The 144,179-nt window shown below is 32.0% G+C and overlaps 3 protein-coding genes and 1 long non-coding RNA gene across 4 annotated transcripts; 3 read left to right on the forward strand and 1 right to left on the reverse strand.

Moving 5' to 3' along the window:
- The first annotated feature begins 5,545 nt into the window (after positions 1-5,545).
- On the forward strand, positions 5,546-61,750 carry LOC126733836 (uncharacterized). The gene is made up of 6 exons (XM_050437250.1): positions 5,546-5,831; positions 12,770-12,973; positions 15,269-15,439; positions 59,482-59,608; positions 59,692-59,858; positions 61,277-61,750. Exons 1-6 carry the CDS (start codon positions 5,774-5,776, stop codon positions 61,366-61,368), a joined length of 819 nt encoding a protein of 272 aa, XP_050293207.1. The 5' UTR covers positions 5,546-5,773; the 3' UTR covers positions 61,369-61,750.
- LOC126733835 (lysophospholipid acyltransferase 6) lies at positions 26,494-50,591 on the reverse strand. The gene is made up of 5 exons (XM_050437249.1): positions 50,377-50,591; positions 37,079-37,468; positions 35,945-36,080; positions 35,289-35,557; positions 26,494-27,889 (listed from the first exon to the last, which is right to left on the reverse strand). Exons 2-5 carry the CDS (start codon positions 37,210-37,212, stop codon positions 26,953-26,955), a joined length of 1,476 nt encoding a protein of 491 aa, XP_050293206.1. The 5' UTR covers positions 37,213-37,468; positions 50,377-50,591; the 3' UTR covers positions 26,494-26,952.
- LOC126733837 (uncharacterized) lies at positions 41,986-43,089 on the forward strand. The gene is made up of 2 exons (XR_007659882.1): positions 41,986-42,358; positions 42,413-43,089. It is a non-coding gene; the product is annotated as an uncharacterized LOC126733837 (long non-coding RNA).
- Positions 61,751-70,186: 8,436 nt separating the features above from the next.
- LOC126734511 (centromere protein S-like) lies at positions 70,187-89,706 on the forward strand. The gene is made up of 4 exons (XM_050438176.1): positions 70,187-70,346; positions 79,850-80,007; positions 85,375-85,441; positions 89,509-89,706. Exons 1-4 carry the CDS (start codon positions 70,332-70,334, stop codon positions 89,614-89,616), a joined length of 348 nt encoding a protein of 115 aa, XP_050294133.1. The 5' UTR covers positions 70,187-70,331; the 3' UTR covers positions 89,617-89,706.
- The last annotated feature ends 54,473 nt before the right edge of the window (positions 89,707-144,179 follow it).

Here is a 144,179-nt window from a genome sequence, read left to right on the forward strand (position 1 = left end):
TGATAGGGATGAACAACATCACAACATCATTCCATCAAACTTTATATCTAGGATAAATTTTAACTGTTCTTAAGGGAGCTATAACATCTAATCTAATGCATTTATTATGGTACTGATAAATTCATTATACTTTTCATTCATAATTCAGTATTCATAATCCAGTGAAAAATTCATATTCCTGACCTTGTTGCGTCATGTACAATATTAAATAAACTCACATCAATTAAAATATTTTTTAAATTTTCTGATTCCCGAGTTCCAAAATCGATATTAAAGTCATAAATTATGATGACAGGAAATTGATTATCAAGAATGCTTTCATCACACCACCCCAAGAAAAAAGTTTCGAACTCATCCCTTAATGAACTTGGAGACATGTAAAGAGAAACTATAAAATATTTCCTATTAATAAAGACTATTTCAATTGCAACTAGCCAATATTTTTTCTGTGTATATACACCTAAATATTTAATTTTTAATGCTCCGCTGGTCTTTCTACTGTCAGTATCCACTCTATACACATTATAACCAGCAATGCCAATTTCTGTGTCCAAAATTTTATCTCAGAAAGAAAAAATAGAAAGAGCTATTGAAAGAAAAAAGATGGTTCAAAAAGGAAACTATCCAACCACTGAAACTGATGTCAAAGGTAGACGAATACCAAACTATTCTAGAAGCCAAACTGCACAACTTAAATTACCTGAAGAAAATGGAACTGGACGAGCTATCAACAACCATAACGAGCAGTATCCAGGTAGCAACAAAGAAAATTTGCTGTAAGTACAAAGTAAAAAAACCATCCAAACTAAGCCCAAACACACTGAAGCTAATAGACCAAAGGAAAAGAACTGCCAGAGACTCAAATTAAAACAGGGAGATATGTAAAACAATAAACAAAGAATGTCGAAAAGACCTAAGATCTCATAATAATCAGCTAATAGAAAGAGCTATTGCAAAAAACTCAAACATGAAATTACTCAGGTCAAATATGTCTGGAGGAAGGAAAATACTTTTTAAAATAAAAAATAAAAATGGGGAAACGGTTACAGATAGACAAGGTGTAATAAATGTCATTTAAAACTTCTACAAGGACTTGTATACATCAACCCTGTCTAAACCAAACATCGCCTGGCAAGAAATTCGGAACGTTGGATCCAAAGATATACCAGAAGTAAACAGAAGGGAACTAAGAAAGGCCCTGAAACAAATGAAAAATAGGAAAGCACCTGGAGAAGACCGCGTTACCGCTGAGATGCTAAAAATGGGAGGAGCAGCGCTTGAGCATGCCCTTTGTCTCCTTTTAAACAAATGTATTAGCGAAGAGAAAATACCGGAATCTTGGCAAAATGCCGAGGTTGTTTTAATCTTCAAAAAAGGGGAAAACACCAATATTGCAAATTATCGACCGATCAGTCTTCTTTCACACTTGTACAAGCTTCTCACAAAAGTTTTGACCAACCGGCTGACAAATAAACTTAACTTCTATCAACCAGTCGAGCAAGCAGGATTCAGGAAGGAATTTAGTACAAATGACCATCTACAAACCGTCCGTACTCTAATAGAGAAATGCTCCGAGTATAACATAACTCTGCACATGGCGTTCATCGATTACGAAAAGGCGTTCGATTCTGTCGAGACCTGGGCTGTCCTGAACGCAATGGACGAGGCAAGAATTGACACAAGATACTCCAAACTTATAAAACACGTCTACGACAACGCTACACTATAAGTGAGCATCAACGAAGAAGCATCAACAAATAAGATCAAGATAGAAAAGGGGGTCCGCCAAGGAGATACCATATCCCCTAAGCTCCTCACGATGGCACTGGAAAGCTCGTTTAAAAAGCTGCCATGGGGAAATAAAGGTATCAACGTAGATGGAGCTCGACTAAGTCACCTTCGATTTGCTGATGATATTGTTGTCATTAGTGATGACATCAACGAGCTAAAAGATATGTTGAAAGAACTGCAAGAAACATCAACACAAATCGGACTCTAATGGATGAATCTAAACAAAACCAAAATAATGACCAACGAACAAACAGTAATAACTATAGAAGGCCACGCTCTCGAAAACGTCGAGGAATACATATACCTGGGCGACGCTGTCAGACTGGGAAAACAAAACCAAACAGCCGAAATATCCCGGAGAACAAGACTTAGCTGGGCCGCATTCGGAAGACTAGGATAGATTTTAAAATCCCAAAGCATCCCAATTAATCTTAAGCGGAAAGTCTACGAGGCTTGCATATTACCCGTTACAACGTATGGACTCGAGACGATGACACTGACAAAGAGGAGCGCAGAAAGACTCAGAACAACCCAGAGAGCCATGGAGCGCGCCATGCTGGGAACTAGCTTAAGAGACCACATTAGCAACGATGAGATTCGAAGAAGGACAAAGGTAACGGATGTTATGAGAAGAGTAGCTGAACTAAAATGGAGATGGGCAGGTCACGTTGCAAGGCAAGACTCATCTAGAGGGACTAACAAAATCATGCAATGGTGCCCAAGAGCCACAAAAAGAACTGCGGGAAGACCACTAACGCGGTGGCGGGACGACATCCAACGAATAGCAGGGAGAAACTGGCTCCAAACTGCCCTAGATAGACAAACATGGAAAGCACTGGAAGAGGCCTACATTCAGGAGTGGATAGATATAGACTAGAGAAGAAGAAGAAGAAGAATGCCTGAAGAATGCTTCAATTTGTTAACAGACAAAGCAAATAATTTAGAAACTAATACTTTGATTACAGTTTATGATGATAAGTTGCCAGTCGGTTGTTCGTTGCCTCCTCGTTATGGAATCCTGGCTATGATGTATACATGGATAAACTTGAACGTGATACAAAACAAATTCTTCTTCGTCCCTGGGTTTTAGAAACTATAAACGCTATTAATTTAAATTGCTTAAAATGATGTAATATTTTTGTGCTATATAGTTAATGCAAATGTCGATAATATTCATTTGCTGTCAATAATTCCACAAAGAATTTTAGGAAATAGTCGTGGTTTTGGGATTTTTCCTCCAATCCTCCAGGATGTTAAGATCTACTAATACGTACCATGAGAAAATATATTTTGATTATATAGCAAAAAAAAATACTTAAAGCTAAATTATTTGATCTAGAACTAGAATAGATTTGGGATAGGTATCTTTTTGCAAGGTATTTGAGTTAATTATTTTTTTAGTGCAATTAAATTATTTATCATTTCCACTAATGTAGTACATGAATATAGTTTTTAGGCGACTGCCTCTTTGTATTCCCTAATAAGAATAAATAAATAAGTAAAAGCATATTACCAACATGAGCTAAACAACTTAGACGACAACAACTAGACTAGTACTGTCAATCTCCCAACACTTAGGAATTTACCAATACTTACCGGTTTTATCTCAACATTGACAACATTTAGACCTATACAATACAATACAATACAATATATTACGGAAATTTTGACAAATCCAATTTATAGACACAACTTAAAGGTTATAATATAATTCATAGTACTCACTATAGATATTTTAACAAAAATTTATGCGATTCTTATTTTGCATATTATCTCAATTAAATAATAAATCCATTAGAATGAAACGAAAAATTTTTACTAGACCACAAATAATTAGGCCTGTGTTCAAAATTTTTCATTTCCTACATTGATACAAAGACCAAAAAAAAATTTTTGTTTTCTTTGTAAGTAAATAAATATGTTATTCTACTATAAGGAGCATAGGAGAAGAGGAGGCACAAGTAACTAGGAGGAAATTAAAAATTCAAACAAAATTGCAAAACAGATGAATCGACTTCCAAGGGATTATATTTTATGACAAATGACAACTACGTAAACTGATAATCAAAAATAATTAACAAATGTACTTTAAATTACTTTATCAGTCACTTTTTAAAATTATTATAATTTCGTGTAATAAACTGTGTTAGTTCAATATTAAAATTTTTTTGGTTATGACTTCTCTCAATTTTTGTTTTTTCAAACTTTGCGGTAAAATGTTAAGAATTTTCAAAATCAAAGATAATATACTTCTTTGCAAATGAAATTTGTTAAAAAAATCTGATTGTATTTCATTATTTCTTTTAGAACGGGTGCTATAATGATGATCAAGTTCAGTGAAAATATGTTTAATTTTTTTGTAGAAATAAAGACTTGTACTTAGAAATAATCCTCTTAGGTTTAAAACATTAAATTCAGAATAAAGATTAATTGTAGGATATAGGCTATTTTTATATATAATATATTTATCTTTATGATTTTGTTTTGGCACACCTTTAAAATCTGGAATACAGGTTCGCGAAGACCACCCCAAATTGGTAAACAGTATCTTAAAATAAACTCTACAAGGGAATTATAAACTATTTCTATTGTTTTTCCATTTAGGATGTTTCGAAGCTGGTAAAATTTGTAATATAGTTTTTGAAGTTTTTTCGCCATTTCGATAGCGTGCTTATTCCAGCGAAAATGTTGATCAATATATAAACCTAAATATTTAATTTTATTTGTTTTCTGTATACTTGGACACATGCAAGTAGAATTTAATAAATTACAAGTTGTGGCATGAATTTTAACATCAGATTGTTAGGGTTGATCGGCAGCTGTTAATGAAAATGCTATAAATTTAGTTTTTACAACGTTTAGGCTTATTTTATTGCTACTTATTCATTTTTGTAAAACGCTAAGGCCTTGTTCAGCTTTATATAATTTAAAATACATTTTCCCAATTGTCGTCTGTAAATGTCACAGCAGTGTCATCGGCAAAGCAAATAATCGAATCATTCATCAGCAATTGTCCCAATTCATTAATATAAACTAAAAACAAAACTGGTCCCAGGACTGTGCCTTGAGGTACTCCAGTACCAATGCCCGTCCCGCTACTTAATGTATCATTACATCGTACTTTTTGGACCGTATTGGGCCTCTTACCCCAATACGGTCCAGTTTCCTTAATAGCAAGGAGTGAGAGATCGTGTCGAATGCTTTAGCAAAATCCCTATAGATTGTGATGCAGTTTTTATTTTGCTGCATTTTAGATAGTATATCCTGGTACCAACAAAACACAGCACCCTCAGTGCTTTTGTTTTGCCGAAAAAAATATCAAGTTCATAATTACTACCAGTACCAAAAAGTATTACAGTCGCAATATAAGAAATAAACAACCAGCACGCTACCCTAAACGGCACTCCTTTCCATTCCCAGACAGCATTCACTTTCTGCTTTCTAAGTAATATACAAACCATTTGAGTAAAATGTGTATAACAGCGTCTTAAATTTACTTTTTATTAAGGGCTAGAGTAAAAATATCGCAGATAATTTTCCTACCCTATATCCCCAATCCTGCTTCTGTTGCATTCACACCTTAATCTTCCCTTATATCAACAATTTTACACCCTCCCTCAACACCTATATTATTACATTTCCATTACATCCAGAAAGTACCTTTAAATATGCGCGGCGCAATTGCGAAATCCTTTTAGGACATCCCGCGTTTATTCGAAAGGTTAGTGTCGTCGCGACGTCCTTTCTATGTTCACGCGCCCTAAAAGTTGTTTTTCACGTGGGTTACGATCATTTGCGGTGCAAAAAGGTCATGTGAAGAATATAAAGTTCAACAAAAGAGCGATTAAATTTAACTTTTTTAGTAAATTTAAATAGTAAAAAAATTTAGTTTAAATAAATAAATTAAGTCATTTGATGCGAAAAAATATACAAAGCTTATTTTGAATATTAATATTATGCAAAAATAATTGAATAACAAAACATGGATATTAGAAATTTGCAGTTCAAATGCTTTTACTTAGAAGTTTTATTAGTTTTAGGTAGGTCAAAGTTCATAAATAAATTTTTTTTAATAAATATTTTTTGTTGTATGTACTTTTATAACTTTGATTTTTAAAGGTTTTTTTTTAACTTTTTTAATGCTAAATTAATGAACAATTACAATTAATGTACAATTAAAAATAATAAAAAATCCTTGAATTATAGCTGCTTCATTTTTTACATATGACATAAAGTTATGATGTTTTTAATAGAAACCATACTAATTTTTATTTTTGTAGAATGAGTAATTTGTTTTCACTGTCCTATTCAAAAATTATTTATTTTGAAAAATGATCCTATACATCAAAATAAACTTACCGTGTATATGTAAGCAGCTTGAGTTAAAAAAAAAACATTTTTTAAAAGTGTTTTAAAAGTAAGTTTAATAAAATGAAAAATAGCAAAAATTATTTTTTTAAATAATAAATATTTAATTTTCAATTTATTATATAATGGTCATTGAAAATAGTCTGAGAATATTTTATTACTATGACAGTCTACGAATTTCTTTGGTGACATAGGCTTATGATCTCGGGAATATTTTAATACTTACTAGACAGAATATTTCTGAAGTTCTCTAAATATCCTAAATATATATTCCTGTAACGTTTCTGGACATTTTTTGCATTGATAGGAAATATTTGATATAGAAGCCACAGTCTCTTTTTTAAATTTAAAATTAAATTTGATATTTTTACCACAAATAAAGAGTCTTACTTTAAATGTTCTTGAACCATAGGTTCACTATAATCCAGTGTATAAGGCCAAGAATAACAGGAATACTAGAACCTGGTTTTTAAGCAATATAAATGAAAAATTTAGTATGTTGTCTAAATAATAATTCTTTGAGGTAACCTTTACGTAATATATTTACATATTATTACTAACTTTGATTTATTTTAAAAAGCACGGCAGTTATAGAATGTTCTCGTTATCCTTGGCTATCCAGTATATCCGTCCGTAAAATTAATAAATAAAAATCAATAAAAACTGAAGCAAAAATTAAATAAGCAAGGGAGAACAACAAAAATTAAAAGTATTATAAAATATATTTTTCTAATTTTGGTTCTAGAAATATAGAGCTTTGGTTAGAATTTACCTTTGTCGACATTATATACACGCCTGGCCAGGGCAGATCTTGGGTGCGGAAATCAATGTATTAACTTTCAACAACCCTAAGCCATAAGTTAAATAATCTATTCACTAACTACAGTCCGAATAATATTAAATGTAAATATCGCGTATGTATCCTTATTTGTGGTGTGAAAGTGCTTATAAAAAAGGCTCAGCAATAAGATAGGTTGGGGTATTATCTAGGAACTTCAAATAAAAAAATATGCCGAGTATGTCTCCATAAAAAATATATATATCCAAAATTGTATTTTAAGTTAACACAGTTAAAGAAGGTATTAGGATCTACATTTTTTTATTTCAAAAGGGTATTCTGTTTAACATGAAATTGCGTAAATGTACTTTTTTTTACTTTATTGATCCAGGATTGTTTTAAAGTCTCAATGATTCATGATATAAAGAATTGTAATAAATTATAAAATGAAGAGGTAGGAATTGATGGAAGATTGTCGGGGCATTTTATAAATTTTTACATAAAAAGTGCGTTTAAAATATACGATAAACAATGACCATATATTTTTAAATTTCTTAGTGCCATGAAAAACGTTTTTTGTTCGAACACTTTAATATTTTTATTTTCTTAAGTATTTAAAAGCTGTTTTACATATTTTTGTTTAATTTCCTTTTACAATCTAATAATTTTTTTAACAAATCTTACCTAAAAAATAATAATTACAATTTTAATCATAAAATTGAAATATTTTTTATCTATACTATCCGGTGTTTAGTCTAATTATTAATACCTAATTATTGTAATAATAAAACTAAAAAGCTAAGGTATTAAGAACATATAATTTTTATTCTAAGAGTAGAATAGGCATTACATAATAATAAATATTAAAATTTTAAATTAAAATTGAAGTGGGTACTCGAATACCAAATGTTTAGTAATGTTAGAAATTTAAATCCGTAATGACTCATTATTCTATATCCATAAGACTTATTGTTTATTTATATTTATGAGATAAATGAATTAAATGCAGATTTAAAAAAAAATTAATTAGGATCCTTGAATCTAATTATCGGGTAAAAATTTACTTTCTTCTTGTACATTTTTTTTCGTATATTTCTATGTATTCTATATATTTCTATGTATTTCGTATATTTCTATGTATATCCCTTGCTACCCAATTAAAATAATTTTATTGAATCTATTAGGTTTCATTTAAAAAGTTATAAGCAAAAATGTAAATAAATGTCAACACCTAAAACTCGCCATTTGAATTATACATAGAACATTGTGCCAATTTCAATTTATTGTGCCTTAGTCCTACCGAAGTCAACCTAATTTAAATTAATGGAACAGGGTTCTATTAAATTATGATGTAGTCATATAATGATATGGCGTGTAATTGAAATGTATATTGGATATTGGTATTTGAATTATTTTAGTTCGTATGTTGATTTATGGAAAATATGTTAAGAAATACTATACTTGATAAGTTTATAACAATACAGAAAGTTAAAAATGTTTTCTTTGGCGAATTTCCAATGAGATACACTAATTTTTTTTGGATAGTGTCCCGACCTCAGAAAACTGTATAAAGTGCCTCAGTAGAAAAATTATTAAAATAAATAGTTATTTAATTTTAATAAAACTTAAAGTATTATTTTAGGTATAATGTAATAGAACTTCATATTTCGCATCTTAGGAATATTCTAAGGTACATATTTTTCAGGATTGTATCATCCTTTTTCAAACAAATTGATTAACTGAACAGGGGCCGTATTTTTGAAACCATTCGACTTTGATTCGCATACGAAATTAGAGGATTTCGCATGAAAATTCGATATTCGTATTTTCGACCGCGAACGTATATATATGCGAACTTTTTCACATGCGATGTCTCGAATGGGTATATACCATTCGAATTTCAAAGTTCGTGTGCGATATTTAATTTGATTCTGCCACTTGTTTTGTTTTTTTTTTAATTTGTGTGAGTTGGTTAAGTATTTTCGTAGTGTTTTTTTGTTGTTTATTGAAAAAAAAAACAATAATCAAATGGCGAGATTTAACCCGTAACTGTTACTGACAAATAGTTTTCCCGCAACTGCTCCAGTTTTAAAATATTAAAATGAAAGAAAAAAACATTAACCAAAACTTGTATTTGATATCAAAAACATTATTTATATAATATAGAACTTGGGTAGTACAAAAAAAAAACTTTTTATTTACAATTTGGGCACACTTTCAAAGCACATTGCAAACAGATAGGTAATTTGCACACAATGCAACATGTATTTGTTTTCCTATCTTTTTTTCCAGGACAAATTGAGCACCTCTTTCTTTTTGATAAATTTTGGGTTGGCGGTTGTGTAGGTGTATCCTCCATATCTACTCCAAGAATATCGGCGGCGAGGCAACGAAGTTTCCGGGGAACTTTTTGGTTGTAAAGTCTTTGCTTCATAATATGTGGAATATATAGTGCAATACCTAGTTGTTTCAGAAAGTTGTAGCGAGTTATTTCCTCTCCACGTGAAAACTGATATATTATACGACTATTTACACCAGACACATTCAAAATACAGTAAAAAATTGCCATTGGCCATCGACGGGTTCGCCGAGAAGTGGAATACATTGCATATTTTTCATCTAAAGCATCTACACCTGCTTTAGTGCTGTTATAGAACATAATTATTTCGGGTTTCTCAGTACTTCCATCATTAGTGCTGTAGTGATGCATTGACGATATTAAGACAACAGATTTTCCTTTCTTCGGGACGAAAGATACTATGGTTTTGTCCGATGTAAATCCGAAGTTTGAAGATTTAACAGGCCTTTTTTTGCCCGGTAAAAATTCTGGAGGGATCATTCTTTTTTTTTTTTTCACTGTACCTACATAGGTAATCCCTTGTTTTTTTAACTCATTAGTCAACTCCATTGATGTGTACCAATTATCTCCAGTGACATTTCGGTTGGATTTCTCAATTGGTTTGATCATCCGAAGAACGACATCAGTTGGATGTGAAAATGGAGATTTTTTTTCATGTTGGATATTTTTTCCAGTATAGACCTCAGCGTTATACATATAGTGTGTTTGGGAATCGGCCAAGATCTGCACTTTTAGCCCGTATTTTGCAGGCTTATTAGGTATGTACATTCTAAATGCACATCTTCCCCGGAATGGAACCAGCATTTCATCTATAGTTACGTGAGGTCCTGGAATATAGTCTGAGAGTTTTTCACAAAAGGTTCAAAAAGATCGGATATTGCAGCTAGCTTATTAGTTTTTACTCTCTCGGACCTTGTAAGATGATTGTCAAACCTTAAACAGCTTAACAAAAAGAGGAATCGTTCAAGGGACATTGTACATCTAAATAAATCTCTTCCAGTTCCATCTGTTGCCCATAATGATTTTAAATCCTCATGACCTGACTTAAATATACCCTGCATGAATAAAAGACCGATGAAAGCTTCTATCTCAATTTTATCTGTCTTACCAATGAAAGTTGGAGCAAATTTTTGGCGAGAGTTTTTACGTCGTTTGAAGGTGGCGTATTTTAATGCCATTATGTCAATTCTTGTATTTGTGTGCTCAAATATAATTTTCAACATTTCATCAGTTATTAATAATTTCCAAGATTCTAAGGGGCTCAATGGTTCCTTCTGTCGAGCAGGACCTTTCAGTCCGGATAAAACCCTAATAATGTTATGGGATTTTACCTTAGATCTTTGTGGAGGTTCTTTGGCCCATTTTGTGGAATCTTTTCCGTACCAAGCTGACTTTGACATGTTGAAAGTGGCTGCTTGGTTACTCGAAGCATTTTCAATTTCGATGTCACTAGACGAGGTATTTTCTTACACAGATTCAGTCTCAAATTCACTATCCGTATCGTGTTCACTGTAAATTTCGTCAATTTCGTCGTAATCACTTTCGCCTGCATGATCAAATAATGCTTGTGCGGCTTGCGATCCATTTTCTACTTCTTGAAGAGTTTCTGCCACCTCATTTACATCTTTCAACTCTTCCTAAAACTCTTCGCTATTTAGAATGTCTTCCAGCTCCGCTGAAGTTAGCTGTTTGCTTGTAGAAGTAATTTTATCTAGAAAAAAAAAGTCTATCAGTAAAATAACATATTTGAATTTAAATCTAAAAATTGCCTAAACAATTAACAAAAGTTTACACAAAAAATAATATCAAAAACGAGTACATACCTGTGTAATGAGATAACACTTTGTTTACGTAAGTACTACAGACGGGTCACGGAGACCCAACTACGTAATTATTTCGAATTTGGCAAAATCAACAAAACCACCTGCCACGTCTCCGAGAGAAGCACTAACTAATAGGAGAATAGCTGGACGTACAGCTCCCCTACCACCAAGGTTACATAGGAAGTGCGTATTAACACTAACGCCGGGTCACACAGACCCCGTCGGTAGCAGTTACGGGTTTTAACAATCTTGTGCAAAGAAACGTCGCTGATGCACTGGAAAAGACTGAAAGAAGGACTAGGATGTACTCTTCATTTCTTGACCCATTTGAAATGTATTCAGATGCTCAATTTAATAAATTATATAGATTAAGCAAGCCTATTACGATGGAATTGATGCTCTTTATGTACTCCAGAGACTGTGTAATCTGTCCGCCACTTTTATCCACAAGGCTTGTGCAGTTTTAGCTGAAAAATCTTCGGTGAATTAGTCCGACTTTAATTCCGAGTGCTCTTCCATAAATGAAATTAGTTCTTTCTTTTGCTCACTCGACACAAAACCGCAATTTTTGATTTTTTGAATCTATCTTAAAAAAAAGTCAATTCGAAAAACTCAAGAAACGCTATGAAAAAAACCTTAAAATTCCCTGATGTTTTTAAACTTAAATTTTAGGTTAGATTAAAAAATCTTTATCGTCTTGATCCCGTTTTACGTGGCCTCCAATAGCACTCGACTTTGCTACGTTGCCACTACATTTCATGTTCATATGTGAATGAATTTTCGAATGCTGTTCAAAAATGCACTTTTTAATTCGTGTGCGAATTTTCCCGCTCGACTTTGTTCGCATTCGAAGATTCATGGTTTCGAAAATACGGCCCCAGCTCCACTTTCCTACATTTTCTGCAAATTTTGATATTTTTTTTTCGTTTAATTAAATATCTGATTTTATATAATTGGTAAAATTTGTCCTTAAAAACATTAAATTTTTTGATACAAAATGTCTATATTTTCCATTAATTCTGATTTTTATTTTTTTTAATTATCAAAAAAAAAATGCCTCTAAAAACATTAAAAACTGAAAAGTAAAATACTCTTAAAAATGCACCTGTACAGATCAATATGAATAATGTTTTTCAGAGCCAGACTACCCCTAACACATTTTCACCATTTTTTCTGTCACTCCAACTACTAAAAGCAAAAAAATTATGTTTTTTTAAAATGCCCAAACCTTATGCGAAAAAATTTAGCCTTTGGATCAATATTAATAAAATGACCGGTTTACGAGCAAACATTTTTCGATTTTTATTTAATTAGTTTTTTATTTACTTTTCTTATTCATTAATCAAGTTCAGTTGGTCACATATTCATTAATTTACTATGTGCAATCTGCCTTTTGTTATATTTTTAAAATGTCTATAATAATAATTAGTTTTAAGAACATGGTTTATAAATGATATTCTATCATTTGAATTTTTTTCCATTTAATTTTAAAACTATCTTAAAAAACAGTTCTTATAGCAAGTAATCTTTCTAATATTATGCTCAACTCAACCGAATATTTTAGTAAAACTTGTTTATTTAAGTAAAGTTCTGATGAAAGTCGTCTTTGTAGCTTCATCCTCTTACCTTAAAATTCGCAAATTATTTCAGGTTTCCTAGACGTTTCCTGTGTAAAAATCAACCGACTCCTTGTGCCAGAAATCGCTTCTCAGGCAAAGCCGCCTGTAATTTTAGACTGCGATTATTCCTTAGAAAACCCAGGAAAGGACGAAGGTCTAGTCGTCAAGTGGTTTTTTAATGAGAGGATGTATCCCGTTTATCAGTGGATCCCAGACGCTAAGCCGCAGGAACTCGGTAAGGATTAAAAAACAACGTTAACGGTTGCACTGTTTCTCGTAAAGCAAGCATGGGCCTATTCTAATTAGCTTAAAAACTTGAGAACAAAGAAACATTATACGAAGCAAAATCTTGATAGAGAAATAGGGAGTATTTTCTTCTTTAATCGTCTCCATTTATATTATAAAAGTTAGAGTTCGCACATACTAACGAACATAATTGTGACTATTGAGTGCAGCTGCTACCAAGTCTGTTATACTATATTCCGATTGAAAACTATAGGAAAATTAAAGTTTCAATACTTATTATTTTAAATTATATTCTTAAAAAGTTTTTGCAATTCTCATTTTTTAGATCATGTGTTTGTCAACAATTTGATGAATTTAATTTTTATCAATCATAAATTACCAGAAAGAATCCATGGATGGGGTTCGATGCATATCAGATGCTACCATCAGAATGGGCAACAGTAAAACTTATGATATTTGATTAGTTAGTAGATGCTTCAGGAATAATTCCGGAATTGTTTTCAACAATTTTAGAATGTTCATAGCATGATTGTTAAGTTCTACGTGAATATTTTGTGAAATTTCATAGACTATTATGGTAGTCGTCAAGACGATCGATAAGTCTTGCATCTCTATGAAAAAGAAGTTGTGTTACGCATAGAGATAGATGCATATACTTGAGATATGCATATTCTAAGAGTAAAAACCATGAAACTTGTTTCACTTTTGCGACTTGTAGATAGTTGTGTTTAGTAGTCGACGGATCTAAACAGGGCGTCCTATGCTGACAACTTGTTAATCATTTGCCTTTGCAAGGACGCCGCCTCAATGCAGAGCCAAGTGCCCTGCTTATAGTAGAGCTGCTAAGGATCAACCTAAATATATATAGTCCTATGGTTGGAACCTTTAGTGTGATACTCAAATTACAAGACAGTTTTACCACGTACCAAAATTCTTTTATTTACACTTGGCACGTGTTTCGCTAACGATATTAGCATCTTCGGGAAAAGATTAAAACTTTTTATATCTTCTTTTTTATAGAAGTTTTAGTTTTATTTCGAAGATGCATCATCGACACTTGTTTCTAACATCGTTAGAAACAAGTGTCGAGAGTAAAAATAAAAAAATTTGGTTAGTGGTAAAACTGTCTCGTAATTTGGTAAACATATATGCAAAAACGCAGAAGCTCTACTACGTGAATATCTGTCCCTAGTTCCGTTACTAGATCTACTTATGTATCGTAAGACCTCTTTTCACATTCGGGACTATCGTTTGGCCTCACATTAAGAAAGACAAAATTGGAGGGCAACTGGATAGAGTTCCACGACTCGTATGCTCGTATGCCTAAGCATCCACACAACAGATTCTATGCGAACAACCACAACTAGTGCCCTAAGTCTCTGTTAAGCTAACGAGACAATGTTAACTAACTAATACACAGGCTACACGTCGTGAGTGAACTACGACAAGTGAGCCTGACCATCAATCTGAATATAAGGTTCATATCGATATTCAAGCTCATTCGTGAATCATATTGCAGGCAAAGAGAAGTAGCAGGACACGGAGTGTCATTGGAATAGAAAGAAACTGCAGACCACGTCATCGGAATGTGCACTCATGCATGCTAGTTTTGAATATCAAGGCAATACTTACAGTATGTCCAGCGATATACGATTTCTCAAACTAGAGTGCCTCATTGACTTTTCCAAGGCTATTGGGCTAAAGCAATGTAATGTAACGTAAAATTGTGAATTGTGAGTTGACTGGTGGGGTGTAATGTAGGAGACTTGTGATGAATAAACGATCAATCTTAAATGCACGTCTTAAGCAAAATCCCAAGAGTCTTGGGTATACATTACCATGACAAACAGAAAATTTAAACCATTAAAGATTGGTTCTGACCCCATAATGAATTAATATAATCATGTTTCTAGACTGCACCTGTAACAGCATTAATTGGTAGACGAATTTGCAACTAAGAGATATACAAAGCCAATATAATAATCAGTTAATAGTAATAAAGGTTTGACATCTTTAATCTTTTGGTTCTTTTTAAAAGAATCTCATAATTTAAATTATTATTTTAACAAAGTGACGATCTGACTAAAATTCGGACACTAACTTCTTATATTTGATTTAAAGCGGTGACAAAACCCGATGTGATTATTGAAAATTAATATTTGAATCATTTTTACCCACATGCAATTTAGTGCAAGATCATATTATTATTATAAATGTAACTAGAAATTAATATTAATTTGTTAACAAGGAGTAATAAAACAATTTATAATTAGAACAATTTTAGGAATTTTAAAAGGTCGTTTGGATCTCAGTTACAAAGCGTCAACAGATCGTCTCAAAATGTACAGAGCGCTGAAAATTGAAAAACTGGGACCCGAACTAGAAGGAAATTATACGTGTACAGTATCTACGTTCCTTAGCGAAGACAGCAAGAGTGGAGGAATGCTTGTGTTTAGTAAGTATTATTTTCGTTTAATTTATTTTTTCTAGTTTCACTATACTAATATATAAGAGTACCAACTCTTGTAATGTGCCTGAAAGCAAAAAACGTTCATAGAACATACCAAAGTTTTACCAATGATTCAGTATTACTAATGGACAAATTATTCTGGAAAAGACCAGGACCACATTTTCACGTCACCAGGTCAAAACGAAAACGAAATATTAACTCATCTCCATATTTAAATCCTACCTTGTCTCTATCTTAAAAAGATAGAGAATACTTTGAACTTAGATCAACTATTATATACGTTTTTTCTGATAATAGCCTCATGCTTTAATTGACAAATTTAATATTCATCATCGATAAAATTAGAGAAACACGCAAAGACGGTTTGGCACATCTTTGGATCTTAACGTGGAAGAGGCAACAGTGGTAGAATATAGCGTGTCAATTGATAATAAGTGAATATGTTTCAGGATATATTCAAATTGGTCACACCGATCAGTTCAGAAGCTTTCCTTATAACAATATGCCTAGAACAAAATTAACCGCCTTAATGCTATAGTAAAACATTTTGATTTGGTAAAAATCGATGAGTTATTTATGAAAAGTAAACTGGATTTTAATAAAACTAGAATTTGTGGTACATTTTAGCCAAATTTGACCTGTAAGAAAGCTTACTTGTTCTTCTAAACAGATTTAAAAAAAATCTAAACTTATTCATTAATTTTAGTTATGAATGATGAACATTGATTAGGTAATTAACTGATAATAAAGCGCTTAAAAATTCAATATTTTCTTGCAAAAAAGCAAACAAAACCTATGTTGGATGCAATATAATCCAAAATTATGCAGAATTGTTTAATCCTTCATCAGACCTACAGAAACCATACCTCAAAAAAGTAGAATTCCAAATCGCCGTCAATTTTATTTAAAGCAACAGCATTCTATATACATTTATCCATCCTACTACACTAAAAAAACAGAAAATCCCTTTACCTGTTCAGTACTTGGAAATCAGTCGTCAAAATAAAATAAAAGTGCCCATTCCCTTACCCGATTTCAATGAATGAGAACAGCAGCCGAAGCTCCTCAAACACATTGAAATACTTCGATTTAAAGAGATGACAGATTAGCAAGCCGTTTGATGTGATAGATCATGTTTCCTCGGATATACGTTTCTATCGCTTGATGTATAGGTTTTCATAGAATTATCTTAAAATCTATTGAGCTCAGAAATGGTAATTTCGAATATAAAAAAATTATTTTCTTTTTTTTTTAAATAGCCGTAAAGAAATCTGGACTACTCTCATAAAACATTTAATGTATATGATCCAGGAGAACATAACCATTTTATCCGCCTAATAATCGCCACATGCAAAAATTGTTCTAAAAAGTATGAGTACAAGAAGGGAGTGCAGAAAACGATTCGTTTACAACTTGTAGTGCTTGTGTGCTAGTCCTCACCATTTTCTGTTTGAAAAGTATATTTGATTCTGTATATTTGAATTCAAATATCGATACCATACCTAATTTTTCTAACTTCATGAGCTTAAATGAGACGTCAATAGTAGCCTTGCAAATAACTTACTCTAGTTCAGAATAAAGAACACTAATTTTGAGATGAACTTTATTTAAAAAAAAAAAACTGTACTTCGATGCTTCAAAAGGTAAATAATAAGTTGTTATCACTTCCAACTTTAAACCAAATCCATTACCGAAGTATTATATTCTAAAATCCCTAATATTATGCCCAAAACGGAAGAAAACGATGAAGATTTAATTATTGCTCAAACACACACACAGAATCTTTCCTTCGAATTCTTTTCAGTTCCACAGCAAAGCCTCCCTATTTTTACAAAACTTGGTTTAACTTTTAAAGCCTTTGTTTATGTAATTTATAGAAATGCTCCAATTAGCAATCTTTCGACGCTGCAAATTGCAACGCAACGTTGCATTGTTACGTTGTCTTAACCGTAGAGACAACTTCGTTTTTCACCAATTTGAAAGAGATTTTTTTGGTTGTCTCAACGTTACGCAGTGACTACCCGTTAACTTTCTAAACGCTTTTGCAACGTTTTTAGAGTTACTGATTTTTGGACGGATGGATGCCATAACGACAGAAAAATTAATTATTTTTTTAACAATAAACTAATAGATAACTCCAGTAGGCAGCTACTCCAAAAATAACCTTTTTAAGCCATCTTTTGAACAGCCCTTATTAATATTTGTTTTGTATGTAGTTTAATATAGTGAATTATACGGGTAAAATACACGTTTTGAAAGATTTACAAGCACTTAATTTATAAACGGAACATAGTTTACTGTAAAAAGATGTTATTTTAGCCCTAAATAACACGCGCGCCCTAAATTTAAGGCGGATTTCGAAAAAAAATATAAGTAAATTTTTTTATTGGTTACATAAGAAACGCGCTGTCGTTGTCCCTGGTTGGCCTGAAGTAAAAGGAAAAACGGATGGACCTAACCTAAAATTTTAATATTTCAATTATTGTTTGCAGTTTGTTGCCCGTATACAGCATGTTTTTTTACAAACTTTAATAAACAAAAACTTTAACTTTTACAAAAAAATGCCTAAGCGCTTCAAAAAATATAAACTCAGATTGTAATGTTAACATTACATTTTGAGTTCTCATTGCTGTTGCTGCTATACAAAATCCTAAAAAATAAAACTTTATAAAATTTATCATTGTTTTCAAATTGGTTAGGCTCTCGTGTAAAGAAAGGCTATAAACTAGGATATAGGAACCATAAAGGAAACCATTTACAAAAAGTAAACCTAGTATTTTAAACTTTAAATATGTAAAATTTAATAGAACCCTTTTCTCTATCTTCCGCCATTTCCATTGATTCTACATAATCCATATCAACTTCAGGTAAGCTAGTTGTAGGCATTTTTGCTTCCATTGCAAGTTTTTTTGCGCCTGTAGTAAGATGCAGAATATTTAAAGTCTTTATATTTCTTAGAATTTCAGCTAAAAACCTCCGTTTTTTGACTAAATTGTGCAAATATACCACAAATGAAAATATCCTTGTATATCATCAGAAATACCGTAGTCTGTACAGAAAGACAATTAAAGCAGCAAAATCTAATTATTATAGGGATCGCTTAAATATGTCATCAAATAGGCAAAGAGAGTGTTGGTCGATTATTAATGATTTTAGACATTGCCATAGAAAAGCATCTGAACCGGAGTTAAGACCTGACATTTTAAACGACTATTATTGTGATATACCTAATATCTTGCTCAAGGGCATTCGTAGTAACATTAATCCCCTGCACTATCTTCAACAAGTGTCGGTTGAGCATTCATTTTTCTTTCATCCTGTCGATCTTACCGAAATAAAAAAAGAAATCAAACGCCTAAAAAACCATAAATCATCTGGAGCTGATGGGATATCTTCGAGGCTGTTACTCTTTTTGCCTGATTCAGCCTTAAATGCTTTAGTTTCTGCCATAAACAATTCTTTACATATTGGCATTTTTCCTTCATGTTTAAAAGAGGCAGTGGTTATCCCTCTTCATAAGGGTGGAGATTTGGATCAGCCTTGTAATTTCCGTCCCATTTCTATTTTGTCTACTTTCTCTAAGATAGTTGAAAAACTTGCAAAAAGCAGAATTTTGTCCTTTTTACATCATAATGGCATTTTGTCTGCAAATCAGTTTGGATTCCAAGCCGGTAAAGGGACTCATGATGCTGTTTTTAGCTTTTTGGAGAGCGTCTATGTGTCCTTGAATTCTGGAGAGTCATCGGCGGCAGTGTTTTGTGATCTATCCAAAGCATTTGACTGTGTGGATCATGGAATACTGTTATCTAAGCTCGATAAATATGGTTTTAGGGGCTTAGCATTGCGATGGCTTAAGTCCTATCTATCAAACCGTACTCAGAAGGTTACAGTGTCTGGGCGTTTGTCTGCTTCTAGATCCCTAAAATGCGGCGTTCCCCAGGGTTCAGTGTTGGGACCACTGTTATTTTTACTGTATGTGGATGACTTGAGTTCATTGAAACTGCAGGGCAAGGTGGTTCAGTTTGCTGATGATACCACCATACTATGGAGCCATAAAAATTCTGATTATATTAAGACTTGTATCCTTGAAGACCTTCAGATTTTATCAGGGTGGTGTGCTTCCAACAGGCTCGTGTTTAATGTAAGAAAGACGTCTATTATGGGGTTTAAGTGCGATGTTCAGGGTCTGATGTTTGACGAAAATTCCCTCTTGCAGAATAAAGAGTGCTGCAAGTTCCTAGGAATTACCATTGATGGTCGCTGATCGGTTTGAAGATCATATTTTACATTTAGCTGGGAAATTATCTTCTGGATGTTTTGCAGTAAGAATGGCAAAACAAGAGCTGGGAGGGGTGGTTGCACGTTCAGTGTACTTTTCACTTATTGAATCTCATATTCGGTATGGCTTGCCTTTTTGGGGTTTAACCAATAAGGGGCTACTTAACAATGTCTTTGTTATTCAAAAAAAGCAGTTAGATACCTGTGTTCTGCTAAGTTAAGAGATTCTTGTAAACCCCTATTCATTTCTGAAAAAATCATAACTCTTTTTTTACTCTTTATCTTAGAAACAGCTGCTCTTATTCACAAAATTCCCAAACTACCCTCTGACACTGGCCATTTGACTCGTCGTGTAAATGATGTTCCTCTACCTATTCCAACGTCTTCCCTTACCAAAAACTCATTAATTTACATAAGTAAAAAAAATTACAATCATGTTCCTCTATGTGTTAGACATATATCGGATGTTAAGAAATTTAAAAGAGAATTAAAGTCGCTTTTATTAGCTAAGGCATATTATAACCTGGATGACTTTTTTAATAATAGGTTTTAACCTTGGACATGTTGGAAAGTTTTTTTCCCCTTTTCTTCTCTAGTTTTGTCAACTAGTTTACCTTTATTTAGTAATTGATTGTTTTATTTAGTTATCTTTAATTCAAGTATGTTCAAAAAGTTTTGTTCTGTTGTTTAATTTTGTTCATTGTTTTGTCAATTTTTGAAATTGTATTTTTATTTTGTTTTTTTTAGCTTATAAGATGCTTGTACACAAGATTATTCTTACGTAATATAGCACATTTTCTTTCTTTCTTTCTTTCATTTTTTAAAGCAAAACGAAAATAATAAATCGCAATAATTCCAAGCGAAAAATAAATTATAAAAATAAAAATATAGATTAAGTAGGTTATTTTGAATTGAATATTTTTTCTTCCTCTTATTCATTCTACCATTATTCTTCATCTTCTTCCTAAAACTCTTAACATGTCAAAAAGCTCCCTCAACAGCGAAAAATGCTCAACACAGACGATCAGGCAATGTAATACCCACTCGCTAACGATGAGGTAACGTTGTTCGCACTGGGTTTTTGATTCAAAAAATTGTACACGTTTGCACGTCGTTGTTTTAAGTGTAAATTACTACTGCTACCATCCATAGTAAAAAAATACGTTGTAAAAACAGCAGAGTTTTACAACAGTTGCGATACAGGTGCAGTACGTCGAAGTTTGGTCCAAAATAAACGTCGTTGCAAAACCTACTAAATTTTGCACTGAAAACAACGTTGCAACTAGTGAAAATAAGAGTAATCTCAACTTAGGTGACTGCAAATTGTTACTTAGGGCATGTAAATATTTGAAAGCGGAAATGGACAACTGAATTGCATTTTATCTTTTTATCATTTATATAAACACAATATCATTACAGGTTGGGCTAATCAAACGAAACAACCCTGATATTTTATAAACCGCTTGTTAAAAAAAATCGCTCGGACCCGCCGATTTTTAATTTGCGGGAGACAGATTTTCTGCATTTTTGCAGCTTTCCAAATTCAGCCTCCTTTCGGGGGTGAGTTCTAACCCCAAAATCATAAATATGATTGGTTAAGTGACGCCTTATTTTTAAGGTAAATTAATCCTCCTAAGAAAAAAATGCTAATTAAACAGACAATTTCTCTTTATTAAACGATTTATGGCTTCCTAAAGAAATATCGAAACCCGTAAATTTTTATATCGAAAAAGTCCTTTGTGCTTTATTTTCAACTTCGTCACTAACTTCACACATGGGTGAGTTTCATCCCTTAAATGAAACTAGGGTTAGACTTTATGTGATACCTCAATTTAATGGTCATCAATTCTCTTTTCAACATATCCAACATTTTTTTCTTAGAAATTATCTATTTCAATTTAGAAAGAAGTGGTTGTGACTACATGGTTTATTCAACTGTAGAAAGAGTATCGCTGGTTGAACTGTATTACGAAAATGGTACATGTCCAAATGTTCCATCTCAGATATTTCATCAAATGAATCCAGATAAATATATTCACCGAAAATACGTAATAGAGCTGGTAGCAAAGTTTAGGAAGACAAGATCAGTTGCAAACCGAAAACCAATCGTTCCAAATCGATGAATAGTTATAATAGACCCTATGCAAATTGCTATTTTGTGCCACGTCAACATGGACTTTAAATTAAGCACCAGGCAATTACCTGTAGTCTGTGGCATATCTCGTACGAGCATTGGAAAAATGTTAAATATATATAGATTTCACTCCTACAAAATTTCGTACAACAATTGAACGAAGATGATTAGACAGACGTTTAGTATTTTGCGAGCTTATGACCAAGCACATAATAAATCAACCAAATTAAGTATTTAACATTTGTTTTTTCCGATGAGTGTTCGTTTTTTCTAAACTGTTAACCTTCACAATTGTCGATACTTCAAGTCGTGTCGACGTTTACCATCGAGCCAAGGTTCACTATCAACATCCTGAGAAATTAAACGTCTGGGTTAGAATTTATGGAGATTGTTTAATTGGTTTAAAACCGATAGAGTGGCCTGCTATATCACCTGACTTGAACCCCTTAGATTTTTTTGAGGTCACTTAAAAAGTAAAATGTATAAAACTCAGCTAGCCAATAAATGAATTACTCCAGCGGATGTCGCGAGAAATGCTTCAGATTGTCCACGCGGGGGCCGTTTTGAATAAACCTGTAATATTATATGGATGCAGAAGGGGAATTCTTTGAGCACTTTTTGTCATAAATATTTATTTATAAACAAGATGTAAATTTTGTGTCTTTTTTTTCTTTGTTTTTTCACTATCCTCGGTGATAAATGTAGAAAATAATAATTTTTTTTTAGCGGGCCTGTTGAAAAGAGAGTTTAATGACCATTAAATTAAAGTATCACATGAAGTTTAACCCCATTTTCATTTAAAGGATGAAGCTCACCCCTGCGTGAGGTTAGTAACGAACTTATTTTGAAAGAAAGCACGAAAAGATTTCTCCCATAAAAATAAGGGGTTTGTCAAGAAGCAATAAGTGGTTTAATAAAGAGAAATCGTTTTTTAATTATTCTGTTTTCCTTATGTTCTCAGAAATGGCTAAATACAATTAAAAAAAAAGATGCATCGGAAAGAGAATTTAATTACCATAAAAATAAGGTATCACTTAACCCCTAACTTCATTTAAAATCTTGGGTTGGAGCTCACCCCAAGCTTGCAATTTCAACCCCCTCGCAGGCGATGATATGCAGAAAATCTTTGCCCCTCGAAATAAAAATGGCTGGTATATGAAATGTCCAGTAAAAACGTTGTTTGGTTTTGATTATTGGCCCACCCTGTACACCATAAGAAATGTTTTAAGCTTAAGCTGTGGTTATACCAAAATCTATATATTTCAACTGAAACTGTAGAAATTTGTCAACTATTGAAATATATAGACTTTGGTTATACTTATCCTCCATGATCTCTAAATAAGGATAATCGATCGTGCAAGTTTCGGTCAATCAGCGATAAGAATAATCTTTCAAGCATGCGCAGATCTTCCAATTCTACTTATGCCTTATAACATGGCTCTGTACCTGTCTTTCTACATTGGCTTTTCTAGCTATGTTACCAATAATAACTCAGTAAATTTATAAGTATATCCTTACATCCCGACAAAAACGGGTTATTGCGTATTAAGACGTGTGACCTTTTTTCGTTTTACCACCACAAATTACTCTTACCTGTAAGGTTAAGGTTCCAAAGTTATATTAATTTATATTTCTATATAAATAAAAGCATTTTTAATTTCAAAATCTTTATTAATTATTATTTTACTATTTAAAACGTATAGGCATTTAAATAATTATATCTAAGCAGTGTGTTCACGTGCGACACTGACGCAAAACAATATGAATTCAACACCATTTAAATTACGTAATGTCATTAATTACATACAACTTCAGATTGACGACATTTTTTTTTAATAGCAACCTTACGTTAATTACATATTGGTATAACTATATAATTCTACAAAAATATGCCTTTCAGCATTGAATTGAACATTTTATATTTAATACAATGACTGACTTAGGACGAAAACATTTTATTGTTCAGTCGTGTAGAAAAAAAGAAAAACCCAGTATCTAAATTTTTGTTAAAATCAAGATTTTTTCTCATTTCCTAATGAGCTATATATTTTCCATTATCCCATAAATAAATTTTTGCTAAGATCCTACAAATAAACATTTTATTGCTGCTACAAATTCCTAGTATGTCCAAAACCAGAGAAAACCAGAGAAACACGTTTTCTTTATTATTGAATTTTAAACATCAATAGAAGTCTTATACTAAAAAAAAAAATATTATATTTTTCTTTTAGGTGTCAATTAACGATAATGAAAACTTTAAAAAACGATTTTATTTTAGGAATTTTATCGTATTACCACACAAAACATTCTGCCAGGTAATTCCATATTTTTGTATTCATAAATACAACTGTTTTGAATTCGTTAATTCAGTTTACTTATATTTTTCCGCAATATAATGGCACTTTCCTAAAGTAAACAGACCTCAGTCCCATCAGTCTTTTAGTACTTTCGAAAATATTTTGCACGCTTAAATTTCTTTCACCTAAATAACAACGGCTATTCAGATTACCTAAACTACTTCGAAAACTTCTTCCGATTTGCTATTAGCATTAGTGCCATAAAATGATCATAAGCATTATTACTTTAATTTTTTTTCTGTTTATATAATATGTCCGTTCTTTAAAAATATATAAATTATTGAACATTTCTCTGCACTCGACTCCATTATTTTAACATTTTTGAAGTCTATCATCGCTACGCAACTTATATTTTTTTGCCCTGGTAGTACCACTACTAGATATAGAAATTTAAAATGCTATTTTATTCCTTGGCAATATCAATGATTTATTAGCAGTAAAAAATAATAAATCGATAGTAGACTCGAAAATACACTTGAAATTAGAAAATGCCTCAGTACTTGAGACAGTTTATTATGAATTTGGCTGTAACCGTTGCTATTAAAATATAAAAGATATTTTTTTGACGTCCATGTATAAAATAAAATATATTAAGTCCAACATCTGTAGCTCTACATCCGGACAAAATATTTCGTTTTATATTATCCTGCATATCTAAGTTTTTTTCTGAGCAATAAAGGAAATATATTTTTTAAAACGCCTCCTTTATTTTTGATTTTACAATCTTGTAATTTCTATTTCCAACTTATTTTTAAAGACCGAAAAACTGCTACATCTAGTGGCTGACACATGTGTAGTGTTTGGTGGTAGAAGAATAAATTTGATATTCTGCTTTTCCCACTCTTCAATAACCCGATATGATTTCCAATACACCAGTTTATTTACTCCATCTTAGTTTTTAAAATATGGAACTTCGATTTTACAAAAAAAAGACTTGGAAACTAGATTCATCAAATCATCCAGATTCTGATCTATTATAAACTGCTCGATCTGGCCCTCCTCCTATCCATTCTGGATAAAGATTTTTGGCTTTGTACACAGTATATGGTGAGAGAGGAACCTGACGCTGCTTACAAAAACATGATGGAAATTGAACTCTTTGAGAAGTCAATCATTCCATAGGGACTTTTTAATCGTTCTCCTGCGTACAACGACTTATATATTTGGCCTGGATCATCCGAGAGATTAGTCTCGTCATAGTTGACTAAATTCTGGCCTTACGTCCTTGAGCTCAGTTTTAAGATTGTTGAAATATTTGTTTATAACGTCTACGCTGTGATACTACTGCGTGCCTTTTTAATATTTTGACATAACCGCACTGTCAAATCTCCATGACGTTTCATAAATTCATTAATGCAATAACACCCGGCAAGTTATTTTCACGTTTTTCTTTTTAAATACTCTTTTATTAAACATCGGTTATCTCTTTCTGTAAATGGGAATCCTCATTCCGGAACAACCAAAATCGCCGATACAATAGCTTGTTCCTCATTAAATGAAAATACTAGTTGCCTTCCTGGTTTTAACGGGTGCTTTCCATTCATTTTGCGACTTAGGATTGACCTGGATACATTGAAAAACCTCAGCTTCTCTTAAAATAATTTGACCGTTAGCAACAGCAGTTAGAGCTTCTGCTAGCATTTCCTCTGTATCATTATTTTCTCCGTATACTTCCACCAACTTTTTGCTTCTAACTTGGGGAGACATGTCCCAAGTTACATGAAAAAATTATTTTTCGTTTGCCTAAAAGAATTTTAAAAAAATAATTCAATAGATACAATTAAAATCGTAATAGTAGTATTTAGTTGTAAAAAAAGCAACCTAATAACATCTAAATTAACAGGTGCCTTTAACGCGGCTAGTAAGGACCGTATCAACTGTAATTTAGGGTAATATCACTTGTCTCAATTTGTCCGTGAGTCTCAAGTAACCCTATTTTACAGTACACCAAGATACTTGATAGGATTATAATATATTCGGTAGTGAGTTACGAGAAAATGCTAAATGAGAATTGCACAATTTTTCTACACAGATAAATATCTAAAGTTAATTAGCTATATTATATAACACTTGTTGAAGTTTTGCTGCTTCTGCTATTTTCAAATTTTAAGACACTTTAATGTCAATTTTAGCAGCTTTCACGCGATTCAAGTTGTAAGTAAATCGTGTCCTTTTTATGTGAATTGAATCCTAGTTTTTCGGACAACTTTGGAAATTGGCGCTTATGAGTCTTGAGCTTTCGGGATATTATGATTTTAAAATAAAACACGTTTGTATTAAAGCAACTTTATTTCATAACAACCTGGTATATTTCGAGCTTTGCTTGATTAGTAAACATCTTAAAAAATATACGTTAAAAAAATATATATTAGCATCTGTTTATAGTTGCGGTAGCATGTTTAAGAGTCACCTCTTTTATAACAATCATTCAAAGTATATCTTGAAGATAGATTTGTAAAAAAAGAGTCTTTATGAGTAATATGTTAATCAAAAAGGTGCAAAACATTTTTTTATCATTTGACAAATAACTTTTAAATAACATAACATAAGCTCAAAACCAGAATAATAAACTAGTCTAAAACTAATTAACTTTTGCAACAAACTAAAAGCGAGTTTATTTAAAATATCAACAGGTACTCCAAAATTTAACAAGCTTCGCATTAGGGGGGAAAAAATTAGCCTAAAACATATCATTAATTATTACATAAATATAGATCTCTAAAATAAAATCAGTCAATTTTGCCAACGGCATCAGAATAAGGGCCGGCTTTGCTCAACGCCATCGTAATGCTGTTTTTCTGTCCCACTTCAATAAAATTCGGTTTGGAAATGACGCGGGGAGCCAAGAGTAGCGCCAGTACAGCCAAAATATGCCACACCCAGTATAATTTGTTATAAACTGTCACGCTAGCAGAAAATTCCAACAAAACGAACGTGAAAGTCACATAGGCCATGACAAATCTTGTCACCGCAAACGTCAGAATATCGTATAAGAGTTTCGATTCATTGGAATTTAAAAAGTGTGGTCTGAGATGTCGCCGCATCGTTCTTGAGGAAAACGTAAAGAGGGCGCCACTCAAAAACGTTAAATAATATCCTGGGTGAAACCCGTGCCAGATGGCGCTTAAAAGAAACGTGGCAACAAGTGGATAAGTGGTAAATCGTTTGTAAACAATAAATCTCAGCCACCGATTTGTCCCCTTATTCCAAGCATCTATGCTCTCCTTTAAACTGGTTCCAAATTCAAAATGGAATATGTCTACGTTGGAATATTTATTCCAAGTCTCTCCGTCCCATCCCAAACCGGCATTGTTAGAAATTGCATCGGCCAAAGTCCACGCGAAATAATACTTAGCTCTGACTAAAGACGTCACTACTGTCAGGTACCAAAACTTGTAGCCAAATGATGTATTTTCGATAAAGTTCTGTTCTTTCACTCTAGATATTGGGAACTTTGGTAGAAATAGGACAAATATTAAGGCGCATATTATAGCGAGGATGACTTTCTTGCAGATTGCCCGCAAAGGGCTTGGCTCGTGGAACACCACTTGATTGGAAGTCGATTTGATGTTGTTAGTCGTTGATGGATGACCGTTGATAAATTCGATGTAGTCCTTGTAAAATATCATTGGGCCGGCCATCAATGTTGGAAACATTAGACTGTAACTAAAAAATAAATTTTGTTTAGAACTACTACACTGGAAAAAGGTATATCTAAAGAGTCAGAATTCGAATTTAAGATTTATGATACTCTTGCGGACCATTAGTTTAAAATTCAAAAATCGTTTTTGTTGTAAACATGAATGTTGTTTGCAAAGCTGTAAACTGAATAGTTTACAGCTTTGCAATAAATTACATAATTCATACAATATGCAATCTAAGCGTTGGTCAAAGTAACAAAACTTCTATTGTAAAACTAATCCAGGTGTAAAAAAAATTTACCCTCCAACATTTTTTTTCAATTTCCTCCTACACCTCAAAGTAATAAAATTTCACTTTCCATATCTGTTAAGGCAAGAGGTAGAAAATTACGAAGCTTTCTGCCCCGTAAGGTGTTGATTGCTGATGATAAAAGATTGTGCTCTGATGGTAGTTTAATCTCCCGTTTGAACTTTTATGTACTACATAAGCTCTTTCCAATATGAATATGGTGGTAAGGGTTAGGATAGAATCTCTTAAAAATAAATATAAGATATTAATCTTAAATATTGTTTTTATAATCATCGAGATATCGTAATTCAAAATAATCATCCAACAAAAATATCCTTAGAGCAAATATTATTTCTCTCTTAAATTCTAAATTAGACAAAAACAAAACTTTTAATTATAATGGTAAGCACTTAAGATCCTTAAAAACTAAAATTGAACAACATAACTTGATTGTCACTAAGGCCGATAAAGGATCTTGCTTAGTCGTTATGAAACGCACAGATTATGTGAATAGGGTTGTGGATTTTCTCGATACCGATGAGTTTCAACCTTTGACTAGGGATCCCACAACTTCATTTTTTACAAAAATGAAAGGTGTTCTCGATAGATCTTTATTAACCTTGGAGTTTTTTAATATTAGAAAGGAGGCTCTTTATCCTATGAACCCTAGAACTCCTCTCCTTTACGGGCTACCTAAAGTTCATAAAAAAGGACAGCCAATTAGACCAGTGGTATCTTTTGTGTATGTTGGTCAGTCTGGTAGAAGAATTTCCACTAGGGTGAAAGAACATATAAATCTTTTCAACAATTGTAAGGACACCGATATTAAAGAAACAAAGTCAGCCTTTGCAAATCATCTTTTATCGACTGGTCATAACTTTTCGGTGTCGGATGATGTAACTATATTACATGAGTGTGGAAAAGGTAAAAAACTAGATCTCCTCGAAAAGCTGGAGATTACAAGAGCTAAGAGAAGCCCAATATTAAATTGTGTCAATGATATCTTTAATTTCGAACCTAATCTCATTTTCAATAATCTCCAATAAAAAATGTTAATCTTGTCTCATATAACGTAATTACTCGCATCCTACATCATTATCAGATCCAATGGTCTCTGGTTCGATCCCTGTTTTTTGAAAAAAAAAAACAAAATTTTTTGTATATTTTTTTCATTTCACAATTGTATTTGTTTTCATTCTTTATAAAATAATATGTAAAACATTTACTGGATGTGATATTTGGCGTTTTAAAATTCATATTTTAGTCAATAACGATACACGCGATGGTGTAAACTTATTTTATTTTATTTTTATTTATGTTAGTGTGAGTCAGTCTGCAGTTTTTTGTATTTAGATAGGTATGTCTTTTCTGTAAATTAGCGTTCTGTTCCGTATTATATAATTTTGTTAATTTTACTTAGGTCTGATGATGTCCTAATGCGGCGAAACGCGTAACCTTTAAATAGACGCTTGATTTATGAGACTTGGACTTTGAGTTTACTTTCTCCCCCCATTTGTTCATCGAGATATCGGTTTGAGGGACTTATTTATTGATTCTAGCTTAAAGTTCACTGTGAAGACAGCAAGAATGGGTTTCAGACAGGGATATTTTGATTTACTTTGCACTCACTTAACGTACGGAATTTTGCAAGTGATCGATTAATACAGTCAACGTTGTTCTTCAAAAAGAAGCTCCCAATGCTTCCGTGGAGTTGGTCCTGAATTCAAAAATAAAATTAAAACCCTATCTTTTAATAGCTTTTTAACCTGTTTACCTAAAATGTTTTTACCCTTTCATATATAATTAAATGAAACCAAAGAGGTAAATTTATTAATATATATATATATATGTTTTTATATATATATATATATATTTCCTGTCGGCAGCCGAGAAATTGAATAAACAGTATCGAAAAAACAAACCGAGGCCCGCGGTGGCCTCGTAGAGCCTGCATTAGTTGACCATTTGCAGAACTCAATACGTTAAAGGAGTAAAAACTGAATTCAAGATTATTATATTCATTTTTAAGAGAATCTATTTTAATCCGTACTACCATATTTATAGTGGAAACAGCTTATGTAGTACACAAAAGATTAAGACATGAGCTAATGAATTTATGCATGCCTAATTACACTTAAACTACCCATAAATACTCGTAAACTTATACTATGTTATTTCTTCATAAGGACTTACTTACAACTAAAGTAAATGCATATTTAATTAGACGCTCAAGAATTTATTACAATTTTAGACCACAGGCCAATCTATATAAAAAAGTAAAAATATAAGAAGTCGGTTGAGAAAGCATGTTTGTATTCACATTAGCGTTTGCAATATTCAAAGCATAATGTGATGTCCTTTAATTAAATTGGTATAGGTTAATGTATCATACCCCGTTTTCGATCTACAGAGAATTGACAGTTATTTTTGGAAACACATTTATTGAAATCAGATTTGTTAACGTTGTTGAAAAAGAATAGTAAGCACATAAATTGAGAAATACACATTAAAAACCCACCGAGGTTCTTGTTTTCCAAGTATGCATGCAGTAAACAGGACACAAAAGTCTATGAACATTAAGGAATAAAAAAGTAGTCGACTATCATATTATACGTCAATAATTGATATATTTAGACCCGGTAACCACTTTAAGGCGATTCTTCGATGCTGAAATTAAATCTTAATGACGTCAGTGAACGGAAGTTAATACTCAAGAAAATTGAATATACATGGTCGCATACATTTTTTTTGTTATCTTTCATGAAGCTACGGAAAAAATTAAAGAAACAATTTTTAAAGTATCATCTCGGGTTTAGCAAAAAAAGTACAGTAAAAAAAAACGAGTAAAATCTGTTAATTCATTAACTATTTATATTTATTTACGCATGGTTCCATAATGTATATGGCAAAAGATAGTATTATAGTAGGTTACGAATTAAATTATATAATGGTGTTCCATTTGAATCATAGCATAGTCTAATAGAGGTAATTTTCAATAAAGAGTTGAGATACAACCTTTGTGATTTAAATCCGAGCGAGAGAGGCAATCGATGAAGCAATTTTTACAACTATACAAGTGTTTAAGTGGTAAACTCGTTTCCTATTTCATCAGACAAAATAGTATATAATTTTGAACTGTTTTTTATTGCGAAAATTCTTAAGCCTTTTAAATTTGGAAATTCCACTCAAGACCTTTAAAACTAATTCATGCCTTTGCAGGCCCCATTTTAAGTATACCAGTCTATTCATCAGTCAGTCACAATCTGGTCAGTTTTGAGAGGGATAAATTGAGCTGTTCACTAATGAACGCCATGTTATTTACATTTGTACAAGAGCTTTGTATTGTACCAGAGCTTTTTAATTTCACAAAGATCGTGGTTTTTAAGTTCTCCAAAAATAACTTAACTAATACACACATCGGAAAAGTCTAGGGATATTTTTATAAATTGACCTTTTTTTTTTTAATTGTTCTGGATAAATAATAGCCGAATTATAGTAATTAAGACTCTTTTACTATACTAAAAAAATAACCAAAATTACTAAAATAAAGAACTGCCTATAAATTCTACAATTTCTTTAAAAATTTATTGTTTTGTATAATGAAAAAAAAATGTTTTTTTTTTAAATTAGATACAAAAAAAAATCTTTATAAAAAACGCAAATTAGTACAAAGTATGACCTCCACGCTGGTTTATGACGGCTCGACATTTTTTTGGGGTCAGTTTGCCCATTCCGCTATCAGTCGCTCCCGGAAACGAAAGGCAGTGAAATGTCACGCATCTGTGGAGTCATTCTTCGTTGGAGCATATCCCATAAATGCTCAATTGGAATAAGGTCAGGAGATTGTGCTGGCCATGGCAATACATCAATCCCCTCGTTCTCCAACCAGTCTCTCACTACGCGCGCGACATGTAGACGCGCATTATCATGCATTAGGTGGAAGTTTCGGCCAACAGCGCCAGCAAACGGACGAACAACAGGTTGAAGAATGGTATCGATGTACTGCTGAGCTGTAAGGAAGCGATCTGAAAGATCTGAAGAAAAACGAGGTCGGTTCTACCGCCCATCATTATTCCAGCCCATACCATAATTGTACCCCCTCTGTATGTATACACTTCCTGGACATGTCTTAACCGTTCTGCATTTCCAGATCGTCTCCATACCCTCACTCGACGTAAATCTGGATGAAATCCAAATCTGGATTCGTCGGTGAATAAAACTGTAGCCCAATCATGTTCATTTCAGTTTTGATATTCTTGGCACCATTCTAATCTCGCAGCGCGATTGCCTCTGGAAAAAGGTGGACACCTAAGTGGCCTTCGATTGTGGAGGTTGGCTTCATGGAGACGATTTCTTATAGTACCACGGCCTACGGTAATATTGTGTGCTCTCTGCAAGTTGATAACCAATTCAGGAGCTGTAATGTTAGGTTGCCTTCTAGCAGTTAAAACTAAAAATATATCTTGAGCAGCTGTCGTAGCGCGGTCACGTCCTGGATGTTGTTCAGCTGGATTTCCAGTTTCACGAAAACGCCGCCACAATCGACTTATAACGCTCTGAGACACTTCTAGACGAAGAAGTCCTACAGCTCTATTTATCTCGTCCAAAGTTAAATGACTTCGTTCCATGATAAAACACAATTTTATTATTCACTTTGCAAAGCAGTAACTCTGTACCATGAACGAAATCGAGACTACCAGAATATTTATTGCAATATAAAAACCATGGATTTTTCTGTTTTTTGAAAAAAATCCTAAAATATTTGTTATCAGTGTTAAGATTCTGTTTGTCTCACAGAAATCTACAGGAATGAGCCAATCTTCAAATTTGATTTAAATTGATCACAAAAAAAAAAATTTTTTTATAATTTTAATATTTTATAAAAATATCCTTAGACTTTTCCGATGTGTGTATTTAACCCTATAAAATGTTTTCGAGAGATTGCGACGTTTTGATTTGCAATATGATTATTTAACTGATTTAACTGTTAAAAATTGCATTATTAATTGATTGAGACCCAGAAAATGCATTAAAAGAATGTAGCACTCTACGTAATAATAATAATTTTTCAAAAAAAAATGCGATACTAGGAATAAGGGGCAAAGGCCTATAATTGTTTATTGATCTTTGAACTATTTGTTTATAGTTTAAAAGCATCAAATTATATATATCTTATAAAAAGTTTGATAATTTGGTATTTTAAAAAGTGTAATATCTCTGATTTCATTCCATTAGGTGATGCTCAGTGCCTTGCTCTTCTTTTTGTTCAGAATTATTTTATACACTGTTTTTTCTGAGATAAAAGCATAGAAATTCAGCAGCATTTAGCTCCAACGGGAGTATCAGGAAAAGTAGTTATATAGCTAAAGCTACATGTCTGCCACAAAACAAATCGATAATTTGGTATTGTGTCCTCCATATTATTCCTTACTTAGCACATGTAATACATTATTGTATACTTCTTATATTACAAAAAATATTATGTATAATTTGAAGTCAGTTATCGTTATTCCCTTTCCAAGAGTTGGCCAGGCAAAAGATTATATAACTTAGATTGATATAATACCGATACTACCTCACCATGTTAAAAATTCCGGAAGAATTATTGATTTTTCAACATTGCTTTTCATAATTTATACGGCAAATTTCATCAACTCGTTTAAGCCCTGTCATCATTTATATGCCTATGACCACTAGATATCTTAATAATAAAATCGTATATCGCTCTAATGTGCAATATCTAACTGTAAATAAGAAACAAAGATTAGTTATTTATGTATATTTCAATAAAAAATTTCTTAATTTAACAGAATCTTTAATATACAAGTTCTTGTGATTTTCAGACATTGTTGAATAAGATTTAAATATAATTTATTTATATCACTTAAGAATCACGCCCTTGCGTGAATGCGTAACTTAATTAATTTGTCAATTATTCTTGGGCTTTAATAGATCTTCCAGCCCACCAAAGAAGCTGACTTGAAAGCCTTTTGTTTTAATTAATTATTGTTATATTTGAATTCTCCTCTTACACGATTTCACAATTTTGTTAATAGTAAAAATAATATAATTAATAAATATAATAATAAAGTTAATAGTAAAAATAATGTAAAAATAATAGAACACTTTATTGTTTTATTATGTATAAGAGTCGTCAGTTTCTTAACATTAAATGTGAACAATTTTTACTCTATTATTAGATTGAGATAACTGAAGATTTATAAGCTTGAGAATTTTCAAGAATTTTGACAGATATAATTATGTATTTAGAACTGAATATATAGAATCCTAAAATATAAAAAACCAGTCATTTTTTAGGGCTATAAGGTTAGTTTATTATATTTAAATGAAAAGGATTAATTACTAATTCTTTATAATTAAGACAATATTATTTCGACTTTTCGGTAAACAAATGCCTTTAAATTATCCATTGGTATAATAATCTTGTAAATATAAAGTAGCGAGTTTGGCAGTCGTTCATATAATTACATATATAACGAACCATAAGATACATCATCTTCTTTTTCGGTTGGAACTAATTTATAATAGAAAATTTTGGTTCATTCTTTAAAATATATATTTGTTTGAATATTTCCCGTAATTATTTTTGCATCTGAAGTGGACTAAAAATAATTATCATTTAGTTATGAATATAACTAGTTTAAAAGTAAACTTTGATATGTAGGAAAAAATAAAATGTACCTCAAAACATAAATGTATGTACTGTAACAGTTTAATTAACTTTAAAAAAAAAACTCGTAATGTAGAATACACGCCTAATTAACTAAAACGCGATAAAAAAAACAGCGTAATAGTTTATTTATTAGATGCACTTAACATTTATTCGCCGGACACAAAGGTATTTATAAATTAAGTCAAAAATAGAAATTACGTTTGATTTCAATCAGTTAACCGTTAATCACTATCAACTCTGACTGCGTGAAATATATTTAGATTTGTAGAGGTTTAAACACGATAATTTTTCAATCAAAAATTCCACCTTGTAATAATAAGTATTAATTTCAGAGAAACGTATTGTATGTAGGTGTATACTCCTTAATTTAAATTATACCTTAAATGACAAAAAATGAGGACGGTAGTTAAAAAAATATATCGCTTAATATGATCAACTTACCTAAAATATTCCAACAAGCTGGGCATTTTCCTTACAGCATAATATTTCTGTGTTTCTGTCAAATCTTCTTCTTTTTTCATTAAACCATCGTGTAGACTAAATGCCAAACTAGTCACTTTTTGCGTTACAACCATTAGGGGTCCGCTAATATCCAAACCATAGGAAGTGTCTTCAAAAAATTGTCTATGCAGGTGGACCATGGACAAGTAAAACAGAGCCGTAAATAATACGGCCCCATGAAGAATTGATGGATTTTGTGTTAAAATTACCTAAAAAGGCAAATTATAAATTATAGGTACTTTTAAAATTTTGGGCTTTGTATGTCGGACACATTTTAGGATTTGTTCTAAGTAATTAACTCATTATACAAAATAACAAATAATTAAAAAGGAGACAGATAATCAATTCTCAACGTAGGTTTAATTGGGTACAACCTAGATTACTAACCACGAAGAACGTGAAATAGTTTAAGTACTTAATTAAGTAAAAGTTAACAGCTTAAATATCATAGCGGTAATCAGTAAATTTGTATAATTATTAATTAACTATAATATATTTTTAATAATATTTTGCGAGTTTTTAAAAAGCATGATAACTTTTGGTTTTAACTAGATGTTTTATGAAATAATTTTTTTTATATTTTTGTAATATCTTACCAAATAACAGATAGCCGGCAAGACGGCCAGATGTAAAGCCTGGTATCCGAAACAAAAAAATGCCATCCACATTCCAAAAAATAGTCCAAATAGATGACGAACTTGTGGGCTCACTTTGGTTGGACCCAGTACAGTTCTGAAAAATAAGAAAATTGTAAATTAAATAAAAAATATCAATATAAAATATTTCATTGCAAAAATATCGAGTTTAAAATTCACACTATTTTGAACGTTTTAAAAATGATCGGTCTAATGGTATTTTTAGTTGTGCATTTTGTCTAATAATGTTTTATGAAGAGGGTTTTCTGATTTAAGCCTATTTCAAATTTTATTTTTTCCAATATATTAAGCTTAAATTAAATTTTTAAAATTTCAAAATGTGCTGCATTCACATCTAGGAAATATCCAAAACAGTAAATAAGTATTCCCAGATATTTTTGTCTATACTTCAGGTAGTATAAAGCGCACTTTTTTTCAGATACGTTTTTGCGGTCGGTTGGTCTCGTGTTAATGAACCCAGCCTTCCTATTCAATGATTTCTATCATGATAGATCAAGATATCACCTACATATATGATTTAACTATTGGGGCGGTGCTTTTGAACTAGGTTTGGACACAATTACACATTCTCTAAATTTTGTTTTTATTCTGCTGACCATAGTTTCAAAATGGGAGAAAGATTGATTGAAAGATTGGGATTACGTTCGTTTGGTTAAACAATTGAACAATTTCGGAGTCCCTCTCATGCAGATTGGGACGACAGATTGCAGATCATGCACAGTATTTATATCTCTACCCTTTACTTGTTTACTCATAAATCTATACTCAAGAATTTGGGTAACTTAAACTTGACAATAATTGGTTTTTGACTTTTTTCCAAATGTGAAATCTATTTCTAAACCATTTGTAATACGACTATGTAACATAATTATAGAGCTGGGCACTGGAATTATCATAAACAAACTATTCATATAGAATATCCCTATTAAAAGCAATATATCCTTATATTAAAAGGCATTTAGGCACCCTACAGGATATTATTGGGGATATATGTAATGCAGGTATATACACATTATGGGTTGAAAACTCGTTTTAATGATTGAACCGAATTATTAATATATTAGTGTAACTTACCTATAAAGGCCAGCTAGTCCCAAAGCAACTAATTGAGACACAATAAAATTTAAATGGTCCACATTTAGGCTGGTATAACTACTCAGGCCGGAAAGCAGCCTGCTTCCTTGGTAATTCACTAGATTATCAGTCATAATTTTATAATAAATAATTTATTTAAAAAAATATATAATTTTCTTTTGGTAAATGGGTAACAAATGAGTTACTAAAATATTTCAAAATACTTTGGTATACATATCAGTGAGTTGTATAATTAAAAGTTTGCAATATAATAATGTAACCACCACTAAAATTTTTTATATCAAAATTTGTTTAGCTTCTGTGATGTTTCAGTTCCTTATGTTGTCTGAGATTCTATTTTTCTTGATTTAACACATAATTCGGTTGTTGCTGAAACAAAAAATATATATAATCATTATATCAGAAACTAAATAATTTTGCATTAACTATTTATACTGTTTACAAATTAATATCTCGGTAACTGATGCATGACAAAAAACATCGAGAAGATTTTTGTAAATGTTTATCTTTTCGGGTCGATTAAACAAGCGTTACGACACTTTTAGTAGAACAAACACATTACAACAGACTTAGGACTATAATATAATTAAAGCAAGATGATAATAGATATAGTTACCAGTCAACTATCCAATTAAGAATACATTTGCAACCTTTTAACACCTAAATTAAACCAAACATGTTGAATATTTTTAGAATTTGGCGCTGCTAATAATAGGCAGCCTTATTACAGTTAAATTTGTGTTAAAAACAATTGATGCATTATTCTTTACTGGATAATAGACATTTGCATTAGTACCAGGTTAAAAAAATTATAATAGGCTATAAAATTAGACTTTCATTTAAGTATTGGCAGAATTTTCAAAACAGTACAAACATTTTTAATGTTACATTAAATTAGATTCAGCAATTAAGTGGTTAAAAAATATGTTTCATATTGTTATATTAGGTATAAACTCTCTTTTATTCTAAGATTATTTAAATACAGGGAGTATTGTTAATGTTCATACAAAAAAACATTTCTTGAAAATGTGATGCTGGATAAAGATGAGATGCTAATTAAACTATTCAATAAATAAATTTTGATCAATTGATATATTTTATTTAGAGTTTATGTATATATGCATGTCATAATGTTTTAGAAAAATGTTGCCATGCAACTTTAAAAAGAATATACATAAAACAATGTAATATGATTAACATACATATTATTATCATCATCCTGTTGCCACTATTCCCTAATGTAAAATAGGTGAAATATAATACAATAATGTGAACATATAATTAGGAATAAAGTACATTATACTTAGGTAAATATCTTAATAAAAGGTGATATGTTAGGGTTGTAAACCTGAAAACACTCCTATATATATTCTGGATGTTAAAATAGTTGTAAAGAAACAATAGTTTAAAATTATTAATATTAATTATAAAGTGTGGCTCTTAACTGTCCTCTCCCCCCCCTCTTATCTTTTGAATGCATTTATACAGAAGCGTCCCGCCGACATTTTGAAGTTTTAAAATAAAATTAACTAGAAAGAGGAGTCATACGATACATCGTTTGAAAGCTCCCACTAAATGCTTGATGGTTGTAGAATATTAAGTCATTACTTCTACCCAAAGCAAAATGGCACTCTCTTAAAATCTAATTTTTCACATTTTTATTTTCTTTACTACACCTGTTCAGTTTAATTTGTTTGTTGGTGTGTTGTTGTTTGTAGAATTTGTATTTCTTGCCAAAAAAAAATACAAAACTAGCGATATATTTTTTTAATTGAAAAGTGTTGATCATAAAAGCAGCCACTAATTTAAGTTGTGCCTGTATTAAATTTATTAGCAATTCCTTCAATTTTATCAGAAAACCCAATTTTAAAAATGGTAATATAAGATAAATAATAGAAGATTGTAGTAAAGTTCTTTAGGTTTCAATTTATTCTCAAATTCTTTAAGCCACTTTCCTCAATTTTTTGATAATTACAAATAATGTTCGTTCAAAGATATAGACTTTTTACAACTCTTTTCTTAACCATTATGATTGAAGTTAAAATTAAGATGTATGTATATTTATTATGGCTAAAATATTAAGAAAATTAGGCTATTTTTTTAAATAGTACATTAATTTAGTAGTTGCCTCTTAGAAGAAATAAAACCAATTATTGCAAGCATAAACAATGTCAGATTCAAATTTGTGTAAGTATATTATTTAAAAGTTGTGAAAGAGAAAAATATATAGGCCATATGTTTTTTCATAAGTTTTTTAGTATTATAAAAAACAGGGTAGAATAACAAGGATAGTTCTTACTCAGTAAGCTAAAAGTTCTAAAATTGTACTGAGATGTCCTATCATACTTCTCTAATTTTTAAAAATATTTAGACTTTTGTCAACTAGGATATCAATAAGCTTTACAGAATTAAAAACCAAAAGATGCAGGTATTATTAGTGCATAGGAAAAAAAATTTAAGATATTTGACTAATTATAGCTCTTAATGGAATATTTGTTTAATGTAGTTTTAGAAAATAAAGAAATAGTTTTTTTGTTATGTGGACTGTATATCTATGAATGTCTGATTTTTGTTTGGTGTTTGTCTGTTGCAATTTTTTCTGTAGGATTTTTTAATAATTTTGAATGATTTTTTGTCAGTTCTTTCCTGGCTTCTATTTCATTTTATTAAGGCATCCCAATCCCATTCCTCTCTTTTCATATAATGTATAATATAATTCTATCTAAATTAATAAAAAAAGATAGAAGTAGATAGGATTAATAAGAAGAAACTAGAGGTCAATTGTTGAAACCTTCTCTCCTGAGCATATTCAAAAAAATATATTATTAAAAAAATATTACCTCAAGTAAATTATTGTATGCATTAGTGGATTTCTCCATGTAAAAATAAATTTAATAGATGTGTATAGTTCTACTTTATTCTTGTGATAAATAACAGAGCGCAATATGAGATAGTATTTTCTAAATTTATGTTTTAATTATTTATAGTGAAATACCCAATACAATCTCATCACAACAATGTATCTTTTACTTGTAAGTATTTTAAATCAATATATTTTTTTAAATAAATTTAAATTGTGAATTTCCACCGACAAACAGTTTTCATCTACAATATTCAGTTGAAGGTATAGAAATAATAGTGTATCATGTTTTGTTTAAATTTAGGAGAGCTATATCTGTAGGCCAATTTTTTTAATTGCCTAAATAATATTCTATTGAAATCATTTGATTACATCTAATAATAAAATGTGAATTAGGGCAATCTTCTATTGATATTGGAGCCTATATCTACCTAATATATATTAATTGATTATTAAGTGGGACAATTATTCCATCCAAATAATATAGATATATTGTATGAAAAGGTACTGTATTTAATTAATAGGCATGTTTCATAAAAAAAATAAACCTTTTAGACTGTCAATTAGAAGCAATATTAAATTTTTAATCAAATTGAGAGACAAGGTGCATCGAAAATATTTAAAGAATATAACTCTTCTGAAATTTTAATTTTTATAACAGTTAAGAAGTTACTTTCTGTAATTCAATTTTAGCAAATGCCAATAATCATATGTTTTGAAAAATATCAGTAAACTTCAATAGTGCAATAATAGGTCTTTTGATCTACCTGATAAATTGAAATATGCAGATTTAATAAATGATTATTTTTTTGAATGCAATAATAAAGCAGTGAATAGTTCAGATACCAAGAGGAATTTGTATTTATAAAATAAATCTCCTAATATTCCAAATGACTCTAATTTAAGGCTATGTAATAAACACCAACTTAATAAGATAATCTAAATGAGTGTGTGTCAGAATTTGTATCTGCAAATCAGACCATTTATTGCAACCTCAGGCATACCACAGGGTAGCAATTTGAGCCCTTCACTTTTTTTTTGTGTTTTATTAATTAAATTTTTAAGTGTCCGTCAAACTCTACAGGATTACTTTTTGCATATGATTACAAACTTTATAGAGCCATAAAATCAAAAACAGATTGTGATTTGCTCCAGTTAGATATCAATAAAGTAACCAAATGGTTCTCAGATAATAAAATGTTTTTTGACAATAAAAAATTTTCAGTCATAACATTTACCAGGAAAATCTATCCTATTTCAGATAATTATAAAGTTTTTGATGTCATAATAAAGCGTGAAAGTGGGACGAAGAACTTGGGAGTTTTCTTTAAGTCAAACTTGAAATTTAACAATTATTACTGTGACATAAAAAGTAAATTGATAAAGACTCTAGGCTGCGGTATCAGAAACACCAAAAATTTTAAAATCTTTACAATAGCTAGGCTGTATGGTGCGAACAAGACTGTGCTATGATATATCTTCATTATATTATAAATAATAAATAATAAGTCCAAAGAATGTAAATCAATTAATTATATAAATTTCATTGTATCGAAGAGTAATTTAAAAATCTCAAATGATCAAAAATTATTTAGTGTAGATCCAAATAGTATACAGTGCCAGTCTGCAACTTTGAAGAAATTTGATAATAAATAAATGGAAGCGTGTTCGGAAAAATACTCGGATACGTCAATTATTGAGATTGTATGTTGTTATTTTTTACAATAAATTTTTTTATACAGCGTGTGCCATGTAGGGCTAATACCAACTTTCTTATTTTAAATGGAACACCCTATATGTTATTATATTTTTGGATTTGGCACAAAATTCCAAACATTTTGATGTATTACGTGCTATACCTTTATTCAAGTTTATTTAAGTTTTGATTTTTTATTTTAAAAATGTTTTAAATTCAAAAAATATGCATTTCAGTAAACAGGTTTTTTTTTCGTAATGTATTTTATGAATGTCCTATAAAAATGTGGCATTTTTATAATTGTGACATTTTATAAGTTTTGACATTGCTACAAGGCATGCCTTTACTGTCGGATAATCAGATTTAATTTTCTTTTAATTTTTTTACGAAATGGGCTATTTAAGTGAAAAGCACAAGATTGAAATCTTATTGATGATTGGGTACAGAGATAGCACAAGAACCCAAAATGAAGTCTTGCATTTATTCAGACAGAAGTATTCTGATTTGCCACCCATTTCTCAAAGTACTATAAGCAAGATTTAAAAACAGTTTCGGGAAAATGGTCACGTAAGAACAATAACTAGTTCTCGTCGATCTGCGCTTAATGAAAACACCAAAATTAATGTGTTATTAGCCATGGAGAAATCCTAATATTCCCAGTACGCAGGTAGCGCGAGCATTCGAAGGGAGCCAGTCTTCAGTAGTAAGGGTTCTTAAAGCAGAAAATTTTCATCCCTATAAACTAACAATTTTCCAGGAACACAGTGAGGAGAATGCAGATAGAAGACTTGAATTTTGTGAACAATTTATGGAATTAATGCATAATAATAATCTTATAACAGAAAAAAATCTCTTTTCCGATGAGTCGACATTTATGCTGAACATGAGAAGTAAATCGTCAAAATTGCTGTTATTGGGCAAGAAAATCCATGTTGGATGAGGCAAGGCCACACTCAACACCCAGAAAAAGTAATTGTTTGGTCAGCAAGTTATAGGCTCAATTTTCTTCGAAGTAAATTTAAATGGAGCAAGGTACTTACAGTTTTTACAAGAAGAACTAATTCCAAATCTAGCTGTTCTATTCCCCTGATCCAATAGAAGCTGATATGCCGAATAGGTCTATAGGATATAGGTTTAACATCTGGTTTCAGCAAGATGGTGTGCCTCCCCATTTTGCAAGACCTGTTCAAAACTATCTGGATACTATTTTTCCAGACAGATGGATTGGCAGGAGAGGACCATTTGAATGGCCACCAAGATCGCCCGATTTGACTCCGCTGGATTTTTCCTATGGGGATATTTGAAATACAAAGTTTACGTGACCAAGTCAAAAAGATTTAAAAGAACCTTCTTTAAGTTTATGAAATAGGTTTTCTTTAACGCCCTGTATCTTAAAAACAATCGAATAAAGGTTTGGCATGTGATACATCAAAATGTTTGGAATTTTGTGGAGAATTCAAAAATATAATAACATATAACATATATCCCTCTAACACTGGTCATATGACTCGCCAGGTTAACGATTTTCCCTTACCAATCCCTACATCCTCCCTCACCAAAAACTCACTTATATACCTTAGCAAAAAAATTTACAACCATGTTCCTCTATGTATCAGACAAATTTTAAAAGTTAAGAAATGCAAAAAAAAATTAAAATCACTTTTATTATCCAGGGCATATTATAGCCTTGACGATTTTTTTAATGATACCTTTTGACCTGTGCTCTGACATCATTTTAGTGTTTTTGTTTTGTTTCTTATTAAATATTTTAATTTACTTTCTCTAAATTCTGTTTTATTGACAGCTTTACTTATTTTTTAATCAAATTTATCAAAAAGATGTTTTTTTTTAAATTTTTTCAATCTGTTTTGTTATAATTGATTTTGGTAATGTGTGTAAATTTTATGGTAAAATGTTTTAGATGTTATGTTTGTTTGAAATTTGAAATTTAAAGTGAATTTGGAATTTTTTAGTTTTTATATTTTTATATAGCACATTTTCTTTCTTTCTTTCTTTCTTATAGGGTGTCCCATTTAAAATAAAAAAGTTGGTATTAGCCCTGCCTACATGGCACACCCTATATAAAAAAAAACTTGTAAAAATGCGCAACTTACAATCTCAATTGCCGTGTCCGAGCGTTTTTCCAAACACGCTTCCATTTATGTATTATCAAATTTATTCCAAGTTACAGACTTGCACCATATATATCCTTTTAATATCCTCTCTCTCTATGGCTATTAACCATTCTTGGTCTGGAGGTATGTTTCCTGCTTGCCTAAAGTCTTCTCTGGTGGTTCCCGTTTATAAGGGAGAAGAAGCCGATGATCCTTCGAACTATCGCCCATCTCCTTATTTCCAACCTTATCAAAAGTCATAGAGAAGCTAGTCAAAAAAAGAGTCTGTGATTATCTTCAATCTCTTAAAATAATTCGGATTTTAATCATCTAAAAGTACTCAGGATGCAATTTACAGCTTCCTCGAGAGTGTTTACTTGGGTGTGAACCAGGGTAATGTGTCGGCAGCGGTCTTCTGCGATCTGTCAAAGGCATTTGATTGCGTGGTTCGCGGAATTCTACTGTCTAAGCTGGAAAAATATGGGTTTCATGGAGTGGCACACTCATGGTTTAAATCCTACCTTGAAGGTCAGAAGCCAATTAGTTGTGCACTCGGGTGGGAGATCAGCCCTCAACATCAACTGTGGAGTCCCTCAGGGTTCTGTTCTTGGGCCAATATTTACTTGAACTTATAGCTAATGATGCTAAATTAAGGACTGGATCACATCTAACTGTCTTTGTCTGAACCTGAGTATAACTCACTCATTGGGTTTAAATGTGATGTAAATGGTCTTCTCTAAGATGGTCATGCATTGCCAGAAACTACAACATCTAAGTTTTTGAGTATACTAATTGACCAGCAATTACTCTTTAAAAATCATATATTATCATTAGAAAGAAAGCTCTTATCAGGATGTTTTGCTGTGCAAGTGGTAGGAGAGGAATTGTGTCAACAACTAGCCCGCACAGTTTACATCTCATTATTTGAGTCTCACCTTAGGTATGGTATATACCATTCTGGGGTGTTGCTAATCAGGGCTTACTAAACTTAGTTTTTGTTCTTCAAATAAAAGCAGTCCGCTTTATTGTCAATATAACACAAAGAGAATCATGTAGACCACACTTTGTGACTTAATAATAAGCCTTTATTTCCAACAGGCAACTTGCCCAATAACAGGAAACAGTTGCAAAACAATGAAAAATATAGTTTAAAAAAACACACACAAACAAACCTAAAAGAATGAAAAGAAAAGAAAAAAAGTAAAGTAAAGTCACAATCTCAAAAGTTATCCAAAAAATTAGAACAAATAACTATTAATATGATATAAAAACCCAATTATAAAAGTTTAACAAGATAATCAATCAATAGAAAAACACAATCCTCCAAACCATATACATTTAAATATAGCTTCAAATCATTGGCAAAAGCCAGCCTATGACAAGTGAGTGACTCAATCAAGTCATTTATAAAAAAACTAAACAGGAGCGGACCCAGGTTCGAGCCCTGTGGCACACCCGACGTTACATTTAACGACGTTTTCTTAAAGAATTTTAACTCTTACATCCCTTTTCATACTGGAGACATGTTCCCTTATCTTTAAAAACCGTGATGAACTCTGAGGGACTATTCCTCGACATGAAACATGTCAAATTCACTTTCTTCCTTTACCAATTCCCAAATCTCCTCTGGTAAAAAAATGTCTAATTTACAAGGGTCAAAAAATGTTTAATCATCTGCCAATCAATTTAAGAACAACTTTTTCTCTTAAAAATTTTCGCTGTCAATTAAAAAAACTACTTTTAAATAGCGCTTATTACAGTGTGGATGATTCTATCAGGATGAGCTCTAATATTTAAATATTGATTGCTTATTATCATAAAGTAGATGATCTAATTTAGATATGTTTTGTATAGTAAATTTTAATCTATTTTACAATGTATTTATGTATGTGGTCTTAATATTTATGTATGTGCTTGCTGCTTGGGTTTTTATGATATTATGCTTTGTCAACAAAATTTATATTTTATGACAATAAAGCACTTTTTTAATTTGAATTTTGAATTTAATAGAATAATGGTAGTAACTAATAAAACTCTCTGTCAAACAGATCTGTTTAACATCAGTCTCAAAAATTTAACGGCTGTGTTATACATTCTCCATTGGTTAGATTTCCTCTTTTTTTTTGTATTTTTGAGTTTTTGCTTCTTGTTCTTTTTTTGTTAACTAGACTATAGCAACTTTTCATGTAATTACTGTTATATGGTATTTGTAAAGTATTCAATAAATAATACTAAAAAAGGCATTTGATACCATTGACTGTACTACTTGCTATCTCTCAAAAGTTGCTCTAAATAATTTTTTATCCTTTTTACAAATAAATCATAACTTCAAGATTTTTTTGTTTCTGCTACAGCAGCTAGCACTCTTTTTAATGTTTTATTAGTTCCATTGTTTCTCCAAATTTATTGTTGAAGCAGTTTCATAACCCAGGTCTATGAATTTGATTAACATAGCTTAATTTTGTGTTATATTTATATTTAAGTTTTATTATCTTATACATTAATTTACATTATTTCAACTTCAAAATATATGCTATTGACTTTCCTAATAAAAGTTTATATGTACAGGGTGTTCCGTTGATCATGTTACAAACTTCTAGGGCAGATAGAAAACGTCAAAAGAAAAACAAAAGTTCATATAAACATGGGTCCGGAAAAGCTTCCTCAGGGAGCTAGAGCTCTTTGAACATAACCTTTAAAAACTAGTTTTTTTTAATAGCTCCGGAACTACTTTAGCTACCGCAACCAATTTTGGGAGGTAAATTATTGTTAGTACGTTTATTCTTTTGAACCTACTAAATAAAAAAAATATTTACCAGGGGCTTCAGAATCAGGGGGGTATTTGGTAAATTTAGGCCCATTTCTTTAAGACTTTAATTTCTGCCCGTTTGGGCATTAGATTATGATGTTCCTATGCTTTTTACATAAAAAATGTGCTCTTAGTAAAAGTCGGTAAATATCACCGTTTTTGTGGAAATTAACTAAAAACAAACTAAAATACAGCACCTGAATTAATTATTTTAATAATAATAATAATGCTTCCCTTTTTATTACGGTTAAGTAATGGATGATTACACTTTTGCTGAATACGCCGATATGCTTTTAATTTATGGGGAAGTTCGATGTATGGTAGAGCTGCTTCTCGACTATATGAAGAGCGGTTTCCCGAAAGGCGAATCCCAGCTCACACACTTTTTGAAACAGTCAATCAACGGCTCAGGGAGACTGGCTCCGTTAAAAAAAAACGCCAAGATAATAGCGCGCAAAGGAACATCCGAATCCCGGATTTTGAGGAAGAAGTGCTTCAGCGATTTGAAGATAACCCATCAGTAAGTACTCGAGCAGTAGCTGATGCGATGCATGTAAATCATGTTAGGGTATGGAATGTTGTTAATGAACAGCTTCTTCGGCCCTACCACCTGAAAAACGTGCAATCATTAGGACCCAATGATTTTATGCCCCGCGTGAATTTTTGCCAGTGGTTTCTTGACAGGTGTACAGAAGAACCTCAATTTCCAAAATATGTCCTTTTTACTGACGAGGCTTTATTTACAAAAGAAGGCATTTTTAATTCTAAGAATAATTATGTGTGGAGTGAGGAAACCCCTTATGGTATTCATTTTAGGAACTATCAACATAAGTTTTTGGTCAATATGTGGGCCGGCATTGTTGGAGAATGCTTAATTGGTCCAATTATGTTGCCTCCTCTTTTAATGGGAAATATTTATTTAAATTTTTTAAGAAATGTACTGCCAGAACTATTAGATGATCTGCCCCTAAATATACGACAGAACTTATGGCTACAACACGATGGAGCGCCAGCTCATTATTCACTTATTGTCCGCGAGTTTATAAATTAAAATTTTGGAAGACGCTGGATTGGCCGCGGAGGCCCTGTCACCTGGCCAGCGCGCTCTCCAGATTTGACACCCTTAGATTTTTTTCTTTAATAATAATAATAATAATAATAATACTTCTTTATTTGCTCAAATACATCCAACAGCTTAGCATCGTCAAAAGGTATAGACTGTCAAACGCCAATAATACAGTGCACAAAGGGAGACATTAATCTATCAGAGTTTTACCTACATAACATAGCAAATAAAAAAAAAAAAAGATTAAACAAAATACAATTTTGGTTCGCATCAGAAATGCTCAAAAGTATGTATGAAACATTTGTTATACAGGTATGAAAGTATAGTATTCGATAAATTTTGATAGACTAGGTTAAAGACTATTGTAGAATTCGTCCAATGAGTATGGACAGATCTTCAAAATCAGGTTTTTTGTTACTTGCTTAAATCTATTTAAATGTAGTTGTTTTGTGGTTTCGGGTATTGCATTAAAAAGTTTTATGGCATTGGTCATATAGCCCTTATGGGTCAGACTAAGCCTGTGTTGTGGAAGTAAAAGATTTCCCCCATGTCTGGTGTCATATAAGTGCCTACTATTTACTGTGCTAAATCTAAAAGAGTATGTTCTGGCAAACATCAGACATTGGTGAATGTATAGGCCAGGCATTGTCATGATTTTTTAATTTTTGAATAAAGGTCTACAACTATCTGTTGGTTTTTTGTTTTCTAGAATTCTGAGTGCCGATTTTTGCAACTTAAATGCTCTCTGCCAGTCAGCCGAGTTACCCCAAAATAACAGTCCATATGACAACTTTGATTGAAAAAGTCCCATATACGCCGTTCTACATACTACTGGAGGCGCCAATTGAACAATTCTGCGCAATAGAAAAAGAACCGACGAGAGTTTTTTTGCCAGATCTATTATATGGTTCTTCCATGATAATTTATTATCTAGATAAACACCCAGAAATTTGATCGAGTCTATTCTCTGATGTCTTTCCCTTAAAGAGAAATTAACCACCTCTGTTTTATTTAGATTCAAGCATAGATTATTGTCAGCAAACCATACATTTAACTTGTGAAGAGTTGCACTAGTTCCATTCTGTAGGAAAATGAGATCTGAATGCTGACTGAGAAGAGTTGTGTCATCCGCATATTGTACAGATATCACCTCTGAGAAGTGGGCGGGTAATTCATTTACATAAAGTAAAAACAGAAGAGGACCCAAGATTGATCCTTGAGGCACCCCTGTTGTAATTCGAAGTATGGAGGATGTTCTTCCTCCACAAGTCACCATCTGCTGACGCTCACAAAGGTAGGACTGGATAAGTTCCAGGCAAATACCCCGGATACCATAAAAAACCAACTTGCTCAACAAAATCTTATGCGAGACACAGTCGAACGCTTTTGAGAGGTCGCAGAAAATTGCACTCACTGTCTGAACGCTTTGGGGGCATATGAAAAGTCTCGTATATAAAACTCCAGTCGAGTCAGAAGAAGACCTGGTGGCCAGAATTTCCACAGCTGCTGAAGTAATCCAAACCACGCCTGATATTTTTAACCATGTCAACCTTAATATAGTGCGTAGATACAATAAATGTATCGATGGTGGCGGCCGGCATTTTGAGCAATTAATATTTTAAGTTTATTTTTGTAATACCAGTCTTTAATAAAATTTGTTTACGTTTCTAAAATTGTTAATTTGTTGGTTTTTTATTATACTTAAAATCATTTAAACATTTTATGCCTCAAGGTAATTAAAGTGACAGTTAATTAATTTGAGTACCAATTTAATAAAGTGGCTACCTTAACTTTTTTTAAACATTTATTTTTTATTTAAGGCAGATTTTTTTAAATTGTTTATTAATAATAATAGGTAATTCATTTTTGTATCTTATAACTTGCTTTTCATCAATTTTCACAAAAACGGTGATATTTACCATTTACCAACTTTTACTAAGAGCACCTTTTTAATGTAAAAAGCATAGGAACATCATAATCTAATGCCCAAACGGGCAGAAATTAAAGTCTTAAAGAAATGGGCCTAAATTTACCAAATACCCCCCTGATTCTGAAGCCCCTGGTAAATTTTTTTTTTATTTAGTAGGTTCAAAAGAATAAAGGTACTAACAATAATTTACCTCCCAAAATTGGTTACGGTAGCTAAAGTAGTTCCGGAGCTATTAAAAAAAAACTAGTTTTTAAAGGTTATTTTCAAAGAGCTCTAGCTCCCTGAGGAAGCTTTTCCGGACCCATGTTTATATGAACTTTTGTTTTTCTTTTGACATTTTCTATCTGCCCTAGAAGTTTGTAACATGATCAACGGAACACCCTGTATAAATAAAGTCTCTGTTGGTGTCAAATAGACAATATTAAATAACATTTTTAATATTTGGTTAAATTTTTTATTTTATTAAAATTTGTTTGGTAGCAGGTTCCCCTTACTGGAATTAGATATTGCACTACTGAGAAGAAAAAGGTATAATAAATTACATACCTAGCATAATTTATTAAGAAATATTTACATTTGTTTAGAACTCATATTATTGCTATTATTCGATTATATGGACAATTTTTAATTTGTACTTCTCAACACAATTTTGTTTATTTTGAAGGAGAACCTCGATTATACACAGAAAATTAAGACTTGTTTCAAAGTTGCCCTAAAAAACTTTCACATTTCCTACTGAGCTTTAATTAAACTAAATTAACGTGTTATTTTCTAATTATAATAAAATATAAATGAGACCTACCTACTACATGTTAAAAACAAAATTTTCACTCCATCTGCTCGGTTTTCCGGCCACTTTTTCAGGGTAAAACAGTTACAAAATAAAACCGAAAGAGTAATTAGGTGATTAAATGTTACGCTTAAACAGTTTTCCAACAAAATTCGTATTAAGGTTTGTTCGGTTTGTTTATAAACTAAGAAATGATTCATAAACAAAAACAAACCGAACCCAATCAAGCGAACTGTCAACTGTCAAATGTAAACGCAAAGTCAAACCACCGAACATAAACTAGAATAGAAGGATCACTCTAAACGCCGCCCAAAATGTTTCCTGTCTCACTCGCTTTCTGATGCTACTCTTTTTTGCTGCCCGGTGGCGACTGCGTTATACAGGGGCGTCTTCAATATTAGAACTATAATAGCGTTGTGCGGAAATTTTGTACTTTAAAAATGCCGGCGATATGTTGCGTAGATGGCTGCAGGAGTAAAAGGGAATATACATTTTTTTTTAAATAAAAATGGATTAGTTCACAGAAAAAAATAAACGCTTTTCTTCAGTATTTCTTAAATATCTCGGAAAATTGAGATCTTACAAAAAAAATCTAATAAACAAAAGTTGGTTTAAAAATAAAAGATTGGCTTTATAGGCTCTATAAAGCCAATATGGCTCTATAGGCGCCGAGATACAACTGTGTGAACATAACCCCTTTTTTTAGATAACAAAATATAATGACGTAAAATAATAACTTGAAATAATTTTAAAAAATCACGTTTCTTAGACAAATATCTAGCACGTTTTTTCAAGTATGTACTATCAAAAACTTTAAAAATAAACTTGATTGTAAGTCATTAGCATAAAAATTAAAAAAGTTAGGAATAAAATAAAAATAATTGCAGTTTTAAAAAAATTTATCATAAAAAATTATGTATTTATTTCAAAAATTAAAGCGTAGATTTCTACAATGGACTATATATAGGTACCAATAGTATGTTCAAAAAGTATCAGCGATTTAGAGTACATATTTTTTTTAAATCGTGATTTTAATCTAAAAAAATGCAAAATTTTTGGTAATATTCTGTTATTAGTGGTGGTTTTTAATAGTGAAAGCTATCCGATTTATTATTAGTTGCATTGCAATCATTTGAATGATATAAATTTTAGCCACTTATACCGTCTAACCATACTAAAACTGCATTTTTTTCGTCATTAAGGGTGGTTTTTAAGGGTTTAAGTTTCAAAATATTGATGGGTACTATAATCCCCAATGTAAAACTATATTTATTTTGCATATTTATATGAATTCTAGGTTGTAAAACACCTATTTTCGTTTTATTTTAATTTTAGTGGTTTGTTCTTTCATCCCCTATTGTAAAAGCAAATAATTAGGCATTTAATAAGTTTTTTTTATTTAACTGCCTTTTTATATTTCACTGTTACCGAGTTCCATATGCTGAGTGTTGTTATCACATTATTATGTAAATTTAATTAAATATTTAAAAAATGGCTATATTAACGAAGTTATTATTAATTAAGTGTATGTAATATTAGGTAGGTAGTTTCTTGGTCAGTTGAGAAAAGAGCATGAAAGGAACATAAAGCTAAGATTTAATTGTGTACATTCTAATAAACTTAATTTTAAAGCTATCTACCAAGTGTTTTTCTTACAGTTATTTGTTCAAAAGAGATACTTAATAATATTCTTTCAATTTCATTTTAACAATAATACAAAGTGCCTTTAATTTCAAAAAATTCCATATATTACACGCTGCCCGCCGCGATGTACGAAAATATTCCTCATTAAAAATGTTTCAAACACCCCCCGTATCGTAATGGATTGCCGCCGAAACTAAATAATGATTTACGACCGCGTAAAAAAAGTCGGCACTGTTTAGAAGTCCCTACTTCAAACGGCCGCAAGAGAGTGAACTTACTGTCTTGTTCTTTATACTGTGGTCAAACGCACCGATTAGGTATAAACCTAAAAAAATAATGCTGCTGCATCTCTCCGATCGGCATGACTGAATAGCATTGATGAAAAAAACTAAGGGAATGGTTAGTTAATGCTGACAAGTATTTAATAGCGTTTTATGATACATACGTCATAGGTTTGTTCAACATAGGTATCAAGAAATAAAATTTCTTGGATTTGTTTTTACCGGTTTCAAAAATTTGCATACATTTCATGGCTGTAATTATGGGAGTTTCTCAGGGCAGTGTTCTTGGTCTTTTTTTGATTTATACATGCCGTTTTGTTTAAATGTTTAAAGTATACTAAACATCATAGTTATGCTTATGATATTCAGTTGATGTTGTCTTTTGATTCGTCAAATCCGGGCAATGCTGGTGACTGTTTAAATAAAGAATTGTCAAGTCTATATAATTTATCTGTAAAACATGGCTTACAGTTAAACCCTAAGAAATCTGTTGCGATGTTGGTTACCAAACAAAATTTAAGGCAGCATCTATTGGAAAATTTAAAGATAAAAATTAATAACGAGCCTATCGTATTTCAAGATATTTGCAAAAATGTCGGTTTGTACATTGATGATTGATGTAGCATTAGGATTCTCATATCATGTGACATCAAAATTGCAGAAAGTCTATTCAATGTTGAAAACTTTATATCCGCAGCGCCATGAGTTAAATGTGTGGATACTAAGCGAATGCTGTGCGACTCTCTCATTCTTTCTCATTTTAACTTGTGATACTATATATGGCCCTTGTTTAGGCAACAGAGATAAAAAGCGTATACAAAAGTTGCAAAATACATGTATAAGGTTTATTTTTGGTATTCGCAGACCATATCGAGTGTCGCACAAGTTGAAAGATCTTGAGTGGCTTAACATATCATCGAGGAGAGAGTTACATTATGTGGTATTTTGCTACAATATTCTTAAGATGAGGTGCCCACAATATCTTTTGGATAAGGTAGTATTAAGAGCTGATATTCATCATCAGGCTAACGTTAGAAATAGACGCCGTTTAGATCTTCCACGACATCAAAAAGAAATTTTTAAGCAATCATTTTCTTATAATATTGCATCTGTAGTAAATAATATTTTTCTGATCTTTCGCAGACAAGTTCCAGAATATTATTTAAAAACAGAGCAATGCATTTAAAAATATGACTTTTGGATTTGTTATAGGTTTTTATTTTTGTATATTCTCTTTTTCATTTTATTTATGTAAAAATGTTTTAAATGTGCTTCCTCGATTTTTGTGCACTATTTATTTATTTTTCTTTGAGTACTTACTATTAGATACTTTTTTTGGATAAATTATTCTACTTTATAGGCTACAACAGCCTGAAATTATGCCTTTTAATCCACATTTTGTCTGTCATTTTTTGTTACAATCATGTTTTTTTCACAACTTTGTAAACATATGTATATGTGGATTAATAAACGTTATTATTATTATTATTATTATTATTATTTTCATAATTTTGTCAAGTATGACTCCTTTTTTTAAATAACAATAAACATAATCCCAAAAATGTAAAGATTGATTACATTATTGGTATATGCTGAGAACAGTTTATTTTATTTTTCTAGAATATCTCTGAAATATTGTTTGGTAAGATATTTTATACAGAATGTTCTTAAATATCATGTCTGTTGGGAAATAACCCAACAACTCTATTTTCTGTCATCAATATGTATTTGTTCTTATTTGGTTTTTATTTACAATATTAAGGAAATAATCGATCCCTTAAAGGTTCCCACAGTTCATAAAAAAATCAATTTCAAGTGGCAACTTTTAAACGATAAGACCAGAAGTGTAACCTATAAATTCGCGTGAAACTGTCAGACTGTTAGGTCTTAGGCCCTTTCTGACATCCCTTTTTATTGAAATATGCAGTTAATGTTAATAAAAGGTGGTAAAAAGTCACCGTCAAAGTTGTTAGTCACAGTCGATGTATAAAGGAGAACAGTAGGTTCTTCTAGAAGTTCATCAGATCTTAGTCTAATAGTGGCTCCAGTATTTCTAGTGTAATGCTCCTTGGTGACACTAAGGCTAATTCTGGTTTTCCTTTTACTTCTCTGCTGTATATAATAAAAATGCCCTATTTGATTTCCAGAACGGTATCAATTATAGGTTTAATTTACTATCTGAGGTTGTAGTAAGTCTTATTGAGTACAAGTAAAGGTTTTCAACAGGGTCTTGAAAGGGTGCTGCCATTCTCTTTATCTCCCTTTGTACAAAATATTTAGTAATTTAATAAATCAGGGTCTGTTAACTGAAAATTGGCAGCTATCCTGCTTTTATCCAATAGTTAAATCTGAAACTAAAATCAATGTGTGTAATTACTGCCCCATAAGCATCTTATCCCCTATTAATAATTAAGGTTTTAAGGCTGTTCTAAAGAATGTTTCTTAAGAGATTTTGGCTGATTAACAAGAAGAATTAATTCAGTAGTCATTTAGTTGATATCAACGTTTTCCTAACTTTTTTTTAGTAATTTTACTAACTTTTTAGTATATTTAGCATTTTTAGTAATTTTACTCTCAGGTGCTGCTACAGTCAAGTTGGGTTACTATCGCCGAATTATAGTGTGTGACCGAGTCGCGGTCGATCTCAGTTATCCCTATTCCCTTTACTCTTTAAACCCTAATAAAACTCTCTGTCCAGACTATGGATGACCAAAGGTATTACTGGTCGAAGAGTACACAGTCAAGCTGGTATGTAAGAGTCGCGGTCAAAGTGACTAGTTGCTCATACAGTTTACCATATTTCTCCTGTTAGCCCTAATACCCAATGCCGGGTTCTTTCCAGTGACACAGTTGGACATATGTGTTCCTCCCTATTTGGGGAAAAAGCCAGGCAGCAATTCACCTCCAAATAATGTCAATATCGTAAAGATGTGTCTTCTAGTCTACTAGCGATCTGTTGGCCTATGTCACGCATCTTGGAACCGAAGCTATCGAGTAAATATGGTGTTTCCGTGAAAGGGCTTTGAATATTTCACAAGCATTTGATAGGGTCTGACATAAGAATCTTTTAAATAAATTGTACTCTTATGGTTTGTCATTAATTCTCGTTGCCAAAGTATTACCGTGGACCAATAATATTGCCGTTAAAGGCATTTTCCAAGCACTCTCTAACCATACGGGCATTATGGGCCGGACAACCATCCATTTGGTACCAAATTATTTGATCTTCCTGAACAACCTCTTCCAAGGCGGGTCCAATTTGATTTTGAAATAAGTCCAAATAGGTTTCAGCTGTTAGGTTATAGTCCATAAAAAAGGGTCCAATGATATGGTGTCCGATAATACCCACGAATACATTTGTTTTTTGTGGATATTGTGTCCGAGTATAAACAAAGCGATGTTCATTTTCTTGGCTCCAATAGCGGCATTTCTGAACATTTGGTTCATTGTTGAGGGTAAATGTACATTCATCGGTAAAACAAATATTTCTTAAAAAATTCACATCATTATTTGCTCTTTTCATCATTTCAAAACAAAATGCCATTCTTCGCTCTTCATCTCCTTCCTGCAGCTCTTGATGCTTTTCGAATTTATACGAATAATATTTGTGTTTTTTTAAAGTGTGCAATACCGTTGTATGATGTTTACCTCTTGCCCAAGAACCCTCGTACTAACCATCTTATTTTCCTCCACACTCAGTAGAATATTAAGATCTCTGTTCTCTCTTCGGCTCTATTTTCGATATCCTGAGTTGAACATATTATTTATTACGGTACCTTTGGACTCGAACTTATTGACAATACGTTTAACAGTTGAAATGGACGGAATGGGCTTGGTGGGAAAATAAACTGAAAACATTTCAGATACTGCTCTAAAACTGTTTCCCGCATAATGCCACTTAATTATGGCTATTTTTTAGTCGATTAAATAATTCATACTTGTTTTCAAATATCGACTGTCACTGATTTATTGACACTTTTCCTTACGTCAGAGACAATATTCATTTTACTGGTGTCCGTTTGGTTTTACCTGAACCGAAAATTTGCTAATTTTGCAATTACATTTAATTGAATAATTCAAGATTCGCTTATTAACATTTTTTAAAACTTTGCACAAGGGCCAGATTGATCTCTTCAAAAAGTTATCTTACATATTTTCTCTAAAATGTACAGGGAAGCCAATAATTGACCCCCTGAAAATGTACATGGGTTTTCCTATGTTCCGCTCGGCGACGCACCACTCGGTATATTATTGACGACCTTAATATCATTTTGGACTAGGGTAAGTGCAATCTAATTGACTTTAACGCAGCTAAGACTCAGGCTGCTGTATGTACAAAGAAGGCTGCCTCTGCCGCCCCAAGCCTTATTATATCCGGTTTTACTTTGCCGCTGTCTTCTCTCTGTCAGTTCGCTTATTAGGTGTGGAGGATATCAGGTATATATATATCAGATATATATACCAATATGTCTTGGCATAATCATGTAGTGGGAATAACTAAAGCGGCTTTTCAAAAAAGTAGGGCTCTTTAAAACGAAAAAACTATATAGTATGCTCAGATTTGTCTATCTTTTGAATATTGCTCTCACATATAGAGCTCTGCACCAAAGCACACTTTAAAGTTGCTTGATTCCATCCACAAGAGGGCCATATGTCTTATAGGAGATAACAAGACAGTTTTGCGCATAGAAAGAAGGTAGCGGACCTGACTCTATTGGACCTGATTTTATTGATCCCAGCATGGTAAATGCTTTTCCCATCTGACCCATATCATTGAACCTAGAACTATACACCCAAGACCTACTCGACAGGCAGATGCAACTTATGAATATCAAGTGCATCAACAGACGCCTAGAACGTCGCTATATCGAGACTCCTTTTGCACATTTGTGGAATCAACTTCTAAATCACATCTTTCCCGAATATTACAAGTTGCAGAACATTAAAAAAAATATCCACAGACACCTTCGTAGCACTGGCGTTACTCATGACTTGTGATACTCGAGTACCATGGGATTTGCCCTTTTGCGCCAATGTATTGCGATATAGCTGGAGGCTCTTAGCATTTCGTACAGATTGACTGCTTAAATCTTGTCGCAGGTACGTGAATGTCCTTACTCTCTGATGAGCAGTGAATATAGAGCAACTGCGACGGAGCTTTATGACCGATATGGCAGGCAGGGCCCTAATAGGCCTATATTAATAATAGGGGAATCACCTAGTTTACAGAGGGCTCTAGAATGAACGATAGAGAAGTAATGTAGGCTTTTATGAAGAAGGCCCATAGCAGGCACCACCAAGGCTTGCTACTACTGCAGAATGGACATTTCAAATTGTAGATGCCGCAACACAGACGTCTCAACTTTTTTGGATATCAGAGATGTTATTAAGGATATTACGGCAAAAGAAGTGAGTTTAAGTTTATATTTGAGTGAATAAAGGTCCTAGAAGAAATGGTGAAAAACGCCTGCAAAGCTTTCTTGGTTTCCAGACCACTCAGGTTATGCTGGTAACAGGGAAGCGAATTTCCTTACTAGACTCGGATCCGTAAAACTATGGGTAGACCAGAGCGCCTCATTGGCTTTTTGAAGGCTATTGGCCTCTGGTAAACCACGGTGGGGTGTGACGGGTGACGGGTGCATATCAGGAGAACTATATGCACAACAGGTTCCTGCCCACTGTTCTCAAATTCAATTTAAATTTAATACTGTAGATGGCTATTCTTTGACTTATTTTATAAAATATAGGTATACATGTGAATATCTGTCCAGAGTCAGAGCATCACGCCTAAACTGCGTTACGCAATAATACGAAAATGAACACACTTATGTGTCTTTGCCTGGAAGGTTATAGGCATGGTTTTAATCGCTGATTCGCCATCGGTTTTGCAATAACATTACTGATGATTTCTTCTACTTCCACGCGAGCGAAGCTGAAAGTCTAGGCTAACATACTATAAAAATTTATATTACGCTGTTGTATTCTACAATAAATATTTCTTTTCATAAACCTTTAAGTTGGTTAGTAAAAATAATTTCACACTCAAAAATGTGATTCACCACAGGACTCTGAAGATATCACTGCCCTGAAAGTAATTAATTTTCGCTCATTTTTCTCTCTTTTAAAGGAAAATACTTTCTACTTTTCTTACGAAATTACTACTAATTTTTTCAAATACTCAAAAACTAAAGCTTGTAGTGGCTGTTACTAAATATAATATCTTTACGTAAAATTTTTTTATACAAAAAAATATAATACAAGCATGCTAAATGTGAAAATCCAGGTGGATTCCCTACAAGTAGGACCCATATTAAAATAAAAATTAAATTTATCATGTTAAAAACTTAAAATAAAAATGAAATAAATAATTTGTTTTATTCTGAATTTTTTATCAAAAATACAAATAATATTTTTAACAATCTGCCTCTTTAGAATAAAACTATTTAGAATTAATTTACGAATACAATACATTCTGGCTATTTTTAGCTTTGGGAAAAAGGGTACATATATTATGTATAATGCTCTTAAAACTAAATTGTCAATCCAAAATTATAGAGCAGAGGATATTTGGCTTGCGTCAGCCTCTTTCAGTTATCTCGAATTCGCATCACTACGCCTTATGTCCATTTAACTGAATTAATAATGCGGTATACATTAGGATTGCATTGAGAACAGTAAATATTTGCTAAAATTTATATTTATCGATGTCATTAAAAACCTTATGATAAATAGTTTTACATAAAGGAAAATTAAAAAGTGTGAAATACTCGTTTAAAGAAATATCCTATTTTTTCATATTAGAATACATTCCAAGCTTTGAATAAATCTTACATACAATACAGAAAAAATCCACACTCGAATCGCATAGTAAACCAGGACGTTAGAAAAGTCCTTAACAAATTTAAGGATATTTAAGGTATTTGTTTCTTCTGCGAGACGGGATACTTTAAATATACCCACATCTCCTTTCACAGGATTAAATTTTTAGGTTTTAATCATTATGCAGTACGTAAAACTTGCTCTTTCTTATTTTTTATCGTAAAAGCTAAAAATCTATAACGCTCTATCAATACAAACTTCTTACACTTATTTTTTTTTATTAGTCTTGCCGAAAGTTATACTTATTTTTATTACGAATTTTTTACGCCTTGCATATATGTATAATACATTTAAATAAGCAATCATTTCTTAGTTCCAGAAAAGTCGTTGGAGCTGAAGTATCCTCCATTATGGGAAGGAACTGATAACAACTCGAAGATTGTTTGTTATGTAGAAAATATTTATCCTAGGCCCCGTTTACGGTTATTTTTAAATGAGAGGTATGATAAATAATTTATACAAATTGTGATAGTTCTCAGCTTTTGTTTACGAAATAAATTTAACGTTTTTCGTTTACATTTAGTGAAATTGAAAATGCCACAATGAATTATCTAGAACTTACCAGTGGCCTTTATAATGTGGAATTGGTAGCCGCAGTGAAGAACCTGACAGATGGCACGTCCATTTTGTGCGAACTAAATGTGGATATGGCAAATTACACCATCAGAAAGGAAGCCATTTATTACAAAGGTATTTTTTAATTTATTCAAACATATCATTAACAAATAATTTACAACCAACGTAAAATATTTTATTATACATTTGGCTTATTTCTTTATCTCTTCGATAGTTTGCGGGAAAAGAATTGTCCTACGTTGCAGTGCCACCTATTGCGACTGCTTGGCTGAAAATATTCGTTTGATATTTCATTTTGAAGCTATTTTAAAGTAAGCCTCAACAAAGAAATAATAAGAGCTTAATGTATATTCTTTTGTAGAACTAAGTCAATTCTATTCCTGCTCCCGAATTTCTGAAAAAAAGTTAAGCTGTGAAATGTGGTTTCAAAAGCTGAGCCTAGCGCAGCATCAGCATAAAATGATTTGGAAAAAATATTCCTATAAATATAAATAAACCTCAATAAGCAGATCTGATCCTTGCAGAAGAAAAACTTCCTTTATTTTTAATTTTGCATTTGATTTTGTGTTTCATCTAATAAGATTGCGGTGGCAGATTCAAGGGTTATGTTTCAATGATGCCTTTTGGTTTCGACACCAACTTGGGTTTTCATTAATATACGGTAATCGTATGTTTACGAAGCCTCCAATGTGAAAATATCCCTCTATATTGTATATCACTAAAGATGATTTTAATTGAAACAAACACGCGGTGTTGTTAATGATGACTTCACCTATTTTTAGTTTATATCGATGTAATTGCAAATCTGTTGTTAAAATTAGCTGTTGGTAGGGAGATAGAAAGGTATCTTTGTATTTATTTGCTTATCTCTCTTGCCTTGTTTTTTTTTTGGTTAGACTACAGCTAAGTAATATAGAATAAATATCTATAAATATCTATCAAGCTAAAATAAGCAGAAACGCGTGTCGGTAAATACCTTTTTTCTACTTGGGGAATACTATACCTTTTTATTTTATATATAGATTTAAAACTTAGACAAAAAAAAAACATTTTTATTTGTTTTTGTTTTTATAATCTGCTTAAAATATCAATTAAAAGTCAAAAGTCATGATCTTTTTTATATTGTGTTACTTGCACTGAAAATCAATAAATCATAAATGAGGCAGCATTATCATAAATATTATTATTTTACTAATGATAGAGCTAATAAGTTAATGGTGCTTTATGGTAAATAGTGATTATATTGAAAACAAAAACATCTTACATAAATGCAAAAAATATGATATTTTATCATTTCAGATATAGAAAGAGGCGTTGTTTTTTTTAAGTTTTAATAAAATAGAAGCATTATGGTGATATGTATATTTATATAAAAAAAAATAACTGTTTTAAAAACTTATAAGAAAATATGTATTCATAGTTACTAAGTAATGCAAAATTATTTTGTGATCTTGTTATAGGCTTATATTTATAATAACTATCTAAAAATCATATAGCCTTATATTAATTATATATTTTTTTTTAAATTTCAGTTTGGAACTCATCAAATAATAATGCAAGAGGACATCGGCTATTTTTAAGGCTTTTTTTCGTAGTGTTTGTGATGTACTGTTTTATTTTGTAGATTAAATGTCAGTAAATAATATATAATAGCAAGAAATTAAGTAAAATCTCATAATAATAAATTCAGGGTGTCAAAATAGCCTTGATTTTGGCAATTTTTATCCTAATAGAGTATTTTAACAACAATTATTATACGAAAGTATTAATATTCTGATAATATAATTTACCAGTTACCACAATTTTTCGTTTTAAAAAATGTACGGATTTTTTTCATATTATACCATGATTATATTTATGTATTTTCTTTAACTTTATGTGAAAATTGCCTTTATAAGGCTGCTCTAAATTAAAATTCATAAACGCTTATGAAAAGGTCGAAATTTTTTGATACTCAATTTTTATGACTATATTTATTTATACAGGACAGAGATTTGTAAATTTGTGTAGGACTTTTGCAGCGTAATTTTATTATAATTAATTTTTAAGATAATAAATTAATTATATATATTAAAAATCCAATTGTTTTATTATTATTGTTTTACTCCAATTGTTTTACTATGATAAAAAACGACATTCATTTATCATTCACTGTAAGTCTGTAGTAGCCCGATAATTTTGTTATAAATACCTGCTGAATAGTTGGAAACCATATATTCCTAAACTCATAGGCTAACGAGAGAATTTGTCTGGTTATTCTATGCTAAAATAGATGCAGATTTTCATTATACCAATGCCTACAGTTGTGTCAGTTCCACTAGTCAATTAGAAAAAAGTTGATATGTTAATAAAGCAGAAATTTGTATTTAAGTATGAAAAACCATCGATACTGATAAAAAGTAGTATTATTGGGTAAATCACCGATGATTTGTATAATTTACTTTAAATCAAAGCCTCTGATTATTTTCCAAAAGAATTTTGTGTCTCTTCGTATGTAACCCCAGAAAATCCTCCCTCAATTAAACTGAATTACCCGTCAATTTCCCCAATCGGATAAATCCAGCCTTGGGGGATCTGTTCAATGCAATTATATTTCTATTAAGTACCTGTTAGTAAATGCAAGTGCCCATTTGGCACCCTCCTTTTTCCTATATCCATGTATTAATTGCATTATCATGATTCGATATTGTCAATGGAGTAACGAAATTACTGAGGACGTTATGACATTTTGTTTTTTTTTTTTAATTAAAAACCCAAGAACAAAAAATGTTAAATTTTTAATTTTATAAGTTTATCATAATGTTAAAACCTGCATGTCCGGTACATGTATCATTTTTATAACATAAAATAAGTTGCACAGCGTTCAATATTCAATGTGCTTGGAAAAATCATATTTTGTAATACCATGAATATTCTGTAGAAAAATAAACCTTCATTCAATTTATTATCCGTCCTTATTCTATAAAAATTTATGTTGAAATGAATTAATTATATTCAGAATATTCATTTTTTATTTTTAATGAATTATTTCTTCTGCTATGTAGGTTGTTATGTAAATGAGAATCTCTTAAACATATGAATCCTCAGAACCCAACTTTTTATTTATTAGAGCCAACGCATTGTTACTGCTAGAGTTTGAATGTATTAGTAGTTTTGGCCCTTGGCCTACTTTGGAAAATTTCTTGGTTTGTTACATACTATACAATTTTTCGATAAAAGCCAATGCATATTACAAATTTAAATTATAACTACCGTGCTTTTTGTTTATATTAAGGGTCATCCTAGACTACTTTGCTTAAGAATTATAAGATTTTAAATCTTATAAAGCGTCAATATTTCGTCCTTTACTCAACATATGATTAATCTAATTTGTTATAGTTTAATGCATGCATTGTTATGCAGATTCATTCGAGATATTTAAAATTAACGTCCCTAAATTCAATAAAATCCGCGGCGTTACTTTATAGTTTTAACAATTGAACCAATTTACGCAAATCGCCAAACTGGATGATAATTCGTACGAGAATAGGAACGGCCTAAGATAGAATCAATATAAAGGAGGAATCAGTCCGATTAAGCGCGTAACATCACCAACTGTACTATTAGGTCAGGATTTATAGGGTATATGTAAGGCTACTCCTTACATATTTCTATAATTTTTAAACAGACATGAACTATAGACACTTTGAACAAACAAAGGCTGTCGAAAACACGGTCTTTCGTTTTATAATGGGAGTACCCTGGTTCATCAGTACCGTATTAGAGCATAAACATAAAGCTATTGAAAGACCGCGCAAGAAAACTGAATAGACACTACTTTTTGAAGGCGGTAACATACCATAGCTCACTCATGCCACACTCTAACATGATAAGAGCCCAGCTATGGCCGAGACATCAACTTTTAAGAGACCTGCTCGACGCTACCATCTAACTAAGCGCGTCACTTGGACATGGAAAGCAGCAAGTAAAACATAACTTGCTTCAGCAGAATATAATAGGTCGTAAAGAAGAAGGATAAGGAATGCTACATTGCTTTAAACCCAGAAAGCCTAAGTCATGTTAACAAGAACAATAAGATTTTTAGGGTATAAATCCAACTAGATCTGCAAGTCAATACTAGATACTGCATAAAAAATTTTTGTTACGGAGAACTTATAACGAAAAAAGAAAAAGAGGACGAGCCTCTACTCATCTTAATGGACGTGTAAATTTAGAGTTTATATTAAAGTTAAAGTAAAAATTAATTTGCTATAAGGAGATAAGGTAATAAGCGGATGAAGAAGTTGGGACAGACTTATATCTAAATCATCTTCATGAAGCTCATCTAATACGAATAGTATATATTTATTGCCTTTCAATGTTCTGTATTCTTGAACAGACAGTGACCTCCTCCTTGAAACTTCTGGGTTTTGTCATTCGAAATAGCCGACTCTTTAACAACTCAAACTGACAAACTCAATAAAACTATTGTACTTTTCCTTTGTTAGATCAAGACTGGAATACGGTTACTTGGTGTGGTGTCCTTTCTATGAATGCCATGTTGGCTACATCGAGATTGTTCAGAGAAGGGTTTTAAAGTTTCTTATGTTTCGTGAGGATGGAATATATCCTGTTAGGGGACATGATCATGATCTGATGTTAGGTAGATTTAATCTGCAATCTCTGGCCTTGAAGAGAACAATTCATTTTGTAACATTCTTATGGAAGTTGGTCAATAATCAAATAAATTCTCCTCCTCTCTTGAACGATATTCTATTTCATGTACCACGATTTGCTTCTAGAGCAAATATCACTTTTGCTTTAGATCGCGCCAGAACTAACATTAGGTTTCAGGATCCCGTATATCAAATGTGCAGAATTTTTAATTCAGTATCATCAACCTGTGACATATTTGTATACTCCATAAAGGATCTAGTTTTGTCTCTGACAAACCAACAGTTACCATAATTCCTTTTCTCTTCCTTTTTTCCCTTGTCCCATGAATCCCTTTCTTTGTTCATTCTAATGTTAATTTACATCTCCTTTAATTTTGATATATACATGATGTTATTATAGTAGTTTAAGTTTTCCTTATTTTTTCTTTATTTTTCTTTCTTTTTGTTATTTAATGTATAGTAATTTAATACTTGTTTACACTTTCAAAACATTAATTGTAGATTTTCCTGTAACTGGGCTTTGCCTGTTAGAAATAAACTGCTAAATAAATAAATAAATAAATATTATTGAGCATGTAAATACTGCAGAAATAGCCAGTCCACAAGTGCTTTGGGTGTTGTCAAGTGCTACTTGTCTCAAAACTGTTATTTCTCCAGCTTCATTTCTAACTGGTCGATTTTCTCGATGGTGAATATCAGTTTTTCTTGAATTTTCTTATCAACTTAACAACATACTTAATATTTTTGTCTGTATGGAACGCACTACATTTGGCCAGTAGCTTTTGCAATGCACTCATTTTGGTAATACATTTTTATCATTTCTATCCTTTCTTAAATTGAATAAATCATTGTTCAATATTGATCACAACTAGGTAGATAACTTTTAAAAACAATAAAAACAAAGTTTTTCGATGACATACAATAATACAGACTGATTCTAAATGTTCTTGCTGGTATTCATGGTTATTATCTTTTGCAATCTATTATTATAAATATAAAGTTAAGTTAGTCGAATTTCATTAACCCGACGCCCGACACTTAGAATAACATCATAAAATCGGACACGTGGAGGTGACAGACCCCGAGATTAAATATATCTGAAATTTGGTCGCAAATTTTTTGTATTGTATACTTTTATGTAACTATCTTTAATTTTACCAACGAAATATAGACCTCTATAGAAATCAAATTTATTATCTCAAAAAATGTATTAATTAATCCATTGGCAGCAGCACAAAAAGAACATATAAAAGAAGAAATAATCAACATTATCGACTGTTATTGTCTTTTGAATAATTTTTATAAAAGATTATTGCATGTTCCAAGCATATAAGCTTTTCGTAACTTTGAAAAACATGTTTCAATTTTCTGTCTTTTGCACATAGAGCGTCCTCCTTGTTGGTCCGGTTTCTGTCTTTTTGTAAGTGATGCTGGATTCTTTCCCAAAAGCTTTGAGATTGAGGGGCACCATCTCTCGTGTTATTCTGGGATTTTCTAACTTCTTTATTTTCCTTCACCAATTGAAGTCCCTACTCTTTAAGAAAATGTCTTCTCTGAATTTTCACTCGTTCATTATTCTTTATATGTTTAATCTGACATAGAAAAATGTTGTTAGCGGCCAGCGTCGGCTATTCCGAGATATAATATATAAGGCTGAAAGCTCATGGACCATATTGACTCCACATTTAGTAAAATTATAAAAAACTATTATTTCTGTTTTTTATCCGTGTCATCAATGGTATTTCGTGTTGCATAGAGGACAGCAAAATACCAATTTTCATACACGACAGGGGGAAACAATGTTATTGTTATCTTGAAAACTTTTCTTGACGTTTTAAAACTTAAATACAAAACATGGCTCGTTTTTCTTAATTGTTTCGACAGCAGTTTGTGCTTATGTCAAATATTAAATATAACGTATAGGCTGCCATACCAGTTATTAAACGTAATATTGCGTTTCGTTTCTGACACAGGAGCTACTATTCAATTCACTATATCCGTAAGAGGTGGTACGTCTAAATGGCTCGTTAGGATGTTTTAGTTAAAAAAGCTGTGTCCAAATATAGTGCACATGGCACCTGATTGTACAGGTTTAATTTTTTGATGTCGTGTGCCATGTGTACCTTATCTGGACACGTACAAAGTCACTGTTGATTCGCCTGGAGAGATGGCAGCAGTTGTACAGTTTTCACTGGAAGCGCAAATACCACGTGCATTTTATGTTTGTTGCCTTCTTCAGTCATTCGTTCTATAAAAATCGGTGTAAAAACATGTTGTTTTGTGGGCTATAATTTGGAGGAGCAATGGCGGCAAAGAAAAGAATTATTTCTGATACTGAGATGCAACAAGCAGTGGAGGCTGCAGCAGAAGAAATAGAGATTTATAGAGACCTCGACATGAGTGACGAGTTTTCCAATATCTCAGATTCTGATTTGGATCCGACATATTTGGCCGGCGAGATATCTTCAAGCAGTTCTGAAGAAGACCGCCCTAAAAAGAAAAAGATGAAGTATGTACGTCAGTTAGGTACGTAGGAGGTTTGGCAATTCCATTTTTTATACATAGTTTATTTTCTAAAATGTTATTAGAAAAAAACAGTGCTGTAAAAAGTTTCAATATACTAACTCGCGTACGAAACTAAGTGGAATACTTATGTATATCAAATTTAACGTCTAAAATTAATATTTTCTCTTCCTAGAAATGATTATCTTCTTATACACTACCCTCCATTTTTTTAGATACTTCCGAGCCTTCAACATCTGCTCAGTTAGATATAGACATAGATTCTTCAGGCAATGATGAAGAGTGGAGACCAGCTTCAGGAAATTTTTCGACATTCACTCTACCAATGAATATTGGAATTTCACTAGCCTTGCAGACCCAAATGCGCGGTAAGGATGAACTTAATTTTTTTGAATTACTTATATACGACGATGTTATTAATAAGATCGTTGTCGAAACAAATAGATGCGCGGAACAGCAAATTATTCTTGCCATAACGAATGAAAATATTGGCCAATATTCTCGCCTAAATGCATGGGTGGATACTAATTATAACGAAATACGAACATTTATTGCTATTTTAATTTGGATGGGATTGGATAAAAAACCATCACTAAAAGATTATTGGCGCAAACATCCATTATATAAAAACGAAATATCAAAATATTTGCTACGGAATAGATTTGAGGTGCTTTTACGTATGGTTCATTTGGCAAATAATAAAGATTGTCCTCCCAATGACCGGCTTCATAAAATTCAATGTCTTGTTGATATGCTGAACAAGAATGCTTCTTTCTGCATTATTCCAGAAGAGTCTCTTTGCATCGATGAAACCATGATACCTTTCCGAGGTAAATTATCCTTTCGACAGTATATAAAAGGAAAACGACATAAGTTCGGCATTAAAAAGTTTATAAAGTTTATAAAGTATGTCTAGATAGAGGATTTACTTACAACCTGAAAGTATATTGTAGTAAAGAGAAAATAAATGGACAATCGGTTGCGGAATCTATTGTTATGGAAATGTTGCAACCATTGCTTGATAGTGGCCGGACCCTTTTTGCAGACAATTGGTACACCTCTATTCCTCTTGCGGAAATCTTGCAAAATAGATCAACTCATCTAGTTGGAACGATTCGTAAAAACAGAAGAAACCTACCATAGTCTGTAGTTGATGCAAAATTAAAAAAGGGGAAATTGTTGCAAAACAAAATAAAAATAAAGTTGTTGTTATGAAGTGGCATGATAAGAGGGACGTGCTATTCTTATCCACAAAACATACAGATGAACTAAAGAAAGTACACCATAGAGAGGGTCCTAGGCTCAAACCTTCTGCAATAATCGACTATAATAAGGCCAAATCATTTGTTGATATGTCAGACCAAATGTCAGCTTAAATGATGATGCCTTAAATCTGTACAATATAATTAACGAGAAAAAATTTCAATAACGACTTTCAAAGAAAATCTTGCCATGCAACTTTTGGAAACGGCAGTACCGCCAATCCCAATGAATCCCTCAAAAAAGCACAAAGTTTCCGAAAAGACAGATAACGAGAAAAAGCTAAAAAGAGGCAGGTGCAGATATTGCTACGAAAAAAACTCACAAAAACAGGGGCGTAATTATGCTGTAAAAAATACCAAAAGAGTTTCCTACGTATGTCTAGGTTGTGACAAAAATATTTTTATTTGTATGGACTGTTTTTTCCAAAAACACGTTTTTAAAAATATAAAATAATCTTTTCATTTTGAAGTATTTTGTTTTTAAAATTAGTTTGTTTATTTTATAATTATAAATAACAATTTTACATGTTAAATTACTGCCCATTGAAAAAATAAATGTATCATTTAAAAACGTCAATATTTTGTGTCATATTATTTCGAGAAACAAAAATATTCCCGATCCATTCTCAAACAAACTATTTCCTACGCCAGACCAATCCATACATACATTTTAATCAACGCTTAATGTGGCCAACCCATGTACACATGGCTTGGAAGGTAAGAAGTTCTGTGTCCACTGGTGGTACACATGGCGCTGAATAAAAATTGACTGTGTCCATATATGGTACACATGGCAGTTAACGTGTTAAATAAACCATTTGGTTACATCTTTTTCTTGAAAGAAGCTACTCGCTTCATTTCTAGTATTTTCCTCATCTCCTACTTTAGAATTATCAGCGTCCAGATTTTTTTTCAAGAAGATCACCTCTTGCTCCATGTCAGGGTAGACGCTGCAAACACTAATCTTGTCTTCGTCTGAGTAATCTCTATCAATTAGCACATCATTTGTTTTAATATCTGTCCAGAGAGCCTGAGTAGGCTCCTGCTCTTTTTCATAATCGCTCATAATTGTAAAGTCTGAAATAAGCATAAATAAAACAAGCCCACAAAGGAACATTTTTAGGACTTAAAAGAAAAAAAAACGACAAATTCCCTATAAAAAATGCGAGAAAAGTGGAAAAATAATAAACACTACTAGGAACTAGTAACTAACAGAAACTAATACCGACAAGTGGGGTATAACAAACCCCAAACCAGACAACGCGCCGTGCTACCTCTTGAAAGTATTCTCGTCGGAACTGAAGTGGGAAGGGCTAAACAGTATCTACTCAGGAGCTAAAGTCCAATATATTCATATCGATCGTTGATAGGTATACACTTTAAGGAACAAAAGTTACTACAAACTTTATAGGGAATTAAAACAAAATGGTTTTCCAGTTAGAAATCTGCACTGTAATGCAAATATCGATTTTGTGATCACCCTCTTTTATAGGGCTATAGACGAAACGACGTCCCCATGCAATAAACATTGACGTGTCCAAGCGTTTTTCCGAAAATATACCAGGAGACTCATAAATAGCGTGTGACCTTTTCGTTAGGTCACCCTATATATCTTGTCCAATCAAAAAGCATGGATTCAATCAGATTCGCATTCTGTAAGAAATCGTGTGATGAGGCCTTTAGGAAAAATAAGTCATACCATACAGTTTTGCCCTCTGTTGAGAGATTTACGAACTAGCAAAAAGAAAGCTATATCGAATTATAGATTTCTGTTACTAAATGGTTCAGGGGCAATAATGTATTTATTGTTTGTGTTGTTAATATTAATGCTATAATATAGAAAAATTATGAACCTCAGAAGAAAAGATGTGTTTATTAATCATAGGACTTATACAGAACTAACGTAAATCTTTTTAATCCTGTCGTTTTATTTGGTGTGCGAGTAGTGTCATCTTGCGTCTAATCCCCACATCAAACATTCAATACTTGTAATCATATGTTTTCTGTTTATATTTTGATTATGCATAAACATTTTGCCGGTTTGAATGGATGGAACAACGTTTTACAGATTTGAATTTCAAACCATAACTTACCGAGTTACTTAGTTTTAAAAAAGTATAAAAACACAGCTAGAAATTCAGTCCAGAATGGACAAGGAACAGGTAAAGTATTTAATATAATTATTTACAATTCTGCTGGGGAACTTCAGTTACTTTAGATACGTTTTTTTTCAAGTTAGAAGGTGATACTCTATAGGCTTCTACGGCTTCTGCCATTAGGACTTAAACAAAGCATATTAGCTTTTATTAGGTAATTAATAAATTAAAAATGTTTGTCTTATCAACATAGTTTCAATTCCTATTCAAATCTAGACCAGAAATTTTTTTTAAGAAGATGATAAAAATCTATCAATAATAAGTTTACCTTTATAACAATTGTGTCTTATCCCCCAGATAGCACATGTACATAAGATTTTGTTTGTCAGAATATTTTAATTTACAGAAATAAATTAATTTACAGTAATTTACCTTCACTTTTTAATCTTTACTTTTCATGAAACATAATCAGCCACACATAATTTCGCATAATCACTCTCACTCATCATCACTCTCTTAATTTCTTTGTCTTTTTTTTAACGATTTGAAACAATTACTTAATAGATAATGAAAGAGTAATAAAATACACTCTAAGTCACAGGTCTCAAATTTATTAAATGTTGCTTATATAATTTTAATATGTAGTAACTAGTCTCTGTCCGATTTTACCAATTTTAACTTAATTTCTACCCTTGACTTTATCATGTAGTATTGTTCTCTGATTCTTTTTTCATTCCTTTTATTAGTGAATACACAGTGGATCTAATGATGATCCTAGTGTGGGGGAAACATGTGCAATCCTTTGACTTTAATTTAATAAATTTGAGACCTGTGATTTAGAGTTTATTTCATTACTATTTAATGTAAGCGGGTGGGTCTTTTTGAGAAAAGATGTACTATTTCTTCTAATTTTAATAGATAATGGTAGATACAGCCAATTTCATTAGAGACATCTAGATATCATACTTGCAGGGGAGTTGTAAGTTAAGGTAAAATGGAAAATAAAACTGTATATTGTTTCTCTCTACTTGTTTATAATACATATATATACAATTTATTTTACTTCAATAATCTAAAGCAATTTAATCATGTTGTTAATGCTCGCAGTAAAATTTTGGATCTAATTATGTCTAATTCTTCAAACATAGTTGTTAATAAATACTTGGATCCTGCCTGAAGATAGCAATCACATGTCTTTGGCAATAAATTTTTAATTAATATTGGAGAAAAACATTGTTAGTAACTCATATACAAAGTTAAAATTCAATAATGCTAATTATGACACCATCAATGAAAATAACACTTCAGCTCAGTGGCACAAATAATTTATTTATTTATTTATTTTATTTATACACGGGATCAACCCCATTACAAAAAATATATATATTTCTGAAAAAGAAATAAAAGCTATACTACCTAACCACTAATTACTAATTAACAATAATTATCAGACTTAATCTTAATACCAAGGATAATTAAACCGTTTTACAAGTAGTAACAATATTCTCTCAAAATCAGAACAATTAACAATGCAAAATTAGCTAAGAAAAAACAAAATATATTATTATCAATGACAATGATCAAATGTATTTCAAATTATTAATCATGGAGCAAAATTAATTCAAAAAACAAAATCCTACAAACTCTTTTTAAGACTCCTAAAATGTAATAAGGAAATTCCCAAAACTTCAATTCCAGTAGAGCTTACCAGCCTCAAGGTCCTTTCGACAGGCGAGTGCATAGCATAGTTGGTACGATGATAAGGCAAAGAAAACAATGGATTTGCCCTCAGATTACGGTATGGAATAATTAATGAAATCCTATTAAGTAGTTCGGGACAAATCACAAGTCCATTCAAAAGTTTATAAATAAACACCAAATCATTCTCAGTGCGTCTCTTAAGTAAACTCCGCATATTCAGCAAGTTCATTGCTTCATCATAACAATGGTCATTAGGAACTGGAATGCGAAGTTTATAAAGGCAGAATCGTAGAAATTTATTTTGAACCCTCTCCAGTGCCATACAATTATTCATGTACAGAGGAGACCAAATTATTGATCCATACTCCAACAAAGAGACAACAAGTGATATGTACAACCTTTTGCAAGTTTCAACCGACAGATCCTTACAATTGCGCAGGACAAAACCAAGGACCTTAGATGCTTTAGTTATAATAGTATTTACATGGGTATTAAAATTCAATTGTTCATCAAAAAATATACCAAGGTCCTTTACTACTTCAGTGTACCTAAGATTAACATTATCAATAGTATAGGAGGAAGTTACCCGTTTTTTTTTTTTTTATTTTATTTTTTTTTTGGGTCGGTGGAGAAATTCTTTATGAACACTGGTTACGCGGCGCCGCCCCCAGTAGTGTGGGACTCAGTGTCGAGTCTGTTTCGTCCTATACCCACTAAAACTCCACCGCTGGGTGGTGCCTTGTGGCTCCCTACACTGCGGTCTGCTAAGAAGCAGTCCTATTGTGTCCCATATGTTTAGTCCCACAAGTTCAATTCTGTAGCTTCAAGGAAGTCCAGGATTGTGCCCAGTGGTAGATTTCTTATACCCTCTGGTGAAGGTTTCTCTTCCCCCAGGAATGTTGCCCTGGTTTGATTAAATGCTTCACAGAAGCACAGTATGTGAAGAGTTTTTTCGTCCTCCTCATTGCATCAGGTGGGCTGCCTATAAGTTGTTTGGATTGTTCCATCTTTGGCAGCTGCTCCCAGTAGAATTTGTTCTGGTTTATTAGCCAGTTGCCGATTTCCCTCTTCCAGGTCTTATCGCTGACACAACATGTTGGTTCAGGGCCTACCAGGCTGTTGCTGGCTCCCTGGGTTGCAAGTTGGATAGCCCTTCTTGCAGCCTTATTGTTGCCCATATTCTCTGCTAGGATTATCTCTGGCCTATTTTGCGCTTCGGCGAGGTTCCTGAGATCCTCCCAGCAGCTTTGCACAGTCCTTGACTTAGTCTCGAACTGTTGTAGTGCAAGTGTTGCAGCCTGGTCTCCTGTGAAAATTGCGAAGGTTTTGCCTCTTGGCAGCCCTTCTCTCATCAGTTGGACACAGGTTTGTATTCCTATTATGCTTGCCTGTAAATTTGTTGTTTCGAGGCCCAGGTTTAGCATAAGTTGTCTGCCCTGTTGTTCGTCCTCCACCATGCCCACAGCTACCCCGATCTTGGAAGTTACCCGTTTGTTTCTTTTGTAGAAACTAATGTAACTGCATTTACCCACATTCAGAGCCAAACTATTACCAACACACCATTCACACAATCTATTCAGATCATCTTGCAAGAGAACCATGTCTTGTTCTGAACTGATCACCTTATAAAACTTTAAATCATCGGCAAATAACAAAAAATTACTATTTTTAAGGCAAACCAAAATATCATTAATGAAAATATTGAACAACAGGGGAGAACAATGACCACCCTGTGGAACCCCAGAGGTCACACTGATAAGATGCGACCTAGCATTCCCAATTTGTACTTGCTAATTTACTTCTAAAGATGTAAATATTAACTTTGCAAGTTTTTATGAAGTTTTAGATGTTATTGTTATCAACCATATCTCTAAAATCAAAAAGATCAACAAGAGCCAGTACCCTTTATGGTTTTCTAAGCACACAATTAGCCTAATTATATGTAAAGTAAGGGCACATAAAATGTGGAAACTGCACCGAAGACAAGCCAATTACGACAACTTCTCAAATTTTCACAAAAAAGTAAAGCGTAATATACGCAATGACTATAAGGAGTATGTTTAAAAAACCGAAAAAACATTGTCAAGGATATTGAATATTTTTGGTAATTTTTTCATTGGTAATTTTTTCATTCCATTAAAAATTAAATTTAATGATCAGGAAGCTTCGAATTGTGTTGACATTAGTGAAGTTATCTCAAAATATTTTAGTGGAGTCTTTGAACCTTCTGATACACCAGCTTTAATTAAGCCTAGGCAATGTCAGGAATGTTTTGTAATTAATAATATTAATCAGAACCTAAGATCCTAGAAAGGGACCTGGTCTAGTCCTGTCCTAACTTGTACGAGCCTTTGCATATCTTGTACAATCAATGTTTCTTCAGCGGCATATTTTCCGAATACTCGGAAAATAGTTCAAATTGTGCCTGTAGTCAAGTCTCGGGAAATAAATTCTGTTAAAAATTACAGACCTATTTCCTTACTTAGTCACTTTGGTAAGCTATTGGAATCTTTACTAATAAAGCAACAATTTTTTAGGGTCAAAGAAGTAGTTATCAGTAATAACGAACCTAATACCATTTATTTAGAGTGTAAACGAAATTATGGAAAAAGGTCTGGAAACACGTGCCGTGTACACCGACTTTTCCAAGGCTTTTGATCACTCATCACTCTACACTTTTCATAAAGTTAAAGAATTTCGGTGTGCATGAGGCCCTTCTCAACCTTATTAAAAATTATCTAATGAATCGCTCTCAATATGGCGCCATAAATGGAGTAAAGTCTTCTTGCACTATTGTAACTGCAGATGTAGCGCAGGGTTCTCATTTGGACTGATATTGTTTTCAATATTTCTAAATGATATTCGTCAATGTTTTTCAATTTGTAAATATCTTGCATATGCAGATCATCTAAAAATCTTCATAACAGTCAGGAATCACCTTAGTTGTATATGCCGCCCACCCTCTGGGGATATCAGTGTGTTTCTTGACAGGTTAGATTGTCTTTTGTCCCAGCTCCCTATTCACTCGCGTGTTATCTTGGCTGGAGATTTTAATATTAATTATTCGGAGGTTTCCTTACCGCAAAGAATTTCTCTTGATGGATTCTTCAAATCATTTGCACTCACCATGCATGTTAATGCACCCACTCGTATTTCGTCCTCTTCATCGACCACTATTGATTTTTTCTGTAGTAATTTGGACGGTGTTACCTGTTCAGTGCACTCAGTGGGTATATCGGATCACGAGGGGGTGTATGTCCAATTCCCTGGTTAGTGGTTACTTTAAAAACAAATCTGGCCGCCGCATTGGGAGAGTATTTAGTGGGAACAATTTAAATTTGTTTTCTCAATCCATTTCGTCTGTTAACTGGAATGCAATTAAGGCTGCTCCACAACCATTTTCTTCCTTTTATTATACATTACGTGATAAAATAAATAATATCTGCTTTTCCTTGGTTAGACTTAAATCCAAGAGACGAAAACCATGGATCACCGCGGGACTAAAAACATCTGCCCAAAATTTTGCGATGCTTAGCAAGACTTCGCAAATCTATGGAGAATCAATTCATCAGGTCTTATTTTCAGGATTATCGGAAAATTTATTGGCGTCTGATAAAAGTCAGAAAGGAACCTGTACTACAATGAGCGCTTAGACTCGTCCGGTAACAGACAGAAGGAAAGTTGGTTAATCATTAACGAATGTAGGCAGTCTTGTCATCGGCGGTTGGCTGAATCGGACTTGGGGCCCGATGATTTCAATGACTATTTTTCTAATATTGCTGAGAAGGTACTGGAAGCAGTTCCCAGTGACGGCGATCCATTGCGGTATCTTAATCGGAATGCTATCAACCAATCATTCTTTTTCCACCTTGTAGATGCCACCGAGGTCCTTAAAACAATTCAGTGAAGAATCATAGGTCCTCGGGTTCCGATGGTGGGTATGTACCGTTTTCAACTGTCAGTACAGGATTGTACTGTGCTGATTTTACTGTAATTTGTCGTTCCGATTTTATACAGCGTGCTGTTTTGCTCCAAAAAAGGAACAGTTTTCAGCACTGTTTTCACAACCACAACATAACCTATAAAACCAAATTACCTGTTTCTGTTTTGTTTTCCGGTACGGCGTTTTGCTTTATTAAAACCAGACCACATTTGTTAATAAAATAAATATGACTGAAAAAAGCAAGATGCTAAGAATAATAGACGCAGAAAATAATTTTTTACGTAAACAAGAAGATTCAAGAAATCAACATCAACAACACTTCTGACAGTTTTGACATTACCCCACTATTTTACTGTCCCTACAGTAGCTTTTATCCCCAGTCAATCCAGTAAAGATTAATGACGTCACTGACGCTTTTATGACGTCATTCAGTACTGAATCAGTAAACTGAAACAAATATCGGAACGACGTCCAGTAAATTCAGTACTGACAGTTGATAACGGTACATACCCGATATCTCTTCACGTCTGCTGTCACTTCTGCCTGCGAGCGCTTTAGGTGCTTTGGTTTGGGCAATCAATCAGTCATTGCTTCAGGGCGAGTTCCCATCCTGTTTAAAGGAAGCTATGATTATCCCTCTTCATAAAGGTAGTAGCTTGGACCGACCCTCTAACTTCCGTCCCATATCAATTTTGTCTATCCTCTCCAAGGTTCTGGAGCGGCTTGCAAAAAAGAGAATTGTCTCTTTTTTGACCAAATACAATGTGCTGTCCCCTAATCAGTATGGATTTCAGTCATCTAAGGGCACGCAGGATGCCATTTTCAGATTCTTGGAGAGTGTGTCTCCAAGTAATGTAACTCCAAGGAGGCTGCAGCAGCGGTGTTCTGTGATCTGTCCAAGGCCTTCGATTGTGTGGATCATGAAATACTGCTGTGAAAGCTTGATTTTTACGGATTTAGGGGAGTGGTTTTGGGGTGGTTGAAGTCATACCTGTCTGGTCGCACCCAGAGGGTGGTTGCATCTGGATTTTCGTCAGGGATAGCACACCTTAAATGTGGTGTACCTCAAGGGTCAGTGTTAGGTCCTATTTTATTTTTATTATACGTTAATGATTTAAGCTCTCTATCACTGCATGGACTAGTGGTTCAGTTTGCTGATGATACTACAATTCTGTGGCATAACAAAGATCAAAAAGTAGTCAGATCTCTCATAGTAGAGGACCTTCACAAAATTAAAGAGTGGTGCATCTGCAATCAGCTTGTATTCAATGTTGATAAGACTTTTGTTCTGGGGTTTGAGTGTAATGTAGAGGGTTTTTTGTTTCATGAGCAGAGCCCACTACATGGTGGGGATTATTGTCGATTTCTCGGCCTCTTCATTGATGAGAGTTTAAGGTTTGACAACCACGTTTTAGGCCTCGCTGCTAAACTTTCTCCTGGTTGTTTTGCAGTCAGGGTTGCCAGGCATGAGTTAGGGGGGGGGTTTGTTTGCTCGTTCAGTTTATTTTGCCTTTCCGTTATGGGTTGCCGTTTTGGGGTTTGTGCTCCAAGGGACTCGTTAACATAATTTTTACTATTCAGAAAAAAGCACTAAGGTATCTGTGTGGTGTTGGTCTGAGAGTCTCTTGTAGACCTCTTTTTGTAGCTGAAAGAATTTTAACAGTTTTCTCACTCTTTATATTGGAAACTGCAACACTCATACATAAGTCCGTAAGTCCACCATCCTGCACCAGTCATAATACTCGTCAAGTGGGCAACTTATCTCTTCCAATCCCCACCTCCTCACTTACGAGAAACTCTCTTATATTTATTAGTCGTAGAATATTTAATCATGTTCCTTTTTCGATTAGGACTGTTACAGACCTTAAAAAGGTTAGGAGAGAACTAAAGAAATTAATCTTTCCAAGAGCTTACTGCAGCATTGAAGAGTATTTTAGTGACTCATTTTAATATTTAAAATTAATTATATATATGCTTCTATGTACAATCAGAATTGATTCTGTATTCTGTTTTTGTCCTGTATCCTGTATAACCAAATAAATACTAGTATTATAAATTCTAGGATTAGGAAGCTTTAGCACAAGTTTGTGAACTTAGCAAATAAAGTATATTTTGAGTTTGACTTTGACTATTTGTTAGGTTTAGTGAAAGTGTAACAATTTGCAAAGCGCTTACTTGTATTCTTAAATTCACTAAGATTTTGTATGCTTTCCTGTTATTGGAGCCTTGTACTTAAATAAATAAATAAATAGCTTAAAATCCTCCACATATTTTGGACACAGCAATGTTTATCATAAAAAAAATTAGGTTCCAATTTATTAGGATGGTACATGACAGTTGTTATATTTCATTCAGCATTGTCTTTATAATTCACTATTTTCAATATCTGTTTAGTTCCTGATTTGTTCACCAGGGTAGTTTTTTATTTATAAGAAGCCCTGCTTAAATTGAAGATGTTTTTGAAAAGCTTCTAGCCATTAAGCTGAGTTATATTGAGCTAAAATGCTTAGTATTTGCAAATTTTGCAGATTAAGAAAATCTACAGATTATAGATGTCAGGAGTAAATCCTTACCAATCTTTTTGTAGTTTGTTACTTTTTAATATTGTAAGGATCAAGGTTTATAATTTTTTTTTTAAGGCAAGGAGCAGGTTTAATATACTAAAAATAAGAATCAGCTGTTGTAATTTCCATTGTAAAAACTAGACCAGCTTTTATATTTGTTATAGAAATAATAACTAACTATATTAATCCTGTTCTAACCTAATTGCTTAGACTTTAGTCAATTAATTTTATTTTAAATTTTCCAAAAGATTAATTTGCTGGCATGTTAACACTGTATTTGGCGAAAAAACTTTTGCCAAGACGAAATATTGTTATACATTTTACTTTTAGTATATTCTTTTTAACACTTCTTTTATTAAATACATTCAGGAAGTTAACTAAAATATAATAAAAGTGACAGTATTGCCAAGAACTCTAACGTAGAGAGTTCGAGCCCTTAGCAAAGAAATAAATGTCGAAACTTTGACATTAAGTTTTTTTGTCGCACAGGTTCACAATTACCTAATGATAAGGCTTATTACCTGAGCATTATATTCATTGCTTATTAAACATAATTTTAAAATTTTATAAATGCCTTGTATTTTTATTGTATTTTAGTCCAAATTTCTTATTGAATAATTTGAATATAAGAAAAAATAAATTAAACCTACTGATATTATAAAAACAAGTTGATGCCTCTACTTATTCAAAATTAACTTGTCCCATTTAGCTAAAGCGCGGGAGAAGGAAGATTTCCTTTCCTTTATTTAGTTACGTTTGGGAATTCGTTCATAGGTGGCAGCCCTATTCAGGTTTCGGCTTTTTTATTACTTGTTAGGTGTGAGTTTGTGGAATATTATAGAAGAAAATTCTTAAAAAAAACCTTTTTGTCTATAGTAGCTATTATAATGTGAATCACAGCTAAAACAAGTCGAACTCTTCCTTGATGTCACTGATGAGCAAAACTCTGAAACGTAATAGGATGGGAACATACCATGGACCAGGATGCAGACCATGTTAGACGAAATTAGTTTGCCTCTCATGTCTTTAAATGTCTTGCACTTATTCTTGTTTAAGTCCTACAATAGACTTTAAACTAAAGGACGAAAAGTAATTAGGCGCTTTTGCAAAAAAAAAATAACTTCCTCAATAAGAATTTATTTAACAGGTATTGGTTGCAGATTTGGTGATATTCAAGACCTGTTAAATGCGTTATTTAATTAATCAGTATCTCCAATAATCTTTAAGTTAAAAATTAATGTTTTTTTTTTTTGCAAAAATACTTTCATGCTCACTGTTATTTTACTTTAACACAAAATTCCAGTTCTATGATTCCTTCCATTGACATGTAAATTAATTACAACGTGTTTTGTCTATTTCAGAAAATGAAACAGCATATTTACACTTACTCGAAAAATATTTCAAATGAAGTAGGAGAACATTTTAATATGACGTTTGAAACGGATGCATTACACCTTATTGCTGAGATGGCGTACAAGAAGTTAAATTTGTATGGAGCAGATCTGGAAGCATTTGGAAAGTAAGTTTTTTGCGTATATAAGAATGTCATAGCTTTTCAATATATGCAGTACGACTTTTTTTGTTTAGAGTATTAGATTAATTTATGATCGCCGAGAACAAATATTTCATGATCAGTCAGTTTCCTAATATGTATTGGTAAATACCAAATTTAACTAAAAGGTTGGTAAGTTAATCTTTAAAATTATGATAAACGATTTTCAACATTTGAATCAAAATATTTTAGAAATACGAATTAATTATTTATAATAAAATTATTTATAAATACGAATATTTTTTTAAATTTTTGGCTAATTGGCATGCGTCTTGAGAACACAAAGGTTGGAAATATCCTTTAATAAACAACAATCGATCATATTATCATTCTATTTTGGGCTCAATTTGTTTGTTTTTTTTTATGAGTTTGTTTGATATGATTGTGTCTGGTTAAAAATTATTTTGTGGGAATTTTACCCAAGTATGCTATGAAAGAAAATGTTCCTGACAGTTTGTCAAAGTTTTCATGCATTTAGTTCATTTTGACTGCTTGTCGAACAATTATGGGTGATTATAATTTGAACGAAAGAGTTGAAGTAGTGCGGCTAGTTAGCGATGGAGAGAACATTTTGTGAAGCTGCGGCGGAATTTAACAGGAGACATCCTGGTAAAAATATCCACCATTCAACAATAGCCAGAATAAACTACGGGTTTCAGTCTGGTTCAGTAGGCGGAGTACGTCCTCATTTACATCGTAATCGAGCAAATAATAATAACCAAATAATTCTTGAATACTTTAATGCTAATCCGCAATCTAGCATTAGAGTTGCTAGTGCCAACTTAAATATTTCCAAAAATTGCATATGGAGGTGTTTAAAGAAAAATAACAAGAAGCCTTTCAAGCCTATAATCCTTCACACTTTGGAACACGGGGATGAAGAACGCAGGATGGAATATTGTTTGTGGTTACAAGGCGAGTATTTGGCTAACCCTACATTTTTGAAAAATATTTTATACACCGATGAGGCAACATTTACTACAAACGGCATTGTGTCATCTCAAAATATTAGAATGTGGAGTAACGTAAATCCCCATTGGGTGATACAATAACGAACGTATAATCGGGCCGTTTTTCTTAAAATGAAAATCTAAATGGACTTAATTTTCTTCTATTCCTGGAAGGTGATTTTAGTGACGTAATCGATGATTTGCCGTTAGCCGAAACAAGAAACTTACACATACAATTTGACGGTGCGCCTATCCACAATGCAGTGGTAGCGCGGAATTGGCTAAGTCAGAATTATCCGAATCGATGGATAGGACGAAACAGTCCATTAATTCAGTGGCCAGCACGTTCCCCCGACCTTTCTCCCTTAGATTTTTTTCTTTGAGGAACCCTTAAAAACAAAGTGTTCAAATCAAGACCGCAAACTCTACATAATATTTGTGATCGCATTAGACAAGATTGTAATAAAATAAGCAGGGTACAGTTAAGAAGGGTGGTAGTAAACAACAGAAGACGCATAGAAAAATGTATAAGAATTAATGGAGGACATATTGAAGGAACTAATATTTAGTTTTGTGGCATTAATTTTTCAATTTGAGTGTTAGCAAAGATAAAATACTAGTAGTATTATTATCTTTGGTGTTAGGTAATTCCTTAAGGTAATTATTTTCAGTTTTTGCTGCTTATCCTACATTACATTATTAAGTAACTAGTGAAGTATGAATTGCAAACTAACAATGAAATATAACTAAAAAATTTATAAATGAAGTTGTATTATTATGAAGCCCAAAATAGTATGACAATATGATCGATTGTTGTTTATTGAAGGATATTTCCAACCTTTGTGTTCTCAAGACGCATCCCAATTAGCCAAAAATTTAAAAAAATATTCGTATTTGATTAAGAATGTTATTGCGCCTTTTAAAAATTTGACTCCAATTTATTTCAACACCCTGTATACTATCATAACCAAATTTGGTACACTTATGTTTTAAGTGGTCCTGAACAATAATCCAGTACCATTTTTCAAAAATAAATATCGCTAATACTACTTCTCGATTTTTCGCACTTCAAACTTGAATACAGTAGGCCATGACCTGCTTTCTCTAAATGTCGAACTTGGCTCATAAGTGCCATTTTTGACCATCTATCCAACAAAAAAAAGTTTTTGAAAATTGGTCAAGAAACAAAAATTTTAGAGGGGTGGCTAACCCTTAAGTGGGACACACTGTAGAAAACGAAAACATGAAAATATCAGTTTTTATTTCAATAAGTGTTCAAAATGTTGCCCGTTAGGGTTTGCCAAATCTACAATTCGTTTATAATTTAAAACGGAAACTACCAACATAAACAGCAATTCTGAAGATTAGACGTGGAAAAAACTAAATAATAACCTGAATTTTTTTCCGCATTCTTTTCATCAACACAGATATCCTGCGCGAACTGTATTTATTGTTATACCTACTTAGTTATTTATAGTTGCTAAGGAAAATAAAGAATTTATTTTGCCGTCAGTTACATTAGTGACAGTCTTGGAATAGTAAAAATTTATTTATTGAATTGAAGATTTTACTTCCAAAATGGTTTACACACTAGCCGAAAGAGTGGAAATTATTCTAATTAATGGTGCCCAAAATCAATTTGCTCGGCAAACTGCCGTCACGTTTAACGCCAGACATCCGGAGAAGTTAACTTCGCATAGGTATGTTTTGGACCTTGTTACTAAGTTTACTGAAACTGGATCCGTTGCAAATAAAAAACGTGATCATCGGCGAAGTTTGGATGAAGCCGCTCAAGTTGTGGGTCATTTTGGAATAAATCCTAATACTTCATTACGCAAAATTGTTGCTGCCACTGGTATTTAATTAGGCTATGTTCACACAGTTACCAAACTTCATAAATTTCATCCATTCAAAATGAAAATATTGCAAGAGTTAACCGAAGACGATTTCGATAGGCGAGTTGAGTTTTGTGAAAAAATGACTGAAGCGATTAATGATAATAATATTCATGGAAAGAATATCTGCTTCAGCGATGAATGCACATTTTATCTAAATGAACTTGTTAATAAGCATAACTGTAAATATTGGAGCAATGAAAATCCTCATGCATTTGTAGGAGGGCATACCCAGTACTCTCAAAAAATTAATGTATGGGCAGGCATTTTAGGAAATAAAGTGATTGGGCCATTATTTATTAACGGAAATTTAAATAATTTAATAATTTAATAAATGAGACATTTATGTGGATATGTTGGAAAATACCATCAATCCGCTTATCACTGAATCCATTGAAAACCAAATCGATGATGATGGAAACCCTATACTTGATGAGTCTGAAATATATTTTCAGCAAGACGGCGCTCCTCCTCACTATGTTCTTCCCGCTCGGCAATGGCTAGACGACGAGTTTCCAGATATATGGATAGGGCGAAGGGGGCCTATAGAATGGCCTGCTAGATCTCCTGATATAGCGCCGTTAGATTTTTTTCTATGGGGTCATATGAAATCTATTGTGTTTACTCCCCAACCTGAAAGTTTGGATGAACTTCGTCAACGCATCATCGACAGCTGCCTTGATATCCCACAACATGTTTTTGAAAATGTCCGTCAGGAATTTGAACATCGCCTATATCATTGTTTGGCCAAAAACGGGCAACATTTTGAACACTTATTGAAATAAAAACTGATATTTTCATGTTTTTGTTTTCTATCTGAACAAATTAAGATAAACAAAGATTTTTCTAATTTTCTCGAAAATGAATCGACCGATTTAAAAAAATCAAACGCCAAAATAAAAGACTTCTAAAGACCTTTTAAACAAGCTATTACTCGATACCCCTTGCCATTTAAAATTTTTAATGACCTTGGGGGGCAATGGGTGAAAGGGGGTGAAGTAATTTTAGGCTAGAAAGTTGTCCTCCTTGACAAACCTTTTGACGTATTTCGGCGTTTTTTTTTAAACAGTGGTTTTCGATAAATCCGTGGTGGGAAGTTTTCAAATGAACACCCTGTATATTATTGTATTGTACTAAATAAATCCTAGTTCGTTTCTATTCTTCCAAGAATACTAATGATTCCATTTTTCATACATTGAAAAACTTTACCTCAACCCTAATAATAGAGATATGGCAGCTGTAATAAATTTTGTGATCTCACAAAGGCGTTTGACTGCGTCACAAGACATAACAAGTTTATAGCTGTAGTAGTCCTACTCATAAGGTGTTTGTTTGGGGTGACAGCCTATGGTTTTGACCAGTCTTAGTACATTTTAGGCTTATTGATTGACAATAGGTTGGTTAAGGTTTAACAAACACATTTAGTAACAGTGGTCTAAGTTGACGTTGGATTGTTTTGCAATAAAAGCAAACTAAATATATCAGAGGCTTTAGATGTATATTTTGATTGACTCATGTGTATTTTTGGAGGAATTGATCTGCCTGTTTTAATTTTGCAAAACGATGATCTAATATTACGTCCCTCCGTAATTCATTTGACTTTAAAACTGGAAAATAAAATTTTTAATTTGTGCAATTTATGAACAACTAATTGCAGACATAGACTTTTTTGTTGTTTAGAAAGGATTGGATTAAATTTTGATTTATTTTATATTTTTGAAATCAAATCAAGAGGTTCTTTCTCTGATTTTATATAAACAAAATATCTTCTCAAAAATACTAGTTTTAGACTTTATATTTTGGAGAAGTTTTAAAAAGCCAAGTAACTTTTTTATCCAATTTTTTTTTCTTATATTTATACTTATAGATAAATGCAAAAAAATACCCTGTACGGATGACAGAAAGGCGCGGACGATTACTCTTAAATGAGAAAAAAATTTCTTTAGATATATGATATAGTTTTTAAAGAGTTTAAAGTACGTTTAAAAAATTAACTCTACTATAGTTAAAATATTTAAATTTTCTTAATCTTTTAGCTTATCTGCCTATAATTACTTTTAAAATAAATTATATTTTATCGATATCTTAAAATAATATGTATTTAAAATAATTTATGGCCGTATATGTGTCAGTAAAGAGTAATAATCCATTCACCTTTTAATTTTTTCACTTTTTACTTACATGCCTCTACAAAATTCAATTTTATTTAATATACTTCTTCCCTTTTATATACATATATAATATAGCAAATTAGCAAGTTATTTTGATTAAAAATATGCTCTTTCCAATCAAAACTCAGAAAATATTCAATTAACTTCAAGTATCTTGACATGCCCAATCATTAGTGTTATATTTTATATGTAAATTTTAAATGATCGGTTAAGTTATGCATGATGTTTTATTTTAGTGGTTATTAATATGCATTTTGCTTAATATATTAATTTGAACTGTTTATTAAACCTATACTACCAATTTATACATAATTTTAGGCATGCAAAAAGATCCGTTATTAATGTGGATGATGTAAAACTCCTTGTCAGGCGCAACGAATCTCTGGTAAGTCCGATTTGTTTACTTAAATAAAACAATGAATATTGATTTTTAAACTGTATTATTTAAGCACTTCTCAATATTTTTGACGACAACAAAATTGCGAGAAATAACACGCTTATAAATAATAAACTAAATAATAAGTTAGCGATATATTTAGAAAATGGCAGTTCAATCATTATGCTTTCGGAAGCATGAATATTTGAAAATATAAACGTTTAATGTGTACCTAACAATTTCCGATGTATTGTTTAAATCGGGATATTATGCTCTAGCCTTAAAGTTAGAAATGATTTGCTATGATGTTTTCATAAATTTAAAATCGGTTTCCTCTTGCTTCGAAAATATTGGTTGATTTTAGTAATAGAATCATGTTTTATTATTAAAACAATGGTTATATAGTGAATTATAGCATTCGGATATCTGAGAATGGGTGTGTGCAAATAAAATATTTAGGTGGCGCAAGTGTTGATATATATCCGGTAAACGGAACTATTAATTAGAAGTTTTCAAACATTAATTTTAATATATTTTAAGAGTAACACCATATATTTTTTTTATTTAGTAAAATTTTAATATTTAGATAATTTAAATTATTTAAATTAAATCGGAAGCAATCTTCGTCTCCTTTTTGTTTATTTTAAGATTCAAATATTGCCCTTATTAATAAAAAACTGCAATCAGAATAAACTAAGTAAAATGTCGCCTATTTTATTTTAAGCGTTTTTTTTCTTTACATAATAATTATAAACTTACAAACGAGATAATTTCTATTTTGTACAATTTGTATGTTTGAGGTTTATCGTCGAATAAACATACCAACATATGTCTCAAAAAAGTGATCCATGGTTCTCTAAGATACTTTTAATCCAGGTTAGAATAAAAACTGTAAATCTACGGTATCACTTAATGTCTTTAATCTAGTATTTATGGCGACATGTTTCGCCTTAAGGGCATCATCAGACCTATAATGGAAAACCTAATTTTTGTCCCTAAATTATAAAACTTAAAAAGAACACTTACCGGGGCATTTGACACAACATTCACATTATAAATATTTAAAGAATGGCAAAAAACTAACAGTATTTAAAATATAAATAAATTAGATGGATAGTGACATCTATAAATAAAACACATAAATTAAATACTGACAAATCATAGATTACTCACTGAATGTTGGACATTAGCGCTATGTTAAAATAGATGACATTCGTTATTATACAAGACACGGTACTATATGATAAAATTTTTGGTGTACTATATTGGTAAATGTTTATATTGTGAAAGTTGTGTTAATGTGTTGAAGCTCCGGTAAGTTCTTTTTTGATAAGTTTTATAATTTAGAGAAAAAATCAAAAATCCTAAAATCAAGTATCGAAAATCACTTCTTACGTTTCTTGATTTAGTGATTTTCGGCGAAATTTAGTTTCCTAGATAAGCGAAGGTACCCAAAAACTAGCACTTTCTGCATCTTTTGCTATTTTTTGAAGTTCCTGGTGTATCGAGTATTTGTAACCTCCTACATCAGTAATTAAGAACACCGTATTGGCACTGCAATCAGGGTTCTTCTGTTCTTTGTCTTTAGTTCTTCTATCTTAGTAGCTCGCCAACTTAATTGCTCGTGAAAAATAACAATTTTCATATTTGTATATTACTTTTATAATTCCTGCTTTTTTAACACTTCTAAAGTTTAAGAAGAGTACGTCTATCGATTTCGAATTCCATATCAATGTCCCGCGTAAATCTTGGTCACTGCGGTTACAAAGTTCAATGAAAATCGTCCATATAGAACATATCGTGGGTTTAGTTTTATAACTAGGTAACTCATTTTTTTTATTGAAACGGGTATTGACCTGGTCTACTATGGCTGCTCTATTTAATGCAATAACTATATAATTAAGGAAGAAGTTCATTCTGAAGTGGAGTCAATATAAAATTGAAAAGTTAGTAGGGGAAGTATTTTCTTCACAAATAAAACGCTAATCCTCTAATTTCAGGAGTTATGCATTTCGGCAAGTGTTCTTGCCATCATCAGACTTGGGTTACCTAACACTTACACAAATTCTAAACAATAACAAACAATACTTGAATAGTCAATGACTATTCAAGTATTGTTCGTTATGGTTATGTTTAGTCAATGACTATTCAAGTATTGTTTGTTATTGTTTAGAATTTGTCTAAGTAACCCAAGTCTGATGATGGCAAGAACACTTGCCGAAATGCATAACTCCTGAAATTAGGGGATTAGCGCTATAAACTTATAGGAGAAAAGACTTCTCCTACTAATTTTTCAACTATATAATTTATCAAATAGTTCGTTTCTCCGCTGACATAGTTTGTTTAGGATTGCCGCATTGAAAGGGTTTTGAATGCACCGCGAATCAGACTTAATTGAATTTGACCAATTACAATTTGTAATGCGTGCATGCGTCAATGATGGCTTCGAACGGTGCGCGTTTCCCCTTCATACGGGGTGATGGGTTTTAGTAGGTGGAAATAATATTTACACCAACGAATTTGTGTCATTGTGTACCTCTGTACCAAGTACCATCCCAATTCCTAGTTCTCTTGAGAACCTACCTGATAGAGTACGTTTAGGTCCTGAGTCTGTTTAGGGTCTGTCTTACTAATATCAAAAGAAAAGTATGATGACTTGAATTCTCTATTCAAACAGGTTCCTCTAAGCCATTTTTTGTAAATCTACCACACAAAGAAAACCTAAAAATTAAAAAAAGAATTGTCAGGAATTTGGATTTGAAACTGCTTAGCTGGTTTAAAGTAGTCGTTCCTTTTTGTTGCTAATATTAATATATTACTTTATAAATAAAAATTGCTTTAAATATTGCCTTTAAATTGTTTTATTCACAACTAGATAACTAATTAAATTAGTAACTAAAATATCAATAACACAAGTAGATAACTTGTTTAGCCATAAACCAAATGGATTTTTGTAGAAACAATTGTGTAATTTCCATAAAACTTTGCATTTTCCACAAGCAAATAAAATATTAACCAATAATACAGAAAAAAAATATCGAAAAATATTGCATCATTAAAAATTAATTTTCTAAATAATGTCGTTTTGTGAGATTTGACCTAGTTCTAGTTCTAAGCCCCCGATATGTGTTACCACAATGATAACTGCAGGTTTATCAAAGACATAAATAGGTAGCAAAGATTTACAAAACAGTAGTAAATTGAAAGACCACTTTCTTGATAAAACTGTTTCAGTTAATACTTGTGGTTCCAGCTGTGATGATAAATATTGAATGCCAGAGTGTCATGGACTTAAGAAGGATTTATTATGGATGCAAAAGTAATTCATGCGATCTTGCACCAAATGCTTTTTGTAATCAATCCAGGTTGTTGATAGATTTAGCTTGTATTGGATTGAATCCTGTGTGATGCATCTCACTATTAGTAAGTTTCTCTTCTTCCACCACATTATTCACGTTACTCAAATCTGGTTTCACTGATCCCAATAACCTAGAATAAAAAATTCAGGTGAATATTTTGTGGTAGGAATTAGTACATCCTGTTTATAATCTTGTATTTATCCTTAAAATATAACCTTTTTAAATTCAATGAGGGTTAAAGATATAATTATGTATAGATATGCAACCAGGTTTATCCAGTTGTATAGAAGTACGTTAATTTCTAATCCAAAAAGTTAATTATTAGAGGACGAATTTTAGAAATCTTTAATACTTGAAGTATTAGTTATCGGATACTGGGTCAAAACCTCTTTGTAATTAATATAAAAAGTTTCATTCTTCAATGTAGGCTTGATTTCCTATTACGGACTCAATAAGAGTTGCAATATACATATTTCATGACATTTTAAGCACAACCTTTTTGATGGGTTGTACTTATGTGTTGTAGTCATTTAGTATATTGATTGAACTGCACATTATATGTTTTTCCTTCAAAAACTACTGAATAGCTTTTTCAGTGAGGTATAGACTATACATGTACATGTTAAAGTAAACACTTAAATAAAATGTTTTTTTTTTCCATTGCAAAAATTTATTTTATATATGTGAATGTTTACTGTTAAATAACCTTTTTTTTAGAGACAAATGATTAATGAAAAAGCACAATTTCTATTGGACAACCGCCCTCCTCAAGAAACTGCAGCTACTGCCAAAAGGAAAAGGAAAGCTACCAATAGTACTAGTTGAACACTTATAATATTATACAAACTGCGCCTGTATTTTTTTGTGAATAGAAAAAGTTCAGCTATCAGTGTATAGCTAGCTATAAACATTGGAGTGTTTGTACTTTATTTTTAAATGTTACAGATTTTGAAATATTTATTTCAAAATATATATATTTTTTTAGATAGTGGTTAAACTTATAACTTAGTATTTCATATTGTCTTTACAAGCATACGATAATAAGGTGAAGGTAAAAAAGGTCTTATTTCTCCAGAAAATTCCTATTTTTATTTTGTGACGACCGGTCTCGCGATTACAAAACTTATCTCAACATCAGGTCGAGGGCTAAAAATCAAAAAGGGGTGAGGGGGAGATGGGGTAAATGCATTAGGTCCTAACAAGCACGCTCACTTATTATTATAAAAGAACTAAGGTGCTCACATTAGTTAAAACGAAAATTGTCAAATATACTTGGATAAAAGACAAACATACATTTCTTTAAAATTTCTAAAATTTTAAAATACAAATACACTTTTAAAAGGTTTCTTTAAAAAACATACACCCGACAACATAATTAAAACGAAATAAAAACAATCGTAATAATTGTCATTTCTCTTCAAAAGGAACAGGTGGAGGTAACTAGTTAAAATTTATAAAACTATATAAAAACTTTTTTTACCTTCACCTTATAAACAAAACCTAAGAATATGGACATACAAAATATATATACGATAAATCGAGATTCTGTCTTTAAATGTCGTAAATCATCCGTTCTAATATTGTATCTATCAAGAAATAAAATTTAAACTGTCTTTGACTTAATTTAGACATTTAAGTATGTAAATAAGCTGTACTCATACACCAATTCTTGAATAACCGGATTACTAGCAGGACAATTAGTAGACTAATTGGAAAAAAAATACAATTGACAATTGCGTCTAACTAAAAACTAATTAACGAATTATACCAAAGAATGAATTTGGATTGGTTATGGATTGGAATCGTTTACTTTTTTTTATTAAATAATGTGCTGATACAAATTGCGAACTTTTTTATAGTAAAACAATGATGTTTAAAAGCATTATTTGCAAAATTAGCAATATGATCACACTCGATTGAGATAAAATTGAGTTGATTGGTTGTCCAGTTGCAGAGATATCGCAGATATCCAAAATTATTTTTTTTTATCTCTGGTAAAGACTTACCTCTTTACGCTTAGCTAATTAATACCTTTTGGTCCTGTACAAGAGACTATTTTAAACTTTAAAGTTAGAAGTTTCGTCTTCCGGCAACTATCATTAGATTTATTTTTTCATAATATGACTTGCTTAAAAAAAATAAATAAAAATCAAAATTAAAAATCTATACTAAAATTATTTCAAGTCATAAACACGACCATAGTGTTTTCAGGTATCTTTCAATATAAGCAAAGATTTTGAAAATCATCATCATTTAATACCGTTGGATATAACATGATTTTTTCGGACAGCTCATAGCTAATATACCAAAGATTTTGAATATATCTTAATGTTAAGATATTACACAGAAGCACAAGAAATCTAAACAATATACTTTATTTTCCACTAAGCTATTCTTAGTCTGTATTTAGAGACAGCAGCCTAATAGGTTTCTTTGCAATTACTCTATGAGATTTGATGGTCTTAACTTGATCGACCCCCACATATATCAACCTAATATATTGGATGAGACTTTTTTACGTAATTAATTCACATATCAATTTATTATTCCTAATTCTAGTACGAGATACTCCAAAGCTATATTACAATTATATTGCGCCAACAGCAGCTCATAACCCTTTATCACCATTCTTTTCTGCCAATAATAAAAATCCAGGTATGGTTATATGCGGCGTATAGAGAGATACAGACTCGCACAAATTGTGGTGGATATAAATAACTTGACCGTAGCCCAGCACCAGAGCGGCTCTAAGCCTGGACTGTTTGTTATTTTTCATTTTCAAAAAATCCGGAGTTCTCCCGCGGCATAATTCAGTTGGCTGGCTCATATCTAGTTTCCTGTGAGAGCGCTTTTTACGATTCGTGTAGTGCAATGATGCATCACTCAATATCGGTGGCTATTAATGACCTAACGGCAAAAAAGAAGCTAGACTCTCTTCGTACGACGAAATTTATTTACGGGACACATTTGGTTTATTGAATATTGGATTCTGTCTAAAAATATTAAGCCTGGAAATGATTTTTTTTCGTATTAGGTAATTTTTCTTGAAATTTTTTCTTTGAACACTTTTTATATATAATCAATGATAAATCAAAAGTCAAAGTCGAAATATGCTTTATTGAGTCTTTGACAAAGCTTTTTAAATAATAAGATAATAAAAATACAATTCCTAGAACATACTACCTCATAAAACTCAAAGCAATACAGTAAAACAAAGTTGTGATAGCATTATTATATATAAATTTTCATACAATATAGCTCAGAAGTTTAAATCTTTTTGCGAAGATACTTACATCGTTAGTTCAACAAGTGTTAAGAATTAAATAAAGAGTTTTGGTTAGTGGTACAACTGTTTTGTGATGAGGGTCACATCAAAGCTTCCACCCATAGGACTAATCAATCATTCGAATGTTTCACCATAAAATTCCAATAGACTATATAAGACTTATTTGCCTCTTCAGATATACACATTTTAAGCCGCTAAACGCTGTGTGGTAAATGAAACTTTATACCTTCAAAAAAATCAATGGGTAACTAAAAGTGTTTCGGTCATTCTCCACTAAATTTATTTAACAAACTTTAAGTCCAACATGTTTCGGATATATAATATGTCCAACATCAGGGATAATGAATTAAAGGGCTCTGTTAATTTATAAGTTCTAGTGCCTCAGACAAGGTTAAAAGGTTAAAATATATTTAGATACATGAGAAAGGGACATAACTTGGTTTTACAAAATCTTAAAACTACATAATTAACAATAGGTCAATAATAATACAACTATTGTTAAAAAAAAAAAAAAATTAATTCTATTTTTTTTTGAAAATCTGCAGCTTCGCAACCCTTATATATTAACCGCCTTTGCATTACAAGAGGCATGGTAAATATTCCGAAAATATTTTATGGAAACATTCACTGACAGTAAATAGTCACTCTTAAATCAAATTTTTAAAAAAGCTATTATGTGTAAACGGTCTGTAATTTAATTTAAATTTAAGGTGCATCTTAATTTAATAAATTTTAGATAACCTCTTTTATTTATAATAATTAGAAGAAGTTCAAACTTGCAGATACGTTTCTTCAGTCACGTTTTTTCCAAAAAAAAATTTCATAAAGCTTAGATTTAATAAAAAAAAAAGTTATTAGAAAGCCACTGAATATCGAATGAACCTCAATAATCATCTTTACCCTAAGAATGCTTCATATCTGATGTGTAGTGCTCTATATTTCTATTATTATTGTCTTTCTCCTATAGGGCCATTGGTTTAATAGATTCTTTTAAAATATGATCTATGGTTGCATGTATACTATAATCGTCTCCCATTTCCCATATTCGATATTTTATATTAAAAAACTTAAGTCTACAGTAATTATTTTCAGTTTTACTTAAAAACTATGCATTTTTACATTTAACTCCGCGTCTTTTTTGATTATATATATGTATATTTTGATGTATACCCATGTTTAGGGTGAGTCAACGGTCCTCACTTAAGACGATTACTTAAGACTACTAGAAATATTTATGTACACTGTATTTCTTTAGTACTATTTATGTCCGATTTAAATATCGCGCCAATGTTTCGAATGGAACTGACTGACCTGTCAACTGGCCTTCCAAAGGCGACGCAGCTCCTTATATACTCGACGATCAGATCAGATTCGCTAACTCTCCATGTATCTCCAGAGAGGTCGTGCGGTGTTTCCTCTTGAGTCATTCCGGAACGACAAAGAACAGGTCCCAGTCAACCATAGAATGAAATATGACGTCAAAATATGGTCAAAAAAAGAGGACTTATATTAATGTTTCTAGAACGTCAATTTTGCCGTATAAAAGAAGGTAGTGGGTACTCTACTTATCACTGGTATTAAATAAGTTTTATTGTTATCAAATGATCCACACATTAACAAATAAGTTAAATCCATATTTACATTTCTAAGTATAGAATTGACCTGCCTTTTACCGGCATGGCGTTCTTTGTTGCTAAATTAGATATTTTCTAGTCAATTTAGTTTCTATTTGGATGCTGTGGCGTGTAGTAAAATAGTAAAAATATTATTTAGCTCTGAACAGGTTAAATTTATAAACAGAATAAATCATTTCTGCAAAAAAAAATACTAATTACTAATTAAACTCCATAAGTTATGGTTTGAAATTGATGATAATGAAGTGTTGGCAGCACTGCACCTTTTCTGTCGTCCATCGATGTCGATCATCTGCTTAGAACATTGAAAGGCTAGAATTAGGATTGTCGTGTAACTATGGGGAGTTTGTTTGCTTGCAACATCTCTGATGCAATGATGCCAAGTGCTTATGTAGAAATGGAAAAAAAAACACACTTTATAAGTTTATAATATAATAAAAAATTGTCACTTATTTTCACAGGCGCAAAACAATACTATTACTCTTCAATAAAATTTGAAGCATTTTTCATTAAAATATGATAAGATTAAATGAATAAAGTTAAATGAATGTAGATTGCGTATATTAGAGAAAAGGGCAACAACATCGCAACGCCGCTCGATCGCATTGTTGATTCCATCGACACAAGTAGTTTTTACCAGTGACGTCGTCAAAATTATTTACATGATAAATATTTATTATTAATATATTATTATTACCGTTTATGAACTCCTTATGCATTTTTTTACCGTATTTTATTAAAGTAAAGGTACTTATCTAATAAAAAACATTTTTATGGAAATTAAATATTTTATAGTTATTATAGATTTCTTAATAAGTTTTTATTATTCTACGTTTATCACGACGGTTGTCCCTTGATATAATGTTTTGACAGTATCTAGGTATTTATTTGTCAAAAGATCGGCTTAAATCGCAACTTTTCCATAGTGTGGCACAAACGGCACAAGTTTTTACTATCGTAACAGTTCACAAAAACACTGAAATTACTCAACTTTTTTCCTTTTTCAACCAAAAACTAAAGAAAAAACACAGAACTTCGCAAATTTGCGATTATATTAAACTGTTATTTGTCGTTATTGTTGTTGTTCTTGTTATTTGCTAGTTGTTGTTGTTATTTTTTTTCTGTTTTGTATTGTTGACTGTTATTGTGGGTTGTTATTTTTTTTGTTTAAGACATTGGACATTTTATTTTCTTTGATTACGCTTTTAGCGGGAAGTAAAGTAAGTATAGATTAAGCTACCAAATACAATTTTTATAATAAAAATGGTATATTTATTTCTAGAGTTTTAAAGTAAATCTTACTTTATTTTGAGTTATTCATTATGAAAAGAAATCAAGAAGCTGACGTAAATGTTTTTTTCCAAAAATTACTAAGCTTGCTTGAGTCTCTGCCGTTAAAAAGCAAACTCATTTTATGTGGCGACCTAAACATTGATTTTTCTAGTGTGTGTGCTGCTTAAGAATCTCTCCAGTCCATTTTCGACTCTTTTCGCTTAATCATGCACATTAAATCACCTATCAGAATAACTAAAACCAGCTCTAGTACAATAGATTATGTCGTATCTTCCTTTGAGCCAGATTTCGTCGATTGTACTATCTTAAGCTCAGGTTTCTCAGACCATGAAGCAGTGTTAACAAAGTTTTCCATAACTAAATCTAAAAGTAAAAATGTTCCACGCAAATTAGGCCGTATTTTCTCGGATAAAAATTTTTTACATTATAGGCACCTTTGTCAATCAACTGACTGGAATATTCTCTCTGACGACGTTGATTCAGAACTCTCTAGATTTGTAAAAACGCTATCTAGTCTTTCTCACAAATCCTTTCCTTTGAGACTTCTTAAGAAGCAACATAATCCCTGGTCTACCCAAGGCTTGCGTACATCTGCTAAGAACATGCGCTTATTATCTCATCTTAAGCAATTTTCAGACAGCGCTTTTTTCATGAATACGTAAGACTTTACAGAAAGATTTATCAGAGAACTTTAAAAGCCGCCGAGAATATTTACTATAATAGGAGACTGGCTAAATCTAAAAATGTGGCTAAGGAAACATGGTCGATTGTTAATGCTTTGAGAAATAAGCCTTCTTTGTCGAATACTATCTCCACTTCATCTGAGAACCTTAATGATTATTTTGTAAATGTGGCAAATAAATTAATGAGTACCATAACTCCTTGATCCACTTTCATATCTTCCCATTGCAAATGAGAATTTCCACAGTTTTTTCTTTACGCCCGTAGTGTTACCAGAGCTTTGCAGTTCAATTAGGAAAATCAAAAACAAAGGCTCTTCTGGAATTGATGGACTTACTCTCAAAATGTTTTCAAATCTGCCCGAATGTACATTATGTCATCTTATTACACTAATTAATCAGTCTTTTCAAAAAGGTGTTTTTCCTAACTGCCTTAAGATGGCGATAATAATTCCACTACATAAAGGAGGAGACAAAGATCAGTCTTCCAACGATCGCCCTATCCATCTTCTTCCCATACTTTCAAAAATTATTGAAAGATTGGTTAAAAAAAGACTTCTATCATTTTTGCTAAAATATAAAATACTTACTTCCCATCAATTTGGATTTTTAAATAACAAATGCACAAATGATGCTATGTTTTTTTTTTAATAATGTATACTCTAGCTTAAACAACCAACACGCTACAGCAACAATTTTCTGTGATTTTTCTAAAGCCTTGGATTGTGTTAATCATGAAATCTTATTAAAAAAGTTGCAATATTACGGGTTCAGAGGAGAGCCTTTTGAATGGTTTAAGTCGTATCTTAATAACAGAAGTCAAGCTGTGAGAATTGAGTCGACTATGTCTTCTTGCAAGCCAATACAAAGTGGAGTGCCTCAAGGTTCCGCGCTTGGCCCTATTTTGTTTCTTATCTTCATCAATGACATTGCTAATCTAAATATTAACGGTAAAGTCTTTCTATTTGCTGATGATACTAGTTTTACCTGGAGTAATCCGGATATTTCTACACTTCATAGAACCCTATCAAGTGATTTAACTACTATCAAATCATGGTGCGACTCTAATCTCCTTTGTCTCAACATTTCCAAAACTAAAATGTTGTCCTATAAAAATACCTTGCAATCTTTTGTACTTGGTAACGCAACAATTGACGAAGTTGATTCTGTAAAGTTTTTAGGGCTAACTGTTGACAACTCATTAAAATGGACACACATACTGACTCTTTATCAAGAAAATTAAGTTCCGTTTGTTTTGCGTTAAGATCAATTTCTAAGGAGCTTAGCCTGTCTACTTCTAGAACAGTTTATTTTGCCCTTTTTGAATCGCACCTTCGATACGCCCTTCGATTCTGGGATACATGTAGTGCAACTCAATTTGACCGTATTTTTAGACTACAAAAGAGAGCTTTACGTTATACACTGAGACTTAAATACAGAAGTCATTGCCAGCATTTCTTCAAAAAATTTCAAATATTAACTCTTCCATCTTTATTCATATTTGAGTCCGTTTGTCTAATACGCAAACACGGTTCAGCATCTGATAGGCCTTCCCATAGTAATCCACTTAGAAACACGGAACATGATCTATACCTGCCTACCCCACATTCAGAGTTGGTCAAAAGTTCCATAATATATAATGCAAAAAAATGCACAATCATCTGCCATTGGAAATTAAATCCATCACATATTTTTTTGCATTTTGTAAAGCATTAAAAGCATTCTTACTCGAGAGAGCTTTTTACACAGTTAACGATTTTTTTTTTTAATCATTGATTTGAAATTTCGCACTAGCTGCTTATATATTTTTACTATCTGTACATGTTTAGGTGTACTGCTTAGTGTAGCTATTTTAGGATTTTTTATAATTTTTTACTTTTTTAAACATTTTTTACATTTTTTTTTAAGATAGAGAGATATTTTAATGATTTTTTTTTGACATTGTATACATTAAATTGTATATTTTATAATAATATTTTTGACTACTTACAATTTTTAAATTGTATTAATCTGTATATATTGTAGATATTCTATTCCATTCTATTTATTTTTTTTTTTAATTTTGTTTTATTTTTCTTTTCTTTACTTGTGTTTTGTTTGTATTTTTGTGTGTTTTTTGTTTTACAGCTTTGTCTACAAATTGTAAAAATTTCTTGACAATAAAGCATTGATTGATTGATTGAATGGCTAACCAAGAATGGTAATTTTTAAATTCCATAATTATTATATTTTTTATAAGTGCTGAAATCATATAGGACTTTTTTTATAAATTAATTATTATCTACATTTTAAGGAACTCAACACGACCCACCTGCACGAAAATGGGAATTAATCGAAATAATTCAACAAAACAAGCTCCCCAGTAATGAAAAAAATTATTTTGTGGACCGAAAAGTTCGGACTCATGGGCATGTTCCTCTTCGCACACCTCCATACATGTGCGAATTAAATCGATTAATTCGATCTTACAATACTACGGGTTATTTGGCAATTAAAAGTTTAAATAAAAAGGCACAGATAGTCCAGGACGGAATTGAGTCTATTACTCCTTTACACTGGGCAAACTGTTGCAAACTTGTTATGGAGATTGAAAATACATTCTGGGAGACTGATCAAATAATGGAGGAAGTCGAACCACTTATTATTACGAATGCTGGTGATGAACGATAATAGTGATGACGATTCTTCTGATAGCGACAAAGAAAATTATATAGAATATTATAATTATTGATATACAATTTTTTTTAATATATGATTTTATTTAATTTTTTAGAAGACGTCGACCAAGAACCTGAGTAAAACTTAACATATTATTATTACATATTAGATGACTAAAAACTTCTTAAGATTGAAAATATGAACTCTGCTTTCAGTTAAGCCTTTGACAAAATGATATAGGAAAATGTAAACACTCTTGCATTAGCTGTCCTACCATTCTTTAACATTGGCTTATTTTGTTAGCATTCACAGAACTATTAAAGTAAATAAATAAGCATTTACAAAGAGTTAACAAATCTGGCTTTTTGTATACATATAGGTATTTTGATTCTATACTAATGTTATTTGAGAATAATGTATATATTAACATTAAAAACCATTCTGACCTAAAATTTATCAGCTTGTTTCATATTATTTTTACTTAATCATTGTATAAATTATTAGTTTATTTTTATTTTTTTTATATTATTTTATTATATTTAATCTAATTAAAAATATTGTATTTTTAAATCAAAAATAAAATCGCCCGCCAATGGGGGGCTTTCTTACGCAAGTCGCCTCTACCCCCTCAGCTGTTTTTATGGTTCACTTGGTTGTGTTACTGTAAATTGTAGTAGTAGAAATAAAAAAATATTGTATTAGCATCAACATTGAAAACACAACAACTCATTGTCGCATAATTTATGTTTTTCGCATTTTTAACTTTTATTTTTGCAAGCACTTCATTACAACATGATTCTCGTAATTGCCTTATTGCGAATTATTACAATTATGGGCATAAAAAATTACTCGTAACATCAGCCTGCAACATTAATTTATGAAAAAAAGTACACATTTCCCTGATGGAAAAATGGAGTCGTTTATTGTGTAGCATAAATCGAAAAGAATTTTAATTTGGGTAATGCTAGTTTCCGAAAATTTCCGCTGTTCGAATGATAGTTACGAAAAATCAGTTAAACGGCACCTTAGCTAATAGGTATTTTTACCTTAACCTATAGATTTTGACAGTAGTTCAGGTAAACAAAAATGTTTAAAATTACAAAAAATTAAAAACAATATTGAACTTTTTTTTTCATTTTAAAATTAATATTGATTTTACTATTGTAAACTATCTTCGTTTAATAGGCAGAAGATATATAAAGAATTTAATAAAATCATAATAATACTTCAAAGCTACATCAAAAATCTTCCCAATATCTTATTTTGTATAGTATTTTGTAAATAAGTTATTAAGCTAAATTTATATTAGCAAGTATGATCTCACTAAAATAAAAACAAAACGTGAAGAAATAATATCTTGGAAAACTACAGATTTATGGAAGTTAAGATGTAGCATAATTTGAACTAGACTTGCCACACTAGACATCAAGGGAATATGAAAACATATTTTAATTTTTTTATTGTATTGCATGTGTGGATGTCCGATTTCAGATGTCTGTCAACTTCAATACATTCAATAAAAATACGACTTTCAACAAAATCTATTCTATTTGGCATATTTTTTTGCTGCGACTAAATGCCATATATTTAGTTTTGCTAAACTTTACAATGAGTGACATTGCATCAAACCAATTTTTAATCAAACGTAGTTTTCTTTCCGTAACTTCTTTTACATCTTCTCATGATTCTCTCTGCAAAAGAAGATACATCACCTGCACCTGTCAGATCCATTAAACTATTGATGTATATGAGTATATGGTAAACAGTAGAAGCCCCAATACTATACTATTATTGCTTCGACAGTCATTGATGTCAATTATTTATTGTCGATCTGTGAGGTATCATTTAAACTAATTTAATGAATCCCCATAATACTAATAAAATTTAAATGATTGATTAAAATTGTACGATTGACCGTGTCAAAGGCCTTGGCCAAATCAAGACAAACACAAATTAACTTATCATTTCTTGCATATATTTAATGTCAAACAAAATATTGCATCTTCTATTAACACTGCTCTAAAATAAAATTGCTTCTTGGATATTAGTCCATATTTTACAATGTGTTTTGCGACTTTGTATTTAAAAATTTTTTCTACGATTTTTGCTCTATTTGATATCAGCGATATATGAGTTGTAATTTCGAAAATCCAATTAATTATTTTTTAAATTAATTATATACAAAAAATAAATTAATTACATATTTGCTTAATTTACATGCACCACCTATAAAATTTAGCATTACCAAGCCGTACGCTCCATGGTTGACTTACGCTGTAAGGGCTATGATGCAGGATATAGATAGAATACTAGCAAAATTTTTTGGTCTGCAATAAAATTACTTAACCTAAAAAATAAACAAAATAGAAAAAATATTCCTAAAAATCTTGAAAATGTTGACAAAATTAATCAGTTTTTTATTAACTATGTTTCAAAAATTAATTTCAATAAAAATACTCTAAATTATTATAAAAGTGTTAAAAATAACTTATTTCAAACGAGTTTTAGGTTTTTGGCAGTGTCGGAGTATAATATTGTAAGGGTTATTAATAACATCAAAACTACTGCCACGGGCATTGATGAAATTAATATACTTACCATCCGATGATGCCTGCCTTTTCTACTACCTTATATTGTCCATGTTATAAGCTTCTGTCTTGAAAATTCTGTTTTTCGTTCAATGTGGAAGAAAGCGAAAGTTAGCCCTTTACCCAAGACGTTAAATCCTCTTCCATTAAGCGATCTGAGACCAATAAGCATTCTTCCAACGCTATCAAAAATATTAGAAAAAGTAATGGAAATGCAGCTTCAGAAATATGTTAAAGACAACTCAATTTTACGAGTGACACAATCAGGGTTTAGATCGAACCACAGCTGTTGTACGGCATTGGTCTCTATAACTGTCTCTATAATATTTTATCAGCATTTGATTCCAATAAACTAACAACTGGTAATTCTTGACTATAGCAAGGCCTTTGGTACTCTCAGCCATGATCTTTTAATAAATATTTTGTCATTTGTTGGTTTAGGGGAGGAGGCATGCGCGTTGATTGCTAATTATCTTAGAGATATGTATCAAGCTGTTTCTTATAATGGGGTAGATTCTGGTTTTTTAGAGATTTCTTCCGGCCTGCCCCAGGGCTTGGGCCAATACTTTTTTCAAATTATGTATCAAACATGGCAAAAATATTCATATCATCTAAGCAGTAATATTATGCTCATGATACTCAAATATATCTCTCATTTGAACCAGGTGAAAGTTCCCAAGTAGTGGCTGCCATTAATTATGACCTTGCTAATGTTTACGAGTTTTCTAAAATCATTGCTTACAATTAAATTCTATGAAATCAGCATTTATGATGCTTGGGGGCAAGCGTAGCCGTAAGAATTTTTGACAGTATTATAGGGACTTAATTCATATCAATAACGAGCCTATAAAACACGTCGAGCACTGCAAGAGCTTGGGTTTGATTCTGGATAGTGACCTGCGATTCACGCAGCACGTAAATTCATGTATTCAAAAAGCAACCTTAAAAAGATAAATATTTTTAAACCTTAAAAATATTTATCCACATCGTTACATTTTAAATAGAAAAACAAAAATTCTACTGTGTGATTCGCTGGTCCTATCAAAGCTTAATCATTGCGATGCAGTGTATGGTCCATGCTTGAAAACTGCTGAAGAGAGTAGAATTCAGAAACTCCAAAATGCCTGCCTTAGATTAATATATGGCATAAGGAAGCGCAGCCCCATTAAACACAAGTTTAAGGAAACCAGGTGGTTGACTATGCACAACAGAAGGATTTTTCACGCATCTTCAATGTTTTTTAAAATAATTAATTTAAGATCGCCACCTTACTTATATAATAAAATGAAATTTCGCACAGATGTTCACAATATTAATACCCGGTATAAAGGAAGGCTTACACCTCCGCTTCACTCAACCGAAACTTATAAAAGATCATTTTCTTATCAAATTTCAAAAATTATAAACAGCTGCCAAACTAATACCGAAAACATTTTTAGCTTATATTCTTTAAAAAAATACATTTTTAAGAAATTACTGCAGGAACAATAAAGCATAATTTAGTGGGTGTTTCGTTTTTTTTTTTACTTTCTTTTCTCTATTCTGATGATGATAACAAAAACAATTAATGCAATAGATTATATATTATTATGATATACATTCATATAACAGACTGTATCTTTTGCTTTGTGATGTGTTTTGTTTGTGGGGATGAATTTGTTTCTTTTTCCTTGTGTAGGCATATATGCTGTCAGATTGTCATTTTTTTCCGGTTGATGTACTTTTCATAATTTATAGCCTTTATATTATTGCTATTTTGAAACTTAGTATAGTATAGATAATTAGGTTTAGATGGAAGAACAGGCATTTAGATATCTGAATCTTTGTGCGCTGAATCTCGCCTTTGAACTATTAACTTGGGGGTTCTGGGTTCTGACAAAGATAAAGTACAGTGTTTTAATGCAGGCATTGTGACTAAAATTTCTCGCACTACATTTAATAAATCCTAGCAACTTTAGAGACTTTGCAATAATGTAATTCATATATATAGTGAAGTCTAGGTTAGAATAAAGTGGCAGTGCCATTTCTCTTATCTGTTGCAAATAGTCCTAATATATGATTGTTTTGCCTTAGAAAATTTCCTGAATTTGCATTTGGAGATGTTAAAATTTATGCTATTGGCATGGTACTAATAGTAGGGAAGCCGAAGCGGATATTTTGCGCATTATTCCAGTGCGTCAGAAAATCATATAGGAAAAAACCTTATACTCTATAATGTACCTGTACCATATATGGATCCTTGCTATAGAGGCGTGCAACGACAGCAGTCCGTTAGATTAGTAAAAAATAGGCTTTCATCAGAAAAACTCGTGCGCGTCAGATTAAGACATGGTAAGTTAAGTATTTGAGCGTGGCGTAAGGAAATGGGCGAGTCACAAAGTTGTAAAAAACCTAACCTTCAAATACTCGAGCGTGATTGATTTTTTTTTATTTTGAAGGAATAATAAATAAGAATTACGGAAAAAATATTATGTGATAATTTTCATGGGTCGATGTAGCTAAAACCATAAATACAGCGTGGAGCGTACAGCTACTGAGAATTGATTTCCCACTTCGCGTCTCTCTATCCTTCTCACACTTTTTCTATCTCTCACTCTCTCGCGCCATCCCCACTCTATCGTTTGCCGCCGTGTTGCCATTTCAACTGATCACCATAGTACGGGTTTGACGCTCCGATTTGTTTGTTGTATCAAAACGATTATGTCAATTTAATGCAATAAGTTTTATATGCATTACAATAACGAGAGATGTAAGTGTGAAATATGTATTTTGTGAATGAAAAATTGGTTTCGTTTTTTTGATTTGGTTACCGACTTGGTTTGTTGGTAACCAACTGAATTTTACGAGATATCGATTTACATTCAAGTACGTTTTCCTTTTATTAGTAAAATATAAAATAAATAAAAAGTTTAAGTTCATAACCATGTTTACTTATAGAAACACGAGATGACGAGGAAATTTACCAAGTGTGAAACCCAACTTTCTAGAGGAATCCAGTGAAGATTAAGATAACTATTAATATTTCACTCTCACGAGATGTGTACATTTATGAAGATTTGTACATGCTCTCCTCCCCACTAAAATAGCAAACTTAACACAAACTTTTTTTCGTTTCAGGACCTAATCTTTTCAATCCAATAGGTCCCCATGACGCTTTAGTAATTGCAAATTTAGCATCCAAGGCTTCCCTACTCTAAAATGTCAGATCATTGAAGTGATCCTAAAGTGCAAAGCAGTCATCGAAGCATGACACTCCCCAATTTAAGATCGTCAGCAAAGAAAAAAAATCGCTATGGTCAAAACAGAATTTGATATCATTGAAGAAAGCTGAACAACATCATTGAAGAAAGCTGAACAACAGAGGACCCAGGTGATATCCCTGTGGCACCCCTTAAGAGACTGTTAATGGGGAAAATGTGAAAATGTTATTCCGCACAATTTAAATTTTACCAGGAAGGTAGCTTCTCAACCTGTTTAAAGGAGAACCCGATATGCCAAGACCAAGAAGTTTACTCAGTAAAACCTCATAATGGATTAAATCTTCCTACTAGCCTCCAAGGCAACCTGCTGATCAACTTACATAAGCAAGTTCAGTTTTGTTGATGAATTCTGTTTAAAGTAAAATTTTTCCTGAATAAGTTCAGAGCGCAAAGAGGAAGTGACGAACTGTGTAACTAAGTTTTCAAAAACTTTCAAGATAATGTTTAAAATACATATTGGCTGATAATTAATTACATCTGAGGTATCACCAGACTTGGATGGATGGGAACCACATAACTTATTTTCCAAAAATTTGAAACATAATCTGTTTTTAGTAACTGATTACACAAAATATAAAGGTTTACAAAGGACAAATCAATAATTTTTGGGTAAAGTAAGATGTATGTTATTAGAAATTTCTAAGTCTGTGTAACCATCTGAAGTTAAAACAGAAAAACTGTTTGTTGTAAGAATTTAAATTATTTGTAGAGAGTATGTTCATGGCTTGACTGGTGTACACAGATCCAAAATATTCAGCAAAAAGTTGAGCTGATTGCGATCCTATTATAGCTTTTTTATCATTGAGAAAGATAGGTGGAAACTTTCCATAACTTTGTAAAGAAATTTCCTCAATGGTTTTGCTGGATACTCACCAAAATCTGGTTTAAAGACCTACTTTTTTCGATTGATGCAAGACACGATTAAGGATAACATTATTTAATAATTTGGAATGTTATTGATATGAAACAAGTTGTATAATGAAGAACTTTTAAACACACAGTTGTTGACTGTTAGATAAGTAGTAGTGCAAAGATCATCAATGGTCCATGGATTTAGGAAGATTGAAGTCACCCAGAATACAAATTAGATTAGGATATCCTATATAATAGCTGAGTAATCTCGCCTAGGTTATGACTGAAACTTTCATAATTATCTAATTGTGAGTAAAGTGATAGAAAAACATCCTAGTAGCAGGTGATGCTTTCCTGTTCCATTTTTACCAAGACCTTTTCAAAGTTTCCCTGAGATGGAATAAGTCAGATTATTGCTAAAAACTTGCTGTAAACTGCTATTAAGACACCTTCTTGAGGGTCAGCATTGCTTGTGGTAGCTATACAGTCACACCGATATACCTTAAAAGAGTGAAAAAACAGATCACCATCATGGATACTATCATTATGGCCAGTCTTGGACAGCGCAATTACATCAAAATAGGGGTTTAAAACATTGCATTATAGAGAAATCAGCTTAGTCCTGAGACTACAAACATTCTGAAAATATATATTTAATTTTGATTTTGCTAGTGAGGTTCTGAAGAAGTTCCCATTCAGAACCCATTCGGTAGTTTTTTTGCATAATCCGAAGTAGTCTAATAAATCCTAATACAGTTACTACTATTCTAATACAGTTTATTAATTATTTCTGGATCTAATTATATGCCTTAAAGACGTATTTTTGTTTTCCCTTTCTAAATTATTATTAATGGTTTCAGTCATTCTCGAGAAAAAGTGAGGTTTTGTTGCACAGAAATAAGTATACAATGTTTAAACTGCGTCATCCTTCATCACGTCAATACGTGGTTGTTCTCGTCCTTTCCTATCTTTCGGATTCCTTTCCTAGACCCCGTCCTACCCCTTGCCGTTAATTACAACGTGCATTTCAGAATTAAACTTTGTGAAAGTTTCGATCCCAATTCCGCGTCATCCTTCACCCCATCAACACGTGGTTGTTCCTCCTTCATCGTAGGGGAAGGCGACATCGTGCATTGAAAAATTTCGTATTGTAATTGATGATTTAATATTGTCAAAGTGTCGATTCAGGAAACAGGGTACATACCCGACGGCACAGATGTATATAGCTCCGCACGATGGTTTTCTCAAATCTCCAAATCGTGCTGGCAATTATTGCCTCGTAGCAGCGCCATCAAGTGAACAAGAACAAGAACAATGTTTGAACTGCTAATATTTTTTACGATTAAAAATATTTTCGGCGATACAGCGTTGCCGCTTATACCAAAAAATAGTAGCAACTTTGTTATTTTAAATGGAATACCCTGTATATTATTTTATTTTCCGATCCGCTATCACTTTATGATTGTTTTTGTATAAATTGTTCCTATACCTATCTTTAGTGGTTTTCCAGACATTAATTATTTTCTTTATTTTTTTACCAAAACATAGCTCCAAATAAGTTTTTATTACTACGGCACTGAAATGCTCAGAAAATTGAAATTACAAACGTAATTTACGCAAGTATTGTACATTAGTTTTCACTATAAAAATTTGTTATACGTTATACAGGGTTGCTCAAAATTAGTGATTTTATCGCTAGATACAAAAGTTGTGATATGTGAAGTTTTTTAAATGGAACACACTGTATATTATAACATAGTCCTAACGAAAATTGAAATCCCTTTCTAACGAGGTATCATGTTCCTATATCTAAGTAGTTCGGTTTCTGATATAAAAGCAATTTTCAGTAATAATCGAAATGTTTTGACATATTACCTTTAGGTGGCCATGAAAGGTCATGACGCAATAATGCTATGCTATTGATGTTTGACATTGAGTTGATTAATAGTAAATACGCTTGGGTGTTTTTTTTAAATGGTGACTTAAAAATTCATTGAAATGAAGTTTTGATGAATCTATTTATTATTCATGGGCAATGTGACAACATTCTAGCAAGAACATGTAGAAAGTTCAACGAAATGCACTCAATTTACAAAAAATGGATAAAAAATAATTTGTGCGAATACAAAATAACTTTATACAATTTGGTTCACAACTTAGAAGTGATACAAGTTTACCCAAGCCTGTAACGCCTGATGAGAACAACATCGTGAATGTTTTAGCCTACTTTTACGCATATCCACAAGCTTCCATCTGGAGTGCAGTAGATTTAGGCCTAACTTATTATTCTGTGCAAAATTCTGGACGACAGTAATATGCATCCCTTTAAATTTTCAAAAGTACATCAGCTGAAACTGGATGATTACCAACGCCGCGATCGGTATTGTGATACACTTCTGACACGCACTTAAGAGAATCCAAACTTTCTAAAAAAAATTTTAGAAGAAGGTATTTTTAATAAAAGAAATCAACATTTTTGGACTAATCAAAATCCACATGCGGTTAACGAAATGGGATTTCAAGAAAAATTCAGTTTTAATGTTTTTTGTTTACTAAAAGACAATTAAATAGCTTTTTTCATTTGCGACGGGTCATGAAACTCCCATAAATACCTTCAGATTTTTCTTTCAGTAGTATCGCACTTGCTGGTTCCAATTGGATGGGGCTCATCGCACTGAGAAGGTGACACGTGAGTTATTTGAGAAATTCGATGACCGCTGGTTTTGGCGTTTGAGACAATGGGATTGGCCTGCGAGATCACCTGATCTTACACCACTTTTGTGGAAATTTGAAGCAAATGGTATACAAGACACCGGTAAACAGTACCCAGGATCTACGTCAACGACTTATCAATTGTATTGGTCAATAAGATCCTTCTGAAATACAAGCAGCAACAACACATGCTGTACAACGCAGAATTTTGAAGTGCATAGAAGTCAATGGCAATCATTTTAAAAATGTATTGAAAATTATTTATAATCCTAGAATAATTAATTAAATCATTCTTAAGTTATGAAACAAATTATATAAAGTTATTTTGTATTCGCACAAGTTTTCTTTTATTCATTTTTCGTAAATTTCGTTATATTTTGTTGAACTTTCGGCATATTCTTGCTACAGTTTTCTCACATTGTCCAAGAATAATAAATAGATTCATCAAAACTACATTTGAATACCTATTTCTTTCCATTTTAATTAATTTTTAGGTCACCATTTTAAAAAAACTCCCAAGCATATTTACTATTAATTAATAGCATAGCATAGCAAATAGGTCAAAATATTTCGATTTTTACAGAAAATTGCTTTTATATCAGAAACCGAACTACTTAGATATAGGAACATAATACCTCGTTAGAAAGGGATTTCAATTTCCTTTTAGAATATGTTATAATATACAGTGTGTTCCGTTTTAAAAAAATTTCTTTCCATTTCAATTAATTTTTAGGTAACTATTTTAAAGAAACACCCACGTGTATTACTGTTATTGATCAACTAAATATAACTGTCAAATGTCAATAGCATAGCATTATTTGGTCATAACCTTTCATGGCCGCGAAAGGCAAATACGTCAAAATATTCCGATTTTTACAGAAACTTGCTTTTATTTCAGAAACCAAACTACTTAGATATGATACCCCGTTAGAAAGAGATTTCAATGTCCTTTTAAAATATGTTAAAATATACAGGATGCTCCATTTAAAGAAATGCATTTTTCACATTTTTCGTATCGGTAAAATCACTAGTTTTGACCCACCCTGTATAATGTAGAACAAATTTTTATAGTGAAGACTAATGTACAATATTTCCGTAAATTACGCTTATAGTTTAAATTTTCTGCGCGTTCCAGTGCCGTAGTAATAAAAATTTATTGGAAGCTATGTTTTCATCAAAAAATAAAGAAAATTAATTTCTCGAAAACCATTGAAAATAGGTAAAGGAACACTTTATTTAAAAAAAATCATAAAGGGATAGCGGAAAAGGAAATAAAATAATATACAGGGTATTCCGTTTAAAATAACAAATTTGCTACTACTTTTTGAAAAAAATATTTTTAATCGTTAGCTAAAACCCATGATGCCAAATTTTTAAAAAAATTCTATTTTTCGTTCTTCGTAAACGTCTAAGGTACCATAAACCATCCTGTATGTTCCGTTAAACCAGAGGAGACTGAATACGTTAAAAACAATTTTTTTTAAAATCATGTTATATAAAATTAAAAACCATTTTGCCTTGCTTAAACCAATATTTTATCAGAATATATAATTCAAATATTAAATCGTCGAAACGGGCGATTTAAAGGTATATATTCAGACGGACGGTGTTGGAACAGGAGCCATTTCCTTTGTTAGTCATCTTAATTATACGGAATCCTTCAAATAAAATCCAAAGTTGGGCCGTACTGCTGTTTAGCATAATATTTCTGTTCCTCTCGGTCGACAGGACGATTGCTAATCCGTGCACTCTTAGGAGAGAGAAGGGCTTTTGCTTAGGACCCTTTTAAATTAGGACAGAGAAGGAGTCAACATTATTACTTTTATATGACCAATGTGATAACAGCGCTTAGGATAATGTAGATTAAAACTAAAAAAAAATAATTAGGAAACAAGATATAAATTATCTATATCAGAGTCCTTTTGTATTCTAACAAGGAGATATTCCATCCCTAAGTGTGTAAACTGCATACGCCACCTCCCACAGAAAACAATTTTCATATAATCCAGAACCCATGAAAAAGTAAGAACTTAATCTCAATCTAAAAATAGTTTTAAGGAAAAAGTTGAAAGTTAATTACTATATTATAAAGCAAATCTAATATACAAGTACAGCTGTAATTAACTTCCTTATGCTTGGAACCTAATAATAAAATTAAATTAAGAGACCGAGAGGGAACAAACATTAGTCCTGACTAATTTTCTAAACTTATTTAAAGGTAAATTTAAAATGTTGATGTTAAAAGCAAGTCCGACATAAAGGCTCTTTCTTACCATTTTTTTTGCTAGAAGATAAACTATATTTATATTGTGTATTTAAAATAGTTAACATAGTTAAAAGTTAAAAAAAAGAGCTAATATAAGCCGATTAGAGGCTTTTGAAATATAGGTTTATAGATGACTTTTAAGAGTATCGTGGTGACTTTTATGAACAGCGAACCAACATATTTGTATTGCAAGATATTGGTCCAGTTATAAGACTGCTAACCAGAATAAAGCGCATGTATCTGAAGTGCCTTGGGCATATAGCTAGAAGATCAGGAACAATGGAACAACTAGTCATAAAAGGGAAAGCATGAATGGCAAGCGCCCAATAGGCGGATCTTCTATTGCAGAGTTGCATGGGCACACCAAACAAAATCTTAAATAAATATGAGACTGCAAGCCTCCTAAATGATTGCATAAGGTAGGCGAGCACAAAATCCACTACTGAAACATATAATGGAGGATAATGCAAAGAGGAGGAGATTCAATTTGTAGTTGACGGATATTGAAATCCCTAACACTATTAAGCTATACTGAAATGAATGTATTTATGCTGATTTAAAGCAACTTACCTTAGTCCAAAATTTGCTCCTCCGATTCCGGCCTATAGGACAGCAAACCTAAAAAATGAAACTAGAATCTTAAAATTTATTAAATTTTTTTTAGTGTATTACTTTAAAAATATATATTTCGAATGCAATTCGAATATGGTTACCTTTTTACTGTGGCCATCTAAGGGCGCTTTATACTGAACTTCTAATAGTTTAAAATGTCCATAACTTTTTCTCAGTAAAGTTTCTTACTTTTTTGCTAAAAAAAGAATTTCCTCATTAATTTCAAATATAAAAGATTGCAACGGTATATTCAAATATTTTAAATGGAAAATATTGGATGTTTTATTTAAGCACGAAATCTATTTATTAAACAATACGGATTTTATATAAATAGTTCAAAATGTTTCCTATTTACACGAATAGAAAGATCTACATGTCTGAGAAAATTAAAATTAATTATTTTTATAACTTCTGCATTAGCTTGAAAATTATTTTATGCGTCTTAAATACCTTGCCATAGTTCCTCTTTATTATTTTCGTTGTGTTGTATACCACGGACTTAATATGTCCCCAGAAAAAAAATGGTCTCAGATCTGGAGATCGTGGGGTCAATTTACGAGGCCATAATTACCTCTACCTGTTTACTTATTTGGGTACCAACCAGTTAAATATTGTCTCACATTTAATTAAAAATATGGTGTAGCACCATAATGATCTGTGCAAAGTTAAAAAGGTAAGTCTTCCAATAAATTTAGCATAGTGTTTTGCAGATGCTATTGATAAATCAGCAGTTTAGTTAGCATGAGTTATAGCACCAATAATGAAATTGCCAATTATACCAGGCCATACATTAATTTGAAATTCATAATGAAAATGATGTTTTTTACTGCATGTGAATTTTCTTCAGCATATACCTTCATTATGAAAATTATGTACCCCTCTCCTCTTAAAACAAACTTCGTTGATAAACAAAATATTAATATTAAAGTTTACAGACTCACGACAATTATTTTGATAATAACCAAACACTAGTAATATACTATACAGGAACAATAATATATTATAAAGGAAATAAATTACATAAATAAATAACAAGTAATCTTCGAGTTAAAGCAGAAGTTATGCAAAGAGTTAATTTTAATTTTCTTAGACGTGTAAATCTTTGTATTAGAAAAAAAGGGGAACATTTTAAATAATTTTTATAAAATCCGTATTGTTAAGTAAATTAAGTTCGTGCTTAAATAAAACAACTAAGCTTTTTAATTTAAAATATTTGAATATACCGTTGCGACATCGAACATCCAAAAACCGAAATATCGCTAAAACGGCTAACTTTAACGGGTTTTAACAAGAGGGGCCTTTTTGTTTAAAATTGAAGAGGAAATTGTTTTGTTTTAAATAATAAACTACAGTAAGTAAAACACTACGGACACTTTATTATTACTATATATTTACTTACTATTGTCCTGTAGGTTGAATTCGGAGCAATTTCGGACTGAGGTGAGTTGATTTAAATGGTCCTATTTTGATCTCAGGAATAAGTGGTGAAGTTTTGTAAAGCCCTTTTTGACACACCTTGTAAAATACAATCATCATTGGTAATCCCTATTTTCTGGAATTTATTGAATAAACATAGAAGAACTGTATTAGCACTGACTATTATTTAGACCTGTATTGCTCGAGCAAGAGGTAAGAAGTATGCAATTTATAATAGAGTACTAAACGCAGACAACTAATTTATTTATGTAGTCGTAAGGATAACTTCATAGAGGCCGAAACATGGACGAAGTATAAGAATATATTTGTTTAAGGGTGCTTTATATTTCTTTAAAATCTTACAATATAAGTATAAGTAAATATAGTCTAAAACACTATTGACGTAGAAAAAAGTCCTTAATTTGTTTCTTTAATGCCTTGGGGTTGAACAGAGAAATCATTCACATTATATGAAGAGGATCTTTTGAATATTTCTTTAGTATGAACAGCTTATGGTTTTACAACAGAATAATAATGCAACCGATTTTGCTGGATTAATATTCAGCATATGCTTAGTATAATTTCAGCATTGGCTTCCAGAATTTGAGGGGGCTTAAGAGAAAAATACACTTGAGTATTGTCTGCGTACATATGATGGTTACACGTTACAATATTTTAATGATTTAAAAAACTAAGAGGTATATAACATATTATAGAGCAAAGTTACAATACTATACCATCCAGAGAAATGCTGCAGCTCTGGGAAATGATGGCTTTAATACTAATGAGCTGAAAGTTATTTGTCGCACTTTTTTGGGTCTACAATGGTGAGACGTCAAATACGTCCTGAGAACAATAGACGTCCTTAGTAACTAAAGGTCGAAACTTTAGGCACAACCTTAAAACATTGAAAGACTAGAATTAGTAAACAACAATTTTGTTTGAGTTCAACATGTGCTCAGGGGTAAGAGGGTATTTTGTTTACAAAAATATTTACTGATTCTTTATTTTCAAGTTAACACACATTTTCAAAAGAGGACATTTTCAGCTACACCCTAACACATACAGTCATATTAATTTAAATAATGTTATTATTTGTGTTTGATTTTCAATTAAAATTACAAAGTAGAGATAGATATAACCTATTCTGAGAGTAAAAATAATATCTTCAAGGCAAAAAAAAAATATTAACATTGTCACTCCTAAAGCCGCTTCTAAAAAAAATTTTTTGCTTCAGTTTTTGGCTGAAAAAGAAAAAGCGTTTCATTTGAGATTCTTGCGAACTGTTACGATGGTAAAAACTTGGGCCGTTTGTGCCGCACCATCGAAAAAAAAGCGATTCAAGCCGATCATTTTACAAGTAAATACCAATACCACAGATGTAAATAGCTCCGCACGGAGGAGGAGCGGAGCTATTTACTTCTGTGCCGATACCCCATCTGCGGAGCTATTTACATCTGTGCTGATACTGCCATAGCAAGGAAGAACCGACATCATAGACGTAGAATAGGGGGTCATAGAAATAGATCTAAATAAAAATGTGAAGTGTCTGTGAAATACAAGAATGTTTATATATTTAAATTCAAATATTTTTTTTTGAATTGTACTTACCTATTAATAGGCTATAAAAAATAAGAAATTCAAGTTTTGTCCATGGTTTAATTAACAGGACTGTTTCTATGTTTTTTTTTTTGTTGTCTTGGCAGAACAATAGGATATGAAGATGTTATGTAATTTGTATCTTAAAACATGAATTTCTCAGAAATCAATAATAATTATAAAATATTTAATTGCCATAAAAAATCTTTTTATTATGTAGGTAACTTTACTCTAATGAAGTACGTTAGAAAAAATGCATAAATAATTCATAAACGGTAATATTGTTTATATTTAGAGCATAATCTATTATTATCAAGTAAATATATTTTGACGACGTTACTGGTAAAGATTCCTTGTGTCGGTGGTATCCACAATACGATCGAGCGGCGTTGCAATGTTGTTGCCCTTTTTTCTAATATACGTTATCAATATTCATTTAACTTTGAATACTGTCTTCTTTAGAGAGTATCTTAGTATATTTTATTAAAAAAATGCTATAATAATTTTTTTATTAAATATCTGGTCAGTTATTGCTGATGGAAAGAAGCTACGTTTTATATTTAATGTCGTTACTGAATAATTACGTAAACTAAAGGTAAGTGCATTAATAAGGTTAAATGAAGATAAATGCTTAGCTACTTGTTCGGTTGATTTTAATAATACATGGATTTCTTTGCTAAAAAGAGGGGTAAAATAGGGCATTCTCAAAATTAATTAAAAATATATGATATTCATATATATTCTATCATTAAATTACATTAAGATCACACCCCTTTAATTTTAAAAGAAGTAACATTTGAATTTTTTGTTATCTTTCAAAACAGTTTGTCTAAGCTATTAATCAACCGTCAAATTATATAAAAAAGTATTTAAAGTATTGTCGAGTTAGGAAGGAGTTTTGAAGAAATTATTGAATAGAATCGTGATCTTTTGATCTGTAAACACTTCGATGTGGACACTGGTTCGGCGTTTTTGTTTACGGTCTTGTGTATACCCGATTCTGTAAGTCCTGCGGACGTCCCTTGTAAGCCTTCAGCCTTAATATATTGTGATTTGCCCCACCCCGAAGGACCAGCGGTTTTACAAGAAAACACACGAATTTCTTTCTATTTAGAATTTACTTTAGAAACAGCTACACTACTAAATATTACACACGTAATTAACGGTTTCCCGGTTTACAAATTCACAAATTTCTAGCAACCGAAACTCAACTGTTAGGGAACGTGCTATGTGCTAAAATACGAAGAGCGCGGGAGAAAGAATGCAGCGTGTGACGTGACAGGTTCAGAGGGGACTGGCTGACTTATTTGTCTTGCCCTGCATAAAAATATATTTTTTCCGCATAGATAAGCCGTTCTAAGAAATATTGACGCTTGCAAGTTAAGACTCTGTCGACGGCCTATATATGATTTCGCGGTTGTCGATCATGATTTACTTATTTCATATTAAATTAAATTAAATCCAAACATCCTCCTCCCCTTGAGGCAACGTCCTCAATTAGTATCGTACGGCAAACGACACAACTTTGCTATTGGTCTTATAAATTCCCCGTCTTTGGTTTTAATCTTAGCAACACGCACTTTATTGTCACTACCCGGAAAAACCTCTAGGACTCGTGCTATATTTCACCTTAAGGGCGGTACATTATCCTCTTTCACCAGAACCACAGAATTGATCTGTAAATTCTTTGAAGGTACAAACCACTTCGGACGGTTCTGTAGCCGGTTCAAATATTCAGTTGACCAACGCTTCCAAAAGGCTTGCTGTATCTTAGTACACTGCTGCCAATAAGTCAATCGATTCTCTGGAACAGACAGCAAGTCTCGTTCAGGATAACCAGTCAAAGGTTCTCCGATTAAGAAGTAAGAAGGCGTTAAACAACTAAAATCATTCGGATCACTCGAAACCGGACACAAAGGTCTCGAGTTCAAAATTGCCTCTATTTGGGCGAGAACCGTAGAAAACTCCTCAAATGATAATTGGTTGTCACCTACAATCTTTTTCAGAAATGTTTTTGTGGCTTTAATACCCGCCTCCCACAATCCGCCCCAATGAGGACTGTTGGGTGGTATAAATTTCCATTCTATTTCCCTTATCGATAAATATTCATTTATTGAATTCATATTTAAATGTGATTTGAAGAAATCATACAAATCCCTTAATTGATTTTTGGCCCCATGGAAATTAGTACTATTATCACTATGAATAATAGCTGGGCAACCTCTCCTTGCTATGAATCTTTTCAGAGTCAAAAGAAAAGCTTGAGTGGATAAACTGGAAACCAATTCTATATGTATGGCCTTTGTAGCCATACACACAAACAAAGCAATATATGCCTTACAAACAGCTGCCTTCCGTACTCGGGTCTGCTTAATGAAAAAAGGACTCCCAAAATCTATTCCTACCTTTAGAAATGGTCGCGAGACCGAAACTCTATCTAATGGTAAAGAACCCATTAATTGGCTAGCTACCTTAGCCTTAAATCTATAGCACGTTATACAGCCTTTAATAACCGATTTAACCAAGTTTAAACCATTTACTGGCCAATACCTCAACCTCAAGTTGGATAAAATTGTTTGAGCCCCGACATGTAAAAGTGTTTTGTGTTCTAGCATGATAAGAAGCTTTGTAACATGATGCTTAGCAGAAAGTATTATGGGAAATTTCTGACTATAACCCACTGCTGCATTTGCTAGGCGCCCATGAACCTTTAACAACCCATCAGCATCTAAAAAAGGGTTCAAACATTTAATCTTACTACTTTTGAATACCAAATTGTCTTTATTTTTCTCCCCGTTTAATTTTAAATTACACAAATAGTCAATTTCCTGAGCGAATGCTTCTTTTTGTACCAATCTGAGGATAGCCTTGAGCGACACCTCCAGCTCATCAACTGTCAAAAGACCCAATTGTTTTTCAACTTTACAATTTTTTGAAAACCTGAAACAAAAAGCCACAGCTCTTTGTAAAAAAGAAAAACTAGAATAGCGTTCCCAAATTATCGTCAAATCCTGCTGAAAGGATTGAACTAGGACAATCTTTTTCTCTTCAGGTACAGGTGTAGCTAAAGAAATATTTGGCTCATTCTTTGGAAATTCCTTATTCTCTCTCAAAAATGTTGGCCCATTCCACCATAAGTTACATGAAAGTAAGTCGGCTGGGAAAGCCCCACGTGAAACGTAATCCGTTGGATTATTCTCCGAGTTGACATGTCTCCACTCAAAATTAGTAGTTAGTTCCTGTATCTCCGAAACACGATTTGCGATGAAAGTCGTCCATCGTGAAGGTGTGCCTCTTAATCAACACAAAACAATGCTGGAGTCTGTCCACAGAATTACCTTAGAATTAGAGTCTATTCTCAATATTGGTATAATTTTATTCATCAATCTAGCGAGTAATAAAGCCCCACAAAGTTCAAGTCGTGGAAGTGTTACAGTCTTCAGCGGTGCCACTCTAGATTTTGAGCATAATAGATTGCAGCTAACCTCACCACTTTCATAAATACCTTTCACGTAAATGCATGCTCCATATGCCTTTGTTGAAGAATCTGAAAACCCATGAACTTGGATTTCAAGCAAATTTCGGGAACCCAAAAATAATAATCGAGAAATCTTTAGTTTTCCTAAATCCGGAAAACACACAACGAAACCTTTCCATTTTTCCAACAAATTTAAAGGAAGCTCTTCATCCCAATCTATTTTGCTAACCCAAATTTGTTGCATGAAAATTTTTGCTAATAATACTACTGGCCCTAGAAGCCCCAATAGATCAAACATTTGTGCAATATTTGACAATACAATCCTTTTTGTAAACTTACTATCTTCCTCAATAACTGGAGCTAGTATTTTAAAATGGTCTTTAAAAGGAGACCACGATAGACCCAAAATTTTATTAGATGAATTTTCATCTTTAAACTCTATTTCCTTGATACAATTGTTTCTATCCTTTAATAAAGAAATGTCATTTGATGCCAATTTGTGCAGGTAAAATCCTGCTGAGCCTAACAATTGTGTGAGCTGTGTCAACAACTCAATGGCCTCTTCTCTGGAATTACCCCCTCCTAAAATATCGTTCATAAAACACTGTTGCAACAGCGCTTGAGATGCTAAAGGAAAATCTAACGCCCTATCTTCACTTAATTTGTTTAAGCATCTTGTCGCAAGATATGGAGCACAGTTAGTGCCATAAGTGACCGTTTGAATGCATTTAAATTTGTCCCTTGGAGAATCTCTCCAAATAATGTTTTGTAAAAAACATTGTTCAGGATTCACTCTCACCATCCTATACATTTTTTTAATATCCGCAGTTATGACATATTGAAAGGTCCTAAATCTACATAAAATGCCAAACAGCTCCGGCTGAGTTGGAAACCCCTTCAGCATGATGTCATTCAATGAGAGCCCAGTTGAAGTCTTTGCAGATGCGTCGAAAACAACCCTTAACCTTGTTGTTAAATTTGACTCCCTTATTACACAATGGTGCGGTAAAAAGTTCCTTTGAATCCCTGCCTCATTCTTATTTTGATCAAAATCAGAATTTATAAGTCTTGCATGACCCAATGAAACATATTCTTTAATAAATTTTTGCCTTTAATCCCTAAAGAATGCCCAAATAATGAAACTTGAAAATTACATGTCTTAAAATGACTGCTTGACAGAGCTGACACAGCTCCACATACCAACCACCCCAACTGGGTCTCTTGCAAAACAGGTAATCCATCCCCCAGTTTCACTAAACCCGGTAAAAGCCTTAATATATTGTGATTTGCCCCACCCCGAAGGACCAGCGGTTTTACAAGAAAACACACGAATTTCTTTCTATTTAGAATTTACTTTCCAAACAGCTACACTACTAAATATTACACACGTAATTAACGGTTTCCCGGTTTACAAATTCACAAATTTCTAGCGACCCAAACTTGAAATACGAAGAGCGCGGGAGAAAGATGCATCGTGTGACGTGACCCAATTACATGTTCAGAGGCGACTGGCTGACTTATTTGTCTTGCCCTGCATAAAAATATATTTTTTTCGCATAGATAGCCGTTCTAAGAAATATTGACGCTTGCAATTGACTCTGTCGACGGCCTATATATGATTTCGCGGTTGTCGATCATGATTTACTTATTTCATATTAAATTAAATTAAATCCAAACAATTATTAACAAGAAATTTAAAAGATAAGTATATATTGTTCATATTTTTAATTTAGTGTTATTTAACTTTATCTACCTTGATAACGGCAGTAGATATAACTAAATATAATAACCTAAACCTTGGTTCAAATTAGGTATTTTTATTAAGAAAGTGGGTCTTCTCATTGTTTTTATCGTTTTTAATTTTAATATTCATAACAAATTTTGGTAGGATATTGAAAAGAAGAAACCAGCTCAGAGATTAATAGATTAAACCTCAGCTCCTAGGTATATAAAAAAATCTATTATACCTCAAGTAAATTATTGTATTTGAAACTTATTGAACTTAAATTAAATTAAGTATATCGAAAAATATCATTAAAGCTTTAAGTTCATATTTCTTTTAAATACGTGCATAAGCCTATTTCCTCCTTCTTTTCAATTTTTGAGCGTGTGAGATAGTATTTTCTAAATTGATTTTTGCCATAAGTGACATAATACCCAATAAAATAAGTAATCCGTTACTGAATAATTCTATTCATACAAGAATAATTAAAACTAAATACTCTATTGCTATTGAAATTGAAAAAAAATAAATAAATAAGGAGACAGTAGAATAGTTTGTTCCTCTCAAAATTAGATTTAAATATAAAAGAATTTAGAGACTCTAAACGGCATTTCTTGGCGCAAAATATAACTTATATTTTAAAACATTCTTTCATCAGTTCCTCAATTTTAAGATATAATGGATGTACTTTTAAAATTTGTTTGGAAATTCTGCCTTATTCAAATTTTAAAAAGAATATCCACCTTCTGTTTTTAACACTTCAAAAAATGTAAAGTCCCCTCCTGTGCTCGGACTAACCCTTTTCATCATCTCGAAAGACGTAATTATAATATTTCCCTAATAAGCAAGACAGAGACAGAAGTGACTCACGCAAAAGTAAATTATACATTGAAAAGGCTTTAATATAATGAATTCATTCATATGCATGAGCCGAGAGAATGCGGCGCGCGGCAATATTTGGCCCCGACTCCGTAATGAAATGAATTTATGCAAGGCTGTAATGCGGGGATGTTTAGCATACAGCCCCTGCCGAAACATCGAACTGTGTGTTGGGGATTCCCCTTTCTACTTTGCAGGCCTTCACGGCTGGCTCTTTGGCCTCTTCCGATCCGATCCAGCGATTCTGCTTGACGACATTACGTGATGTTTCAAATACTGGATATTAATTAATTGTTTGCGTTGTCAATTGCGAATTGAGATTTAGTTTAATAATATAAACTAAATCTCAATTCGCAATCAAATTAAACCTAGATGTTAAATTAAATATAAAATGTATTTAATTTGTGTTTCGTAAATAATTGAAATATCGTGTCGTTAATGTGTTTAAAATCACTTGGAATTAAATTAGGATATAAATTCTCGTTTTTCATTTATTACAAATAAACAGCTAAGGCCTTTCTATAATTTTTTTCTTACAAATAAAATGTTTACTAATTTATACAAAAACTGAAATCAGAAACTAAGATTCTTTATAAAAAACCGGTCAAATTGTTGGCATAGAAATCCAATCACTTTCTATTGTTCTTTAGCCAAAGATATATTAAAAAGTATATGCTGAATGAAAATCATTTTAGAAATATTATTTTCATAAAATTGCATCCAAACTTAAAAGGTATAAGTAAAAATTTGCTTAATAAGAGTAAATAAAAATGATTTTAGAGTAAAAATATTCTTTGTGAATGCCACGAATAAAAAAGCTAAAATTCTGTAATTATTGTTTATAATATTTATTACAGTTTATAGTGTTTGAAACAAACAAAACACATACATATATACGTTCATAAAATGCAATATCGCATATTTATTCTTCAATATAAAAACCATAATAACAGACGGTTTAATATTTGTAGGGTTCCTCAACATACAGCAGCAGCTTTTTAAAAATCATTTAGTTACGTTGCAGTTTATTTGTGGAACAATTTGCCTTATTTTGTTAAAGATTATTCTTTTTATAAGCATAAGAAATATATAAAAAATAGCTTATCATAGTATGATGCCTAATAAATAAATATGTATTGAGATGAATGTGAATTGGACTTTTTCCAGTTTCTTTTCATTCAGGTTATGTCATATTCATATAGCTGTACTGGGTCAAGCCTACACTTACATTTTCGTTTCGCATTTAATAAGATATACCTGTATCATATTATATATATTTATATATATTGGACGTGTTTCCTTTCCTGCGCTTCCCTGATTCACTCGTTGCCTACCCCTGCCCTGTGTACATAAATATAAATAAATTGTTTTTTTTTTTTTTTTTTAAGGTCGCATAAATCAAAATGAGTCGAAAAAAATATTTTTACGTAAGGTTTTTTTTTGTTTTGTTTTTATTTTGTTTCTTTTTTTTATTGCTTTTTATTAAGGATGTATCTCTCACGGAAGCACCTCTTGCAGAGGTACTTTTGAGAAACGGTTTTTATAATCGAGATGCATTCCTATTTGCTAACTTCTTTTACATCATATCTACAATTGATTTGTAATTTTTGATATTGGCAAATAAATATTTTGAATTTGAATTTGAATATAAAGAATATTTAAGGTACAAAATTGTGAAAGCCACCCCAAGAAATTCAAGAAAAAGTCATATAAAATAAAAGCTTTCTATAACTTACTGATGAAATGAATTTATAATTTTATAAAAATATTGCAGATATATAAAGTTCCGGCAAAGAGGTTAAAATATTCTTTCTTCTTCTTCAGGTACCTATCCTTTTCAGATGTTGGTAATTATATCTTTTTTTGTAAAAGCTCGAATCAGTTTTACTGAGCTATTCCCAAATCAAGTCCGTAAGTTAACCATGATATTCTTCTTTTTCCGGGCCTTCTTTTACTCAATACCTTTCTTTGCAATATAGTTTGCAGTAGGAAATATCAATCCTTATTTCTCATAGCATGCCCCAGTTATTCTAGTTTACTTTTTTTAATGGTGTACATGACTTAGATCTTTTTTTATTATTCTTAGCACTTCTATGTTCGTAATGCGAGCTGTCTATGATATTCTGAGCAATCTCCTATACAGGCACATCTCATGTACCTCCCTATTTTTAGTGGTGACTTCTGTGAGTGTCCAGGATTATATGCCATACAATAAAACAGAATAGATAGCATCTTAAGTGTCTTACTTTTGTTTCAGGAAATATATTGTGATTTTTGAAGGTGGCACTCATTTTGTGAACTAAGGTTTTCACTTCTCCTATGCAACATTTTATTTTTTGTGCATTGTTCATTTATGATGTTTCCAACGTAGCAATATTATTGAACACGTTCAATCCGAGTTCCGTCGACGTATAAGTGACCTGCATTTATATGTCTTTTGCTAATGCTCCTTTGTTTCGATTTCTTTGTGTTTATATTCCATTCTATAGAAAATAATGAATTGACTATTTTAATCCTTCTTGACTACTCAAAAGCATTTGACAAAATAAATAACACGTTTCTTCTATCAATTTTAAAATATTTGGGTTTTAATGGTCAGTCTTCTATTCTTGTGGCAAGTTATCTATAGGGTAGAATTCAAAAGTTTAAAATTAATGTCTAACTGTGTTTTAGGATCAATTTGGGGCCTTTGCTTTTCACACTTTAGACATCCCAAACGGCAACACACATACAATTTTTCCAAATACATTTGTATGCAGATGATACGCAGCTTTACAAATCTTTCAAGGCAGACGACCTTTTGGAATCTGTGGGTCAACTGAACCATGATCTAGATACACTTCCTTCGGTATCTCAAAAGCATAAATAGTATTTAGCATAATAAGTACTTAACACATAAATATGTGTTTAAGAAAGGACTCTGATAATTTTATTTAATACTTTAAAGATAATGTTATTTAAACATAGACATTTACTTACGCGGTCTTTGAAAAAAATACTTTGCCACTTCTAAGTACTCTGCCATTTTAATTTTTCGAATATAGTTTCTAGTGGGAGTCTAGTCTTTGCTGGAATGAAATAAGTGCCATATTTAACTAACAGAACCACTGTGTAAGATTGACTGAGAATCTGCGCGGTAGAGAGCAGAGAGTATCAGCTAAGTTGAGGGACTTACACTGGCTTAGAACGAATGAGAGTCGTATCCTTCACTCAGTTGTTTTGTTTAATAAAATAATTGCAAGAAAGTGCCCTGATTATTTATGCAACCAAATAAAGTTTCGCTCTGAACCTAGATCTTCGCGATACAGATTCATTAATAATACTATTTCATAGAACTTCTATTTTTGAAAGATCTTTTAGTTACAACATAGCAAAACTTTATAATAAAATACCTCTGAATAAAAAATCTTTGCCGCAGGCCTCTTCAAAAAAATATGTAAGAGTTTACATTGATCGATTTGTGTAATGTAGGTATTACGTTATAGAATGTTGGTGTAGTTCAATGGATGCATTTGAGATAAGTTAGCGTTTAGTGGTATAAGTGGAATGAGCTGTTATCTGACCAAATCTGTGCTTAGTACTAAGTATTATAATTTGGTGTGCAATTTTGTACATTCTTTTGTCTAATTGGGATAATTGCTACTTAGAAAATGAGAAATTTGTGATGCCTATTCATGGTTCACTAGAGTATCTCTTAAGCTAGACTGCGCTATGGTTAGGGCATTAGTGTTATTTGATTTTCGATAAAATTATTGTATCTGTTTTCAAATAAAATACATTATTATTATTATTATTATTATTATTATTATTATTATTATTATTATTATTAATATTAAATCCATATTGTTGACAAAGGCGAGGAAACAGATCCCAGTCTAAGTGTATATTGTATTTTCACCTGTTCGGTTCGATCTCCATCAAGTCATAAGAGTCAAAGATGCCTCTTTGGTGCAAATTGGTTTTCGGCTATCTGTTCTTTGCATTTTATGTAAATTCTTCGGTAGATAATTTTAAGACACAATTTTAGCATATGACCCATAAGACTGATTGTCCGATATTCCTGGCATTTCTTTGCTCTAGGTCTTTTGGGTAACGCTATAAATTCTAATTAAAGCTATTTTTCGGAGATATTTCCAAAGTTATAGATTCTGTAGAAAATGTCGGAAATCTAGGCTATTCCTTCACCATCCAACAGCTTTAGAAATTTGGCCTTTATGTTGTCTGGCCCCACTTTTTTTTTGTTTTATCTTCTTTTATTTATATTTTTTCCTCGTGGATTAGTATATACATTAGTACTTTTTAAAAGTTTCAGTTACCTCTTTTATTTTTTATGTTGGTTAAAGCTGTCGCGTCGTGTCTTTTTGGTTTTAAAATATCTATCTTTATTCAATCTTTTATCTTATGAATTTATTGTAATTCACCTCTTTTAATTTTTTTATATTTGCATTAACGGATTCGATTACTTTTTGAACGGGAGGGTCGATAGCTTTTCCTCCTGTCGTAGTTTTAAGGCACGTGGAAGCACCTTACCAAGAGTGGACTGTATATTTTGTTTCTTTTCCTAGGATATCTAGGTCTTCCAGGGATTGGCACAAAAATAAAACACTATACTTAACTTTAAATTATTATAATGTTTAAAGTTTCACTCGATTGTAAATGGTTAAAAATAAACTTCTACGGAATGCACCAGAAAACGCATTTTCAGAGTGGTGCGTGTACCCCTTGAGGTAATTAGGTCGACTTTCGACTTACTTAATCGATCAATTGAGTGCGGACGATGAGGATGTGGTTACAGAGCAGGTCTCCGTATAGTAAAGTCAGTTGTCATAAGATCGGTCCGTTATGGGCGCTTCAGACGCACTTAATTGTTATGGAAATCACAACACTTTTTATTTTATTAGAGGTTGTTATAAAGCCTTAATGTCATATTAAGGAATCATTTTCTTCTTAACTTTCTTCAGTTTCATTCATATCTACTACTAAAGATATATGGTCTGATTCAATGTCTACCCCTAGATAAGTTATGACTAAATTAAAGCAGCTTCTAAAGGTCATGTCAATTATCATATAGTCAATTTACCGACAATGTTACTAGGTGTTTCAGCTAGCGATTTCCATGTTTATAGTCTTCTCTTTGGTTATGTACAGAATGTGTTTAATACTAATAATTTGTTGTTTTCTTTGTCCTAATCAAAAAGGTTCAATGAAAGCTATTTTTAACCCCACACCCAATTTGGCATTAAAACCGCCCATTACGACATTTATTTTGTGCTTTGGGAGTCCTTGTATTATGTCTTCTATGCTTTCGAAGAGACTTTCGACTTCCTCTTCTTCTTGTCTGCAGGGAAGGGGGCGAATATTTGGAATATGTTTATATTTACAGAATGAGCATTTACTACTCTAGAACATTAAAAGATTATAATTAGTAAACAACAACTTTGTTTGAGTTCAACATGTGTACAGGGACAAGGGGGGTGTTTTGTTTACAAACTTATTGGTGTTAGATTTTAGATTAAAAATAAAAAGTATAAATAGATATTACTAATTCTAAGCACAAAAATAAGATTTTCAAAGCAAAAAAAATTAACATTCTTATTCACACTTAACACCACAAGCAAGACCTGATGTCATCTTGTCAAACGGCTTTGTGTTTATATTCGGCATTTGTGAAGTTCTGCGTTTTTCTTTAGTTTTTGAAGTTGAAGAAGTAGTCCATTCTTGCAGTGGAGTTAATAGATAATTGTTAGGGTAACTAAAGACACTTCGGTCATCCTCCAATAAATTTATATAAAAAATATTAATCCTACATGTTTCGGACATATAACATGTCAAATGCACTAATCCATTTGTAAATTACGAATAAACTGATTACTTTCTTGAAAATGTAAAAACTGAAGAACTAATGGGCAAATGCGACAAAAAATTTCGTTCTCTGTTTTGATCAAACAAATAGCAATATTGGTAAAAATTACATATTGGTAATTTTTATGTAGCTGCACCAAACAATAATAGTGATAATTGGTGTGATATTTTTGAACTCCGATCCAATGTATTTATTTAAGGCAATAAATAACCTCTAAAAGCTCAAATGAGTGCAAGTCATATAAAATTAAATTTCCACATTTTTATAAGTTAGTGATACAAAAAAGATGTACGAATTTATAAAAACGTTTCACTTCAGAGGTTAAAATTTATTTCGAAAGATGGATAATTTTTAAGTAAGAAAATGTACTTACAAATGCCACACATATTTGGAATGCATCGTTGTAGGCCCCAGGCTCAGTATTGTAAAATATTTTTCAATTATCAATAAAGATACATTGTCCTATCTTCAAATTTTTCTTCTAAATACTGTATTTGCACGCAGTCATGCAAATCCAAAAATCCAATTAATATAATTGGTCATTAACTTCTTGAATTGCTCTTCCTTCTTACATCAACTTATAATGATTAAAACGCTTAAAATAAGGAAGGCATAAGTTATTACCCCTTACGAACTACCCTTTCAGGCTTTATGCCTGACAGCCCCTCGTCCCGCTCCCCATCCTGACCTTACGTGTTCCGATATCAGGTCTCGATTGATGCAGCAGCAGTCACGTAATTAGGTAATTAAAATTGGGAGTCGCGTCGTCCCAGCCAGAAACTCAATTAGCAATTAAACGTAACATTTTCTCTAATTACCCCACTCGATCTCAGTTATGGGACTAATTATGCCGTCAGAGTTACACACTTGATTTCGTGGTCGATACAAATAGGTATAAAGCCAAGAAGTAGTGATTTTCTTCGACCTTCAAAGCTTTAAATGTTGCTTATTTTCAGTTAATCGGTTTTGTTTACTTCTTTTTTAAGCGCTATTCCAGGGCGAAACTGTGAATAAGCCCAATATATAATTTTCAAGGTTTCACAAAAGGACCAAAATTTTATTTTAGACAAATTGGTATATTTTTTTATGTGCGCATGCAGCCAGTACAATTAATATAATATATTCTAAAACTACATTAGATATTTTCAAATGACTATGCCAAGTCTAGAACTCGAACCCACTATCATACGACTGCTAGACAGGTATATTACAGGTATATATATATATATATATATATATATATATATATCGGGATACATCTCACCTCGCAAATGACACCGACACAAATCACAAATATAGATAAATGAGGATTACCTTGTTATTGTTAAGAAATTCTTGTGACCGTAAAGCGGCGTCTACTGAAGGTGTAATAATTTGAACTAATTTTGACATAAATAAGCCGTAACTCCATTGGCAACCCGTTTAACCAATCAGATTTGAAAGAAGGCATTATCAAATTCGGCGCCAAATTTGAATTTTCCAAACTGGGCAAACTTTGTACAAAAATTAAAACTGTAGAGATTCAGTTTCATTATCAGTATAAATATACAGTGCATCTGTAAAGTAAAAAAGTAAAGCGGATAAATTCAATAAAAATGAAATGGACCGTTTCTGAAAAAATGCCCGAACCCGTTGATTTTAATATTCGGTTTAGTGTTGTTCTACGTGGAAATTAAGTAAATAAAAGGTGACTCAAAAAAAGATATAACGTTACTAATATGTTTTTAACAATTAATCACAATTTTTTAATGCAGAATAAGAAAGAACGCATTTTTTTACAAAGGATATGGTATAAATAAATAGTGGTTAAATAAGCAATTTTAAACGAAAAATTATATTTTCATGACGTGGTCTGCATTGGTTCAGATAAAAAAATTGAAGATGCAAAAGCTAGCAAGTTGTACATGATTTAAAGCGAGGTAAAGAAATCATTTAGTAAAGGCCTAATCGTTCGATTAAAAAAATCACAGATAATGTTTTAGCATAATAATAATTCATGATTGACTCAATTCACACTATTAATGACATTCAATTTTAACTTTTAATTTTTTTAGGAAGAAATTTGGACTGTAATTTTTTTGTTTGTTTTTAGCATGGGCTGCTGCACTAATAGATTATTTTTGCGCAGTTATATGATTCTGATTTCTTAAATATTTATAAATAGTTAATCAAGCATTTGCGTTAACTATAGATTTAAGAATTGAGAGGGTTAAGCCTTTATCTTTCAATGTGACGACCTGTGACTATGTATGTTTGTATTAAGCAATTAAATTTAAGGAAATCTTTAATTACTTTTTTAAAATTGTCTTTTATAAACTGAAACCTTCTATTACTATAAAGAGACTTAAAGGAGTATCATGTATGTAGCAATTAAAATAATTTGCGCATGATGACTTTATGGACATTATACAGAATTTTCTGCTTACAAGTTACGCGTTACGAGTTATCTTATGAAACTCCAGTCTTAGCAAGAATGCCTTATATTCTCCAAGAGAAAAGAATATTTATCAATAAAATTTGTAAAAATATTGAAACAAGGGCTCTCTGATAATATTGAAGGTGGATAATTTGACTAGACATTACCTGATAAAATGGTTGAAATTGAGGCACAAAAATTGTGAGGACAAATTTTAAAGGTATTGTAATCCTTTAATAGAGTGATCTGGTATACCTCGTTTTATACTTTCTTTAACACGGAGCTTGTAGGAAATTTGAAAAAATATTAAATGCCTATAAATATGAAATATAATAATATAAATATTAAATAATATAAATATTAAATGCCTTATAGACAAGTAATATCATAGATATTCTTACATAAGCGAAGCCACATTTATTACCTTATTAGATGTAATATTGATTTCAGAAGGTCTTCAACCTAAAAGTTTTGGCACCGTTGATATTTTTATATAGTAATAGATCTGATAGTACTCTAACTGTAAACTTCAGGAGTCTTAAAAGTTTTAAAGAAGACTTACTTAAATACTTTTTGTAAATTTCACAATTCGATAATATTGTATACTTGAATGATATAAATTTAATATCTTAATAAAACTATACTTAATATTTTTGATGTGCTAGCGCCGTTTAAGAAGGTAACTTAGATAAGGTAAAAACCTTAACCACTCTGCCTGACAGATAATATAGAAGCAATGATTAAACTAAAGAATAAAGCATTTAACAAATATAAGAAAACACGTACCAAAGGGCACTGGGAATACTTTAAACAAATTAGAAATCAAACTTATATCGCTATAGCAAATGAGAAAAAGAGATGTCTTGAATTTACAATTCATAATTGTGGAAGAGATTTTCGAGCATTGTGGAGGAAATTGAATAATTTAAGCATTTGCAATAAAAAAATTAAAAATTCTATTCCTGGCACATTTAATAATCCTGATTCTCGACACTTCTTACAATTCTCAGCAAATAATAAACCACCGGATCAATTACTTAGTATATAATTACTACAAAAATAATAGGAAATGTTGCTTTGAATAATTTTTTACCTTTAGGACAGTCACTATATCGGAAGTCAAAAAATATCTGTTTGAAGTAAAATCAATGGTTCGGAGCTACCGGCTCGGACTTTATTAATCTTGAAATGCTGCACTTGTGTTGTCCAGTGATATTGCCAATATAATAAATTCCTGCTTATTAGATTCTGTTTTTCCAGAATGTTGGAAAGTTTCCCGGGTTATTCCTCTGCCCAAAAAAACCGCAGTTTTAGGACTTGATGATTTGCGGCCGATAAGTATCCTTACAAGCATGTCCAAAGTTCTTGAAAAAATAATATTTACACAAATATAGGAACACTTAAATCTGCATAAAATTCTCCCTTCGGACTAATCTGGTTTTCGCTCTGGTTTTGGTTGTGCAACCGCATTATTAAACATAACTGATGATATAATTAGGGCTGCAGATGACAGCAAATGTACAGCTTTAATTCTATTGGACTTCTCTAAGGCATTTGACACTATAAACCATGAACTCTTTTCTTCAATCTTAAATTTTGTTGGGTTTTCAGAGCACGCAATTGTACTTTTAATAGATTATCTTTTAAATAGATTTCAGTTAAAATTATTATTATTATTATTATTATTATTATTATTATTATTATTATTATTATTATTATTATTATTATTATTATTATTATTATTATTATTATTATTATTATTATTATCATTATTATTATTATTATTATTATTATTATATTTCCATCAAAATTGGTCCTAGTTTTTGATTGTTCTGTTAGTTTTAGAAAAATAGATTTTTTTTTGAAAAGAAATTTTTAAATTAATATTTATGTAAATCAATTTTATTTCAATTAAGAGACAATAAAGTAATAAGAGCGAACAAAATTAAATTAATATATTTCCAAAACAAAGACCGATTAAATTTGACATAATAATTTTCAAGTACTAAATACTTGTACCAGCTTATGTTTGTTCCATTTATTAACTTACTACCGAAACCAAAATTAAAAAGGAGAAATTTATGAAACTAAGAAATGTCAACGTCAATAAACGATGCGCGACGTCAAAATTCTCACTTGTGATTTTAAAAATCTTTAAATTATACAGAGTGTTTTAGAACTATGGGATCAGACTTTTAGGGGTTATTCAGTGCAACAGCAGAAAACAGTATAGGAACCCACGTCCGGAAAAGTGGTACTACGGCACTACGACCCTAAAACGTGTTAAAATGCAGAAAGACGATTAATTGCCTAAATAGGATATAATGCATTTAATTTTTGTCTACATAATATCATGACAATAAATCTTTAAAATGTTAATGTCAATGTTTAAAACTTTTATAGCTGATGATTTTAAACAATTTATCGGCGCTTGTGTATTGTTATCTTTAAAAACGATAACAGAGATTGTTTTTTGTAGCTGCATTAAATATTTAGCATTTAATATCGCCTTAGTCGTGCTATCATATTTCTGAAGTTTGCAAGAATTTAACAAAAATTAATTGTTGCTACTGGAAAATTTTCCAAATCAACAATTGGTGGATATGCATTTAGCATATGGCATAAACTGCAATGCACGAGCAGCAGTGGGGTTGTATTAGGAATGTTATCCCGAACGATAACATCCGGGATACAAAAGTTTCTTGGCCTCTTATGTCACCCGATTTAACGTCGCTAGATTTTTTCCTGTCGAGACATGTAAAGTCTTTGGTCTATGAAATTCCAGCAGCAACAGAACAAGACTTATTTGGATGAACTATAGCAGCATTTGAAATCATTCAAAACGAGTATTACATTTTTAGTCGAATCCGCCGAAATCATGTGCAATGTTTAAATCGGTATATTCAGGTTGAAGGAAGACATTTTGAACAATTATTATGATGATATCATGTACAAAAGGCAAAAATTAAATGCTTAAGAGCTTATTTATGCGTAAGACGCCTGAGTGTGGAATCAGGAAATCTGGTTAACTTAAAGCTTTGCCTATAATTTTCTGTTTGGGATTAATGCCCAAAAGAAAAGTTGGTCGGACGGTTGTGTATATTCTTTTAATAATACCTTTGTGTTTTTGTATACGCAATTAGTAGACTTGGCTTATTGATCTTTTTGTCATTTTATGTTTTAAATTTGTCCTTTTTTTGTCTATTTTGCAACCTACTTCTAACATTTTATTGGTTATTATTATATTTTTCAGGAATTAAATAAAACAGTAATCTTTTAATGTAAATAAATCTAAAATGCTAGTTTTCTTTGTCTGTTACAGTCTTATATACAGGCTGTTACAAATTCGGAACTCGTTATAGGGGTCTTGGGAAGTATAGGAGATACAAGATATGTTTTAAAGGTATCATAAAAACAAATAATAATAAATGACAAAATATGTAAAATCATACATATTTTATGTATGATATACCTAAAATATATATCATACATAAATATTACTGTATGGTCTGAAAACATAATTTTTGAAATAAAAATTTAAATATGCAAAAAACTGTTAGACTATATCTAGGACAAAAATTCTAATGTAGAACATAAAAATGTCTTAATATATAGAATGTTCCGTTTAAAATAACAAAGTTGACACTTACTTTTGGCACATCCGTTGGCCGTTCTAGGTCTCCACTCGTGGCCAGCCCAGTTCCACTTAAGGTTTGTTATAATTTCAATGACATCGCTAATACCGGTTCTTTTGCGAAAATCCTTCTTTCTTATACAGTCCCTCAAGGTCACACCAAGCATGGATCTCTCAATCTTCGTCTGTGTAACTTTAAGATAGCTGTTGCTATTTTTAGTGTTAGTGGTTCTGAGCTATATATCATTACTGGTAGCACTAACTAATCGAAAACCCTTCTTTTTGGATTGACGGGAATCTCACTATTAAAAACATCTTGAAGTTTTCCAAAAGCTATTTATAAAAGAGTGACCCTTCTTTTTAGTTCGCATCTGTCTGGCTATTCCTTCGCTGATGCTGACCTTACTCCCCTAATCTTCTCGCCACAGATGGGAATAAAGTTTGTTATGAATTTTGCTTTTGACATACCGATAATAAGACCGAGGTTTCTTCACGCCTCTTGCAGGTTCTGCAATATCGATTACATTTCTTCTAAATTGTTTGAGAATAGATATATAATTTTTTGCCTTTCCGAAATTAGGTATTAATTTAGTAGATCTGAGATTGGTATTCTCATTTGGTTTTACAGCCAATGTTGCATTTTTGTAGATACTATGGAGTTAAGATATCTGAGACTTGTATAAACTCATGTGTTTTCAGTTTCACTCTTTTATTTAAGTTTTTAACGAAATTCAAACGGGCTACACTTTCAGCGTAACAGAACAGTTTATTTGTTTTTTTTTTAATTTACGTGCAAATCATTCGTTGTCCGAAAATGGGAAAAAACATTGTTTTTCCCACCGAAAAAAGTCCAAAAGGTACGTCGGTGAATCAATAAGGCAATGCACGCTGTAGATTAGCGATTGAAAAGAGACGGGGTCCTATAGAAAACAAGCGAATGCCGCCGATATATCGGATTTTAAAAAAATTCGTTCGTTCTCGCCGTCCTGCTACGGCTCAGCTAGGCCGGGAGGACGGACGGCCATCGCTATCGCCTGCATCATCATTTGGCCGACACTGGATGGAAGGACCTTAGTGCTAGCTCTAATGTTACTCAGAGAACAATGCATTATAGAATATTATATAAAATATATTTTTAATAATAATTAAAATTAAAAAAAAAAGGGAGGAGCAGGCATAAACGATATCAAAGTACTACATACAAAACAGATCCAGCAACTTCGGAAATTCTTGCTTTGTACACAAACATCTCTTTACTAATCAGTTTATAAAGCTGACAAAAATTACACTCTTGATCTATTCATAGCTAGTTAATTATTGCAATACAAAATATAAAAACAAGACTTAATACATCATAGACACCAAAGAAATTACATGGAAAATATAGATACCATATCTAGCACGACCACATATCCAAAAGCTCACGTATAGATGGCTTGAAAATGACAAATTTTTCCCTGAGACAAAAGGCTTTCTCCTCGCAATACAAGTCCAAGTCATCAGCTACGTAAAAATATTAAAAATAAATGATAAAAGAATCAGATGTACAAACCGATTTATTCAGAAAATGTCACTAATACAAGGAAAAGATATAACCTATTACCGGTGGATGCAAAATCTTAGCAGGCACAGAATGTACCGAAGAACCAACGTGGCAGGAAAAATAATTCATCAGGTACTCGCAAAGACATAAAAGAAGACAGACCATACTACAAATATTCCCCAACTACGATTATAGATAATAGCGAATATTTACTAGGAAGTAGAATATTGCATAGATGATTGTACAATAGACCAGATATCATTTTTGAAAACAAAAAAGAACAAATCACCCATCTCATAGTTAGATCACTATCTAACAATCCCAACATTAAAGCCAAATATAATAAAAAATGGTAAAGTATATGGAATTATCCATAGAAGTTCAAAGACTTTGAAAGCAGAAAAAAATAATTATTATACTACGCATTATTTCAACGAGCAGCATTACCCCAAATATCTTTAATCTTTTAGATCTTAATCTTAGTCTTAGTTAACATCCCTACAAAAGTCTGTTGTCTTTAAAACATGTAATATAGTATGTAATGTGCATGTAATATCGAATATTAAAATCTGAGACGACTTGGTACACCCCTTAATCTTATAAAAGAAATACCAAATACCACTTGATAAAGCCGTTTGTAATTTTTTGCTATTTAAGATTTAGAACATTGAAAGGTTAGGATTGGCATTGCCTTCGAACTATGGGCAGTTTGTTTGCTTGCAATATCTCCGATTCAATGATGCCAAATGCTTATGTAGAACTAGCAAAAAAAATACTTCATAATGTCATAAAAATTTGTCTTATTTTCTTTAATAACATATGATAAGATGAAGAAGTCAATGTTCAAAGTAAAGTGAATGCAGATTACGTATTATTAAACATAAGACAACAACTCCGCAACCAGCTCGATCGCATTGTTGACTCCACCGACATAAGAAATCTTTACCAGTGACGTCGTCAAAAAATATTTATATGATAAATATTTATTAATAATATATTTTGCTTTAAATTATAAACAATATTACCATTTATGAACTCTTATGCGTTTTTTAACGTACTTCATTAGAATAAAGATACCTATTTAATCAAAAGCAATTTTATGGAAATTAAATATTTTATAATTATTATATATTACTTAAATTTAAGACGTTTCTCTCTTGATATGATGTTACGACAGTATTTAGTGTTTACTGGTGAAAAAATCGGCTTGAATCAATTTTTTCCTTGGTGTGGCACAAATTTTTACCACTTACAGTTCACAAAAACACTTAAATGTGTCCTTTTTCCTTTTTCAACCAAAAACTCAGCTTTTGTTTGAGGTATTGCCATTACAAATTTTTTAGAAGCGATTTTAGGAATAAGAATGTTAATAATTTTTTTTTGCTTTGAAGATGTTATTTTTGCGCTTTAAATAATATATATACCTATTTCTACTTTTTATTTTTAATCCAAAATCTAACAGTCAGTCCTATGGTTAAAACCTTTGGTGTGACACTCAAATTACGAGAAAGTTTAACCACTAACCAAAATTCCTTGAATTGTCGAAACAGTGGGCTGCCAAGGCAGTTGTGCATATAGGTCTTCTGATGCACCCGTCATGCCCCACCGGGGTTTACCAGAGCCCAACAGCCTTAGAGAAACCGATAAGGCTCTCTGGTCTGAAGGACTTAAAGTCACTCGGTACACTGAAAGTGTTACCCAAGTATTTGAACCTGGCGCGCGTGAGTGCTGGGCACTCCCCGACTACATGGTCAACGGTTTCATCCTCCTCACAGCACCAACGGCATTCCGGGTTGTCCGCAATACCGATAGTATGGAGATGGCTTCTTAAGTGCCAGGGACCGGATAAAAGACCTGTCACTAGCCGAATTTCGCGTCTTTTTAGGCGTAGTAGATTTTTGGTGAGACAGGCGGAGGGCCCACCCATGTGCGCTTTGGCCTGTCTCATACCAGGGGACTCAGTCCATCTTCGGTGGGTCCACTTGTCCAGCAGACCCTTCATTGACGCGACCGCAACACATTTGGCGATACCAACTATGGGTTCCGGCCCCATCGGCACATTCGCGGATCCCAGTCTGGCAAGAGAGTCTGCTTCCTCATTACCTGCATGGCTTGCGTGGATAGGTATCCAGACCAGCTAGACCCTACAGCCAACCTATACCAGTTTTTTTCAGGACTTTTATGCACTCTAGTACAAGCTTGGAGCTTACCTTTGCGGCCGTGATAGCCTTAATGGCAGGTCTGTTGGAATGCTGCCACTCCTCTCTGCCTGCAATGTGCGTCACGAATCCCTCGCAGTCCACAATCACTGGAGCCATGCAGTCACTGCCCATCAGAAGGAGAAGATATTCCTGTATGGCCCGTGACCAAATATTTGCGTGGCCGGTCTCGCCAGCACGTAGTTCGCCGAGGACGTATAGCCTGTACGCAGTCCTCATTGCCTCGAAATGCACAACGAGGTTCAGAGGCGGAAGGCTCAGCAGAGTCTCAAGCGCTCTAGTTGGCGCCGTCCGCATGGAACCCGTTATGCTGAGACATGCAGACGTTGGACTCTGTCTAGTTGAGCACGAATTTTCGCTTTCTCCGTACATGGCCACCAAACGATAGCCCCGTATGTGAGAAGAGCGAACACAATGCGCGAGTAGATCCAGTAGAGGATCTTAGGAGACAGACCCCAGGTATTGCCGAAAGCCCGCCTGCAGGCCCATAGCGCGCAGGTGGCCTTCTTTATTCTGGTGTCTGCATGATCGTGCCAGGAGAGTTTGGGATCTAAATTGATTCCCAGAAATCGAACTGTCCTGGAGTAATGCAGCTGCACGCCACCTAGAGATATAACAGGGGACGTGCCAAAGTTACGTCTCCTCGTGAATAGTAGAAGCTCTGCTTTTTTGGGGTTAATCCTGAGACCTCCCGAGAGGCACCATATGTCCACCATACGCAGGGCTCTCATCATAGGGCCCCGCATTGAGATGGCGTCTCTCCCTAGGCAAAGGATTACCAGATTATCAGCGTAGGCCTGTGTGTATAGGCCAGCATTGTTTAAAAGATCTATCAGGCTGTCGACCACAAAGCACCAAAATTCCTTATTTTTTCTCAAAAACACTCCCCTTGCATATGTTGCACTCAATCAAAGTTGTTTTTTAGTAACTCAAGTCTTTCAACGTTTGATTTCACGGGCACAAGAAATTGCTAATTCTAATATTTTGAGAGTTGAGAGTAAGATTGTAATAAAAGAAATACCGATTATGATTGACGAGCTTAATCTATTATTACAGTTTTTACAGAGGGTAGTTTTACTATTATTTACGGTACAATGAACGGGCTCGCGAGTGTTACAAGAAAGACATGTAGGACATAATTGCCCTCTTGTCGAAGTCAGAAGCCAGCTGATAAGCATTACGGCCACTCCGAATGTTCGATCATCTTCGGTTCTGTCCTGCACCACCATCACACCTTCCGCTCTTAATCTGAAAGTATACATTTTTAGAAAGTGTCCTTACGATTCTCTAATTAACATTTTTCACTCTCTGTAGATAAACCAATAAAAACTATACATATGAATTTTTAATTTCTACCAATTAAGAACCTTTTTTTTACAAAGAAAAGCTGTAGATTTCTGAGTTAATTACTTTGTAGTATTTATATTGACTTACAACTATATAATCTATGTAATTCTAAGGTTATATTTTATACCAAGTGTTTTTCTTAGTTTTCTTTCATTTATAAAAAAAAAAAACTAAATGGCGCCCAACGTGGGGCGCCATTTTCTGTGGCGTTAACTTTACAGTGTTACTATTTTGCCAAGAGTTTGCAGACGGTAGCTCAGAATTATTGGAGGCTTGGGATTGTTCGAAGGTTCACTTATGACTGGCTATTAAAAAATATAATCTTGATTATAACTATTAAATAAGAGGGCGCCACTTTTTTTTTATAAATGAGAGAAAACTAAGAAAAAAAAGACTTGGTATATAGGTTTCAATTAACAATTAAATGACCCTGGATAAAGTAGAGTTAAAGAGGCAAAAAAAATATCTTAACAATACAACCAAATTATATTTACATCAAAGATATGTACACACCTCATGTTCTAATCTGATAAATGTTAATAATTTATTATGAATTAAAATATGAATAATGTTGATATAATTAAAATAAATTTGACAAAAGTAACATTTAAATTATGATTTCACTACTAGGTAGATTTCAGCACTTGAAAAATAAAGTGCAATTATTAAAGTTTTTAGTATATATTTGTATTACGCAGGGGAAAGTTCATGAACCTTTTTACCTAAGGCATATTAGCCTTAACCGTGTTATATCTACTTAATTACCAAAAAGGGTACTGAAAAATACTGAACAAAAAATAACTAATATTATAGATAAGAAATTGACATATTAAATTATGACATTAATTAAATATTTGTAAGGTTAAATTGAAATAAAAGGTATATTAATAAAAATTTAAATAAATGAGACAAATCTATGGTTAGTAATATTTAAATAAATGGAATAAACTGGCCTGTATATTACTCCAAGAAATGAACGGCTAGCCTTCAAAATCGAGGCTGTGAATGTATGCCATTTGTAGCTTAGCTATCTGGACTGGGAATATCTAGTACTAGCTCTAGTTTTGGCTCCAGCTCCACCGCTTTCAGCAATTTCCCGGGGAAATCAACAGCCTGCAGCCGTCAACAATTGAAGTAGAATAAAGAGGAAAGCGGAAAAGTAAAACCCTAAAACAACGGTTGTCATTGTATTCACTGTCGATAAAAATGAATGGCGTTCAAAATGTGACACACTCACCTTGCTAAGTTTCATTATCTATCCATCAAAATCTTGGGCATCCTGCACCAGAATTATGAAATAAACAGTTCCCTAAAGGAACAAGCTTAAGGACTATAAATTATAAACTATATTGGCCATTTCCTGCTTCACAAATGTCGGAAATAAAAAACTGGCCTTTTACGTGCGCTTCTACCTGCGACACGGGAATAAGTCCTCGAAAAATGGATGCAGTACCGACTAAATAAGTTACGACCCCACCTCTCGCCTGAGCTATCAATGTCAATCCAATCAGAGAAAACATCAATCAAGACCAACCAGAAGAGTGACGGACCGTCAACAGAAAGCATGAATAATAAAACCAGGAGAGTGATGCGTTACAGTAGTAATGTGTCATTGACAGTGTGAATTTAAAGAAATATCGATAAAAGAAGTTGACTGAAATTATTAATATAATTATTGAAATTAATGAAATATCAATGGAGCGTTAGTGAACATAAGAAATAGAAAAATAAAACGCTACAATTTGATGGATATTAATCCATAAAATGAATTACTGTTAACTCCAATTTCTTCTACAAAGATATACCATGTAGTTTACTTTTAAGAAACAACTCAATCAATTTCTACAATATAATGCCATAAGTTTATAGGGCTACTTTTTATGGTCTAAGCAAATTACTGCTACTGACTAAAGGTCTTAAATTATTACTTCAACTATTATTTTCCAACTGTAAATTTTTACTACTGATCATAACGCACACAAAAATTTGTTGTGTTGAGCATACTTTGAACGCACCAAACATGGAATTGCCCTAGGTTTATAGCCTACACTGGATGATTTTAACGAGGAATAATATTATAGTTAAAAACTATGTAAAAAAGAAAAGAATATTAATAGCAATAATTTGAACTTTTATTTATAAAAATTATTATCGAAAAAATAATCGGTATATAATGGTTTAATTATTATTTTGAAAATCTTGCAGTGTTTTTTTTTTATACAGAGTGTTCCGCGAAGCATCGGACAAAATTTTACTACATGTTCTTAAAGTAAATTAGAGTCAAAAATTAGGAAAGTTTTTAATTAAAAACTTTCCTAATTTTTGACTCTTTTTTGACTTTCCTAACTTTTGACAAGTTAATTAACTGAGATCAAAAAAATTATTTATATATGCTTCTCTTATACGCTCATCAGCAGCTCAGCCCAAAGTGTAATACTGGATAGTGTTGAATAGTCACCAATATTTTCCTTATTATTATCAAGATATTCATAGGCTTCGGTTTTCTAATCTTTTCTTTAAATAGCATGGAGAACATCAAATTACTGTATAAAGAATAATGCATAACTTTGGTTTGTACCCATTTCATCATTAACCCGTCCAAGATCAGTGAGCTACATCTTTACCGGTTAGGCTACATTCACCCGAGACGATGTCAATAATTTAGGGAATTCCTATTCTTGGCAGCTTGAAAATCCCCATTCAAAAATAGGACGGAATTTCCAGGATGTTAGGAATGGCTTATTAGGAGATCAGTTGGTCGACCTTTATATATTTGACGGTTGTTTGAGATTTGCAATTTACCTTCAGTTTTTACGAGAAGAACTGCCTGTGTCATTAGAGGATAATCCGATTCAAAGAAAACAACAAATATTCAAACAGGTTACATCATGACGGTGCTTCTCCACTCAGTAGTAGAAATGTGACTAAATATTTAACCAACACGGGAGCAATCTCCTGTTTTCAGTTCCTCGCTTTCGGGATTTAAATCCTTTGGACTATTACTTGTGGGGACAAGAGCTTACTTTACAATGTGAAGATGGACACTTTAATAAATTATTATAAACAATTTTTTTTATAATAATATTAATTTTTTTTGTAAAATGAAATATTTTTTCTTGGCATTATTGTAGTTTTCGGCAGAATAACATAAGACATTCTCGACTGAAATTTCTCTACAGATCAATAGTAAAATTTCATCCCTTACGTCGCGGAACATCCTGTATATATCTTTTTAAATATGATGGCAAATAAGGTAAATCAAAATGCAGCAACAATAGCATTTACAAAGTTGTAACACAACAGTTTACGATATTATTATTATAATAAGGTTCTACCGATGATTCTCTAGAGGTCAGTAATTAATAATTTTATCCGCTTACCGTATATTGAAACTAATTATTATGTGAATAAATCGGGAATTTGCATTTAAAACATTAAATGATATTATGAGGTAGCGTGAATATTTTATTATCCAACACATATATTTACTGTTTATTTTCACCTTGCATAACTGTGATTAGTATTTTTACAGAATGCATATCTAAAACGAAAAAGAAATGAATAGCCATTAATGAAAAACTAAGTTGAATTCATTCAATATTCACATTTGTTTTTATTCATTTGGTTATTATTTTACGCTGAGGCAACGACGAAGTTTTTCTAATAATTTTTTCTAATACTTACTAACTTTAATTACGTTTTCCACATTAAAATAAGTAAATCTAGAAAAAATATATAAGTTTTTGGAACAATTAGAATGCTTTTGGTGACATCTTGAATGAAATATACGCAACAGAATGTTTGTATATATATATATATATATATATAATTTTTTCTTTAGCCATAGGAGTGTTTCTATAAGAAAAAACTACTTTTGTAAAATGCCTTAACGATAAAAGCTCTTACTTAAACTTCCAGAATTAATTGTACATAGTACATCCTTAATATTTTAAAGCATAAAAAAGTGGACATTAGTAATAATTTCCTTCTGGTGTTGTTTGATGTAAGTGACTACGTCTCTGACCATTTTTCCATAAAAACGCTCAATGGTGTATTGTGTATAGGTTGTTTATAGATTAAACCTAAAATTTACTTGATTCTAACAAGGTTGGCCAATTTTTTGATAGTTAGCTTAGTAATACCCTTCACGGTCTTACATTTACACCCTCGTGATGACATTACCAAGGACTTTACCAACATTAAATTTCGTATGATATTTTCCACTAGTTTACCAACTGTTGCTTTTTTCTATATAAAGAGTCATTCTGCAGTTCTTTAAATTCAAAAATACGTCAATTTTTTTGGGAAAAAATTGTTTGCAAAGACTGCTCTTCACTCTTTTACAGTGATTAGCTCAAATAAACCGTTGCCGCACTTTGTCAAACATAAATAATTCGCCCATGCAGATTTTGTCCAATGTATGAGCTTCGATGTTGTGAGTGTTGCTAAACCAAAGCTTTCTCTTTAACGGATGCCGGTTTATTTTTATTAATATTATAAACGCTAAGTAATAATAACTGTATTATTAACAAAAAAAAGTAAAGAAAAAAGACCCTGAAAAGGAAATTATCAGTCTTTGTTCTCTCATTATTTTGTAAATTTTTGTGCGAAGATTAAAGTTATGTTTGTTTAGTTTTTGCACCAACTTAATCTGGTATTGATGAAACTTATACTCTTTTAGACTCTCCACACGCTACACGACTAACGTCAGTCAAACTAGCAAAATTTTTTCTATTAAGCTATTTGCGTAAATATACAACTTTCACAGATTCAGATGGAATCAGATTTATACCACTTTTTATTCTGAATGAAACCAGTTTCACAAAATTGAACCACTAACTCCTAAATAATGGTAAAATATTTGACGTTGATTAACTGGCTGCTCCAACTCAATTTGTTCACCTAATATTTTTAAATTAAGCTTAACGATTTCTTTCTTTTTGGAATTGAGCAATTATATTAAATGAACTAAAAGAAATCTTACTGACTAAAGTCAAAAACTGCAATGCTCACTACGAGGCACCAATCTCCAAATTATAATTTTTAATTTATTGAGAATAATAGGGAATGACAAGTAAAAAAGTTTAACTATCTGGGTTTTGGTTATGTGAAAACTGGTCTTTAGACGTAGAAATGAAATTCCAGAAAAAGCGACGAGCTTATTCAAAGATTCAAAAACGTGTTTACGAATTCTGACTTTGACTTCAATCTTAGAAAAAGATTTATAAAATATTTTAAATAGTCTTTACATAAGTTGTATGGTATTAAAGGCTGAAAGAAAGAAAGAAAGAAAGAAAGAAAGAAAGAAAGAAAGAAAATGTGCTATATTACGTAAGACAACAAAATCTTGTGTACAAGCATCCTAAAAACTAAAAAATTCCAAATTCACTTTAAATTTCAAACAAACATAACATCTAAAACACTTTACCATAAAATTTACACACATTACCAAAATTAATCATAACAAAACAGATTGAGAAAAAAAAGCATCTTTTTGATAAATTTGATTAAAATATAAGTAAAGCTGTCAATAAAACAGAATTTAGAGGAAGTAAATTAAATTATTTAATAGGAAACAAAACTAAAACACTAAAATGATGTCAGAGCACAGGTTAAAAGGTATCATTAAAAAAGTCGCCAATGCTATAATATGCCCTGGATAATAAAAGTGATTCTAATTCCTTTTTGAATTTCTTAACTTCTAAAATTTGTCTGATACATAGAGGAACATTGTAAATTTTTTTGCTAAGGTATATAAGTGAGTTCTTGGTGAGGGAGGATGTAGGGATTGGTAAGGGAAAATCGTTAACCTGGCGAATCATATGACCAGTGTTAGAGGGAGGTTTAGGGCATTTATGAATAAGAGTAGCTGTTTCTAAGATAAAAAGAGAAAAAAGAGTTAGGATTTTTTGAGATATAAAGAGAGGTTTACAAGAATCTCTTAACCCAGCGGAACATAGGTATCTAACTGCCTTTTTTTGAATCACAAAAATTATGTTTAATAATCCCTTGTTGCTTAAACCCCAAGGTAACCCCAAGGTAAGCCATAACGAAGATGGGACTCAATAAGAGAACGTAACGAAGTACACTGACCGTGCAACTACCCCTCCCAGCTCATGCCCCGCCATTGCAAAGCATCTTACATCTTACTGCAAAGCATCCAGAGGATAATTTTAATGCAAGATTTAGGATATGATCTTCGAAGCGAAGGCGACCGATCAATGGTCAATGGTAATACGACGATCAATGGTAATACCAAGGAACTTACAGCTTTCTTTGTTTTGCAAGGGGGAGTTTTCACTAAACATAAGGTCCTGAATGTCACACTTCAATCCTATAATAAAGGTTTTGCTCACATTAAATACAAGCCTGTTTGCAGCACACCACTCCAGCCAACTGAACCACTTTGCCCTGCAGTTTTAATGAACCCAAATCATTTACATAGAGCAAAAATAATAGTGGTCCTAACACTGAACCCTGAGGTACTTCAGTTTTAAGGGATCTGGAATCGGATAAACATCCAGTTACTGTAACTCTTTGGGTACGATTAGACAGATAGGATTCTAGCCATTGCAATGCCACACCTCTAAAGCCACAATTATTGAGCTTAGACAGCAGTATTCCATGATCTACATAATCAAATGGATAAATTGGATAAATCGCAAAACACTGCCGCTGCGGACTCTCCAGATTTTAAGGACACATAGACACTCTCCAAAAAGCCGTCATGAATCCCTTTTCCCGTTTGAAATCCAAACTGATTTGCAGATAAAATGCAATTATGTTGCAAAAAAGACAAAATTCTGATTTTTGCAAGTTTTTCAACTATCTTGGAGAGGGTAGATAATATAGAAATTGGACCGAAATTACAAGGCTCACTCAAATCTCCACCCTAATAAAGAAGGATAACCACTGCCTCCTTCAAACATGCTGGAAAGATGCTATTATGAAAGAAATTGTTTATGGCAGAAGCTAAGGCATTCAATGCTGAGTCAGGCAAAAGGAGTAGTAATTTTGATGAATCAGCTCCAGCTGATTTATGGTTTTTTAAGCTTTTAATTGCATCTCTAACGTCAGTAAGTCTAACAGGATAAAAGAAAAAAGAATTTTGAACTGACACTTGTTGAATATAATGCAAAGGATCAATATTAGTATTCACATCCTTGAGCAATAAATGAGGAATATTACAGTAATAATCATTTAAACTATTTGGTCTTACTTCTGGTTCTGAAACTTTCTTGTGAGAATGCCTGAAGTAATTTATATTTGACCAACATTCTCTCTGTCCATTTGAGGACATATTCAAGCGGTCACTATAATATTTAACCTTTGCTGCTTTTATCGTCTTTCTGTATAGACTACAATATTTCTGATGATAAAGAATAATGTTTGCATTAGTTGTAAACTTGCACAACTTAGCCAAAAAACGG

Source organism: Anthonomus grandis, chromosome 3 (genome assembly GCF_022605725.1).
Source record: "Anthonomus grandis grandis chromosome 3, icAntGran1.3, whole genome shotgun sequence".
Lineage (NCBI taxonomy): Eukaryota > Metazoa > Arthropoda > Insecta > Coleoptera > Curculionidae > Anthonomus > Anthonomus grandis.

Bases quoted from the DNA above. Each gene is read 5' to 3' on its own strand.
- LOC126733836 (XM_050437250.1), top strand. From the start codon at position 5,774: ATGGATATTAGAAATTTGCAGTTCAAATGCTTTTACTTAGAAGTTTTA. The intron at 5,832-12,769 runs GTAGGTCAAAGT...AAATTATTTCAG, and splicing joins AGAAGTTTTATTAGTTTTAG to GTTTCCTAGACGTTTCCTGT. The intron at 59,609-59,691 runs GTATGATAAATA...GTTTACATTTAG, and splicing joins CGGTTATTTTTAAATGAGAG to TGAAATTGAAAATGCCACAA.
- LOC126734511 (XM_050438176.1), top strand. The intron at 80,008-85,374 runs GTAAGTTTTTTG...ACATAATTTTAG, and splicing joins GATCTGGAAGCATTTGGAAA to GCATGCAAAAAGATCCGTTA. The intron at 85,442-89,508 runs GTAAGTCCGATT...CCTTTTTTTTAG, and splicing joins TCAGGCGCAACGAATCTCTG to AGACAAATGATTAATGAAAA.
- LOC126733835 (XM_050437249.1), bottom strand. From the start codon at position 37,212: ATGACTGATAATCTAGTGAATTACCAAGGAAGCAGGCTGCTTTCCGGC. The intron at 35,558-35,944 runs GTAAGATATTAC...TTGCCTTTTTAG, and splicing joins TGCCGGCTATCTGTTATTTG to GTAATTTTAACACAAAATCC. The intron at 27,890-35,288 runs GTAAGTTGATCA...TTTATTTTTTAG, and splicing joins AGCTTGTTGGAATATTTTAG to TTACAGTCTAATGTTTCCAA.